This window comes from Fringilla coelebs (assembly GCF_963513975.1).
Source record: "Fringilla coelebs genome assembly, chromosome: 1".
Lineage (NCBI taxonomy): Eukaryota > Metazoa > Chordata > Aves > Passeriformes > Fringillidae > Fringilla > Fringilla coelebs.
The window spans coordinates 97,310,675-97,454,853 of NC_140028.1; the positions used below are offsets into that span (position 1 = coordinate 97,310,675).

Here is a 144,179-nt window from a genome sequence, read left to right on the forward strand (position 1 = left end):
AGTCTTCCCTTCTTCAGCCACAAGGAGGTTGGTCCCCTCACAGCTTTTCTCAGGGCCTGTTTTCACCATGTCCTTGTCTTTCCTTTCCTTGCCTTTGCTCCCTATATTTGCTTCTATTTTCCCACCCTTATCTAAAAATCTGCCATTTGAGTCCCTCTGAAGTTGCTCTTCCCACACACTTTAGAGCAGCTGCCTTTGGGTTTGGATGGCAGCCTGCATCTGTGTTTTGGTATTGAAAAGCAGCGTATTGAAAACCATCAATTATGGGCTGTGTACAGGAGCTGATCTCCAATGAAATTGCCCCTCGAGGCCAACTACCTCGAGGAGAAAGAAAACAAACCAGTTCAGGCACGAGGCTTCAGTCTGGTCTTAATCATTGAGTTGCTTGGCTCTGTCCTCAGTGCACCTTTAGTGAAACAGCACACCTCAGTCCCACATCTGGGCATCAGTAAGGCTGACAGAGAAGCAATCAACCTCCGGGGAGGATGCCAGCCAGCAGTAGTGATAAGCAGATGGAGAAAGGAATGTCCAAGAATCCCCACATCCCAGCAGAACTGTACTTGGAATGCCTTTTTTTTTTTTTTTTTTTTTGCAAAAGCAAAATTGCATTGGCAAAATCAGACTTACACTGCCTGCACTTTCTCTCCATCACATCATGTCCATCATGTCTCCAATTCCAGTCAGTGGGTCTGCAGAAATGGAATGGCAGGGGCACAGGCAGTGTCACCTCTGACAGGTTAGACTTGTGGATCTGGCTTGCTCAGATGCAATTAGTGTGCATTGCTGATCCTCAGCTGAGGATGTGAGAATGGCACTGGTCAGGGAACCTGCCCCAAAGGAACACATCACAAGCCTGTACTTTAAAAACAGCAAACACCAAACAACGCACACCTCTACAGAAAACTTGTTGTGAATGAGCCAGGGATACAAATAAAGCTAAAGAAAAAATACCTCCCCTTTAATGTTCATGTTTTAACAGAAAAAGGGCATTTTGTGTCCTAAAATAGGTAAGGATAACATCTGCAGAAATACTAGCAGGCACCTTGTTTATCATGGACAAGCTACACCCAACTTTTAAAGACTGAAATGCAAGAGGATGGGTTTCACTGTGTCCACTCAGGATACACTCAGGAATGATTGGAATTTATGTCACAAGAAAACAACTCCCAGTATAAAAATCACCAGTTTATGATCTTGTAACTGCTATGTAGCTATGCTAGCATAGGTCTAGTAAGCAGAGAAACCAGTTTTGCTATGCATAAATCAAACTGAATGTGGCCCCTCTGGTCTTTTAGCCTGATTTATCTGTCAGAAGTAGAAAGTGCACTACTTCTAGTTTCCCACAAACCCTCTTTTGTAAAACGTACAAAAATGGGGGTTTGTGTTATTTCTGCTGCCTGGGCATTGTTGTCATCTTGTAAGGCATAAAAGAAGAATTTTGCCTGTGGTAATTTCAGTTCTTCTCACTCAAAGCTGTAACATGGTAGCTAGTTCCCATGTTAGTGTCTTCTTCATGAGCCCCTGCCTTCTTAATAAATTTCACTTTTTCTAAGCTTCCCTTTATATGCAGATAAACTGTTCATCTCTGCCCAGACAGGCAGAGAACTCTTACAGCAATTACAGCAGGAAAAACACCAGTTTTTTGGTTTTTTTTTTTTTTTGAGAGACGATTGTAGACATTTTAACTTACAAACTTTCTTTGAAGATCACAAATCATGGTCTGTGTACCTCTCTTTATCTTTGAGGATGCCATATGCACATTTCGAACAACAGCTAGTACTTTGTTAACTATTAATGAAGTTAGTGCCTTCCCGCCTTTATCTTTTGTGCAATTGTACTTAAAGCATGTTGCTATAGGATCAAAATACATTTTACAGTCTTAATACTGTTCTGCAGTTTGTTCTCCAGACATAACATTTAAATGAAACGTCTCCTAAAATATTCTAAGTATTCCCTGAATTATTAAATATGAAGGGAATTTTTTTGAGAGTAGGGAGGGGCCCTCATCAGTATCCATCACTATTTGAAGGCAGGGTGTCAAGAGGACAGAGCCAGGCTCTCGGGGGTGCCAAGCAATAGGGTGAGAAAGGCAATGGGCAGAAACTGACGCACAGGAAGTTCCACCTAAATATGAGGAAGAACTCCTTTGTTGTGGGTGGCCGAGCACTGAACAGATTGCCTGGAGAGGATATTGTGGAGATCACTGGAGATCGTCAGGAACCACCTGGATGCAATCCTGTGCCATGTGCTCCAGGGTGACCGCGCCTGAGCAGGGAGGCTGGACGGCATGACCCAGCGTGCTCCCTTCCACCCTGACCCTCGTGTTCCCCGAGGATCCCTTCCAACTCGGAATATTCAGTGATTGTGTGGGCTTTGGCTGTTTTTCCGGGAAGGCACCTCGGTTTTCTCTGGAAAAGCAACCATACAACGGGCTGGGAAGGGGCCTTAAAGCTTATCCCCGCAGCCATGGGAAGGGACACCTTGCACCGAACTCGGCTGCTCATGGCAGTGACCGCCCCGGAGGTCTCTGGGGCCCGGCAGGCAGCCGCATTCCCGGCGGGCCCGGGCGCCGCCGCCCCTTCCCGCTCCCGCCCCCGGGCCTGGGGCCGCCGCCGCTTCCGGGGCGCGCTCCCGCCATGCCGCGGGCCCGGGGCGGAGCGCAGGCACCGCTCGCTCCCGTCACGCTGACGTCACCTGGCGTGAGGAAGTGCCTCCTCATTGGCCGGGCTTCCACCTCACCCCTCCGCGCCTGCCTCTGATTGGCCCTGCCGGCGGGGCCCAGCCAATCGGCGGCGCCGATCGCGGACAGGCACCGCCCCGGCAGGCGTTCGGGGGTGGAAGCCGCCGCCATGTTGTCGTGAGCAGCGGCGGCGGCGGCGCTGCGGGACGCGCCGGAGCGGCGGGCGCGAGCCCCCGGGCGGCCGTGACCTCCGGCGGCGGCGGCTCCTCCCCGGCGGGCGCCCGCGGTGCTGCTGCTGCCGCCGCAGCCTCCCCCCTGCGAATGATGCGGCGGGAGGCGCCGCTGGGCTGGGTCGGAGCTCGGGCGGCGGCAGAAGCGGCGGCGCTGGGCTGTGTCCGGTCGGAGGAGGAGGCGGCGGCCGCCCGGTCCCCAGCGCCCCGCGGCGGCCGGGCGGGCGCAGGATGCTGAGAGCGACCCCGCGCCCTGGTCGCGCCGCGAGGAAAGGGCCCCCCCGGGGCTGAGCGCGGAGTCACCCCCGTCCCCCCGCCCCGCACGTGCTTTTTCCCCGCTCTCCCCCCGTCTCCTCCAGCCCCCTCGCCTGCCCGGCACCGCCTCCCCGGCGGCGCCGGTGCCGAGCGGCTCCGCCCCGTCCGGCTCCTCCCGCGGCGGGAGCGCGGCGGGGCCGGCGGAACATGGCGTGGGTGCTGAAGATGGATGAAGTGATCGAGTCCGGGCTGGTGCACGACTTCGACGCCAGCCTGTCGGGCATCGGGCAGGAGCTGGGAGCCGGTGCCTACAGCATGAGGTAACTCGCCCCGCAGCGCATCCCCGCCGCTGGGCGCCGCGTCCCCGCCGGCCTCCTCGGGCCGCGCAGCCCTGTCCGTGCCGCTGGGCAGGCTGAGGCTGCGCGGGAAGGGGCCGGAGTTTCTGATTTCCCCCCCCCCCCCCATTTTTTTTTCTTTTTTTTTTTTCAAATTTTAATTCCGAAGGCTTTTCTCGAGGCGTGGGCACGTGCCAGAGGGGCTCCCGCCCTGCCCTCCCGTGCTGCTGGCAGGTGGCCGCTCGGGAAGGGCGGGCAGCTGCCTGCGCTGGGCTGCCGGTCCCTTTATATGCAAAATTCCTGCCCTAAAACTGATATTTCGCTGTCCCTTCGGGGTGTAACCAGACCCTACTTGCAAACTATGGTCATCTTACACTCAGCAAATGTTGTTCTGTCGTGATAAACAATAGATGTTTCCTGCCAGGTTTAAAAATGTTCTTTCTAGACCAGGTAAACGTTGTCGTTAATAGAGTGGTACTATGGCTGTACTTTTTTCAGTACTTATTCTGTATTTCTGTGTAGTGATGGGGTTTTTTCTATGCAGTGTGTCTTTCATGATGGAGGTTTTTTTGGTTTTCTTACCTTTTGATTGTTTTCCAGGTTTTACAAACCTGGAAAGTTCGTGTTTAAGTAGCCTCTGGATGTGCCTTTTCGAAACTAAATTAAAACTGTACTTGTTTGAGTAAATTTCAGCTTGCTCATGGGCAGAATGTGTGGATTCCTGAGTGACGACTTAGTGTGAAAAAGAGAAACTGTTTTGGAGGCAACGACAGACATTTTAAGTCCAAGGTTTTCGACAGGGTTTGTCGGTGTTAAAGGATTTTGTCTGGAGAAGTAAAACACTTGCGTTTGATAGTTTTGATGTCCTAGCCTTTATGAAAGGCGCGTTCTCTCTCAGGGGAAACTGAAGCTTTCAGGTGACCACAAGCTTCATCTATTTTGTATGCTTTAAGGCAGTACTTCCCAGGTAAAATGTTTGGAAGTGCAGCGTCTTTCTTGAAAGTTACGGAAAAGGGCTTCTGCTGGATAGAAATGAGGACAGTTCTGATAGTATTTGGTATTGTGAGTTCAGTGGATTTATGGTGGGGCGTGTATTTGACAGGGGGCTTGTTCTGTGTGGGGTTTGGATTGTGTTTTGGTTGGTTGGTTTGTTTTTTGTTGTTTTGTTTTTTTTTTTTTTAATTAAAAATAACGTTTAGAACTTGCCAATTCAGAGGACAAAGTGATTCATTTCTCTTGATGAAAATATTCCTGATTTTATATTCAGCTTGTCTGGATTTTATCCCACTTCTGTCCCATTTCTGTCTTTGCAAACCTTCAGATGTTCATCCCATGAAGTGTGTGCCAGTTTTTGTGGGCAGCTGTATGGTTGTTGCCTGGATGGGTTCTAAGTGCAGACACCAATGAAAAATGCATATGCTCATCTTCAAGAACTGATCTTCTCTGTCTTGATTCAGTTCTTTCTAGGATCTCTTATGATTAAAAGTTCTGCATTTTGACTGTTAGGTTTTTTATGTTTTCCTGTGTTTTCATAACTTCATTTCTCATTCCAGTAATGCACCTACTTCAGTTTCTAGGAACTATAAGAATTATGATCCTTATTGTTGTGGGATGGGTGGTTTTTTTCTCGTCATATCATCCTGTTATGGTGGCTGCCTTTTTGTTGCATATACCTGCAGGTAATGCAGGTAATGTCCTGTAAGGACATTTTGAATTACCACAGAAAGAGTTGTAGCTGTTAAAAACATCACTTAAAAAGTAATATTTTATAAGCTAAGCTATGTATTAGTCTTGTTATGCACTTCGTCTACAGAGTATTTTTGGAAAACATACAGAGTAGTAGTAGTATTTGTAGCTTAATTCACAGACCCTGTAGTTCAAGGAGTCACCTAATTGCCATTAGTGTTTGTTGGATTGAGAGTGATTCTCAGCACTTATGTAAGTTATTCTATGTATTGGTTAGATTTCTGTTTCAGAGAAATTATGGCCTGTCAAGTGATGTGAGAGGGGAAGACCAAGAGAAGTGGCAAAGCATGAACAGGAGAGATACTGCTCTGTCACTGTTCATTGTGCCACTAGAAGCTAATTACTTGTCACTCTCTAACAAAACAAAAGAAGAAAATTAATATTGCCTAGAGGAGAGTCCTCAGAGAACTCTTCAAGGTATATGCCACCTTGACTTTAGATCTGCACGTAATTCCTTTAACTGTTGGGGGTGTATATAAAGGAGTTGATACTTCCTGGAGTTGATGATAAATCAGAGCCTAGATACAATTTATGGCATTACTCCTGTGTTTATTCTTCCTGATAAAGTTGCACATGTTCATTGATCATCAGTCCATTTTAAGACTTTTGTTAGAAGGCAGCTAAGTGCCTCCTAAATTTCCCTGCAGATTCACACAGTTTTAGATACTTTTTGAAATTTCTCTATAAAGTCTCAAAACCTGTTTTTTCTGGTAGTACCTTCTCATGCAAAAAGAAGCTACCTATAATCACAATATTAAATTAAATTGATAGTAACAGTTGTCAGATACGTCAAATAACACCTGCACCAAAACCCATGTAAAAACATTGTACCCTTCAGTGATACTGAGTTTTGAGGTAATTTAGAGGAGTTAATGTTAGTTGCCATTGATAATGGCACCCATTATGTTTTCTTATGAATCCCTCATAATGTCCGTTGTAACACAGAAGTAGTTGTGTATGTTTGAGGATCACTCACGGTTGCTATGAACTGCAAAAAAATGTATGCTATGTAAAGACAAGTTTCCAAGAATTGCCTATCATCTTTCTAGCAGAATTCCATTTTTTTATCAGTGAAGTATTTGATAATTAAATCACTATACGTTGAGTTAATTGAGCATTAATAGACAGACAGATACCTTAATGACTAAATTTTTATGTGTAATTTGAAAGCTTAGTATATGGATTTATTTAAATGCTTGCAATTCCAATGGTGTTTGTAGTGGTACAGTACAACCCTGTCATGGGGAACTTGAAAATTATTTCAAGAGTAGCTGTTTTGGTGCATATTTGTAGGTTAAAACCTGAAGTTCATCAAACTAAATAAAAAAGAATAACTTCTGGTTCTGAAATTGAAAAGTCTCTACAAAAGGCTGTATGAAAATACATCCAAGCAATCCTCCATTTTTGGAGAATCAAGTCAGTTTGACTCTGGTGCATCTCCCAAACACTTAAGTGTCTTTGGAGAATGCAGCTGTCTGCTGCCTTGGTTGAAAAGAGGGAAAGCCTAATGCAGTCTTCGGTCTTGTCCCCTTACTGTGGTGTGGAGAGCCTTGGCTGGTGAAGGGACTTTGTGTACCAACCTCTCAAGCACAATTCAGGCTGAAGTAACTCTGAGATGGTCAGTCAGGAGTTGGGGGAATGTTGTATTACAACTTAGAGCGCTCTTTTCAGGAGGAGAAAGAGAGAGTGTTCTCTTCTAACAGCTTTTGGGTCCCTGACAGCCTTTTTGACTTCTGATAAACATGATTGGGTCGTGACAGTTACTGCCTTAACTTCATAATTGCTGTGCAAAACCAAAAAAGAGTTATCTCATTCAGGCCCTGGTTTTGGCTGCTGTTACATTATGACAGACAAATTGCTGTTTATGTTTCCCCTAATGTCTCCCACTCTTTTGAGACTCCACTGCTGGTTATATTGGATTTTTGAAAGAGGAATGTTTGCTGATGGTATCCTGATTTTTTTTCTTTTCTGCTTTTTTAGATGTACAAAGTGTTTTCTGTGGAATTCATTATAAAGCTTCTGTTTTAGTGGTCTGTTCTATTTTTTTATGCATTGCACTGTAGAAAAAATAATTTTCACTCACATATAGACTCTAAAATAAAATGTCAGGTACTGATTAGAATTGGAGCTGGATTCTTCGTACAAGCACACAAATAAGTAAATACCTGTGAGGAAATAGGCATTTGAAGGAAAAGTGTGTCCATAAACCTAAGCTTTCTTGTTCTTTTACCGCAGATAAAACAAGTTGAAAGATAAGCCTCATGTTCTAGATCGTTGACATTGGCTTGGGTTTGAGTTTTTGTTGTTGTTTTCTTCCAAGTTGAGTGTGTGAATACATTACAAAAAGTCAGGGGCCAGTTTAATTTTTAAGGAAAAGACTTCAAAGTGCAGAACTGTCTTCTCTGTTCCCCTGTCACCTCTGATGCTGGATAGACATAGCAGATTGAGAGCAGGGCAGCAGGTCTGCCTTCATGTGCTCTTCAGGCATTCTCCTATGTAGGAGCCATCTGTACTGGAGCCTGCTGCAAGCGAGAGTGGCTGCCTGACCTCCCTGTGTCAGAGGAGTGGATTTGTCATGGGGAACATTCTTACTTATTTTCCTTGGTAGGAAAGACACAGGTTTTGTTGTTGGCATTTTCTTCCTTTTTTGATTTGTGGTTTCTTGTATTTGGGAGTGCCAGACTCCCCTTAAATTGAAGCCTTTCTCCCTCTGAGTTTCTGTGTGATGGTCTGTGGGTTTCCCAGGAACAGCATTACATTTGCACCTGTTTCTCCTGTGTTGGATTTCTTGGACAGCTGCTGCAGAGGCGGTTGTTTCCCAGAAATTAATTTCAGGGGTCCTTCCCCCCATCAAACTTGCTTTTTTGGAAGTACCAGGTCTCCCATTGCCTTACATTTTCCTATGGCTTGCTCATACCTCTGAACAGTTCAGAGCTTGGCCTTGAGATCAAAACTCTTAATTCAAAGACTGCTTGAGGAAAAATTTTCTTAAAGGTATTTGTCCTCGTAAAAAAAATGCTTTAAAGTTTCAAAAGGCTTTGGGATGCTTTAGTACTCACACCCAAAAGTATACAATCCAGAAGATAGATAAGGCAGATGATTGATGGAACATCAGTTTGAATTTTGTTGACATAATAGTTCCTCTTCTTGTGAGGACAGGAAGTTCTTAATTTATTTTTTGACCCTATTATTATTATTAGGGAGGGGCTTTTTGTATGTGTGTGTTAGGCTTTTTTTTAAATGCTTTGGACAATGTGTGGAAAGAAGGCTTTAAATTTTTAAGGAAGGTGATTTTGAAGGCTTACAAACACAAGCATGGGGGAGATAAATTACATTTTTCTTGGTCTTTTTGTACTATGTTCATCTAGGGTATATGACATAGGACAGCTTCTCACATGTGGTGCGTCCCACTGGATGCTTTAGTTCAAGTGGTATCATTCACCTTGCTTCCTCTTCTAAGCCTTCCTGCTTTTGTATGATGATGTTTCATGTATACACCTCTGTAGCATAAGTAGCTAAGACTTGTGTTAGAGGATAGGTTTGCTGCCTGCATTTCGGGTGTAATGAAGACTGTTTCTGTTGGGTTTTTTTCTGGGTAAATTTTCCTCCTCCCTGTAGGAAGAAAAGAATGCCTTTCATTTGAATGCTTTAGATAACACATGCTGAGGAACTGAGATACAGCTTTTCTTACTAGAGCTAATAGTTTCAAAAACTTGGTCTTGGAGTTCCTTCTATCAGGAGAGTAAGCCGTGATAGATGGACTTTCTCAAATGATGTCAGAAAATATAAAAAAAAGATGCTACTTGTCCTTCCAAAGGTTACTATTCATCCATACATCAGCTTGCTTGTAGTTCTGAAGTTCACTTAAATGAGACAAATGAAGTAAATGAGTCTTTACTTCACAAGATCAAAAGTTAAAAATGACAAAAAAGCAGCAGAATTAGTCTCTTCAAGCTCTCTGTTCTCCTGTAGTCTGAAATAATTTCAACAGTAGCTGTTTTGGAACACTTGGCTTTTCCTCCCTCTGGGCTGCTCTGCCAGTGGGCACTTCAGTTTAGGTAAGAACTTTAGGTTCTTTGCTGTGTGAAATAACTTAAGTGAAACTGGCACTACAAGTCCCTGTCTCTAATCTGTACTGGCCTAACAAAACAAAGATTTCACCAGGTGAGTAAGAAAATGACTACATAAGGAAATGTAAGCATGAAGGCTGCCAGGGGTTGACTGTGGGCAGATTATTGGTTCTGCTGGGACATTGGCTCATAAATGCAGAAATTGTAATGGGAGTCTGAGAGGAAAAAGGCTGGAACTGACAAGGTTGATCTTTTCTCTGTAGTGTGTGTTTTTGTTTGTTTGTGGGATTTCTTTATGGTTTTTTTATAATTGTTTTTTTGTTGGGTTTTTTTTTTCTTATTGGGCGTTAAAATAGAATCAGTGTAAGATTAGAGGTGGTAAAAAGACTGATTTAGCATCTCCATAGTTTCTGGTAATGTGATTGATGCAATAGCATATATTATATGCAGTTTATCATCTTTAGCTTAAGTAAAGAGCACTATTAAAAATATTAAGTTTCTATTTCCCATTGTGGGCAGTCTTTGCATCTTTTCTTCACCTGTGCTACAATGAATTTTATTTTGTAGAAAACGCTTGTCGCTGTGAAATTTAGCTAGTCCTTATTTAAACTGATCCTTCGGGTCTTAATTTGAAATACTTTACCATACCTTATTGACAGTTTTAATTGCAGCTTTAATCTGTTTTTAGATGGGGAAAGAGTGTATGTTGAAATGCAAAAACCAACAATATTTCATTCTTTGCAAGTGAATGAATCAAAATATTATTTAAATGGTATTTATTTAAAGATGGTCTAGGAAGGAGTTTACATTGCATTGGCTTGTCTTTTCCTTTGGAATGTATTAGTACTCAGAAGACTTTTCTAAGAAAAAATTGCCATGTGCTGTCTTCTGGAGTATTTTTTAGAATGGTGGCATTTAAGAATGAACATTGTGCTCTCTTTACAGCTAAATTGTAGGGTTGTAGAGCTGGATTTTCCTTCTTCTGCAGTGGCAGTTAGTCATTATGCTTTGTAAGTATTAGCAAAAGCTCGTTTAAAGCTGCCTAAATTGGTGTATTTGTAGGCTTCCAATGCAAAGTCTCTTAGCTAATTCATTAACCCCACGTCACGCTTTCTTAAGCCAGACCAGTTACATTTTAAACTTCAGATAGTGAGTAGAAAATGAAGACTTTAAAGATATTTTTCATGAATACACAAAAGACTTCTCTTTAATCTTGTGTGTTATGGGAAGGCAAGTGCTGCAGGACTTAGTCAAGAATTACAGGTAATTTGATGAGATACTTTTCATGCCTTGGTTGTTGCACTTTGACTCATGTGTGTATTTCAAACATTGCCATTGTTTCCATGTTCTTGCTATTTTAAAGTTCCTCCTCATAATGGCACTTGTGTTTAGGGTGCTGAAGTGTGTGGCAAGCCTGGGTTCCTGGTGTAGCAGTCCTGTCTTGAGAGCACGCTTCCCTCTGCTTGTCACTGTTGCGGCACTCCCTCTTGTGTTGGGCTGCTCGGCTGCCCTCCTGATGACATCAGGGCTTGAAGCAGCTCCTTGTTTCTTCTGAGTCATCCTCAAGGAGCACTCACCCATCTATGGATTTTGCTGTCCTACTTACGGATCCTTGTCTCTGTACGAGAAAACTTTTTAAGGGTGTCCGCTTCTCTTAAGTGGTTATTTCACATCTTCCCTTGTAACTTACTTAATTCTTCTCTGGGCTACAGTTTGAGGAGGTGGTGTCAGAAGTAGCTAGGACACGGTTCAGTAGGCTTGTAATGCTTTTTTGGACAGTGTACTGCCTTGTCCTGCTTACGTCAGTCTTTGTAGCATCTCCTGTGGTTTCTTCCTAGTGAAAGGAAACCTGTATGGGTGTCTTTTTTTGGTCTCTTTTTGGGGAGACATGGTACAGTCTCTCCAAGGCATAGACAAATTTCTAGACTTTTTCACCCTTCATAAATATTTTCTTGTTAATATAATGGTCTTCCAAGTAGCCCGGGGAGTAACATCCCCAACGGAATGTGGCACTTGCTCTGAAAAAAAGTTGGAGTGCCCTATCTACACTCTGCATATCTAAGACTTAAGCAGACCAAGTCTTACATTCTAAGCCTATGTGACAAGAAAATATTGGCTGTCATTTCATTTTTTGAATTAATTATGATATACTTCTTTGATTCTTCAGATATGAGCTGGAATTCAAGAGCAGTTAATAGACTTTTCTTTCAATAAATAAAGTAGATTCTTGCAGAAATGAGGAACAGTAAAAAACAGTTTTACTTCAAAAATTTTAGTGTACAACCTACAAATAGCTGTGCAATACAGGTGTTTATTACTGTTTTACAATATATGTTGCATCCATGTTTATGATCAGTGCAAGAGATACAAACAAGATACATGTTGGTTAAAAACTAAATGAACTTGAGATGGTGTGAGATCTTAATTCACATTAGAAACATTTTTAAAGAAAGTTGGATGGATATGCAGATGATGTCGTCATGAGCACAATTCAGTGCAAGAAAAGCTCCTAAAAATCTAATTTTTGAAGGATTTCTGTTTACAGGGAAGATTATTACTAATACAGATTACTAATTTCTGTAGAAAGCAGAAGATGTGTTTGCTGATTGTGGTGAAGCTGTCTCTCTTACTACAGCTTGTGGACAACATGGATTGCTCTTTATTCTCTAGAAACGTACTATTTCCAAAGTTTTTCTCGTGGTTATGCATCGTAGATAAGTGAAGTGAATCCTGGCATAAACTTTTCATAGCTTATGTTCTGTGAATCTGCTGCTTAATCATTTTTGAGCTAATCAGTCTGCCAAAGCCTAAGAAAAGCTTGAGAATGCCAACAGAATTAATAGCTTAGACATGATAGTACTAAATGAGGAGAGGGATACTTTCGCAGTGTAGGTAACTTACTTTTCTCCAAAGAAGAAAATGAAAGCCTTGTTTTTATTTGCATGTTTATTTGGCAAGCTTGGCTGTGTTGACAGGTGAAAAGTTAAGAGAGAACTGAATTTTTAAAGTGGAGACAGGAAGCAAAGTTTAGATTTTCAAAGCATCAGCAAAATTGTTTGTCTGCTTAAGTCCCATAGTATTGTTTATGTATCCTAGCCTAGAGTCCTGGTGGAAAATCTTTTTGATACTGCTCATACAGATTTTTTAAATAAAATGAGTAACAGAATTCTGTATGTGTTTCACTGTGGGGTTTTTTAAGTCACAAATAACTTTTTAACTTCAGTCAAAACAGAGCCAACAATCTCAAAGTTGTCTGTTTTTTTTTTCTTTTCAGTGATGTTTTGGCGCTGCCTATTTTCAAACAGGAAGATTCCAGCCTTCCACAAGAAAATGAGACCAAACATCCACCTTTCCAGTATGTTATGTGTGCTGCAACATCTCCAGCAGTAAAATTATATGATGAAACTCTCACATACTTGAATCAAGGTTGGTATATGTGTGTGAATGCAGTTTCTGATGCGAGTCTGAAACTGGACTGGTATTTCATGTTTTGATATGTGTGTGTCTATATCCAAAATAAATGCTTGGCAGAAATGAGGCTGTGGACATTGAGGTTGTAAGGATGCCTTGCAAGTAGTCTTTTTTTGTCCAATTTGTAGGCTCACAGCTATAGTATGGTGTTACTTTCCCTTTGGATTCTGGTAGGGGTGGGGTCTTTCTTCCTTTGTTGGTTTAGTTTTGTATTTTTTTCCTGTTGTGTGTTGCTCCTCTTCATCCCCCAATAAAATGAAGCCAACAGACCTCTTAGGAGACAAATTTCAGGCAGTAATAGCTGAAAATTCGTGACTAATTTGGCATTTCTATTTAAATTTGATTGATAAGAACAAGTTAATTGGATATACGCATGAGGTACAGAGAAGCAGCCCTCAAAAATCATAATAAATGTTAAAATGTCAGTCCCTGAGGTGTTGCACAGAAAGAACCACTGTAATTGCTCTTGAATTAGCTAGCCATGTCTGTATTATGTTTAAACACAATCACAAGTGCAGTTACCTTTGGAATTTGTGTACATTTACCAGAAATGAACTAGAAAATACTTCATGTGAATCAAGATGGGTTTTTTTTCCTTTTTCCCTGGGTTTTAATTTGCATGAAAATGGATTTTTTTTTTCCTAGAGAGACCACGGACTGCTGGCTAGAATAATCTGAATGTAGTCATTGCCATATGATAAAACCTTCCTCTGAGAAGGTTTGCATTGAGAATTACATTGGTGTCCTAAGTTTAGTCAGCTAGTATTCTGAAATCAAAGTCATCATTTGTTTAGGATCATATCAATGGCTTCATACCTTCCCACCTCTTCTTCCCCCTCCTCTGGCTCTAAAGCCCTAGGATCTCCAATCCTTTATCTAGTTCAGCTTTCTTTGTCTTGTGGAATTTGACTCTAAATCTCAATAGATTGTGATGGAATATGTAATGGGATTAGATGTTCAGCTGAAGCTGATTCCAGAAGTTCAGATCTTGGAGCGATGATGGTTGGTTGTTCAGGGGGTTGCAGGGTTCTTACTGTGAAATCTGTTAAAGGGGTCCATTTGAAACATATTGGAGTTGTGGGACAGTGTTTTGGGTTGGCTGCTGTTCAGCTAGATGTATATGGAACAGCAGAAGTGGTATGTAAGAGAATTGCTTTTAAAAGGGAAGCATTCTTTGGGTTGGTTTACACAGTGCAGCAAAGCTTGGAGTTCTGTGAATGCAGAGAACTGCTTGGGAGAGATGGGATCCAGCTTTGAAAAGACAGTGCAGGTATCTTAGCCAGCTTGTGGCTGACCTCATAAAGAGGGCTTTGAAGTAGGAACAGTCAGGGAGGGAGTGACTGACAGCAGCACTGTGAGGGAGTGATTGCCATGGTTGATAAGCAAAGAGCGTGAAAGGGAACACAGCATCAACAAAAGGAGGCTTAAACAGGGTCATCTCCAGCATTTGGACATGAGCAAGTAAGTGCCTGTAGAGCATCCTTCCAAGGAAACAGCAAAGCCCTTTGTGGTGAGTTAGCATGCTGAGGCATAGGAAGTAAGCATGAGGATTTAAGACATCTGTGTGATCTTGGGATCATGGTGATGGGGGATGGCTTGCAAAGTGCCATGTTACAGTCTGGGGATATTAGCTCTTAAGGAAAGGCAGAGCAAGAGGATAAGGGAGAGGAGGTTAAACATTATGTGGGAGAACAGCTGAAATGTGTGGGGTTCTGCCTATCTGCCTGGGGATAGGTGATGTTGAGAGGTTATGGGTAAGGATTATAGATGGATTAGTTATGTGGATGACATTGTAGTGGGTGTCTGCTGTAGGCCATCTGACCAGGATGAAAGAGTAGATGAGATGTTTTTTGAAGAGCTGGAAGTAGCCTCGCATTCACAGGCTGTGGTCCTTGTAGAAGGACCTCAAGCAACGTGGTGTCTCCTGCAGGGACAGTGCAGCAGGGTATGACTGGAAAGTGCTGATTCACAGCTTCCTGATCCACGTGGTAGAGGATGGCTCTGCTATACCTCATGAAACAGGAAAAGGCTCATTGGGGTTGTGAGTATCAAGGTCAGTCAGGCTTTGTTTGCCTTCAAGATGGTGGACTTTATGATCCTGAGAGAAAAAAGCAAGGCAGAAGACCAAGATCACATCTTTGAACTTCAGGAGAGTAGAGTCCCATGGGATAAAGCTCCAGAGGGAAGAGGGGCCCAAGATAGCTGGTTAACATTCAAGTGCAGCAGATCCCAAAGAACACTAAGTCAAGCAAAAGTGGCAGGAGGCTTGCATGGGTAAGCAAGGGAACTCAAATACAAAAGGTAGGCATACAGAACATGGAAGCAGGGACATGTAACCTGAGAATAGTACAGAGATACTATCCATGCCTGCAGGGGTGCAATCAGAAAAGCCAAAGCCCAGCTGGAACTGAATCTGGTGAGGATTGTCAAAAGCAAGGTGGTCTTGTGTAAGTACATAAATAGCAAGAGGAAGACAATTGAAATGGGCCCCCTGCTGAATAGGCCATTGGCAATGGTGACATGGGCCACTGAAAAGGCTGATGTACTGAATGCCTTCTTGGGCTCAGTCTTTTCTGGTATCGCTGGTCTTTAAGAATCCCAGGCCTTTGAGATGAAGGGAAAGTCTGAAGCAAGGAATATGGAGTCTTGGTGAAAGAAGAACAGGTCATGGAATACTTAAGCAAACTGAACATACGTAAATCCACCTGTCCTGATGGGAAGCACACACAAGTGCTGAGGGCAGTGGCCTGTGTCACAGTGAGGCCACCATTAATAACTAGTCTTTGAATGACCTTGGTGACTAGGAGACGTGCTAGAGACTACATCATAGCTAATGTTGCTCTGATCTTCAGCAAGGAGGACCCAGTGAACTACAGGCTTCCTGGGAAAGTGATGGAACAGTGTTTCCTGGTAACCATTTCCTGGTATGTAAAGGAGATCATCAGGAGTAGTCAGCACAGATTTCCCAAGGGGGTATCATGCTTGATAAACATCTGTGATGAACTTGGTGGTTTGGTAGACAAGGAGAGGGTAGTAGGTATTGTTTACAAGTGATTTCCTTCAGTAAGGCTTTTGCTGGTTTCTCCCATGAGGTCTTTAGCAAGAAGCTTGTGAGCTTTGGTCTCAATGAGCATCCTCTGAGGCACTCAGAACCAGCCGGGCTTAGTGCTGGGCAGTTGGCTGTAGGTGGCCTTGCCTTGAGCAGGGGAGTTGCCGAAGATGACCTTCCAAACTTGAGCATTCTGGGATTTTTGTGAATGAAGTTGCCACAGGTTCAGTCTGAATTTAGTTCACACTGGATTCGCTTACTGTCCATAGCCTGTGTCACCTTGTTCCTCTGGCTGTTCTCCAGGAAAGAACAGAGAAAGTAGTGTATATAGGTCTTACGTAGTAATAACAAAAATGAGTGCTGTGGTGCTTTTTACACTTTCAGAGCAGCTACGTGTCCAAAACTCCAAAATGGACTGTATCTATTGCTCTGTCTTGAAAATTTCCAGAGCTGTTTTCACATTTTCAAGTCTTGTATTCTTTGATTTTTACCTTTTTCAAATCTACTGTCTTAATACTATTTTGTACCTATGAAAGGCTAGCCATACTTCTCGAAGAAACAATCAGAATTTTTTTTCACCCACCTCCCTACCCCCCCCCCCAAAAATGTTGAGAGAGAACAGAGAAATATTTAAGAAAGTTTATTAATGTTGCCAGAACCAAGAAGTGCTGACTGTAAACATAGTTGAACTTACGTGTTATAGCTGTGTGAGTAGAATAACATTGGTAATTGAATGAATCACACTCACAGGAAAAGCTTCCTCCTGTTAAATATAGGAGGAAGAATTATATATTATCTACTCAGCTGTACCAGGTGAACATCTGTTTCATTAGAGTTTATGTCATCAATGACTTTATCAATGTTCACATGCTGCTTGGGTGAGGAAAGCCTGTACATGTGTAGAGTATATATATAAATATGCTTATTGTGTTTGAGCAAAAAAAAAGCAACCCTGAAATGGTCCATAGTTGGAAGTAACATCAGTCTGTGAAAAGTGAAAGGAGATGAAGAAAGTTATTTGCTCATTCACAGGGCTGTTGCCTTGTAGGGCATGTCAGAATGTCTTAAATGTGTTATACATTGGACCATAAAGGTAGCCTGAAGGGCAGTGTAGGTGATGATTTTGCTGCATTTCATCTTAATGAAGGTGTTGAAATTTTTTTGGTCCCATGTTTTAGTTAGGGAAACATGATTTTGCAAATGACTATGTGCTGCTCACTCTGGAGGAAAAAAATCCTTGTAATTAAATAAATTGCTACAAGCTTTGCTTCTGAAGCACAACAGTTTATCATATTCACTGAAAAGATGGGTGTGCTTTTACTGTTGATATAAACAGTAATTGTCTCTTTTAAAGGTCTATTTCTGAAATCATACAGAGCATAAAATCATACAAAGGCAACAGGTATATGGAGAAAATTGAACATGGGAGAATAGTACTTATGTTTTGGAAAAAGTATGATAACTCTACAAGAGTTTGTTTTGGAAGACAGTTAATGGTTCTCAGTATGTTGCCATTCAGCAGTTTTAAAAAAGAAAGGAATTCAGCCTTGAAATGTGTTGTTTTCAGAAAAAAAAAATAGAGAAACAAGTAGTTACACTTGACGCAAAAGTAAATAATTAAACTTTGAAAATATCTCTGGTTTTAAGGGGACCAAAAAGTGTCACTTTGTTTTGTTAATTTGACGCAAAAGTAAATAATTAAACTTTGAAAATATCTCTGGTTTTAAGGGGACCAAAAAGTGTCACTTTGTTTTGTTAATTTGCACAGTGTGAAGTGCACGTTGCTATCTGGATCTCTCAAACTCAAGTTTCAGGTACTGGTATCCTCGTGTACCGTGAACCAAAAGCTAATCTAAATGCATTAAACACAAAATAACCTTGTGCTTTTGCTATTTTACCCATGCAGTTTTTTTCTCTTTAAAGGTCAGTCCTATGAGATCCGGATGCTAGATAATCGGAAAGCTGGAGACATACCAGAGATCAATGGAAAACTGGTGAAGGTGAATTTAAGTTCACTAGATAGTGTTACTAACAAACCAGAGACTGTATATTCTATGGAATTTTTTTTTCTGCTGTCACTAGGTATTGGTCAGAATATGTGGACCAGTGATGTTTACAAATAAAAACATATGGATATAAGTACCCAATGCACACTTGTGTGCCCTGTAGACCTAGGTGTTTATGCAAAGCTTAAGATAGTTGTCTGTAGATTTTGTATGCAGTGTCTTCTGAGCCATCACATTGTCCACTTCAAGTGTTTAGGAGAGGTGAGAGGAAGGTAGAGGATCATTTAGGTAAAAGTGTGGAGGTATTGTGATCATGTTCCTTAAGTGTTACAGAAAGCACAGGGAGCCAACCTCTGGGTTTTGCAGCAGTGGCATATTGGAGATACATCCATAGGAGAATGGATCTCTGATTTTGCTGCTTGTTGAGCAGTTTGTTCCACAGCTGAGCCCCTTTCCTCAGTTCCAGATTTGTCTCCTTGTGCTTCAATGTTAGTAGAAGGTATTGTTGATCTGAGGTATTTTATAAGGTATGAAAATGAGGCAAACTGAAAAATTAACCAATTTGGAGTACAGATGATTAAAAGAGCTGATGGAGGGGTTTGGATTTTTCTTCTGAGCACCTGATGATTATTGATTTTATTGAATTCTCCAAAAAAAATCTTATTCAGGTATTAGGAAAGAAGGGAAAAACTTCAATTAAAGTCACTTTGAAAGTGGTGCTGATAAATGCACCAAAACAGTGTGCCTGTGGGAGGCTAAATCTTTACCTGCCAGCTTTGGGCTGTGTAATTTGTGAACTTTGGCTTACTTGTATAGTTCTAGGCCTTGTTCTTATTTGTCTGTGGGATGCTTGTTTAGAGATCATTTCAGGAAGAGTTAAGCACGAGCAATAAAGGTGGGATTTGAGAATTCTGTAATTAAACTTTTTACATCCTGGTATGGTGACTTGATGTAATAAGCATGTGGACTGTTTTGCCCCCTTAGGTGCAATTTCCTTGTAGCCTTAGGTGTCTCTCTTCTGTAATTTTCTAGCTTTGTATGTGGGTGATGAGTCATTTGGTAAGTACAATAGGGCAAAGCAGTGTCAAAGTTTAGAAAAGTTAATTTTACCATAGCAAGGTATTGTAATGCTGCATCAATGAATTTTCCATTTTGGACAATTAAATATTGGAATCCTAGTATTTTACCAAAGAAATCATTTCACGGAGGTGAAGGTGGCTACAATGTGCCTGTTTGCCAAAGGTGGCCAAATGTGCCTGTTTGCAGTGCAGAAGGAATGGTGCCTTTGTGTGTGTGTTTGTGTTTGTTCGTGTACATGCACATATGCACACACATTTGCTTTCCATTATCTCTGAAATAAACCCAAAGAAGTGCAATCCATTTTTAAGAGGCATTCCATTTAAAAGTTCTTGGGTTTTGTGGACACTTTCAGCTGCTGTTAATACAAGGACGACTGTAGAATAATGGGAAAAAAATGCAAATCTGTCTACATTCTCTTTGTTGGGTAACTGTCAATGTATACAGTGTTTTTCTAGCCTCTTTGTAACAAATTTGCTTTATATGTGCATTCATTTAGCAGTACCAAAACTGCCCACAAAAACAGGTATTGTTAGAGAATTGCTTCTAGCTGAATAAAATTAATCATGTTGTAGTTGTTCTAGATAAATATTTCATCTAGAGTAGTTGAGAAAGTTTGGAACTTGTTAATTCTATAAAGTAAAATCATAGATTTTTTGTAAATATCTTGCAAGTACTAGGAAGGGAATTTTCTGTTTTATTTCTTAAAATGTCCTATACAAGTTCACAGAATTCCCAGTGAAAAAAATGATCAAGTAATATATACCACTTTTCTTAATAAATGAAATCTTTGGTGTTTGCTTTCTAAAATAATTTGGTATTGCCTACACAGGGTTGATACTGTGCTGCCAGTGTTGCACTGTATGTAATTCATAGTAACCGTTTGAGTATCCAATCAGATGTAACTCTCCCTTGCATTTTTACCACATCTTCAAGTATCTCCTGCTGCTCAGTTCTATTTCTGTGTTCTGGAATATTTTGGGATACTGATGCTTGCCAAATTTTTGCTGTAAATAATGTATTTATTAGCACTGTGGCTATTTTGGGATGGTTTAGTACTTTTATCTGTAGTGACTCTGTGGCTCATCACAGGCTTTTTTTCTTCTTTGTTTAGAGCATTATAAGAGTTGTGTTCCATGACAGAAGGTTGCAGTACACAGAGCACCAGCAGCTAGAGGGTTGGAAGTGGAACCGCCCTGGGGACAGACTGCTCGACTTAGGTATAATTGTTTCTCTTTGTTGCCACTCTAGAAAATTCAGTTTCCAAATTAAAATTGATCACGTTCACATTTATGCTGAGGCTGATAGAAAAGGACAGACCAGATTTCTGGATGCTGCTTTGTCATAGTTTGTGTTTTGAATATAAACGTTCTTACCACTTCTATGTTCTTTTCAAATTTTAAGTGCTGTGAAAGTAAGATAGCAGTTCTGCAGCCATGCACATTTAATATTCTTTCTGATTTTGATTGCTAAGTGTTGCAGTGATTAGGAAAGCAGAGACAGAAGTAACTTTCTCTATTGAATTGTGAAAACAGTGCCAACATGGTTTCTGTACTTTGTGTAACTTGATCATTTTTGGTGCATAACCTCAGGGGTGGCAGCAGGGGAGGAGAATGAAAAAGCACCCAAAACCTTGAGCACTTTGTATGTTGAATCTACTAAGATTCTTTGTATCAGTCCTAAGAAACTGGTCAAGCCACCAAAGCTCACATTTTTCCATCCTACCTTGTGTATGGTGATGGTAGTTATGAATTATACTATGATTTATTTGTAGTGTTTACTTGCTATTTACTTTTCTGAAATATATGCTACTTATTTTAATAGATATTCCAATGTCTGTTGGAGTCATTGATATCAAGACAAATCCAAGCCAGCTCAATGCAGTTGAATTTTTATGGGATCCAACAAAATGTACATCTGCTTTTATTCAGGTTTGAAACTTTATTTGACTGGATGTCTGTGTTTGGTGCCTTTCAGGTCACAAACAGCAGTATACTTGAACTACAAAGCTTCTTGTTTTATTATTTGTGGGATGGCCATTAAATACCAAAAAGCATGGGTTCATAGGTTTATTCGAGTCCCAATATGGTTCTTCTATTTAATTTGGGTTTATAGAAAAAAATTAAATAAAAAACTTTCAAAAAACTCTTTGAAGAAAGCTGTCATAGTTAAAATATTTAGTTGTATGAAGTGTAAGAATTAACTTACATTCCTCTCAGTAACTCTTACTACTACTTTCAGCAGAAGCTTGGCTTAAGGATTCAAAATTAAAAGTATTGTCCTACAAAAAAAAAAGAGTTTTAAATCAGGCACTCAAAAGATATTTCTTACTATGTCAGTAGGCTTCCTGGTAAGAATTCTATTATTAGTGTATTTGATATTCAGGGCAACTGGGCATGCTTTCTTTGGAAATTATTTAGATTAAATGTTCATATTCACATTGCTTACTTTTGTCTCAGGTCTGATTTCATTGTAAAAAAGTATGGCTGTCAAGTTTCAGGTAGCAACTCTGGTTGTCAAAATAGGTTAAATTCTATATTGTCAGTAAATTGAGTTGATCTAGAGATAGATACTTTTTTTAGTAAGAGTTACATAATTGCTAAAATGTAGTTGCCTTGAAGGACTGTGTGATAAATTAGGGACTAGTTTAATTTATACATTTCCTTAGAAGAAATGATAACAGACTGAAAATGGAACTGATATTATGCCACTATAGAAGGGGTCTTTATAGCTTATAAACACAGTGTTCATTCTGATGTAGCAGCTGAAGCAATTACACACTGATTAAAATGTCTCTGGATTTTTAAAGTAGGCATATTTGAAAATATGAGGGTGTATGAGATGAAAAACTCTTTTAGTCAGTGGTCTTCTTTAGCTTTGCTTCTTTAGCTTTTTTACGAGAAACTGTTCATGTGATGTAGGTAACATATAATAAAGTTCATGCCTGAAATGCTTCTGAAGGTCCTTTTTGTTTGGTTATTGTTTCTTTTCAGGTACATTGTATCAGCACTGAATTTACGCCTCGTAAACATGGAGGAGAGAAAGGAGTTCCTTTTAGAATTCAGGTTGACACCTTTAAACAGACTGAGAATGGAGAATATACAGATCATCTGCATTCAGCCAGTTGTCAAATCAAAGTTTTTAAGGTAATATTAGAAAACAGATCCTTAAGTCTCTAAGTTTTCATAAAGATATGGGAAATCATTATATTACTGCTTGTAATGGTTCATGTCTGAGATCAGATTTTGGTTATAAAACCATTTCCCACTTGTGTTCATGTTCACATAACTTTATTTTTAGCCCAAAGGAGCAGACAGAAAACAGAAAACAGACAGAGAAAAGATGGAAAAACGAACTGCACATGAAAAAGAGAAGTATCAGCCTTCATATGACACCACAGTTCTCACAGAGGTAACAAAATAAAATTGCATTTGCTGACTGAGGAGACTATGCATAGATACAGCACATTACTTAGCTGCAGTCTTGGAAGGGTTGGGGAAGAATTATTTCTGCATAGAAATAAACTTTTTGTTTGACAAACTTTTCCAGCAAGCAGCAGCATTCAATTTTAAGATGTTGTTTAGTAAACTTGGATTTAGATACTCAATAGATGCTGTATTAAAACACACTTTAGATTGAACACTGTTTTACTGACTGTACTGAACCCTTGAGCAAGACTTTTGATATGGGTTTCAAAATCTTGCAGCTGAAAAGCAAAAAAAAAAAAAAAAAAAAAAAAGAGGGGGGACTCTTAAGTTTATTTACCAAATTTGAGCTTCAAAGTCTGTTTTTCAGAGATTTTTTAATTCAAGGCCAGAGCCTCATTAGTTTTTTTATTTAAACATCAGTGAGTTCTATGCAGTTTTCTCAGTATTTCAGAAGTTTTTAAAAGGCTTTTAGATCTTTCCTCACTGTATAATGAAAAGAAATTGATCCACATCTTTGGTGTTTGTCCAGATGAGGCTTGAGCCTATAATTGAAGATGCAGTTGAACATGAGCAGAAAAAGTCCAGCAAGCGGACTTTGCCAGCAGACTACGGTGATTCTCTGGCAAAGCGAGGCAGTGTAAGGGACTTCTGCTTACCTTTTGATTATGCAAGATACCTTGTGCAGTGTTAGATATAGGAGAAACTTCCATTATGTAAAGTAAAAATAGTTTGATTGCTGTGTCTTAATTTTATTCACTTCTTTGTATCTCAATTACTCCATGTTTGTTTTCAGCAAAGGAATCCTTCCTAAATCTAACACTTAAACTGTTGCAGAGGGACTGTGTAACTTGAGTCAAGAGCTTTCAGTTTATATGACTTGCAATGAAATAGCGTTTTGCTTTGCTATATGTGTGTAATTGGTGGAAGTAAGAACAGCTATGTTTAGTGGTTTGTTCCTATTTGTACTTATATTCAGTAGAAGTTTTCATGTACATCAGTATTTTTAAAAAGCCATGCTGTGTTGCAGATCGTTGTTAGTGATTTTGCCTTTAGCCATACTGTGCTCCAAGCAGGTTTAATACAGTTCAGAAGAGTCAGCTCATCTTCATGATCTGTGTTATGTTAACCCTATCTGTGCACCTCAGAGGGAATCTGACATATCCTGTGCCCTCCCTGAAATATGTCCTGTGCAGTCATCCTGCCAAGGGTTAGCATTTCTTAAATGTTAATAGATTAAAATAGATGAAATAGATTTCTTAAATGTTGTTCCTTAAGGAGGAGCAATTCCACATCTTTCATTTGGCAAGTTTAAATGTCAATCAATAATGTGGCTGTGGAAGGCCATTATTTGACTGTTCTTTGAACAGTCATATTGTGCTGAAGCTCTTTACCAATAGTGCTTAAGCATGATTGGGTTTGTATTTATGATCTGTGAAAGTGATGTGTAAAGTTTTATATTTAGGTTGTAAGTGTGTATGCTGCTTGTTGTTTATAACCCATGTAACTGGGTGGGAAGGAACAAGCCATATTAGTCAGATGGGTTCTTTGGAGGTTATTTGGATTTTTTGTTTTGTGCACCCAAAACTATTGTATGCATTGAGCTGTCTGAATTTACCTTCTGCTGTTCTTGGCTGTTGTTTTTGTTTTTTGTTTTTGGTGGTTTTGTTTTTATTTTTTCTTTTAAGGTGCACCTTTATGATTCTTTGGCAGTACATTCTTTTACTTGTTCCAGCTGGCCCTGGGGGAGAGGCAGGAGAAAACAGACTTTTACCACTTTTGCTTATAAAGCATCTTCTGAAGCTTGTCCTTGGAGGGATTGCTGTGTTTTTCTCCTGCTGTTAGAAGTATTTCATTGAATGATTGTTGCTTATAGGAAGAATAACGGAGAAGAGTATTTTTAAACAGATAAGACAAATCCATTGTCCAGAGTAGGACAAACTGTAGCTAAATCATAACTGGAAGTTGTCTAACCTTCCCTTAACAATCTCTTGGAATACTAAACTTCTATGAATTACCTTAATTCTACATTAACTTAATTGTAGTGAAGAAGAGCTTATATAGGACAGTACTGGACTTCTTATATCTTTCCAAAGCCCACAAAGGATAATGACCCACAGGCTATTTTGAATAGGAGCTATGTATGTGCAGCTTTGCAGTTCTCTTAATCGTGCAGCTCACTATTCCTGTTTCTCAATTGCCTGTAATAAAATGCCGTCTTGAGATAATTTGGTCAGTTTGTTGACACCATTTTGTCCACACTGGATGAAATCTTTTCAGCATTGCTAACTTGGTATTGTTTGCAGATTTCAACACATGCTATTTCCATCATGACAATGTTTTTTATCATTAGCAAAATTATTAAAAATCACCAAGCCCATAAAAAATACCAAAAACCACTATTTTTTTCTGTATTCACAGTAAAGCCTTGGTTATTTCTATGCACTCAGTACTGGTTTTAGCTATAGAAGGTGAATGTAAAACTTGTTTGCTTCATGTAGAAAAGGAGTATCTGATCTACATCTCGAAGGCAAATTCATTGACCTTTTTCTTTTGTCACCAGATACGCTTATTTTTGTGGGCCCTGTAAATATGGACAGAGATGACAAATGTTTCTACTTAAAGCAGTTCTGTCCTTGCAAATCTGTCTTCCTAAACATGGCCATCAGAAGCTTTGGCTGTTTCCAGACTTCTTCAGACATGCAGATCAAGTGTTCCATATTGTGCAGTACTGTTGTCACAGAGGTGCTGAGGCACAAAAAGTGAAGACCTGTTTCCGTATGTTTAAGTATGAGATGGATGCTGTTTCACATGTTATGTGTTTCTATATGATGGATCTTTTTACTTCACATGTTCTGTAGGAACCGTAGCTCTATAACAGGAAAAAACCAAACCAGAATTGTTTGGAATGTATTTTTACTAGATGCAGTCAAGATTGCCAACTTAGTGCTGCTTATTAGTTGCCCAGAAATACTCAGTTACCTTTTTTGAATTTTGAAAATAATGTTGATCCTGTCTATAATTCTCTTTGATTTTAAAGCTATGACTTCTTATCTTCCTGCTACACCTAACCTAACCTTTCATTACTTGCTTTTTGCATCTCATTTTGTATTTTGGTTTTTTATTTTGCCCCTCCCAGATTTTACTGTTCTATTTGTTAGATATTACAGGTTTTTTGCTTCTTTTTTTTTTTTTTTCCTCCTATGTGATTATTTCCAGCTCAGTCACAATTGGATTTGGACAGATATGCTTCCTTCAGAAAACATTGAATCTAATATGTTTTCTTTCCAATTTAATTCTTATGGCTTTCTAACATAATGTAAGGAATTTTGTGAAACTTCCTTTCTGAGTGCTTGTTCTACTCTTCTGTCCTTTCAAAGAACCAGAGGGGTTTTTTTCCTAACTGCCATCACCCATCTTTCCCTTATCGCTTATTTTCATAAGAATGCCATCTAGATAAGCTTTTCCATTACTTCTCTGAATTCACCAGATGTATCAAAATTCAGTGCTTTCACTGCAGTTCTGCAGTGTTTATCTCAGTGTTGTCCAAACAGACAGGACACAGTTAAACTGCTCATTAGACCCTTCACACTATGGAGCTTTTAACTTAGCTTTTTCTGTAGGTATAAAAGGCTACAAATTTAACCTTGCCTTCTGGACCTCAGAGTGGATGTTTACATACTTGTGACCTTCATTCAGGGGCCACTTTATGAAGGAGGCACTTTGTTTTCCTCTTTCTTTGTACATAAAAGTTAGTTCTTATCTAATGAAAAAGGGGGAAAAAACCCCGCTGTTTTCTTTCCCCTGCTTTGAATTTGTAAAAGCAGGAAAAGTTGTGTTGTAGTAGTTGGGCCTTTGCATTTTTTCTGTCTGCAGTATTTTGGTTGATTTTTATAGTACTGTGTTTTATATGTCACAAGCTTGAATATATAAACTACACATTGATTAAACCTTGTCAAAATTTTTGCAGGTAGAGTTGATTATAGAGCACCTGGAAGTTAAAAGACTTCCAGGTATAGACCTTGAAATAAATTGGAATGTTAAATTGTAGACATGAAAGGTTGCTCCATACCATGTATAAGAAAATTCTCTAAGGGGTGCTGTGTGTCCAAGTCTAAGTCTAAATTGGAGAACAAATTAGACTTACTGTATTTTGGTTTTGTATTATGTTTTTATGTTTATTTGGTCTTTGAATATAGTATAGAGTTCTTTGTCAAGGTTCAGCTTTACTCTCTTGTAAGGCATGAATTTGGGCAGATTCTAGTATTTTGGAAGTAGGAAAGGATATTGCATTAAACCATGGCTTAGAATAATTTGAGATTTTGCAATTCCTCTACAGTTAGGAATGTTCTGAGTTTAAATCCTAAATCTGGTAAGTTATACTTAGAAAGATCTCTTACATTTCTTTTTAACTCAGTAAATCTTCAGTCATGGCCTTTTACAGAAGGCTGTTAAACATCTGAAATCAAAATAGCTTTCTCCTGAATTAATCCCCATTTGGAAATAAGACATAGTTTCTGGAGTATAGTAGTATCAGTGTGCTAGTAATGGAAGGGATTTAGTCTTGAGACCTCAAAAACATGATCTTGGTAAATTCTTCAGTGTATATGAATTGCTTATTACACAATGCCAATCTTCTTTCTCTTCTGTGATGGCGCTTTACAGAGTTGAATGCTTCCTTGTGCCAGGGTGACATTTTCTCCTAGGTTTGTGTCTACTGCTCAGGGACTTCTGTATTAGTGTAATTTACTTCCTGAATGTCCTTTGGTTAACTCAGTTTTGGCTTAGGAATGTAAGAAATATCCTGATGGATCAGTCCACAAGGGTGAAGTCGTGTTCTGTCCCTGACAGTGACAATAGCAGGTGCTTTTTCAGGGAAGCAGTGCTACTTTCTGTGATCTATTCCCCATGTAGCCCTCACCTCCCTCAATCCAGAATCATCATGCTGGATGTTAGAAAAGAAAGCACATCCTTGCTGAGTCTTTGTACTGTTAATGGATTTGGTCTGCCAGGCATTTGCTTAATCCAGTTTGTGAAGTGCAGGACATTGGGGCATGAGAGTGATTCCAAAAGCATAATCAGCTCGGGTTGATTGCTGGAAGACTTTCTTGTTCCTTGAACCTTTCAGAATTAAGTATCTCAGTGCTCAAATGCTCATTTTTCTCTCCCCAGCCTGTAAGACAGAAACAAGGAGAACAGAGGCAATAGATATGTTGCAGTAGTATTACACTTACTATTTATTTTTTTTCTTTTTAACCAGCTTATTGAGTCTCAGTGGATAGTTAGTGGTGTTTTTGCTGGAATAGGAGACAAGGCAGGAAAGCACGTTTATGGGAGAAGAAAGGCTTCTTGCTTTGGATTGGGATTTTATTTTTCTGAATGCTTCAAATGTTCTTCTTCCTGGATTTAAACCCAGAGCTTTGTTGTGAAGAACTTCAACTGGGTTTGAAGGACAGAAACACTGGCTGCAGTACCTACCTTGGGAGTGGCTCAAAAGGTGTTCTCTGGCACCAGTGCATTCTTCTGTGCCCCTGAATTTAAATACATGGTGGCTAGAATCTTGTATGGGAATGGTTGCCAAGGTTGCCAAGACGTTTATGTGTCCACATAAACGTCTTGGATTAAAATTTGGGAGGAGAGAGTCACAAAATTAAATAATTTTAATTGCAATTTCAAAATATTTTAGAAGAACAAAGTTAATGTTACTATGTCGAGCTTTTATTCTAAAGTTACAGCTTTGGATCACATATTTAGGGAATGAAGGCTACTTGTAAATACCTGATGTAACATCTTTGAGGTTAGTATTAAATCAGCTTGAGAAGGGGGACAACAGGTGGGAATGAATATACAGATTTGGAGGAGGAATGTGTCACCCTAGCAGGTTATGCAGGAGCATGCTCTGTGTGGGGGCACTCTTTGCAGCCCAGAGGGTGGCTTTGACCATGTAATCAGACTGTGGACTCTGTGGCGAACAAAAATGCTAAATCTCAGAGAGATAAAGCAAGCTCCTCATTTTTAAGCTATTTGCATGCAAGACAAATTTCTTTTAATTCCATGTGCCATCCTGGGAAACTTGCCATCTTATGCTGACAAGTGAAGACTGGGGTCCAGCACAGCAATGTTGCTAACTCTCTTACACAAGGTGGCAGCTGGTGTTGCCCTTATTTACTCGTAGTTTTCCTCAGATAAAGGAAGGATTTTTCAACAACAAAATTGTTGAAGCAAGTTTCTGTTGTTATTAAGTCATAGTTGTTCCCCTCCACCCTGTTCTACAAGGCTGTCATATAAATCTGGAAAATTCGTACAAGGTATTTAGCTGGTACATGATAAGTATATCAGAAATCTTTGTTGTCTTAAGAGGCTTGGTCTTAGCTTACCTGATCTTGGGCTGCTTGCTTGTTTTAATCATGTCTTTGAACATAGCAAAACTTGTTTGGTTTTTGTTTTTCTTTAAAATACTGGATTTTTAGTACTGTTGGAAGCACTAAAAGGTAGTCTTGTTTCAAAAAGCTTTATCACAATTATTTAAAAAAATACCCAAAAAAAGACTGACAAAATTGGACAACCGGCTTATCATATACTTGTGGTGACTTAAACCTGTTTTAAAAATTCCAGTTTACCAAGCACTTCAGAAAAATCAGTCCATGTAAGTAAGCATAATTTTAGTCCTGCAGTAAATTATTAAAAATTCTGAATTCACAAGATTTCCACTGAAAATTCTGTTTGTATTTGACTGTTTTCAGGGCAGAGACATTAATTTTATCCACAAGGTGCAATCTAGCTTCATAGCTTTCCTTAATGTTACGGAACACTTTTTGTCGTGGGGCAGTTTAAACAGCCCTTTCATCCTATTCAGGATAAAATAATTTTTTTCCAGCAGGTGGCTGTGGGTGTTGGTTGGTTTTGGTTTAAACTGAATAATGTGTACATTTCCGTAAAGAGAAGACAGTATAAATAGAAGTCTTCATAAAAGAACAAGATAAAACAGAGCTGCTTTTTATCTGGAATATCTGCATGTAATGTGTGGGATAGAGGGAATCTTTATTTGGAAGTGGAAATCAGAATAGTCTGTGGATAAACCTCTGGCTTTAAATGAGAGAAGTGTACATCAGAGTAAAGAGGGTTTTGTAAAGAGAAACTTAAGTTTTAATTCTTTATCTTCAGTGCTCACCATGGCCAGATACTCCTACAACATTTGTAAACAACAGTCCTACTCCTGCTCCAACTTTCACCTCTGCTCAGCATAACACCTACAGTGTCCCAGACAGGTAGGTTTCTATTCTGTATCCCCATTTAAGGCAACATTTTAATCAGGCTTTTTCAGAACATTTTCTGACTAAATTCAACTGTGTTCTGTTTCTGCTGGGGAATTGGGAGATTGTTTTGACCTATATATTCATTTTAGAGTATGACATTTGTATCACATGGTTCAGTTATAAGGTAATTACTTCTGCCTCACCATCTTTCTTTCTCACTATACATTTTTAAAAACAATTTCTTGTCCTTTGCCATATAGCAAATACTTTACCTTTTCACTATTGTAATTTAGTCCTTTTCTATTGAAACTATTTTTACCTTTTTCCAGTAAGAACAGTCTTAATTTCCATCATACACAGTTAGTATAATTTGCAAGAAAAAGGCCCAACAGATATCTTTAAAAACTTTTCAACAAAAATTGCATTGGTGAAGGCATTTTGTTTTGAGGTGTTAATTAAACTGCTGTAACCAAACCTGCACTTCATTCAAAAATTATTGGCAGTGGTGTGGTCTGATCCATATACTGTGGAATGGTCTTTCTCTTAAGTTTAACAAGTTGTAGTCTTTTAATTCTTTCAACTGTGATACTTATTGTTTTGGAAATTTCAAGTTAATTTTCAACAATGGTTAAATATTTTGGTTTGTAGAATTCTAGTAATACTTGGTTTTATTTTTTAATCTGTAGCAATTCTTCCTCCCCAAATCATCAAGGAGATGGAACCTCTCAAGGGTCAGGAGATGTGAGTGTTTGCTTTCTGGTCTTGATCATAAGTGTATTTATGTAGCTGTGATTTGCACTTGATGTTATAAGAAGGTGTTGAACTGAGGGAGATCTTTTTTAATTGCTTGGGTTTTGTTTGGGTTTTTTAGTATCCAAATTATCGTATCCAATCTCGTTTCTTACAGCAGCTTCATCCTTCAGCCACGATCCAGGAAACTCAGCAATGGTTGCTCAAGAATAGGTTCTCTGCCTATACAAGGCTTTTTTCAAATTTCTCAGGTATCTATAGTTTACTTTTTTTCTTTCATTGTGTTACTGAGCAGGTTCTGTGTGGGAAAAGAGTTCTCTAAGAACATTATGGTATCCATATTTATGCATCTTTATTTACTAATTTGCTGGTTAAAGAGCAGTGCAGTTCCCACTGTACGTCTGGACACAGGACATGGCAATAGATGGACTGTGTGGGGCTGTGTTTTGCTGTTTGCTTCTTCAGTTTACCTTGGAATTGTGCAAAGGGTGGTATGACACAGCACTCACCATAAGTAAATTCCTTTTTCTTTGGTGACACTTGATGGGGACAGTGTTGTGAATTATGCCAGCTCTCTGCCTCCTGGCTTAGCTCATGCTTCTGTCAGAATTCCTTTGTACCAGGCTTTTTCTCTGGGAAGGTTTATTCTTCTGCTGCTGGTTAGTTTTTGACCTGTGCTTCTTATATGAGTGTTGCTGAGCTTTCTCCATAAACTCCAAATTTCTGACAAAGACTCTTGGAAAACTCTTCTTCTTTTTCATTATTATCTTTATAAAAGTCAAGTAGCTGGCTTTTTTTTTTTTCTTTTAAGCAAGAGGTGTAGTATATGTGAATTTTATTATGCTACCTCAGGTCTGGGTTTTTTTTTACTACAGTATTTAAGGGCTTTGATCAGTTATTTTTGCTGGCTTTTATTTGTGCATTCCTGAAAAGTCTGTGGAGTATTTTCATGCATAAAGACTATTTTTTTCCCGTTTTCCCACTCATCTATTACAGTGACTGATACTTCAGAGTGTTGTTTTCTTCTCTGACACTCATGCTGCTTCTCAAAAAATCTGTCCTTCCATTTTTTGCTTCAGCAACACCTTCTATACTCAAGTGCATTGTTGTAACTTAAGTGCACAGAGGAAGTGATGGATGGGTAGTTGAATGTCTGGGGTAATTCACTGCGTGACAAACCATGGAGTATTTTTGAATGTGTTTAAAATACACTACCCTGGGGTGCCAGCAAAAATCACTGTTTCTCTAGAACAGTCATCTCTCTCCACAGAAATTGTGTGCCTTGCAGACTCGTACTGTTCCAAAGCTGCTAACAGCATAAACTGTAACTCAGCACCTTTGGAAAACAGGTTGATTTATTTAGCACTCGCTAGAGCCTGGTTTTAAGATTACTTATTCCTGTGTCCCAATTTCTGTTTTTGTCATGGTGAAGTTTGGTACTCTTGGTTTAAATGAACATACCATTTATTTTAGAAAGAATTTATGTGCTACAGTAATCTTCATTAAATCCTCATGTGTTTGTCCAGGTGCTGATTTATTAAAGCTGACAAGAGAAGATCTGGTACAAATCTGTGGTCCAGCCGATGGAATTCGGCTGTATAATGCACTGAAATCCAGGTGATGCGCTGACTGAGGCTGAGTGGGTTTAGATGGGGGATTCTAGAACTGGGAGATTTGGGAAGTTAGCGTCAGGATGGGCCTTGGTGCCTGTGTGATCAGCCTCAGGAGTTGGCAGCAGTGTTTAAAACTCTTCTCCCTGTGCACACCTCCAGGGCATGCCCAAGTGAGGTGCAGGTAGGCTGTAAGGCTGCACCAATGCATTTGGGCCCTGCCATTTTCTCGGACATGGATGAATTTATTGCCAAGGCTCAAAACTGGTCATTTGGGTAGCTAAGAACAACCCCTGAGGCCTTTTGAGGTTACAGGTATTGAGTGCTAACACAGGCAGCATCCCAGGGGATGTCTGATTCTGTCTGAAATGGGTGTTTGGTACTATAGACCCTCCTGGAAGAATTGCTGTTGTTACTCAGTAGTCCTGTTACTGGAGCCCAACAAGCAGCATCCATAAGATGCTGAATCTGAATAGATTGAAATCTTGTTTAAATTGAGCAGCATCTGAGACCACTTACTTAGAGATTAATTTTTTTGGGCTCAGTGATAAAAGCCATATCAAGTGTAGCATTACCATAACAAACCTACAGTTGTGGCATATCAGCCCCTGTATTTGCAGGGCGCTTCCCTTTTGTGTGACTTCCTTGTGATTTCCTTGGCCTGCAGGTCCGTGAGGCCCCGTTTAACAATCTACGTGTGCCAGGAGCCCCTACGGAGCATTCAACTGGAACGGCAGGACGCGGGCAGCGCAGACAGCAACGGTGCAATATACGGTACGGCTGGGGCTGGGGCAGGACAGCTGCATGGGTGGGGAAGGGGCTGAACTGCTGCTCCCGGTGCACAAAGCAACCGTGGGAAGTTGTATCACAGCGGAATTGTTGCTTCAACAGCACAGAGCAAACAGAACCTGAAACCTCTCAAGGTTAAACCATTGAGTGTTTCAGGCCGTTGATAAAACTGACTGTAGTTACGTGGTCGAGAATGAAGGAGCTCTGGAATCAGCTGTGCATGTTGTTACAGACAAGGCATCAGCCATATAAATGTAGGTGCGTGTAAAAGTTTCATGCAAATAAAACAATTCTTTCCCATTTTCTGTTAGATTTTGCTGTCACTTTCTGTGCAACTGAACTAAAACTGTAGAGCCTGGACAAGGAAAAACAGCCACGTAGTGAATGCGCTCTTGATTTTAGTATTATTTCCCTGACAACTGTTGATTCAACACAGATGGAAATGTAACTGTTTATTTGTAAATCCATGTCACTCTTACAATGAAGAGAATGAAGCTATTTAAAATTATTCTTTACTTGCTCTTGGTTTTGAGAGACCTCTCTCCCCAGCTAAAATCTGCACAGGCTACTGCAGTAGTGCTTGTGGATTTTCCATGCAAGAATTGAGGTGGAGGAGGATTTGTAAATAAAATACTGCTACTTGTCAAATAGATATTTTTGCTCAGGATATCTTCAGCCAGAAGAACGTGCAAACTTGGAGCTGCCAAGGGTTTGTTGCACTGTTAAATAAAGATATTGAACTGTAAATACAGCTTCAGACTGAACAGCTGCTTTGTCTTACTGTTCTCTTTGCTGTGTTCCATTCAGCTCTGAGATCATCTGTAGAAAGTTAAGTCTTTTGCAACTCTCTGAATTTATTTACCAAAAAAAAAATCTACATCTGTATTTAAAGCAGCAGCATAGGCACATAAGTGCAATGTAGGTATTACCTGATTCTTTTGAGACTGCCCAAAATTGCTTTCAAAACCATCTTTAGGTGACTCTCTAAAAATCCATTTTCAAATCCGTTTGATGTGATTGTGCCTTTTTGTGCAGGATACAGGAAAAAATGTGGAAGTTGCCTTCAGTCTCAGAACAAATAGAAGCCTTCCCCGTTAGAGTTGTGTTTATGATTTTTCCCTTGAAAGAAAAGTTAGGGCAGTTCATGCTCTTAATGAGAACGGGAAGAGAGTAATCTTAAAGTTTTAGGGTTTAAAATTTTTGAAAGTATAAAGTAAACAAAAAAACAAATTCAGGTATTTTTCATATAGCTATTGTTATCCATTAGTACCATGTTTATGTAGATGATTTTTTTCTTGCAGTTTATCATGCAATCTACTTAGAGGAGATGGCAGCCTCAGAAGTCACACGCAAGCTTGCTTTGGCATTTAATATTCCTTTGCATCAGATCAACCAAGTTTACAGACAGGGTCCCACAGGCATCCACATTCTTGTTAGTGATCAGGTAATTGAAATTTTATTTTTTTGGCATTTTATTTATGACTGGGAGTGGAGGGTTTTCTTATGCTTGCTCATTTATTACTGGTTTTTCTGTTTGATAATGCAGCCCTAGTGTTTGCTGACATTTAGAGTATTTTTTCCTTTACAGGAACAGACAAATTCTTTAAATGTGACTTTTCCTCTGCCTGACTAAACTGAAACTATAAGTAGACAGAGGCAGCTGGTTTATATAGTCTGAGAAGCTGCAGCAGTTATTTAGTACATATTTATTTTGAGCACACCCAAAGGCAGAGAGTATTTTAAACACTGTTGAACTCTGCTTGTTCAAGTGTCTGCTCCACAGAGTTCCAAAAACACAGCCAGCAGTAATAGGCTCCCAGCTGGTTGTCACAAGAGTAAAAAGCAGTATTTTAATAGTAATGGATTTTAATTTGGTATATGCCTGTCACTTGCTGAACAAAACCAAAAATACATGATTGCTCTCAAAAGGCCGTGTTTAATATCAGGGTTGTTGAGGGTTGTTTTTGTTTTGGTCATACTCAGAAGGTTTTGAAACTTTTTTTTTTTTAGATGGTTCAAAACTTTCAAGATGAAAGTTGTTTCTTATTCACCACAATAAAAGGTATGTTGTCTTTTCTGACAGTCTAAAACTTAATCATTTATTCCAGCAAAGAGCCTTCTTTAAAAACTATAAAAGTTTTCCATACACAGTGACAGAAGATATTCAGAGTTCTTCCTCTCCTACCCAGATTTCAGCCTCTGTGTAGCGTCTCAGGCTCTTCTCTGAGCTTTCAGTTCAGAACCAGTGCAGGATTCAATAACAAACCTTATGTAACATTCAGTCAGCCATCACTGGACAGGGATGCTGCTAATAATTGTTGAGAATGGTGAAGTTTCAAAATAGGTAAAAAAAAAATCAAAAATCCTGGCAGTAGTACCTCTGAAGTACAGAAACTGAATCTTAACTGAGTCCTGAGAGTCGGCAGAACTGAGCATTACGTTCTGTTTTTGCTCTGCTAGTCAATAGTCATCTTCATTCAATAGGCTGCTCTTGAATCCCACTCTTCCATAGAGCTCCAATTCATTTCTGGTGCAGGTTGCCAGCAAATGGCTGTAATCAGTGGACAAGTTTGACTCTGTGCAAACTTTACCTACAGAAACTGTCCCTCTTTGAAGATTCAGTTACAAATCATTAATCATAACATTTTTGTTTAGCACAAGTAGGAAACCTCTAAGTTTTTGTTGTAAATGAGTTTATTTTCAAAACCAAGTCCATACTGGGGTGTTTTGGTGCATCGGCTTGTATTTCTGTGATTCTGTTGAGATAAGACAAACAGACATTTCCTTTGGTTTTTTTCAGCTGAAAATGGAGAAGGCTTCCATATAATTCTGAAGTGACATCACACACTTGCTAGACTGATACTCCAACGCAGAATGAAGTCCTGCCTAAAGACTATGAAGATCATCCAAAACCTTAGGATCTAACTTCACTGTATAAGATGTTTCATATTGAAAACACAAAATGACCTTTCTAATGAGCTGTTTGATAGGTGAACTTTCTTATCACTGCCATAGCTAAGTGTCCTCATGAGAGGTATAATGCCATGACAGCTTCTGTACAGGCATGGAAGACAATGTAAGCAAAGGTGCTTGCCCTTCACTGAAATAAGGCAAACTATGGCCAGTAGATGCAGTTTATAGAAGCGAAGCAGTGCTGCTTTTCTATTACTGTATCCAGTTGGAGATGAATGTAAACTTATTTTGGGGCATTTACCTTTCTGTGCCAGTTTGTCTATTACGTGCTTGTACCTTAGGCTGGTTTTATTTTTTGATGTTAGCAGAGCACATGCTAATCTGTGTGGAGATGAGTAGTTAAGGTGATAGTGATCAGGTTGTCAGGTCTTTGAGAGTAAAGCTGTCAAAACAGCTTCCCGTGTAAATTGTGTATAAGAGTGTATGTAAGAAGTGTAAATGCCAGAACAGGGCTTTTAAGAAGCCCTAGACAGATGCAATATATGCATGCAGCAAACTGCATTATCAATAGTACCTTATTGGAGGGATTAATATAAATCCTATGGGGTACCAAGTAATTGTGTTTTGCTTTAATGAATTTAATGGAAAAGAATTGCCTATGCATCCTTTATGTTTAGTTTCCTAGGTTCTCTGCAGAGCACTGCTGCAGTTTAACTCTTTGCTTGTAAAATTGTGGGTTTAAAAATACTGGCAGTGAGAAGTGGGGTTTTCAGTGGAATTATGCAGATGAGGGAAGATGACCCACTGGCACCACAGGACTGTCATAGCTTTCAGCGGCATCAAATAAATTGCTTGAGAAACACTAAATACACACCCTGTAAGTTTCCTTCCCAGCAGGTGAATGCCCTGCTGGAGCTCCTATTCTGGACAAATCTCTTCTTACCTTTTCAGTTGACCTTCCTGCTCCCTCCATCCATCCATACTGTACACCTGTTACAGTGCCTCTTCCATATGACCAAATACTTACTTTTCTCTGAAACAGGCAACGTGCTTTCTTGGTATTTTGGATGTGTCTTGTAAAGTCATGGCACAGCACTTCCTAGGCTAACATTAAGTTTCAATTGGTCAGGTACTTAGAGGGGAGTATTTCCAGAGGTATTAAGCGACAGTTTCAGAGCTGTTATTCTGTGCCTTTGGAAAGTTCCAACTTGATCTCTGGCTTAAAAGCTTGGGAATAGTTTGCTTTTTATGCTGCGGTGTTCTGTGTAAACCAATACTACAGCATGTAAAAAAGCAACTCTTGACTTTTTCATTTCCCCTTCCATAACTGGCTCAAGTGCTTAGCAGAAAAGCTTCTGAAAGCTGTAGCATTTTGAAAATTTAAATTCATCAAACCTAGTTTTTTTCCTATTTTTGGTTGGGTTTTTTTTTCTGCACTGAAAGTAAAATTTTATGTACTTAAACATTTCTGCCTATAAGTTGTTCATCTTTGGGTATTGTTTGGTCCTAGTATTTTCCTGAACTGACACTTGTGTCTTTTTAGCTCACACCATATTCAAATCCAAATGTTTTATAAAAGTGGAAAAATCCTTGATTGGAAAGTATCCAAATATCTAATTTTAAAGAATATTGAAAGTTGTACAGTAGTTTGTCCAGCTCACTTGAAATTGGAATTAAATTATGGCACCAGCAAATGGCTTTTGTTTTTTAATAAGATGTACACATTTCAATTTAAGTATAATAAATGTTTTTCAATAATTTTGTAAACGTGCTTTTCTTTTTGTTTACTTCTTTTTTTTCCCACACCCACATTAGAGACAGTCCTTTGTTAAGATGTAGATTAATTGCAAGACCTGCCCTAGCAAAAATCGTAGGTCAAGGTAAGGAAGGGAAGTAAACCAGCCCTGCAGTATATGCTGCACACAGTGCATTCACATGGATCTTCTGCTTCTAGTAGAAATCTTGCTTAATTTGAAATAATTCCAACAAATTCAAGTTTGACATCAGCTGATTGTTTATTTAAGTGTCCTATATCAGAGTAGGTTCCATTTGTTTTTGTACATCTTCAATGCAATAGACTTACAAGGTTCATTATGGTCTTACAAAAAAAAAAAAAGAGCCAACAAAAGGCAACACATATTGACATATTGGTACCAATGACTGCCCTGGTACAGCTGAGAATAAAATCTAGTTAAAACTCTCATTAGACCAGCAGTGTCTGAATGGAACTCTTAAGTATGATTGTAACAGCACTCCACTACTGTGCAAAAGAAGCCCAGATTGCCTTACTTTGTACTAGTAAAGAAATCCATGTGCTGTAGTCTAAGGTGTAATTTAACTCCAAAGCTGAGCTCTTAATTTATTGTCCCCATCCTCTGTGAGTCCACACAGCCCAGCCATTGCTGGCCACAGAAGTTCATGCTCACACTCACTCCTTTTTAGAAGTCATTTAAAATTTGTAGGGGGGAAATGGCAGTACTGTCCAGTAGTAGCTTCTCCAACTGCTTTTTTATTTTCAGTAAACACAGGCCCTGAACTCTTAAAACACACACACACACACAGAGTCAAACTTACACGAAAAAAGCTTTCTGAATTGTCAAGTAGTTTCTCTCAGATAATTAAATTGCTTAATATAAAAATTTATCTAATTGTCTAGCACTGAAAAACTAAAGATGAAAGCATGGCCTTAAGAGTTAATACACAGATTTTTATCATCATTATTATTATTATCATTCAGAAGCTGACAGCTTCTTAGCCAAATGTGAAGAGTTTGGCTTTCTACATTAGAAAACCACAGGTTTGGTATGGTTCAACTGCCTACAGATGAGCCCAGGGGCTTGTCCCTAAAGTGGGTGGGCCAAACTGAATTCCTTGTTCCATCCTGTCTTCTGTAGCTGAACCTGTTTTCCATTCATCTGTAGAAAAGCATGTGTGCTGCGCCTCTCCTCCTGGAAGTGCTGCATCCTTTCCTTTCAGCCTGCGGCTGTGCTGGCGGCCGTGGGGATGGCGGCGGCGGCTGCACCGTGGCTGGCTGTGGCAGCAGGTACAGTAGAGTGCACAGGCACTACCACAGTGGATTTCTTACCCCCAGTCAAGGCTGAAGGCATCGGGCACAACCTGCGTCAGCGACGGGCAAGCTTTGTACCAGCAGAGTTCAACTGAACCAAGTCCAAAAACTTGGGAAGTATTTCTAGTTCTATGGTATCTGGAGGTACTACCTTACCTTTTGACATTACCTATTATGTCCTGTTACATAATTAAATAAGAAGCTGAATCATGAAGAAGAACAAGCTGCTGTTTTACTGTAAGAGCTTATGATTACTTTGCATTTTTTGGTCAACATCTGCTAAAGCTGATTTGTCTTTAAAACCTGATACTTGATCTGTGGTGTATATTACAGAACAGCAGGCTGAGTTCCTTGGCGTGGCAGCTTGAGCCCCACGTTACAGCAGAACCTCACACACAGGAGTAGTGCTGACAAATGCAAATTAACTTCCAAGTTTCGTGAACTTCCACCAAGTAGCTGCTACGCTGCAATGCCCACACGTTTGACACGGTACCGCAGTTCTCATGCCAACAGAAGGAAGGAGTTACTAATACAAACCAAAGCATCACCAACTTAATCCACAGCTGCACATTACGTTAAGATTTTTACCTGGAGAAAAAAAAAATGCTTTTCTTGTCACAAAACTGGATGACCAAACACCACCATTGGGACTTGTCAGGAAACCGACTCCTTCCGCTGACTTGCCGTCCCATTCTTCAACAGCAACATTTTCTGTGTGGCTGCACTCACTGTCAGAGGATAATACAGCATCTGCAGAGGCGCTGTCCGCTCCCTCCGACAGACGGAGGGGGAGTTACTGGAGCAAAGTAAGCATGAACTTTCACGTGAGGTAGATGAGCCTGTGGGTGAAAAGGCTGCATTATAATGGGAGAGAAAGAACAGAACTGAAAAGAGAAGCTGCATACCTCAACTGTTGTGCCAGCAAGTGCTATCTCATTAAGGTTAGTTAGCTATGAAGGAAGCATCTATACAATGGATACCAGCCAAGCTGTCTTCTCCTCATATGTAATTCCTCATGACACATCCAGTAAGGCACAACAGTGTCTGGGCACTCAACCTGCACAGGGCTCCCTCTGGTTCCCCAACAAAGCACTGATGAGCCCAGACAGCTCTGCATCAGGAGAGGCACAGGTTTTGCTGCAGGAGTGAGAGGGGTGGACCCTGGCTACTGAGGGACAACTTCTCTGAACCTTCTCTCCCATATTTCTGCTGCTGTTCTCATCCTGGAAAGCAGGATGAAATAAAATTGTGCATCTGCCTTCAATTTGAGTCACTATCAGGGATGATCTTTCCAGTTGCAAAAGTGTTTGGATACAAATTTGGGATATGAAGCTGCAGACAAGTTTAACTTCAAGGCTAAAAGGCTGCCTCCACAATGCAGGTGGTCCCTGACCTAATGGGTGAGATACTCAGGGAAAAGGTTTGGGGCTGGATTCCAGGGCCTGAGGGCCCTACAGCCCATCAACTGAAATATCTATGCAGATGTTTTACTATTGGCTCAGTGTATTAACATTTATTTAGGATTTAGCATGCCACTACACCATCCTAAAAACAGAGGACTCAACTTGAAAAAAATACAGAAGGCAGAAGATAAGCGCGCATCATTCCAACAGCAAAATGTCATGAGTTAGAACTGACAATTATTGCTGTTCACAGAGGGAAATTACACACATGGGGACCTAACAGAAGGATGGTTTATCCAGCCTTCCATGCCTGGGACACCTGTAGGACTCCTACAATCTCAAGCAGCACCAAGAGCTCTGGCTTTTCCATGGGAACAAGGCAGGAAACACCTACTCTGATCCGTTTGATGCCAGCTCGTGTGACTTGCTGACAGTCGTACAGCTCAATTCTCTCCAGGTTGTGGCAGTTCTCCAGGTGTTCCAGAGTCACGTCCGTGATGAGGAGACAGTTATCGAGCTCCAGCACCTGCAGCCTCTCGTGCCCACATGTGCTGTTGCTCAGATGAAGAATCCCATCATCAGTGATCAGTTCACAGTGAGATAAGCTCTAAAACAGAGAGGCAAACAATTAACAACATCCCTCAGTCTTAAGTTACTCGAGCCTCTGGACATCAGACGTCCTCTTCAACCTCCTTCACTGCAGTGGTTAAATAGCTACAAATAATACACAGCTGAAAACCATAAGAGTAAAAAAAGAAACTGCTTTACTTAACAAAATGGCTGTACTTGATTTTAACTTTGCTTCAAAACAAGCTGAGTCCCAAAACACATCACTGGCAAAGCTCCTCAGGCCCCTTAGCTCTCTATGAATGTGGGAATTCTTTTCCAACTATCCCACACAGTGCAGATAGCACTGTGCCAGAAACAACTTTAAGGATGATCGAGAACATAGGGGAATAGATGAGTATCTACTCAGGGGTTACAGTTTCACAGCTGCCATGGTCTCATACAATACACCAAGCCTGTGCAAGTCCACACAGATGGAGAACAATCACAATAGACTGATTTGCCAAATAATGATTTCAAAGGAAAACAAGCCATGAACATTTGGCACCTCAGGCTGTACAGACAAGGAGCAATAAACATCTTGTACAGCTGCAGGAGCAGCCTTTTCTGCAACAGTCAGCATAATAAACCAAAAAAATCTGCTCCTCTTCAGCATATTTTTTTATTCCCTTGAATTTGAAGAACACGGAAAATGATGTTGCATCTCGGGCAGTGGCACCACATAAAGCACTCTCCTCATTTCTTTAGGGAATTCATGACTTTTGGAGAAGCACGGATGATGACAACAACAGGAAACAGACATTCCTCAGAGGCGGCTTAAAAAACCACTCTTTGTCACCACTGAAACGAGTGCTCTCAAGTCTTCCCCAGTGAAATGTGCAGGATCTGTGAACTCTTCTCTTGCCCTGGGCTCTGAGCTAGCGCCTTGCTTTATGCTCAGCCCTGTGATCTGCCTGTACTTGTACCTAAGTCTAACAGTGCCTGGTTCTGAAGTAGCAGTTCCTTGCCCCAAGTAGTTTTTTTTTCAGACAGCAACTGATGAAGAAACACTTGTAGCAATCCAAAAGCACTTTTTAACTCAGAGCAAGCAAATAGCAGTGCTCAAAAGGACTTCCTGCCAAACCCCCAACTCTAACATGTAACTTTTCCCCTCTCTGGGTAAAATACATCTTTTCATTCCAGCCTGACAGGGCAACCTGGGGACATCCAACCTTACTTCACCTCAGCTACAGTCAGAGCATTTCCCTCCTGCTACCAGTCACAAGGCATCTGTCCTGCTCTTTGAAACAATTCGGCCTCAACATTTTTTGCCTTTGTTCTACAGAATGAACAGGGAACCCAAGAAAGGCTGGCAGACAGGTCTGCATCTCCCTGGAGTCCAACAGGAGCCACCTCAGCAGCTTCCCTTCAGCTCCAGCTGGTCCAATTTTAGACACCAAGTGTGAGCACCCAGCAGGAACTCCAAGCAACACAACAAGGGCAGGCTGTCTCCAAAAGACAGCAGAAATGAAGTGCTTGCCCCTACCAACAGTGTTTTAACTCCTGACACCCATTCAGGCATCTCTCAAGTCTTCAAACACATCAGCTCTCTCCTGTATCTCCTTTCTCTGTGTACGTGCTCTGAGCGCTTGGTTTGGCTCAGAGCCTGGGGACAACCAGCAGCTGCAGGGTTAACCAACGTTCATAGCAGAGCTGCTGTTCCAAGGAAGGACAGGAGGCTGTGTGAAGCTGTTGGCTAATTAGGAGTGTTCCATCCCTGGAAGTAAGCAGCTTATAAAATCAGCTTTCCTGGGACATGGTATTGGTACTGCAAAGACAATACAGGATGTACAGCTGAGTTCATAGAACTTTGTAGAACAAATATGCCAAATTATACACACTTCATAGTAAACCACAGGATTTTTCTGACTTCCCAAGCTTGCTAAAAAGCATTAATGTGGAATTTTACAAATACAATTGCTTGAAATCTTAAGAACAAAGAGATATGGTCAAATTATTTTGTTGTTGTTGCTGTTAATACATACTAAAAGCTGTGCATAAATCTAGTATGGCATGACATACTATGAGAATTTCACAGGCTGTGAAGAATTCAATTGTCTTCTCACCTTCAGGACTATCATGAGTATTTCACAGTTTCTCTACTAATTTAAATGTACCATTAAATACTTTACCCAGAAATTACTTCTTAAGTGCATTAGGCAATAAAGCACTCTAATACTGAAGATTTACCCATTTCCACCATCTACTGAGTCTCCAAACAAGACAAAAGCAAATCCAAAGTCAATCTCTGCAACTCCAAAATGTTTGTTCTAACTGCAAATACACTAAAGCACAGCTGCAAAGGAGTTTACAGGACATTGGAAGCACCAAGATTAGCTCATGCACTGTATTTGGCACCTGCCTGCCTTGTCTTGTCTTTTCCTGTAATTCTCAGCCACTGCTGTTCGCACACAATCTCTGAGTATGTATCCTTCCTATCCACAGTTTATATATAAAGATGTAAATATATACCAAAGAAATCAAGTTTTCTGGTTCCCTTGGAAAAGCTGTGATGTTCACCAATGCCACACTTCCCTGCCAGATGGCAAACACACAAAGGCCAGCAAAGAGGAGCAGGCTCAGAAAAAAATGCTTGGGATTTATGAGGTTTTATGGTATCTCTGTTGAAGCACTGACAGAACTGATACAAAAAAATGTCTTGCAAGAACTGGCTGCAACTGGGATTACAATATAAAAATGTGTCCCACATAAATGGCTCTACAGTTCCTGACAACTCATTTGGTTTAACATCAAGAATGATGGTTCAGAAATGAAACTAGACAGTTGGTAAGGAAAAATAAAAAAAAACCAACAACATTAAATAGTGAACAAGCTTCTTTTAAAAGCCATCTTTCCTCATGTTGCTACCTTAGTAACACTAATCATAACACAATTTAATTAGGGAAGCAGAACACCTTCCTTTAATCCTATCTAAGAACAGATTATAAAGATACTTGTTCTCTCACGTAGATTTAAGTAGTTATAACAAATCTACACTAAAAGGACAACTGGCCTGAAATACAGGAGCTCCTACTGTAAGAACAATCCAGCAATTTTCAAGTACCTTGACTGAAGAACAAACAAATTTATGTTACCTCAAATTGGGTTTGATGATCTGAAAGATCTAAGCTACCACTCCCTAGAAAACAGTTCTTTGAAATCCAGTAAGCAGGGTACCCCACTCTCATTCCTCTCCAATTATGTTCAAAAGTCAAATCCCAAGAAACCTTTCATAATTTATTATGTAAATGTAAAAAAGTGCTTGGAAAAAAGTGCTTGCATGCAAAACTGTTTACAGAGTGATTACATTTATCTTCTCTGGGTGGTTTTGTTTATTCAATATTTGATGTGAAGTGTCATACTCCCTAAAAAAACCATTACTGAACACTTGAGAATATCCATAAAGAATCTTAAGTGCTTTAAGTTAAATCAAATATGAAGGATGTTAACCATAAAATAAAAGCTTTCTGGTTTTTACTCACTGATTTGGTAATATTTTTTTAATCATACAATGCATATAAATATTTTGGGAGTAATGTGCTGCTTTTGGAATACTTATGAAACTTGCACATATTTTGCACAGTGTCACTGTACATCAGGAATTATTTCTAGACACAGAGTGAACTGCCTGTGCTTGTACTGCAGGAGTTGTCCCTGTGGGTCCTTCCAGGGGCAGCATCACGGGCCACAGACCAGGAGTTACACTTACCAATGCCTGAAGCTTAGGACAGTGTATGGAAAGTTGTATCAATGTGCTGTCAGTTATCTGGGAACAAAAGAAACCAAACATCAGCCATAAGCAACAGACAGTAGGAGAGGCAACCCTCCAATACGGTATCTCTTTCTCTACCAGATGAGGGTTCTGTTATTTCTGGAAAACAACTCATCACCTGTTACTCTCCAAGTATTTCCCTGTATAGAATTTCCCAATAATTATTTCTATTTCCTACCATAAACACAACACTATTTATAAAAACCAAAGAACATCTAGACGAAGGTGTTAATGTATTGCATTCTTACACTGGACATTCAATATTCCTTTCCATATTAAATCTCACCAAAACACACTCTTCCAAGTCCATCTTCTCCAGCTCATGGCAATTCTACAATAAACAAAAAATGAACAGATAAACAAAAAAATAAAATAAAACAACATATAGACATAAAATGATGCACAGGGCTTATAATATGGGACAGCACAGCTTGCAAAAGGAAATTGTGATCTAAATCCCTTCAAATATTTGATCACCATCAAATGACCAAAAAAAACTGTTAAAAGAAATAAACAGATCAATTAACAAGCAATACCCCACCTCCCTCTGAAACGTCTACATTTCGGCCTTTCTCCTATGAAGTGAAATGTCTCCTCCTAGTCCTGTAAGGTTTGAACAGGACATACCAGTGCTCAGCAGCCCTGCTTCCCTTCCCCCCCTCACTCCAAGCCCATGGTATTTACAGCCCATGCACTAAAGCCAGCTCCTCTGCACACACATGAACCCAGCTTCTGCCTTTATCAGCTACACCTGACTCACCTGGAATACACTTAAGCCTATGGCACATTTTCCTTCGTTGTCATACATTAGAAAGAAGCCTTAAAACCAAAATACTTTGGCAATAAATGCTGAAAATATTAAAATGGGGTCTACTTTAAGGGCAGAAGGAAGCTGCATGTCACACCTACCAATCTTCTCAGAGCAACATTCTGAGAGACTCCCAGCAAGCTTTCAGAAGTGCTTTAAATATCTGATCGTGATTAATTTTAAGAAAAGGATGTAACCTTGTGACCTTGCAACAGACCACACAGTGCCAAAGCTTGGCTCAATTCCCAATCTGTTTTTTCCAGGAACAGGAAAAAAAAGGTTTAAGAGCAGGCTTGAGGTGCCTACCAAGAGCCTGAGGATGCAGTGCTGGACAATCAGAAAACCACTCTGTTTAACCACTGTGGGTACCAAAAAAACCCTCCTTTTCACTCACATTACATATCAGCAGCATAAATTCCATTTACAGAGTATAATTTTCATGTTCAGATTTCCTAACCAGCAAACAACCAAGTCTGACATGAATCATTTGACACCAATATGCTTAGTGTACAGATTTACAGCATGAACCAGGGCACAAGTGCTTATAGTTTATAATGAACAATATAAGTGATCTGTCATTTAAAGTTATCTTCAGAACAATCAATTATACGCTGATTTTTTGGATATAAATATCACAAAGGTGTGTGCCATCAATATAAGGGAAATTCGGCTAGAATACGTAACACGAGTTTAGAATTATGTTAAGTGTAATAAACACAATTGAAACAAATGGAAAAAGAGAAGAAAAAAGTGAAAAATGCAATGATAGATGGCAAATTAGATCAAGTTGCACATCTAAGTATAACCCAGAAATGAAATAGCTTTTTAGTCCCCTCCTCCACTGGCTTCTTTCTACTTTAATTTTCCTCTTCTCATATTGCTTCCCAGCAGGACTACATCAATTCACAGCTGCTCAGCAGCAATGAAACAGGGCAAGCTGTAGCCTTCTGAAATGACCCTTACCCGTGCAAGAAGGGTAAACCCAGCATCTGTGAGATGTGAACATCTTGCAGCTTCCAAAATCCTGGAAAAGTTTTAAATGTTAAAGAAAACATTAACATAGAGAGAAGCAAATGCATCTGAGATACAAATCTGTCTTCTGCAACTTAAAAGTTCTCAATAGTAAAAGTATGTGTATATATATAGAAATACACACACACATCCCCTTCCCTATTTTTCACCGCAATTTCAAATTAAAAAGCAGACTTTTAATCCAGTTTATCAGAAGATTCTGACAGTCAGAGAACATTTAGTGGAAAAAAATTATACACAATGAGGGTCATTTTAACCTCTTGTTTCACTAAAAGCATAGTGACCGAGTTTTCTCCTGTGTTATCTGAGGAAAGATATGGGAAAATAAACCATGAGTTAAGGAAAATGCAGATGAAGCCTACATCTGTTATCTAAGCACAGGCTGCTGGGAAACAACAAAACTGAGAAAGTGCTTACTAGAAATCCCCTCAGAGCCCCTGCATGAAGCACAGTGAAGCAAGTTACCAGAAAGCATGGAGCTAAAAACCTCCAAGCCTGGAGTAAGAACAACAAACTATATCAACACAACCTTAAAGAAAATGACAGTGTTTTGGAAAGATATTCCTAACACTCTTCCAACAGGTCCTAACACTCTTCCAGAAGGTCCAACTGCCCCAAACATCACAACTAGTATGCACAACAGGCCTCCATACCATTTGTTGTCTTTGTCCTTTTTTTAAGGAACACTTTCCTTTCCAGGTGGAGTGAGTATCAAGACGAGTAAGGGGAAACCACAGTGCCATGGGATGAGCAGCACAAACTAAGTGCAGGTTACCATAGCAACCACTGCAGGGGCTGGCAGGGGCTGGCAGGGAGGAGGCAGGGAGGAGGGACAAAAGAACTTTTTGTGGCAGTACTGAGAAGCTTCCAGATCCTTCCACTGCTTTGGGAGGCCATTAGAACACTCTCTCTAGAGGGAAAGGGCAAAGGGAAAAGCCACACTGGGTGTATGAACAAATTCCAACCCCATCGAAGTACAGGATGTGGGGCTCTGACTATGACTTTGCTGGATCAGCCTCTTCCAAGCCAAAAGCAAGAGGGCAGCCAAGTTTAGAGCTGAGCAGCCCCACAGGCTTGAAAAGCCACTTTCAGAGTTCCAGTCTTCCAACAAGGTTCAGAAGTATGAGGGAAACTCAAGCTAAATACAAGACAGGCATGTCTTCCCAAATGGATGGTTCTAATACCTCTGGGACTTTCTTTACAGACTTACATTCAGGAATTCTGTGCCCTTCCATCCAGGGCAGTTAGCAGCCTATCATAAAATACTCTCAGCTACTCTGAAAATTGCCTGTTATACCAAATAGGAAGGGAAAAAACAACACCACCACAAAAAACTCCCACAATTCAGGTCACATTTGTCACCCTTCTAACTCCTTTAATCAAAATGCTAGAAACCCCATCTCATTACATGGATGATTTTAAAGGGGGGCGCAGAGGCAATGACATCTGCAATGACATCCAAAATAGTGAGGACACTACTTCCTGCATACCCAGTTGAAAAGACAACTATAGAAACAGGATAAGCAGCTCTAGCTGTCCTGAAATTGGGTGTGCAGACAGGGCAGGAGAATGGGGAGTGAGCTGTAATCACACATGCTGCATTAAACAGGCCCCAGAATGAAAAAAAAGGGTGAGATGGCATTGGGTAGCATGGAAATAATGAGCAAAGTTCTAATTTTTGCTTTTGTTTTAGTAATTGTGCTTAAATACAGAGGGCTCATCTTTTTTCCTTTTACAGCTGACATGAATTTCCCACCCAGTGACTTGTGAAAAAGTACCTAACATAGGAGTTGATGAGGCAAAATGATATTCAAAGGGGATTCTCCACTCTTATGAAGAAATGTTCTCTGAGTCAGACTCAGTTGCATTCATTGCCTAGAGCTGCTTTTTGGGCACACCTGGAATATCTCTGCACTCGGCACCTCCCTACTCCTGTGGAATTAGCACCTGGTGGGACTGAAAGGAATATGATCCTGACTTTCCCACACAGAGGAAGAATACGATCCACAGTCTCACCCAGACAAAGGCATTCACGGTTCACAGATGTTTTTCTTGACAAGCCTTGCCAAAATACCTACAAGTATTATAGCATTAAAAAGTGCTAATAAAGAAAAAAAGGAAAAAAAAGAGATGGTACCAAGCACCTGAAAGAGCAAATGTAAAGAGGGATGATAAGATATCTGTATGTTGATGTGAGATAAGAAATATAGCTGAAGGGTCTGCTGAAAGCTTGACCTAAGTTTCTGTCCAAGGAGATATTTGTGACTGGTAACAACTGAATCAGGGAAATGCAACAGTATCATAGAAAGCAGCATAGTAGGACATTCAAGATCCTGAAGTGAAGTGAGAGTAGCACAGCACAGAAAATACACAAAAATTTCCTGATAGGGTCAACAAGTCCAACAGAGGCAGCAGCAGCAGAGTTTTCTTTCACACTCAACACTGAAATATTCAGAAAGTACAGAACAAGTGTGGAATTACATTTCCCTTTAATTTCCAACAAAATTCTTATCAAGTGCTTTCCATCCATGGTCCCAAAAGTCTAGCTGTAACCAGCTGCATCCTCTATCCTTCCAACATGCAGTAATCCTCAGCAGCAATCACTGCAAAGGGTCATGTTCTTTCCCTGTGCTGTTCCTCATTACAGGAGCAGAGCAGCAGACGCCTTCCCCCTCGTGGCTGACAGTTTTCCTACCAAAGCTGAAACAATTCCTGTTGCACTTGTACAGCCCTTGGAAAGAACTGCGCAACTAGCAGCAGTTTAGACCTCCTTTTATTTCCCATCTGAGATGCTAATTGAGAAAACAAGAGAAATGGTGGAAAAAGACCAGCAGTAACAGCACAGCTGTCTAGGGAACTCCACTAAGTTTGCCAAAAGGCTCCTAAGCTCCTAATAAATATGAGCAGGGACACAAAGGGCACTGTCAGCCTGGAATTGTCTTAAGGACAGGTTTTCTACAGTAACAAAAGCTCTTTTTCACCCATTCAGCTAAAGGAACACCGTGTATCAGCACATGGTACACTGGAATTTGAATGCAGCATCCCCTATTTTTTACACACTACTCATTCCTCCACTGTCTGTGATTTAAGGATAACAAGTCCTGACTCCTGTGTGTTCCTGTCATAAATGGCCATTTGTCATCCAAAAATCTTTTAATTTGATTTATTTTAAAATTGAAAGTATTATCTGTCTCTACAATATGTCTCCTTAACCAGGGAGCTGCTGCATAACTGAACTATGGTTTTAAAGCCCACCATAGCATATATGTTTGCACAAATTACACCAATGTGGAAGCTTTTATTATTTTTAACTGATAAGCCCCTATTGTTCAAAACATCTCTCATAAATATCAGTCCATGCTTGCAAAGACATGAGCACACTTTATTTCAGAGTTTAAGAACACCAGGCTGTATTGCAGAGCATATTAAAAGCACTTTCATAATAAAATCTTTAAATATAATAATCAGATATAATTTAGCTATTTTTCAAGACAAATGACTGCATAAAACCACACCACAGTACAAACATCAAAAGAAACAACACAACTACATAACTTAGCTTTTAGAAAAGTAATGGGCTTTATATCTTCTTTTTTTCTCACTTGTAGTTAGTACCTAAAATATTTAGCTAGAAGCACAGAATTTAACTGCTGGGTTCAGCACATCTTATTTCTTATATATTAACTTATTATTTCTTATATATTAACTTTTGTTTTTCTGATATACGGTGAACTACATTAATATGAAGCTACAGAGGACCAGCCCTCAAGTTTATGTACTGAGTGTTTTGGTTGCAAATACAGCTCATCTTCAGAAGTGAATTTCTTAGATCAGGCCAGTAAGAACATGATGTACAACACACTCACGACATACTCACTTCAGCCTTGGACAGTTCAGACCAAGTGCTGTGAGAGAAGCATCTGTCAGGTTGCTACAGCCTGAAACACAGAGTGACTGCAGTCTGTGGCATCCTCTACAGATTTTCACAATGCCTTCATCTGAAATTTGCTGCAATACAGAAGAAGGTTGAAGTTACTTCCTTATCAAGTAATCGGCCAAGAACAAAACTCAAGACATTGCCACTGAACTGCTACTGTCACACTGTATATAACCAAGGCAACCTGGGTTTTCAACCAAAAAATACAGTCAGGAAACCACATACAAAGATAACACTGAAGATAACCAACATTTATAATTCCTACTTAACTATGTGTTTTTCCACAGACCTTAAGTTCTACTCTAAGGCAGTCTGAATCACCAAGTGAGAGTTGTTTGTTGTCTTCCTCTTTCACATTGCTTTTTGTTTTATAATTTTTTAATTTTTTAAAAATTGTGCTCACTTCTTATATATTGGTGCATCCAGGTCTTCTGTTCCAGCGACTGTAAGTTTGGGAACAGTGCAAAAGAGATTTCAAAGCCTCACAGCAGGAGAGTTAACGACCTAATTTGCCCTAGAGCAAGGGCAAAATCCTTCAGCTTCTGATAATTTTTGAAGCAAGAGTTACAGGGAAACAATTACACATAATCCATTTTTTACAGAAGGTAAGTGTAAAAGCCAGATTTGCCCTACCCTGTACATACCCCTTTAGATGAAAAGTTTAACTCAAAAGAGGGCTTCTAATTTCTCAAAAGCATTTTGTAGTAGATATTCTGTAAGGAGTAACTCCAAATTTAAAATATGAATAAATACATTTTCTCTCTGAAACAGGAACTATAAGAAATAGCCCCATTGCAGCTGCACACAAAATAGCAACAGGAACTGGATGACTGTGCGTGTGCAAATAAAATTTTGTTTACAAGTCTTCTGAAAAAAGCTCTCTGTCCTCCTCCTCCTAACACTTATCAATTTAATTTTTCTGCTGTGTGGAACAGGTTGTTTTATTTCCTGCCTTAATCTTGCAATAGTAGCAAAGACCTTCACAGTATTTTTAATAGAAAGCCTTGTATAAGCCCCTCATTTGAGTATGCTCATACAACTGTAGAGTATTTCTGATACTATTACCACAAAAATAACCATTCCTAGATGAAAACAGGATGAGAAATAGCTCGGCACAAAGGGAGATTACCTTATGCTTCTCCCTCCCCAGCCCAGCACTTTTTAATATCAGAAGTTTAGATTTTGCAAATAACTCAGTCAAATTATTATCAGCAGAAAATTAGAATTCTCGTTTGGGGGATCCAGAAAGATTTGTATAATCTACAGGTAAGAAGATAAGTTTTGGAGTTCTGTCCAAATCAGTCAGGTGCTTCTGGATTTGACTCTCCAAAACCATGTTATTTTCTGGAACTGTTCTGTTTGCTTTGAGAAATACACATGATGCTGTTACTGGAAAAAGGGATGGCTTTGAAGGCAAGCACTATGTAAATTTTATGCTGCTGTAACAAGCCCTCAAGTCATATATGAAAATTTTCCACTCTGAAATTGCTTGTGATTTCAATGCCCATATCACTGTCAGGAAAGAAAAGTGTTCGAAAAATGCCTGCAAGTCCCTGCAAGTTTCTAAAATCTTTCTCTAAAGATGGTACCTTTCAAATGTGCAGTTTCCAAAGCTAATACAAGTTCATTCCACAGCTGCTGGAGCTGGCCTGGCATTTTACAGGGTCCATAAAACAGTCACTAGAATGACAGTGGGGGTCATATAAAGCACAAGGACACCTGCTGTGTAAAAATCCCTTTGATCATATGGAGCCTGGATGCTTCTGGAAGCATTCTTCCAAGCCATAGCAAGCAGGACACACTTCCAGAGAAATACAGCTTTAAAGCACATGCAATTAAGTAGGACACACAGACGAGCAACTCAGAAAACTGAAAGGAAAAAGTACTTTCCCTCAGGAGGATTTTTTGTTTGTACTAAATAACAACAGATATCCTGACCAAAGGAAAGCTCTGGTGCAATTCTGCGCCAATGCCACTGTGAAGTGGGAGAGATAAGAACTGATTATCATCTGACTGCTTGAGATCCTTCCACAAGAACAGTCAGAAAAGGCTGGCCTTGATATATCTCAGTCTCAGGCAAAACACAACAGAAAAAGAACTTGTGAGAAGGGCAGCAAAAGGAAGAGTAAAAGGGGAGGAAATTACGTACTGACTTTATTTAAGTGTGGTTCTGACCAAAAGAAGGTACTTCACTGCCATTCTCTTTCAGTGCCCAGCTTCAGTGGGCACCTACATTCAGACTGAAAAATTCTCTTTCACTAAACATTAGTGTCATGGAAGCTCAAGCTTTGTATTCTTATTGTTCTTATTTTCTGCAATTTTAATGTAACTTTAAATAATCCCTAACACTCAAAAATACTCAACACTTTAAAGAAATCTATTAGGTTCAATCTTAACAAAAAATGTTTCCATGCCCCATTCATTCTAGAACAATCTGTAAAACAGATTTGAAAGGTTGGCAGGTTTTTATGATACCTTCTAGCAATAAAACTAGAAAACTTTTCAAAAACAAACAAACAAAAATATAATTTCATTATTCAGCTCTGCATGATTGAAACACTGAAATCCTAATTGATTTCAATATCTTTTGAGGCTTATTTGCAGGGAAAGAATGACTTAGATATATTTAAAATCCAAAAGAAGGCCTTTCCCATTCCTGAAAAGTCACATCAGAAACAATGAAAAAGCCAATATTAACCAGAGCAAAGAAAATTTGTGTTCTCTAAGTAGAATTAAAAGTACATGAATGATTCCTAGTCATTTCATGACTAATGAATGTGTTCTCCATTAATATTGGAAAGGCATGCCCTTCTGCCACTTAGATGGTTCTGAATCATCTTCAGTTATGATGCCATTACTTTTTAATCTCTATTATGTAGCCCAGAACATGAGTTCTGCTCAATTAGAAACCTTAGAATTATGAATAGACCAAAATGCTATACAGTTCATGAAATTTGAATGAATGCAGTTAATTCTTACTCTAGAGTTTACCACACTTAAAAGATGTAATGAAGGGGAAAAAATAACCCAACACTTCAAGTCAAAACTCAGCTGTAGAAACAGCCAGGTCATTTAAAGATACTATTTCACACAAAATCCTATAAACTCCATAAATGCACTATCTTACTTAAGTGTATAGCAGATCAATTGATTAGCATTCAAAATGATTTCTGATTTTTAGAGAATGTACCTTTGGAAGCTTCAAATACTTACTGTACACGATTGCAAATTCAGGATTACAAGCTCATGACAGTGATTTTGAATGTGTTTCAATGCCTCATCTTCTAACTGCATTTAGTAATTAAATTGGACATAGGAAAAGAAACAAGAAATTAAAAGCACAGCAAAGCAGCCAAAAAAATGTACACATCTTGCAATACTGAACAAAATACTATAACAAAAATGACATTTTTTAATTCATGGAGATTTCAAAAACCCAAAATAAAATTTTATTCCTAAAGGATCACCCAAGCAATTATGTACCTGTGTGCAACCTCTAAGAAATAGAGCTTTTAGTCCACTACACCCTTTCACCAGTGCTTCAATACCATCCTTCGTAATCTGATCACACCAGGAAAGATTCAAATGTTCCAGATTTCTGCAACCCTCACTGGGAGAATTAAAAAAATACATAAAGTTAAATCCAGCCTTCAAATAGTCATAACAGTGGGAAACCCAAATTAAACACACTGTTAGAAATTAATGATAGCCAGTGGACTGCGCCAGGCCTCCACAGAAAAGTCATGAGAAAAGACCACACACAAGCACCACAGTCTACAACCCAGAAGTCTTAGATATAGAATACAGCCCGTGCTGATTCACAGTACAAAGGTTCAGCACCAATATTTTAACTTTATTAAATGCTGAACAGCTCTTTAAACACTTTTCTTTAACACAGAACACTGAATCTTCTTACCTTAAGCCTTTCAAAGAACTGTTTGTGATGGCTACGCAGGATGTCAGATCCAGATGTTTCAGCTTGGAACAGAATCTGCTAAGACTGTAACACGTGCTGCAAAACAGCAGACACACTAAAAATACCTTCAGCTACTTCTTTTTCCAAATTTTCCCATCAATCAAAAAACCTCTTTGACTTACCTGTCAGTGATTTTTGTGCACCCATTCAGATTTAAGTGTTCTATATTTCTGCAGTTCTGTGCAAAGGTCCTAAAACACAACAAAAAGCTGAATTAATAAGATGTCCCGAGTGCAAGGCAGTCACTAGAGCGCGCTCTGTCCCACCTGTACCTCCTCCCACCTTGGTCAAAAAAGCCTGATCTTCCAGCCACAGAGTAGCTGCAAAGCATGTGTCAAACACATTTCTCAGTGGTAGCTTTTTCCTTTTTCTACTGCAAGCTCCTGGTCTTAGGAAAGTGCTGTTTCTCTCACAAACACCACTTGGGCAAGGTGGTTATTTCTGTCATATATCAGCCAGGACTTGCTTCAAACACCGTAACAAAAACTCAAAGGGCATAAACAGAAAGCTTCAAGTGTTACATCAGTTAAACATTAGGCTTCTGGGAAGAGTTTTTGCACATCTCATTACTGAAACCTTTGCAAGTCTTAATAAGGAACTTGCTCCCACAGTAAATGGAAAGGGACACACCTGGTACAATAGCAAGGGTGACCTAAGTCTACACAACTACCAGTGGAATTCCCTGTAGGCTGCAAATTGCTTCTTTATTATTTTAAAAATTAAAAAGCATCAGTGTGCACTACTGGATATGAACTTTAAGGATGATTGGAGCTATTATACTGCTGAGAGCCTGTATATATCATTATAATAATTAGCCGGAAGAAATATATATGTTTTCTTTTCATCTGTGCAAAGTAATATTTACAGATACATTGCATTTCAGAACACTGTTTTTTTGCCCATGTTTCCTTCAGCTGCATGGATTTTATTGGCAGGAGGGAAGGAAACACACAAAAACAGTTTTGTCTGGAGGCTTGCCCTGGTTAACAGATCTGACTACACGCTCAGCTGGTAACAACTTCTGGCTCTATAGCATGGGTTGCAAACAATGGAAAAAAAACCCAGCAAGCAATTATACTGGTGAGACTTTCCACTTGAATATTCAAAACAGCTATTCCAAAATTCATATACTAGAGGGAGATTTAGAATCAAGACACTCTTCAAATCACTTGGAAAGATGTTACACTTTGGAGGAACAGCAAACTGCCTCTGAGATTCAAGCACGGGGCATGTCCTGACAGACCTGCCACAAGCATTCAGTGCTTACATGGCCAATATCTACATCAGTAATTGGCTATTTTACTCAAAAGTTGATGTAGGAGAGGGATAGATAGAGAAATGAGAATTGCCCACAAAACTAATAGATCCGGAAACAACGCAAATAGCCTTACAGGAAAAATCCCTTTCAGAACAAGTATCTGAAAATTAATGCTGCATGAATTTACTCTAGAGACAAAAGTTAAAGAATTGACTTACTTATAAATTTTAGAAATAGGGAAAGGCCACAGGACACTAGCCTAGTGTCCAGTGATAACAAAATCTTTGTGCTTATATTTTCCACCTGAGAATGGCCACAGTACTTGAGACTGAACACCATCCAGCCCAGGCTCCAGGGAGAGAGGAGGAAAGCATAACTGCAAAAAGCCAGACCCCAAGATTTCCTCCAAACGTTCTTTGAGCCCTAAAGCATTTGTGCTGCTCCACCTTCAGCTGGAGGTAGGATGTTAGGGTTTAGATACTCACAGAAATATCCAGAAGAACCTGGCTAAACAGTTTGCATTGGAAAAAGCTTATATGGATTCTGGGAACAAAGCACACAGTTGTGTTCATACCCTGTGTAAAAGAAGGGTCACTCTGTCCTCTCTAGACCATTCCAAGATGTTCTTGTCGCCTGCCTCTTCTTATTTTGACCAAGAAAAGAATTCCAGGTCTTTCCTGATTTTGAAGGCACTCAATGCAGGTACCAGTCTTTATCCTTCCTCCTATTTCTAGGGTCACCTCTTGTCCAGACAAGATGATAAACAATAAAATGACCACTAATCTTGATACTCGGACTATTGAAGGAAGCCAGAGTATAGTCTGAAAACATTTTAACCACTTGAAAATGGACCAATATCAACATAATCCTAATGAAAAAAAAAAGCCATGCTTCTGAAAAGCACATTTCTTAGTTCATTTCTTAAAAGTACATTTCTTAGTTCAAGCTTTCATTTCTTAGTTCATTGCTAGAAAATAACAGAAGCTATATTTTGATCTCAAGCTGATGTCTCATTTAGTCAATCAATACTAAGGTATTTAGTACTTACCTAAGTATCCCACTTTGCTCATCAGTCAGGACTCAGAAATACAAACAGACATAACAGTAATCTAATTGAAGTTGGTGCACACATTAGGAAGCAAGCGATGTCTCCATCAAGGATTTTACTTACTTTAAAGAGGAGTCTCCAACACCAAGACATCCTCTCAGACTAAGCTGTCTCAGGAACCCACCACACCTTTTTGATATATTTTCCACAACACGACCCTTAAACCAAATAAAAGGAAGATTTAGCTGAGTTTTATTCTGACACAATATTCTAACCAAATTAAAAATCCCAGTAGTTAAGACTAGCCCCAGCTACATCCCACTATACTGAGAACTGTAACTCTTTGAATTCCTTTTTCTGCTTTAAGAAAGAACAGTTACTTGTTGGCAATCTCCATGCACACTCAGGTACTGTTCAATTCAATCTTTAATTCTCTCTTCCTTTTTTTCATTCGATCACACACAGCTTATTTTTTTGTCAAAGCACACCCTACCCATTAAGACTACTAAAATGATCTTTAACTTTTGTCAGATGGGTAGGGAACTGCCCCAGAGGTGGAATGGGAGGCTTGGCCACTCCTCAAGGGTCCCAGCCACTCTTACAGCACCTAAGTTGAAATTGCCCACAGAGAACTGCTTAGGCCAGTACATCACAACAGCCTCTAGTAAGTCTCTGTTTTACAGCTCCTGCCCAGGGATGCTTGCAACTGAATGGTGCCAAACACCTTGGTGGGAGCAGCAACAGGACTAATACCTAACAGCACTGTGCATTTTTAACTCACCCTTTATTTTTTGAAAGAAGAAATATGTGCAGAATTACAGGCCAGGGGATTTTTTGTTGTCATGTTGTTACATTTTATTGTCCTTCTCTAATACTAATGTCCTGGCCATCACTATGGGAAAATATTTTCTTATCAGAGCTTGTTTCTTGGTCCATAAGCAACATTGCTTATCTTATCACTCCAAAGAATTTTCACCAAAACAAACTGAAAATCTAATTTAATTTTTTAAGCTTTTCAATTAATCAGTATTATTTCTCAGCAAAGGCCAAATACCTTTACTGTAAGGATAAATTCTTCAATGAATAATATATAATGCAAGTTCAATTTACATTGCAGAAAAAAGCCAAATCCTAAATAATTATTCAAAGAAAATACAAACAAATAATAAGTTTTCTGAAACTCATTTATTTCTTTAATCACATAAAACCTCCCCAAAACCAGCCCAGCACACTAAAGAAGACAACTTTTCTGCATTCAAATGCATGTCACTCAAAAAAATTAGTTTTTCAACCTACCCCAGCTTACAATTGGTTCCACATACCAAGAAATCCTAAGGTACATTTAAATTCAAGATCACACATTTTTGATATAAAACAAACACTTTTTATAGGGTTCCCCCCCCCGCCCCACCTTATTCTCTACCTTGTGAAGTATTAAATAAAGAAAATTTCACAAAACCTAATTTTTCATAATTTGATATTCTTAGATCAAGTACTGACTGAAAAATCACCAAACAGCACAACATCCAACTGAGCACAAAGTTGCCAAATATAGTTGGGAGCTTTTACCTGTCCTAAATTCACAGACAAAAAATATATGATTCTAAAACAGCTAAAAAGAGCTCTTAGACACCAAATGCGAAACTATTTTGTTGAAGAACTGATTTGTGAAATAATTTCTTGCTGAACACACCTTTATGAGTAAATTAAAGAGGTATGTATTACAAATGTACTTAAATATAATATACTGAAGTAACTGAATTGATCCAAACCACAATAGCTTTTTATAGCAATAGAAGATCATAACTTAGTTTCACTCCTTCTCCTGAATCCCATGTTACAAATACCTCAGCATCTCAGAGGGCAACACCACTAGGTAAACATATCACAAAAATATTGAAAACTTGAAAATACAATCCTGTGTTTCTAAATACCAAAATTACTGCAAACACAGAAAAGGCCTATCAACAGGAAGGACTGCAGACCTGCGGGGTTTTACTTTACTTCTTAGCAAATGAGGAACACAAGATTAAGGGTAACTGAAAGCATGACATGAAAACTCCAAGTCTTCTTTGACACATTTAGATTGAGTCAGATGCCAAAAATCTTTCTCCTACCTCTGCAAGATCCTCTTGTTTAAGGTAAGTAGAGCACAGGAGTTGGCAATAAAGTTTTAGAAGAATGGTGAAAAAAATTTACCTTCTATGTTACTGCAAAGCTTTAGGAACAGTTTGTACTATGGTTAGCAAAATGCAGCAAATGAAACACATCTGGATTTTATTCATGCAACTAAGAAGCTAAAACATAAAATACAGAAGCAAGTCTATTATTGTAGTCTACATTTAATCTGTATCAACAAATAATAAACCAGTTCAGACTGAATCAAGGAATTGTTGTTCCCCACTACTTTTTTTCTTCATTTTCAGATGTCATATTTTATTTTGTTATGCACATCTATGATAGCATTAATGTAGACACGTTTTTCTTAGAGAAGACAAGTCTGCCCTTAAACCTTTCATTATACACTGGAAAAGACTTTACTTCACATGTACCTGCACCTCACACAAGGTTTAAACCTTATGAAACAAATGGTCATAAAATGGTGATCAGATACACACAAATCAAATCTAGGCAACCCTGCAGCAGGAAAAGTTGTCCAGCATTTTAAGGCTTCAATCTCCAAATGCTGTAGCCAAGTGTCCAGTGAGATTCCAGCACTAGATGGCCCCCTCATAGAAGGATTTGGGACTAGCAAAACTATCCTCTAGATTGTAAAAGCAATTCCAAGAATCTCACTCCATCCAGAGGCACCGTTTACACCTTGCCTTTCTGGAAATGAGCAGGCTTCAATTTCTAGAGCCATATATATATGATATATAAAAATCATCTGATACACAGCTGGCAACCAAAACTGAAACACAGATCCAGAAAAAAAAAAAGGCAAATACAGAGCTCTTTTTCATTTGCTGCTTCACAGTACTATTTCTGTGAACTTAGTCTTTAAAATGTGTGAAAACAAGCATGGTATGTGGGGCACTCAAAATGGGCTATGCTCTTAAACATCTCCATAGGAATAAAAAATACCCTAAAATGAAAAAGACACTAACCTCTATATCCGTTTGGAAGTTAAAGAGGTCTATTCTTTGCCAATTGCTTCCATCCAGAGCTAAAACATTCCATGCCTACAGAAAACAAATACAGTTTATTTATTACTTCCACTGCCAGCTCCCTTCATTTTCCTCTCAGAAATGCAATTACAAACTTGACAATTTCAGGCAGCATTAAAAAAAAAAATTGTAGATATTCGTACTCATACATAGCTAAAAACATAGAATTTGCAGAAATTAATCTCAAATGTCCTAAATGGACTACACTTCAAAGGTTAACTTGTGGCTACAAAACTTATGGCAAAGCAAAATATTAAATGTAAAGCACATACACAGAAAGATTTAACCCTCCATTCTTAAAAAGCTTTTGTAAAGTTTCCTAATGAGTTACTTTTGCTACATCTAACTGGAAAAAAAGTAGCTGCAGATGAGATTCCTCTCAATAAAACCACAGTTCCTCAACCTCACTAGTTACTATTCTGAGAAAACAGAAACCTTTCAGAAAACTGCTGACTTTCCACTATTGGGACCAGGCCTTTCCTTTCCATCTGCTAAGTTACATGTACATGTTTGAGAGCTTGTCCTTCACTGTCAAAGCAATAGTTGTTCAAAGAAAAGCAAAAGTAAGAAGCCAGAGAAACACAGATATATGCAGAAAATGAGAGAAAAAAGAATACCACATCCAACTCACAAGTTTTCAGAGAAATAACAATTTATTCAACCACTTTGGTTTTCTTATGCAGTTTTGTAGGTTTTAGATGAAACCTGATGTTACCTGACTCACAAGATTTACTGAAGTTGCAGGATAGGGTGATATGCATAAAGAATGAAATAATTACACAATTATACATTAAAACAACCAATTAAATCCCAAACCAAACCCAACAGTAAGAGAAGGAAGAAAAATATGAAATTAAGTTCATTTATGTTGTATAATAATATAGTTCATTGTATGCAGCTGATGTAGAAATGGAGTATTATTCATTTTATTTCAAGAAGAAAAAATGAAGACAAGTTAAACATAAAAACTTAGCATGCCCTCACTAATATCTTGTGTGTACCTTTTTCCTCCACTAGCAGTCCATCTACTTAGCATCCATCTACTTTTGTACTTGGCAAGAAAATGATGGATCTACTTCTTAGACACATGGTGCACATTAACCAAACTACATGGAATTTTAAGCAGCAATTACACCTGAAAAATAGTATTATACAGCCACATGCTTTATAAAAAGCAAGTGCCATCATGCCAAACTGGGCTTAATCCCTTCTCCAGATACAGAGCAAACAGGACTGGATATCTTTTCCACAACCTTTAGACAGAACTCCTGTCTAATACAGCAACTAAGCCCACATCTACATACAAAATTGGGACCCCTGCTCATTTACTTTAATAAATTAAGAGACTGAGAAAACTTTTTTGTTTTTAAACAGGAAGCAAATTGCAATTAATCCCATTATCTGGATGTAATTAAGAGAATAGCATAGGGAACAACAAAAAACCACAAGCGAAATACATACCTTGGAAACTTGTGCACAGCGACACAAAGTAACTATGTCCAAGAAAGAAAATATTCTAGAAAGAAAGGAAAACAAGTATAATTAAAATGTTTAATTATAAATTCCAACTACTGCATGTATTCACGTTTCTGTAGGTCTACAGAAAGACACCAGTTACAAAAGAAACGGGTTAAATGCTATATGAGTGTTTTATCAAATTATTTTTGGTTATTGAGATTTACAGAATAATATCATAGCTATCATCTAAAGACAGTCAACACCAACATATGAGAACCCAGCAGGTGCTGCTTCTAAAAATCTATTTTCTGTTCCCTCTCCTTACTATAACAGATAAACTAAACAGAGAAACTAGTTCATATTCCTTTAATTGTGCTACAATTAAAGAAATAACTTACACCAATACAGAGGTTGGTGAAGAGTAAGAAATAGATAACACATAGATAAATCCAAGTTAAAGAATCTAAGTATTAATACAAGGGACAATGATCTAAATTTCTGAAAGGGTTTCACAGTGACTACCAAGTCTAACATAGTATCTTTTTTTAAAATTTACTCTACAAGAAACAACTACAGCTGAAAATTCAGATTTACTATTCTGATCATGGAACCAGTTTTTCAGGGTTGTCAACTCTTAATAGTTTACAGAAAGAAATTTTTCACTATCAAAATGAATTTTGCTAAATACCAATTCTAAACGCCAATGAAATTGATTCATAGAATGTTCTCAGTGAAAAAGAAATCATTAGCTTAATCATAAAATATAGTTCCTATTAAAAATAATTTTCTATTACAGAGAATGAAAGCTATGAAATATATGAAAGATGTTCCTGTAATTCACTGATAAACTGCTATCTGATGGCCAAGGAACTTTTTCAGTCATCAAAATCATGAACAGTAATGAGAACAATTTCATATTATAGTTAGATGTTAACATTGAGGAGCAATCAACCAGTAAGAGATGTTGAATTTAATCACGTTACATTCTGGTTACTGTTTTTCAAATGAAAACCTGAAGCTAGAGCTCAAAATGGATGCCTACATCTTAAGCACTGTTTTAGCTGTGGTAAGAATAAAAAAATGTAATGAAAGTACTTCTTAAACATAACAAACTTCTGGACATTTATTATGATCACTTCAGATAGTAGTCTTCCAATATTTCATTTGACACCTACAAACTTTTTTCTTCTCTTTTTTACCATAGAGTAATATACTTTCTCAAAAAAACGAACAGCCAAGCAAACAAAAGGAAAGATGTTTTCAGAAGCTATGAAACAGTTTATAAAATCCCGTCAATAACATTTTTTTGATAGCGTCTATTTTGACATTTGAACATCCTTTCTGAGGCCTGTCCACTTCAGGAAACTTAGCCGCATTGAATGCACAAAGTACACAATGTGCTCAGAAAATCGCTGGACTGTTCAGATAAACACTGAAAAGTGTTCTCTCTCTTTTAAGAGCAGCATAAATACCAGCAACTCACCAGGAACCCTCTTCTGACATCACCTTTCTCCCCACCATGAGGGAAATGTCAGCAGATGAGGTTGTGGATATTACACAAGAGAGAGCTGCAAAAGCTTCCCGGCTTGCAGAAGCTTCCTCATAGAACCACTGTGAGAGTGGAACCTGAGGGTTATCTCAGATTTACAGAAGCACAAAAGACAGATTTCCATGTTATTTGCACAATGAAAGAACTTGTGACACAATACTCTTGCCTAAAACAGAACGTGACGTGCTTTAGAAGTGAGGTATCCAGTTCTACCAAAATAAGAAACAACAGAGGAAACTGTAAGATGTTGAGGAAAGGGTATTTTATACACCCCCACCACTCTTGAGTTGTCTGGCAGCCTATCTTCATGTTTCATTGTTTATTGCTGTTAAGAGATTAACGCTGATGCAGGATTTCTGCTAAAAAAAACTAAGTTAAACTAAAACCAAATGGAGAACAGATGTATTTATTTTTGCTTCATTCTGTATGAAGTGACTTTTCAAAAAGTTAAAAACTGGAAGTGGTTATTCTATATTAAGAGAAGAAATATTTTAGCAAGTGTAAACATTTGTGATGCATTTAGGGGTTTTTTTGTTATAGAGAAGAATCTTTCCTGCAAGGCAGCCCAAGCTGTCCCCATCAAAACAGTTAACATAAGGATGCGTTACCAGCAATCAAAAGCACAATTATTACCCTTCACTTATACAGTACAATAGGCAAGAGAAGCCAATAAGTACCTTTATAATTCCAAAGAGGCATCTTGCACATGTGCTTGAAAACACTTTTTTCCATGCTTTTCTATTTATTTCCCCTCTATAATACAGTCTTTCATATGTACCACTAACACACACTGTCTTGTCTTCTTGCAGTCCCACAGAATTACTAGCAAATCCTTACCAGTCAGGAAAACTGGTCAAGAAGGCACAAGACTCCAAGGTTTAAAGTCATTTCAAGTTTTTAAAAGACTTCAGAGTCTTTACAGACTTTAAATGCAACCAACAAAATGAGATGGGAACAGACAGTGACATTGTCTGGCATTTGGGTGAAGGACCATCAGCAGGCACTTACAATTTTAAAAATTGGAAAAAACTACCAAGCAGGGCAGCTGCTGGTTGTATAGCACTTCTGTCCTCTATGACCACAGCTACATAGGTGAACACAGCCAGCAGCAGGATTCATTTCCACTTCAGTCTTTGGCATGTATTAACACAAGGAAATGGAAATTAAGTTAATAAATTCACAGTAATGTTTAGGATCATCTGTTCTGAGTTCTAGTGTCCCAAGCTATTCCATTCTCCATAGTTAGCCTGTATCGAGCTCAAGAAGGAAAATACACTTACCAACACTTGGAGCCCTTCAAGCCTTTTCATCCCTAGGCACACACCACTCTGGACATGTGCCTCATGAGTTTGGCCTTGGAGACCTTTCAATGTTAACAGTCCCTGCAGCACATGTCAGCTTCATGCCAAAGGCACAAAGAGTTGTACAAGCTCAGAGTTCCTCAACTCCCTCATGGCAAACTAGCATTTGGCTAAAGCCTAACTTAGAGAAAAGGATCCATTCTTTATTTGAAAGCCTTCAAGACATGGAAAATCATCACCTTCTCTGGTAGTTTGTTCCACTGGTTAATCACTCTGTCAAAATGTTTCCCTTATTTCCAAGGTGAATGTCTGACTTTCAGCTCTATGCTGTTTTCTACTTTTCTTCACCAAATTAAAGAGTGCTTTAGCAGTTCATACTTTATCCTCACCAAGTTTAAAAGCCACTTATCATGTCATCTTTAATTCCTATTTTAACAGTTGTTTTACTTCAGTTCTTTAAATCACTTTTTCTCTGCCCATTACTTGTCCAGTATGTTTCTTCAAATGTAGACATCAGAAGCATATGGAGCATTAAAAAATTAATTAGAATCAACAAGGCTGTACACAGACATGAAGTATGATTTCATCGCCACCATTTTCAAAGCCATTGCAAGCCATTGTAACAGCCTTTTTGACACAGCATCAGACAAGAATCTTACAGAATCTCACACATTTCTTGCCTCCTTAAAAGTGCTGCAGTTGGGATTCATATTCTTCTACTCTGGAATTTGCTTGATACCCAAGACTCACCATAACTCAGCATAAGGTCATCTTTTTGAGACACTTCCACTGCAATTCATATGGTTCTGCTGACAGGAAGTGGTTATCTACAGTCTCCAGCATCTTCCCATGTATTTCCACATGTGCTTTTTTATTCTCTTGTGCTATAAATAGATTGCCCAATGTCTTTCCAAACACAGAGACAGCTGACTCCTAACATTGTTTCCTTCCCTAAGGGGCAACAGAAAGAAACAAGCTATTTCGAAAAACCCCAACACTGTACAGTGCACCTCCTACAGAGGAAGAAATCAATTTGTGCAAGAGTCAAACTGCTTCTCTCTTGCTTTTGTAAGGCCCTTCCACATTTGATCATATGGAGAATAAGCTTTTGAAGTAATACCCCAGCAATTACTCATTGTAGGTATTCTGATACAAGGCCATAAGGTTAGATAAAAAATGGATAATGAGATGCATGCACTGAGTACCACACATAGACACTTCCTAGAAATTCTGGCCTTACCCCCAGAATTTGGTATGACAAACACCTGGTAATTTCTAAAAAGCTTCACTGAAAACCTAAGATATGGGTTTGTTTACAACTGAATTATGAATGGAATTCCACAACCAGCACTTTTGGTTTTTATGCTGTTTAAATTTATAGTGGCTTTGCACACAAGGATGATAACAAACTTTATCTAAGTTGAAAACCAAAGTAAATGAAAACCAAAGTAATACAGATGAGAAATGCCTCAGTGAAGACAGCACATCAACTAGATAACTTGCTTAGAAGATCCTTTCAACTTTGCCACACTGTCCAGTTGTTACAAAACATGCACACAACAAATCTGTTATGTCTTTCCCACTTTAGACTATGGATTTCTTACTGACTTGTAGAATTCCTTGCATGGCAAATCTCTTTGCATTAAAGTCCTTCACATGCAATATGGAAGAGTAAAGTCTACATGCATGGGAAAATAGGAGACAAAGTACAGCTTTCACAGCTTTGATTTTCTTTTTTCTAGTAGTTTTTTCTCCAGGCATGCCCAAGTGTCCTGGTTTGAGAGGAAGTGAATTTTTTGGGATGCTGTGGTCAAACCAATAGGTGCTCAGATTTGAATACTGGCACCTGGTGTGGCCACTGAGGACATGGATACGCCTCTGAGAACGCAGTGGGGTTAAAAGCTGAGAACACCCAGGGGGAAGCTCTCTTGGGCTCCATCCCTGGAAGAGCTCAGACCTGCCCTGCCCGGCTGGGAGGGGAAGCCATGCAGTGAGGTAGGCCAGGCCTTGGATAGAGAAGGGAAGTGAAGGCCCTGCAGGATGGAAGGGAGGAGGAACCCTGAGAGACATTGGTCAGCTCCCCAAAGAGACAGAGAGCTTGCGCAACCTTGGAATTCGATATCATGTGCCGGCAGCAGGGCCAACCAGGAAGGAGAAGGGAGGCAGTGAGAAGGTGCCCAGCAGGGCAGCGTGGGAGTTCTGGTCAGGCAGAGCCTGAGATTTTAACCCGTTTCTTGGATGATGGAAACCTTACAAATGCTGATCCTCCTGGAGCTGAATGAGGAGAGAGATAGAGATGGAATAGCAGGAAATGGGCAAGTGTGATGCAAGCTTGTGCAAGTGAAAGACGTCCAAGAGAAGCTGACAAGAATCCTAGGTGGGAGGAGCTGATGGAGCAGCCTTTGGCTGGACTTTTCTTGTCCAGCCATGGACAGAACCATTTTTCCTGTGACACAGAGACTGCATTTAGGGGGAGGAAATGTCTCGGAGCCAAGAGAGTGCAGTGATGTCATGTGAAGGAGTGCGTGAACAGAGACGACAGGTGAGGAGGGTGGTTAGTGCCCTTGATCTTCAGTGGAAAAGAAGATCTCTGTTCTTGAGACCCCTCAGCCCCAGGGGGTGAAATTTGGGGGGGACATGTGTCCTGAAAGTGAGAGACTGTGCTCTTTTTGGAATTGGGCAAAGCACCCTCAAAAGGAAAACCCTAGAAGCAGCTCTGGTCCATGTGCAGTGGTGAGAGCACTGGGCATGGAAGGAAGATGTCACGATGGCTAATGTTCTCCAGGCAGTGTCACTTGTGACTGGGAAACACAAGAGGTTTCAACTGTGTTTCCAGGGGAAGCCCATGGTGCAAGAGGGACTCCTCTCTTCCTAATGAACTAAGAATTGATTATCTGAAGGATGGTGAAGGACTGAGAGTTAGTGATCTGAGGGGTGGTAACTGAATTGAGAATCCAAGGTTTTGTCTTACTGTGATGTGTTGGAAATTTAGTGGGGGGAGGAGGGGGAATGTTTGGAAGGTTTTCATTCTGAGTTCTGCATGTTTCTTTTTACATATAGTTGTAAGTTAATAAAGTTTTTTTTCCTTTTATTCCTAAGCTGAAGCCTGCTTTGCTCTATTTCTGATCACATCTTGCAGCAGACACCAAGAAGAATGTTTTTTCATGGGGGCACTAGCATTATGCCAGCGTCAAACCATGACACCAAGCAACTGTGGAAATGGGCATCAGACACTCTCAGTTCACTATTTGTGAACGCTAATTGAGTCTGAACACACACAGAGGTGAAGTCTGATAACCACCACAGAAACTGTCTTGTATTTCTCCTAAAATGTCATACTTAGTAGATAGAAACTATATTTACAATTCTTTATACACGGGAGATTTCTCTTCACCTTCTGTCCTCCATATTACTTAACACCCTACTGGGGTATGAGGCATCTCATGGTTAAGTGTAGTTCAGCACTGGGTACAAACACTAGAATAAAAATATGCAGGCTAGAAAACATACAGGTAAGAGAAATAACTCATAGCCATAATTCAGAAAAGCGGAATCTTTAATGACTATTAAATTAAATAAACAAGCTTATATCTATATGATTAAATTAGCAATGTTAATGCTGGTACACTTCTGAACTTCACCAACTTTGCAGCTAAATCCCGTAATACCTTGTTCAATAAAACCACAACATAACACTTGTCCTGGAAAGATAAACAGTGAGGCATATTTAAATCTTAAGGAATTTGACTATTTTCTATTAAAAAAATAAGTATCTTATCTGTCAGGACTGTTTCAATAGCAAAAGGCTGAGGAACAGTAATTGCTACACAAAGCACACAGCCACTGACTCATCTAATGCAGGTCAATATTGAAACAAACCCATTTTCACTGCAGATGAGTTATTTTGAAAAGTAAAGCACTTAAACGAGGAACTCTGTTACATGCTCCAAAACTTTCCAGTAATTTAACTCTGCAGTTTCCACTTGTAAACAACTCAGATCTTTCTCAGGTGATCTCCATAGAAAGTCTTTCAGTAACAAATGCAAAAAACACTTCTTTACAAGCCAAACCTCCTTTTCTTTCACCAAAGTACTTATTACTACAGAACATTGACATAAGTATTGGCAATTGCAAAATACTAGGCTAACTACAGGATGTCTGACATCTATTTTCCATTGCAAAAGAAATCAGCTTTGCTGGATTCATTTTAGAAAGGACAGCATCTAACCTTTTATGGTCTACATGTTACTTGCAAGACAAGTGGATCCTATTACTCATTCTTTGAAAATAAGTGTTATTTATTTGTAAAGTATGACTATGCATAACAACACAACAGCAAACTTTTCAGATACTCTCAGTATCTGAAACAAAATGCCCAATGACAAATTCAAAAAGGGCCAGTTCTGTTTAATTTTCCAGCCTCAGCTAGTCTATAATTTTTTAATATAGATTTTATTTTTATGACGTACAAATTTGGCAACTATAACACATCTTACTAAATAAAAGCAGTCAGCCTAATGATTAGTTCACAGTGGTTTAAATTGCAGACCACAGTCCTAATACAACCCACTGGGCATTCCAACTATCTTACAGTCTCTTTTTTCTCACGAGTGAAGGGATTATAATCTGGGCACCAAACAGCGAAAAATCCACCATACCTGCCCTGCACATTAGTGCCTAGCTAGAGAAGTCGATAACTAACATCATGCACTGGTGACATGCAGTTTAGGGACACTCCATAAACCACAGATATTATGTGCTTTAGTTAGTTGCTGGACTAGGATTCAGTAGACCTGATCCAACCTGTAGCTCTGCTACTGGCCTGGAGGATGACCTTTAACAAAAGACTTCTCTTCCTAATGTCTGAGTTTGCATCATGAAAACACAGATAACGTTCACCTCTTCTGTAAATACTTCATGAATTACAGACTAAAAAGTCTGAGTATTTTTATGTATGGTTTTCTATTTAAACTATCTAGCATGAATATTTAAGATTTTTTTTTTCTTTTTAGAAAGTAAGAGTATATTTTGACTGCCTTTTTGTTCTTTGATGGCACTTCTCACATGGAAATGAGGAAGAACATTCCCCCCTCTGCCTCAATATAAAAAGCAGACTTCATTATATCACTAATACTTCTGAACATTTGGTTCTGATAATGAATGAATGAAGAGACTGAATATAAATAAAATCCAGTTTCAAGGTAAATAAAGACCTACATAGAATTAAGTATTCACTAAATATGAGATTCCAAAGAGAGTTAGAATAGCACATAAAAGAAAAACAAAATGAAACAAAATAAATGGTAAAGTACAATTCCAAAAGTAGTGTAAATCATTGCTATATTCCTTTCAGCTGTTACTCTTCCTTCAAATACTTATTTACTTTTGTTTTGTTTGTTCCAGTGTGACTAATCCTTTATCACAAGCAAGTTCTTACTGAGAGATAATACTTGTAACTTGAACCATGGAAAGCTAAAGCACTCCATTAATAAGGAAGCCCCAAGCAGAAACATTAAAGAAAATACTTGCTTTTCAAAATTCACAAATTTTACTTAGCACCCTGAAACAATAAAACCCCACTTCCATTTCCATACCTCCTCTTCCTCATTAACACAGTATACAAGAGCACTAGTGTGCAATTTTCTGCATCTGTTCTTCAAGCCTCTCACTCACATTTTTAAAGGAATTCCATCTGAAATATCACTGCCCAAAACATTCCATTTTGAGCTTACACTGGCACTTGTTTGTGAACAAAACCAAATCACTTAAAAATACTAAATAGAGGATGGCAGCTACCTACTCCAATTTCAAGCTGAATTGTTCATATAATCATTTGCAAATGTTTAGCATTTCATACAAGGAAGGGAAAAAATGGATACAAAGTGCCGACTGGTGAGGCAAAGAACTGAAAAATATAAACTTGCATCTGGAACTGATCTTGGTAAGAATTTCATAAGCAGACAAACAATGCATGTAGCAGTGTAAAAAAAAAGGTCAACATGAGACCTTCTCCACATTCTGAAGGGGGTACACTGACCACCAAGCATTGATTCAGCCTTCAGTTTCTTCAGGCAGAGCCCAGGTTCTGTCCTGAACATAAGTCACTGGGAAGTTTTAAAACACTATCTCTCCCCAGAATAAAAGTAAATTTTTCTTTAAAAAGCTGATTAATGAGAAAATTGCAACTTACTGCATTGTCTGTGTGTATTTGAAGTTAGATACACTACCTTCAGGTCTGAAGGCACAGAGAAACTAAATGACTATAAATGACTAAATTGTAATATTACATAAATCATGTTACAACAAAAATAGCATTGATAATGTGATATTATTTTTTTAAATTGCTGCCAATTTAAAAGCTGGGGAATCCTTATGTGCCAAAGCACATAAGGATTCTGAAAGAACCCTGTATATCTTATATAGTCCTAATTATAACTCTGTTGTTTTTCTAGCTAAAGATCAAAATATTTAACTAATTTCCAAAGGTTTTATCTTGTCCATGACCTGTGCCTGTGGCTCATTCAGATCACTTACTCAGTTTAATTTCTGATCACTTTTTCAGAGGCAAGGACCACTGGAAATGAATATATGACTCCACAGAAGTGAGTCAGGACTTGCTGTCATCTGTTGCATTGTTTCTGCTTGCTTCTTGTCAGTATTAGTCTCCACATTTCTAGTTAGCAAATATTTAAAGGATACTCACACCATACTGAATAGTGTGAATTAGACCTGCTCTGCACTAATTTTTTGGACAGTTGTACTTCAGGCATGTTAAATTAAAAGACTTAATGAAAATTACTTGTTATGAGGCAATATTAGAATCTGCTTTACAAAAACCATAGATTTGTGAAAATATACAGAAAAGAAGTCTTACTTTCATAAGAAATATAATCCCTTCAGTTTACAATCTGTGAATAGTTTACATACTTGTATCAATTTGGCTCTTTCTAATTCTAAACAGTTTAACTGTAATTGTTTGGCAGACTACTATAGAGGACTTTGAAGACTTGCAAAACACTCTAAAATCAAAATAAAAGACTGCATGTGCATTATAAAACTGGAATGTTTCCCCGAGACTGTCAAACACTAAACAGCAGTCTCAGCTATTCAGGGTGAAATATTTCCCTATTTAATTATACAGATCCTTGTAGTGGGGAAAATGAACCATGTCTGGGATGACAGATTGTTTTTTCCTTTCCCCTTCAAAACACATATATTGTTTTTCTGCTTACAAAATTCTTACCAACCAAGAACTGCTGCAGAGAAAAGTTTTGTATTTTTCACTTCTTTGACTCACTAGTCAGTACTCTGTATGCTAAGATACAGCAGCCAAACTTCACAGCAATTGTGGGCCATCCAAAGACCTAGCTAAGAAATACCCATGGCATTATGACAATTTCTTTTTGTCGCCTTTGCTGTATTTCTTTTCTATTTCCCCCACAGTTCAGCACACAGATGGTAAAGCATCACTTCAAATACATCAATTACTATGTTTCACTTCACCAGTTTTAAGCTTACTTTTTCTCTACAACAATGAACACACTAAAGGCTCAGCAAAAAGCAGCACGCAGTAATAAAAGCAAAGAATAGAAACACGAAAACTTTATCAGCATGAAAAACTTTATCAAAACTTCATCAGATGAAAACTTCAACTCTCAAGCTGCATATTTATTATTGCCTACAAAAAGAGCTGCTGCTGAAATGCCACTCCTGGGTTCCTCTCCTAATTTCAATCCCAAAACTTTACATATCCTCTTCTAAATCTGACTGACCACTCAAATTTTCAGACTGATAGGTAAGATCTACTCTAGAAAGTATGGTTTACAACAGAATTCACGACAGTTTCTATATTTGTGGTACAATTTATGAAGTTGGTACTTTGTAGGCAGAAAGGAACTGAAAATGGTTTAAGCAACTGAAAGAGACAAACATCTCTGTTCCTTAAGCTTACTACTTTTGTAAAAAAATTTACAGTTTTCACAGAGCATTAGCAGGTAAAATACAAATTAACAAATGTTACTCATCTTTCTACATGCCAAAAGAACTGGCTGTATCTCCCCTTCCAGAAGTGCTTTGTTACTTTTTATCAAGAAAAAAAAAAAATCAGGACATTCTAACATTAATTACATAGACTTCATTTTTTTGGTTTCAATTTATTTTCAAATGTGCACTGTAACTGTAATAATCCATTGCTTTACAGTTTTTTCCCAGCAATTAAAAATTGTATTAGCCTGACTTGATTTCTCATTCTTCTGATGACAGATAAGTGTTTATGAATTTCAGACACCAATTCAATTCTACCAATGAATGTCCTGTATATTCAATTGATGCTTTCTCATAAACACATAGGCTTACAAAAAATAGAAAAAAGCTACAATCATCCAAAAACTGCTTAAATTGCACAATTTATAATACCACCACACAATTCTTAAACATCATACAAATGAGCATTTATCCAACTTTTACGTCTTGCAATATGTAATAGTAGAAGGGAACAAGCATTCCTTGCCAATTGGCAAACTAATAGCACTGCAACAGCTAACAAGGGTGATAATTTTTCCTTTAGCCTGAATACTACAAAAAATTTTTTTAGAAGCAGACTATTTCTTTCACAGGTAAAAATACACTCCGATATGACAAATAAAAAGGAATTTCCATAAACTTGAAGAAGTTACAAATTAAATACCTCCCTTTCTCCACTCCAGCTATACCACCAACCTCAAAGTATAATTGGCCCCTCCAAACAAGGGTCTTCTTCAAAAGCACCACTGTCCATATTAATCAGATATCTTCTTCCTCCTCTGCCCAGTTATCTGAGTCTGCTTGAGAAAGAACAAATAATCTCCTATTTCTTATCCTTTCAAAAGAGTATTGTGCCTGAGAAGTTCGGGATCTCAACCATTTACTTAGAAGCACAGTAGATACTCCACAGAAAATGGGCAACAGACATGACACTGGCTTGAAAACATTCCAATATAATTCTGGTTGTTACATTAGTAATAGCAATAATTGCAATCATAATATTAAAAGTGATGATAAACTGCAGTAAAAGACCAAGGGATAACTTTGTTCAACTTTAGAGTATGCAAGTATTGCAACATTATTCTATGAATAAATTTCCAATTGGTTTTATTTTGTAAGTCTACCATCAGGAAAAAAGTTTTTCAATTTTAGAGGAAAAAATTGGACTGACTCCTTGTTATAGCCAGATTACATAAATTTAAATACTTTATGCAAATGAGAACAAGACTAATTCTGGAAACAGAAGAAACTGTGTTTACATTTAATTTCCAGGAATTTGTAACAAGATATTAATCACATTTTTTCCACAAGCCCAATAGGAGTTTTTTAAAAGTGGGCTGTAATGCTAACAGTTTTCATACATATCTGATACAAACAAGAAGCAAACTAAGTACATTTGATGACACTTTCAGTGGTATTTACTGTTCAGTTCCAGCTCTCTGAGTAAAATGTTTCCACTGCAACTGGTTTACTCTCCTTTTAATTAAAAGGCAGACTGCATAGCTAATAAAGGAAAAATAATTAGAATATTAATTACACCCAGTGCAGCAATATTTAAGGTCTCCTGTCATTGTCTTGCCATAGGGCAAGACAATTTTAAAACATGTTGCAGCATGAACATATACTGTTTCAGGAGTCGAAAGGCATTCAGACTCAGGCTTACAACAGCCTTTAGGGGCAGGCTCATAAAACAAATTCCCCACTGATAAAGCTTTAGACAGGCAGGTCTGTGCCCTGAAACTTCCTTAGATATCTACATCCTGCAGGGATGAGAACCCAGGTGCATAGCCCTCTCTCTGACATGCCCTGCCATTGGCCTTGTGAGTTTGTTCCTGTACCAGTACAATTTCAAAAGGAGATTTACAGAGCACCTCTCTCACACTTTTCCTTCCATTCCATTTCAAAACCCTGGTGACCAGGACAGTCTTGTGGGTATAATGAAATATGCACTTTATTTCTCTCTGGCAGAGCAGACTCATGAGATCATCATGTTCTTTATGGACAAAGCTGACAGTCCCAGTTCAGTTTCTCAGATCATCAACTCTTCTAGCTACATCTGCAACACTACTTTAGTAAATCACCATGCAATTGCAAAAAGGACATTCATGCACAAAAAATAGATGGTTGGCTGAATCAGTTCCGTGTAAGCTTGGCCTGGGATATTTTATGTTCTTGTTCCAGCCCCACTAAGCCTTTCAACTGTGCAAAAGGCTTCTTTAGACACTGCTGTAACAGTGTAGTGGCAGGGATTAGCTGCACTACTTCCTCAAATCCAAGATAAGCCTCAAGTTGCTTTGTACAAAGCTATCTTGAATATAAGAACAAACAGCTAAGCCACTGGTAGAGTCTAATTACTTGGACTTGTTTGTTTGGATTTTATTCCTACTGAATTCTTTATAATCAGAGAATCACAGAATGGGTCAGGTTAAAAGGAAACACAGAGGGTCATGCAGTCAACCTCCCTGTTCAAGCAGGGTCATCCTGGAGCACATGGTACAGGATTGCATCCAGATGGTTCCTGAATATCTCCATTGAGGGAGACTCCACCACCTCTGTGGGCAATCTGTTACAGTGCATGGCCACCCACACAGTAAAGTCCTTCCTCACATTCAAGCAGAACTTCCTGAGTCCCAGTTTATGCCCACTGCCTCTTGTTCTATTGCTAGGCACCACTGAGAAGCACCTGGCTCCATCTTCTTGGCATCCTTCTTTCAGGTACAGATAAACATTGATGAGGACTCCTCTCAGTCATCTCTTCTTGATGCTGAACAGGCCCAACACCCTCAGCCTCTCTCTTAGGAAAGATGCTCCAAAAGAGATCCTTACTATCTCAGCACATGATACTTTTCACTACCTAAACCATACAAACAAGTTATAGTCAATTACATAAATGAGATACTCAGTATCCATAACAGTGAAAAGGACAGTAATTTCCACAAATACTGGGGAGTCCTAATGCTTGAAGAGAAGTGCTTGCAGATTTTTAGCTAAGGAGGCAGCATCCTACATTGACTTTTATCTTGTGGTTCATGTGTGGCATGGAGTTCAACAAAGGAAAAGGTATGAGAATTCCTGTTCAGGGCATCCTTCAGTGACTGTCTCTTTTAATTACATTTTCTAAACAGTTCCAAGAGTCTAATTATAGTCTGTCACCACATGGAATATATCTCAACAAAAATGAAAAGCCTTTTAAAATTCAATTCCTTTAACAACAGACTGCATTTTAATATCATTGAGAGAGCACTGTGATAGTCACAATGATTTTAGGAGCATTTTCTTTGTGCACAAGATGTAAAATACCATTGAGACACTCTTCCACTTCAAATCAGACTGAAACAGTGACATACACACAAGCTGACCCAAACACCTCTTCAGCATATTAAGAAAATAATCATCAGCTCAATTTCAATAACACCAGTACTAAAAATTGTAATTGCACCATCATAACCAAACATTTTTTCTTTCTTTCACCTTAAGGATTAGTCTGTAACAAATCCTCTCTGTAGGTACAGAAGATGTTGCTGACCTGGTTCAGTTCCAGCTCTGCAGTGGCCACATCCAACCAAGCAATAGCTCCACATTTGGCAGTTGGTTTATTCTATGCTTGAAATCAACTTTCAACCATATGAGAGCATGAAGACATCCAGCAGACATAGGCTGAACTTACTGATCTTGGTCTTCTAGGTAACTTTTGCAAAGATGATCTACTCACACACCAGCAAGCTGATAAAATTTATGAGTAACCCAATGACTACAATAAGAAAGATCCCTCTGTTGGTTCTACCTTATACAACACAGACTGGCAGTAATGGTGATAGAGCTTTTCACTTTATTATTTAGATAGAGCACTGACTTTTTTGGAAGCTCTGATATTGAATTTGTATTTTATTGTGTTATAATAAAGTTCATGGCACAAAGAGTGTGCACTACATTAGAGAATCAGGCTCTTCAGACAGATATAAAACATTGAGAGAGTGGAAGAGCCGACTACTTGGTACACCAAAGTTTTATGGACATTTTATTTCTCTTTTTGACATACAAGTCAAAAATCACAACTAAATTACATCTTCCATGGTACAGTATAACTTGAACAAATTAAAACAAATCAAGGCAACAAGGTCAAGAATTCCAAGGACTAAATCAGGTGTGTTACTTATTTCAAGAGGATTTAAGAAAGAATGAATAGCACCTGATAGCCTGTGAGACACATAAGCAATGTACAATCCTCAGGTTTTTACTCCTTAAAATGTTATGTACAATTACCTTAACAGAAGTTCTTTGGGTAGTTTTTTGTTAATAAGGGCTTCATCATTATTTGAGAAAACCTAGAAACAGAAAGAAAAAACAGTATTTTAAAAACCAACAAGAAAAACATCTTTTGAAGAGGCTATTCACCTTCTACTTAGGTGCTTAATTCTCTTCAATTACTGTTAATATCAAGTTTTCAACATATTAGTTGTCAAGACTATAAAATAATTTCAGTGTACAAAACAAAGCCCATATACACCTGCTCTTCCCTAGTGCTAATTTAACCACACAGAAATTGTGGAGCCACTTAATAATTATGAAGCAAGCACACTTACACTGCACAAAGAAGTATTTAAAGCAGTAGGGAAACTTCAAGCAAGACATGTGGCTGCACAGTCCTAAAACTGTCCCATTACAAAAAAAAACCAAAAAAACTGGACACTTCCCAGTTATTCAGGTCCCTCCTTTCACTGTCTACAGTGCAAATACTTTGGCTCAGGCATGTGAATATGGATAAAATATAACTATCTGTACATTTAAGGAATTTAGTGTCACATATAGGGCAGCAACTGCTATATAAGCAAAGTAAGCAGGTCAAGAAATGCTACAAGAAAAATTGAAAATACCTCTCACCCAAACTTTATATAATTAATACATATCCTAAGAGGGAAAACAAAAAAAAGAGAGACTAAAAGAAAACACCCAAGGAAAAAAGCAGGCAATACTAAAGTTATATAGTCAACAGCTAAATAGAAAGACTAAAACAAAGATGTTGACCAGATTTACAACTTAGTCTAAATATTTAAGTTTGAGAAATTTTACCACAGGAACACACGACTAAACAAAACAGAAGGTGAAATGGAATTTAAGGAACCATGGCAAAGACTGGAAGATGTCAAAGTCACAAGCAAACATTTCCTGTGCAAAGAGAAGAGCTTTAGGGAGTTCATTTGCTGTCCACAATACCAGAAACAAAAAATAGGAAGAAGGATCCAAAACAGATGAGTTTTCTGAACACTAAAAGGTAAACATGAAAATCACACAAAACATTAAAACAACTGGAAGAAACCTTCTCCCTTTATTAAGGATATGCTGTTCTTGACATCAGGGTATTGTTGTTCATCCTACTGTCCACACACACTGAATACTTGGAAACTACTGAAAAAAAATGAAAAAAGAAAAAAAGTCCATAAAAGCAAGGAAAGAAAAAAAAAAAGCCAAATATAAGCTTGGCTCTGTCTTCATAAAGGAAGGGAGACAGCAAAAATTACACACCTGGGAATTTTGAAAATCTCTCTCCCAAAAATACTGTAAGATTTGAAAATTTGAGCCTCCTTCTGGCTGTTGCCAAGAACCTTTTTTCTCATCCAGTACATCCTAGACTGATTTCAATTTTAACTGCATACTACTGGTTTCAATTTTGACACAGATTTCTTCACCCACTACCTCTGTGCACAGCTATCCTCACCTCTAAAGACAATAAAGCTGTCAACTTTCAATAGGACTGACAAGTTTAATCAAGCTTCCTTTTCCAGCAACTGGAGCAGCACATTTATTCACAGACTGGGGACTACAGATATTCAAAGCATAAAACAACCATGAACACATATTTCAACAGGACAATTCTAGCTCCTTCAGAGGAGAGGCGTTGGCTTTAAGCAGTTCCACATGGCTGACCATAGGCTCAGCTTTGCTCTGGTTGTTTTATATCCAATACCCATTGCTGCTGATACTTTCAGCCTTTAGGCTGAAATATACCATGTACATCAATGACATTTTTAGAACTGGTTGACTGCTTCTGACTTTTGACAACTCATAGGTTTATGAATTATCCACATGTGTGCCATTTTTATATTATATGCTACTCAAAATTTGCAGCTTGGGGTCTGAAAACAATAGCATATATTGGGATTTTTTTTTTTAAGAAGAGACTGTATGCCTAATTGTGTTTACAGCAGAACTCGTCCAGAAAAAAGGGGCATATATGCCATTGTCATAGAAGTTAGTATCACTAAAGAGTCAAGTAAGGAAATATTCTTGTGCATTGCAGGTTAGGAACATAAATCACAAAAAAAGGATGTCGCCTCCATGAGAGCATGCAAAGTCTGTGACAAAACAGACAAGTATAACTTAAGTCTCATTAATTGTGGTTGAGAATCTGAACATTCAGTATCACAGACCTAAAAATCCTCTTTTAACCTAAATTATTCCATAGCTGCAGATAATGCCTCAAAAGTTACATCATCTAGCAGACACATATATGCATAAGCATATATTTTTAAATAAACCTACTTTGCAGAGTGCTACTACTTTACATGTGTGCTGTCACTTTGCCTGTATAAAAAAAAAAAATCTATCCTCTTTTTTTTTTCACCACAGATTCTCAAGTACACAGTAACATGGAGATATACATATAGAAAGACATATACACGCACGCACACACACACACACATATATATGCTCATTGTGTGAGGATAACACAGGATTTGAGTTAGGAAGGTATGAGGCAAGTTGCTCTGAAGACCTGAGCATATATTACAGCCCTCTGCGTTAAATAGTATTTTCAACTGTTCATCAACAGAAGTGATTTGGCTACAAATCACAGCACAGTAGTAAGTATTGTTCCACTGAGGCCAAGCTGAAAAGCTAAACTTACAACCAAACCAGCAACTCTTAGGAAAAAAGCTTATAATCTTTATGTAAGAATATTCTAAAGTTAAAGTTGGACAGACAAACTATTTTGAATACATGACAGCCTATCTGATCAATACGGTTCATTCAGGAATCCCAGTTAAAAATGGGAAAAGCACAGCTTTTACTACATACTACAAGAAGCATGTGACCTGCCCAGCCACACAAAGTACCACACCTGCTACACCACCCACAGATGAGGCCACAAACACATTCAAAGCTGTTTTTCCTCAAACAGCAACTTTTTTGTGTTCTTGTACGTATTAGCAGCAGTTCTCATATAATAACGTATTATTGTTATGGAAAAAGCACATCTAGAAAAATGAAAGTGTCTCTTTATAGTACTCTTTTACTCTGTGAAAGATTATTAGCCTCTAGAGCCATATGGCATTTGCATCTCAGAAGAAGAGAGGGGCTGCTTTAGAGGGGCTGCTTTAAAGGCCCCTCAATAAGTTTTCCCCCTAGCAGAGAAGAGACACAGGACAACTGGAGTAGTAATTTTCTAGATAAACATTTGTAACATGATTTCAAATGCATGCAAGCAGAGAAAGAAGACAGAAGGTGCAAATGACAATATATTCATTGTTTGAACAGTTTCTGATGATTTAAAACTTTCATTAATGAAGCAAGAACCCTAGTACATTCATGTATTGTTCTTTTTTTTAACTTAATTTTTATTACATAACCTCTAGTTTTGTTTCTATTTATTAAAAAAAAAAAAATCCACCAAAAACATTCAGTTAAGGAAATGTCTGATCACTGTAACAATATTATAGTATTCTTGCCAAATATTTTTTTTCTTCACTTACAGATCAACATGCCCTCAGAATATCTGTACACAGTAACCCAGAATAACAATTAAGAATACCCTGAATGTAGAAAGAATATTTCTTCTCTCGTTGCTTTTGTCTTTGGTAGCAAGTTTGACTGCATTAAAGATAGGGTATCTCAAACTCTACAAAAGTATGGTTTTAACTGTATAAAATCCCCAAATATCACAGACAAATCTGTGCACAAGGAAAAAGGATGCGATTGACCATATGTAATAAATGTTACACTAAAACCAGTTTCAAATTTCCTGTAAACAGAAGTTACAGAAGATCTCCACATTCTAAAAGAATTGCAAAAACAAATAACACAAAACAAAATCCACAAGAGAAAACTGCAATTCCTTATTTCTTGAATCTTGAGCCATTTCTTACATTCCTTACCTGATCTCTCTTGGTAATATCTTCACTGTACTTTTGGAAGATTGGTTATGAGCTAAAAAAGGAGTACTTTCTTTAAAAATTACCTGATATCTTCTTACATTTAACTTCTTTAGCAACTGCATTTTTAAAAATTTCTTTATAAAAGCACCCGTTGTGTAAATCTGTGAAACCCAGAAAGGATAATTTCACCATTTGAACTCCCTTTCCATATTATTAAACATACTAATTGCCACTAGTCCTAGAACATTACTTCTTGGTACACCACACTTAGCATGCCACCATTGAAAGCACCACATTAATCTCTTCTGGTCTAACAGCTAGTGATAAGGGTCTCCTGTTTTCCCCAGAATTAATGAGATGAAGAAATCTTTTCTGATGGAGTTATTTCAAGACCAAAATAAGGTTATACTACTAATTCTGGTGACAGTCCTTATATATATATATTTTTAAGCATGCAATTTCAGTTCTCATTCAGTCTTCTATTGAAGAGGACTATTTTCTTAACAGATGAAACAGTTTTGGTAGCAGCTCATCCATTATGGCTCAGTTCCACTGAGATATTTATGTATCTAATTTCCACTGAAATCAGAGTAGATAAGGGCTTTCAACCTGTCAACTTCTCAAACCAAAAGTTATTAAAAACCCAGACTCTCAAAAATAGCCTTGCTTAGTAACATGCTAAAGGAATTAGGCAAAAGTAGGTTTGAGGAAGATGAAGTGTGAAAGACTCTAAACAGCACCAGCAAAAGACATATATAGTGAAAACAAGGCTGAAGTATTTATCAATTCAGGAAAAAAACCAACATTGGGTCATTTCCACCAAAGGAGACAATAGGCTGGAATTAAACCCATATATTTCCTTCCCTTCTATGGTTGACAGAACACACATCCTATTTAAATTGTAAATACCACCATATGTATAAAGCATCAAGTCTTTCAGGTTTTCACAGGAAAGAACAACTTTTATTAAGTATTATCCATGCACTAATAGACATGGTAAAACCAAATTTTAAAGGAAAATCCTGACAAAATAAAATTAAAATTTTATTCAGTACCTTGATGTGCAGATTTTTGTTGCCATACAAAACCCAGCAGCTTGCTGCACCTCTTTCCTCCTCTACTGAGACACCTAATTGTTGCCTGTGCAATTTTCTTTTTGCCATGGAATTGAAAGCACCTGGTGCTGTAGTGGTAGGAAAGCCACCAAATTGGCTTTGCTACCTGGAGCAGCTCAGAAGCAAACTAATGAACAGCCTCCTAAAAAGCTCTCTATTTAAATACACCACAAAAATGGAGGAGGAAGAAGAGGCAAAACAAACTGCCATGAAACTTATGGTAAACCATAAATTTCAGATTATCCCATGTTGCACTCTAGCATAAATGTATAAAATTCTCTAATGCTCAGGGAATTGCTGCTAGCTAGGGCTTCCTCCAGAAATGTGCAATCAATGCATCAGACAGGCAGAACCATTTAATACCATGCAAGTGGCAAAACGTATCCAGGCAACAAAAGGAGCGTTAGACAGGATATACATTGCCAACAGAACTGAAGTAAGTGATACCGAAGACACAACAGCTGACACAGGACTGCTGACACAGGACTGCTGCTAAACTAGAACCCATGGTAAAGTTTTCTGTATAATCAATAAAAATTGTAATACACCAAAATGAACCTTGAAATGCAATCCCATCCTGAAACAAGTTTGTCTACAGCAGAGACAGACTGGCAAAATCTTTTACTTCAACAAACAGATACTGTCTGCCCTCAAGGCTCTTGTTCCTATGCTCCAGCTGTTCACCCTGCTCTGGCTCAGGTTATGGCTTTGTACATTTTAAAATTCAGCCTTCCTGCCTGCTGTGGTTGCTAACATTTCCTTCTCTTTGGACACACACTGCTAGAGCCTAGGGCATGGTCTTCAGTAGCCTTACAGCTTCCTCCCGGCTGCCAGATACCCCCTGGATCTTTTGCACTGGTCTTTCCTTGGGGTATTTTCACTTCTAATGCTGTGATGACAAATTGACTGAACAAAAGCAACACCTCACATCAAATGCTTCTGTTCTTATTGTGCTGGTCATCTTAAAGAGTTAAGGCTCACCTTCAGAGAAGATTAAATGCACCTGAGCACATCTCTCTATTTTTTTCTTAATGTTTCCCAATAACCTAAGGCTGCTTATAAGGGCCATAATGCTTTTAAAATTTCCCCAGAATAAGTGCTGTTTAACATAATAAAACCTTCCAGGCAGAAGCAGCTGGCCACACTGCCCACTTTGCTGCTTGATTCTCTTCCAGAAAAGCCATCATTCTTGTTTTGCCAGCACTGGTATTCATACCACATCATTCACATTTTACTGGAGGGCATCAGCCTGGCTCTCAAGGCCCTGTTCTTACTGGGTGACAGAACAAGGTCACTTTTGAACTTCAGAGCTGAAGTCCACAGCTGGCCAACTCTACCTCGAGGCCTCTGGCTGTTCCAACTCGAGTGCCTCTCAGTGCAGAGCAGGAGGTGCTTGGAGGTTGCCTTTCCTGCTGCCTCAAGCACACCAGCCCATTGTTTGTTGCTCAAACAGCTCTCATCACCCTTTCCTGTGTGTTTTTCTGAAGGGCAGTCACCTATTGCCAACAACATATTTGGAAATCACCGCTCAAGCCTTTTAAAGAGTACAGCTTCATTCCTACAAGCAGCCAGGGTATTAAGGTCTAACAGGTTAACCTGACCTGTTAGCGGAGATGCCCATACCCTAATGCAAGACTCACCCTCTCCTACTAAGTCACCAAAGAGACAGCAATCCTCTGACTCCAGTGGGATAGCTCCTATTTTGCTGGTTAGAAAGGGGAAGCCCAATGGTTTGCAGATTAGTGATTGACCTAATTACTTGCAGGCCTAAAATTCAGTTGAAAGATAACATTTTATCAATACTTGCTATCATGTAACTGGTGTTTGGTAGCTAGCACGGCAGAAAACATTATGTTCAATCCCATGTATCACTAAAAGAAAGAGGCTTTACACTTTATTGGCAAAAAAAGGTTTGCAAGCTCTGCTTTCCCTATACTACTCTGAGATGGGAGCTACATGGAAGACTTAACCCTTCATTCAGGTGCACCCAGCTCACATTTGCCTTTCAAGGCACTTAGTTCCAACCACTACCAGAGATGGCAGAACAAACCTAAACCACATAGAAAAATAAACTACTCCTTACCTAATCTTCCATGACTAGAGACTGGTTCAGATCAGGGAAGAAAAATAAATAAAATAAAAAATCCAACAACTACCACATAAACACTAAGAAATTTGCAAAAAGCTGTTGATTGTATCCCCGTATATTCTTTAAACATATGCAGAGAGACAGCTGAAAAAACAGGTTTGACAAAGTTTTATCCTCGTCATCTGTTAGTCATATACTGATTGGCAAATCTTTCTTTCAATTTGCTTTCTCTTAAAAAAAATAATGACTGAACATCTCCTTTTTCAGATAATTATCCATTACTTGTCTTTTAAGATTATAACCTTCCAAACAGTACATGATGATGCATTTAGACATTATTCCTAAAAAATTAAATTAAAATAAAGCATTTAATTAGCAGTCCAATGTATAAAGTACTTTGAAGTGGAATATGGGGAAACCCATATCATCATCTTTAAGGGCTTGGAAAGCAACAGACACATTAATTAATGGGAGAATGGCAGAAAATTAAAATCAGGTAGACAAAGCAGTTGTTGCCTGTAACCCATCACAAGGGTACAAAGTAGCCCCTCACAATGGTTGAATATACATCATACAGATTCTGTATTTCTTGACCAGGTAAATGACAAATCCCTCTTTAAGTATCAAACAGAGTCTCAACTGGAATTTGCAAAAGCCTAAGAAACACCTGAGAAAGATTCTTTTCTTTGACCACTCAAGTAACTTTGAGACTCTAAGCAAAAAAACTGGAGAAGAGTCTAAGGTAGTTTCCATCACAACATCCACAAGGACTGTCTGCTCAAATTAATAATTGTGTAATCACAAAAATAATCCGGCTGGTGTCATGCTATTTTGTAGACTCATACTATAAATACACGTTCTCAAGGGCATTCAGAACATGATATGTTCCTGAGCAAAATCAGTCCAAGAGAAAAGTTAGTGTCCGTTCATTTCAATGTTGTGACATTTGCCTAGGGACAGCCATGCAGTTTCAGCCATCCAAATTTAATCTATACCACAGATTCAGAGCCCTTAGGAGAATACCTATCAAAACTTCTCTGAATCCCCACTTCTACATATAGCTGTTTCTATTGACATACATATGGCTAAGTTTTATTCCCAGTCTTCAATATCAGCACACAAACTAACAGGCTGATGGCACGACAACAGAGACCTGAAATCCTCCTGGAGTGTTCACACGGAGATTCTTCTGCAAGTCCAGTTCCCCAGGAGTTTGCACCATTCTAATTTGAACTGACAGAGTCCTCCCTCCAGTCACGCAATCCCATATCCAGAAAGGCAATTCTTCTTATTGCAAGCTTAGCACAAACTGTAGATGAAATCACAGCTTAAGTACTAACTGCATGGTTGAAGCAGTCAGAACCCTTGTTCTAAGCACCTGTGGAACAGAAATTTTGAGTGCAAATCCTCCCCCTCCACAACTGCTTTTCAAAAACACATTTGAGACATAAAAGGTATGGCTTATTACAGAAATGGCTCCACAGTTTCTACAAAGCCATTTCAAAGCAGTGCTTGATCTGCCTCCTAAACACTGCCAGAGCTGAGGTTTTTCCTAGTACTGAGCCTGAAATCTTTACTATGAAGGGCAAATCTTCTCTGCAAGGCAAATCTCTGTAGAAAATTAACAAGAAAGAAACAAGAAAAAAATCTGCTTTGTGGCTACATATGCCATATATGTAGTGCATAATTAATAAACGCTGCCATACATGAAATGCATTATTAATAAAAGCTTTCAATTATAAAAGACAAAACTAGGTACCTCTTCATGGTTACAAGCAGTAATTACACTTGACTTCCAAGGAAATAGCATCACAGTAGCATTTCCAAAACATCTTTTTCAAACTGTTTCAAGAAAGGTAATAGGTTGAGATTTAGAAGAGAAACTGGATATTCAATATTTGCCAAAATGTACGTTTCTGCAGAAAGAAAATTATCTTGATACTTTTGTTTCAGAAGTAGTTCTGAAAATAGCCTATAATCTGCAAGCACACTTAGACATTTGCCCCTTAATATTTATATAACTACCATGTAACATCAAGCTATGATATGGAAATGCCTTTTCTCTGTGAAGCTCTGACCTCAATTTCAACCTCTGAAGACAGACAAACTTGACATACTGGTAGAGTTTCACATTTATGCAGATTTGATTATGTCCTTGTCTCCTTGATTTAAATTTACAGAACATACTGGGTAACCAGATGAACAGCAATCAAATCCAATGAAAACCAAATTTACTGTTTCCTTCTCTCTACTAAGGAGAACGCAGGAAAACAATGCAATAGAAAAAGAAGAGGGTAACAAGAATTAAGGTAAATATGTCGAAGCTGCAGCTTCATACCAAATATTGAGTACTTTCTTGTGGGCTACACAGAAGGAGTTCATAGCTCCAAACAGCCAAAAATGTGCAAGTCCAGAAAAGGGCAAATTTCCAGTCCTCCTCTTGCAGTGGTTCCTCCAATGCAAAGATACTCCCTCAAGAAATTGGCTGTAGTCGATTTTGTCAGCTGATGTGCCCTTGCGTCAACTATTGCTGCATTTCTATTACTTCCCTGTACCCAACAGAAATTATTTACTCCATTCAAACATTTAAATTCATGCTATAGTTTTGTTTGGATGGATTTTGTTCTGTTTTGGTTCGAGTGGATGGGGGCAGATACCTAAGAGAGAGGTCATTTGAGACAGCAAAAATTAAGCATTTACAGATCCTGTGCTTACTTTTCCTTGATCAGGTACCATAAAAAATCCCTCCTTAAGTATCAAACACTCAAAGGTAAGTTGCAAAAGCCTAAGTTCAAAACCCCTGAGAAAGATACTTTCCTTTGACCACTCAGGTAACTTTGAGAGTCTACAGAGGCATACTGAAATAGAATCTAAGGCAGCTTCCACCACAAAATGATTCACAGGGACTACAGTTGCATTAGAATTAATTTTGTCACAAAAATAATCCATTTGGTTTCTCACAGTGCTGTAGAATCACACTATATACACAGATTTTCAGAAATTCAGAGTACAGCACATTTTTTTGAAAAATTAGGCTGAGAAAAATCTTTACAAACCATTTGTTCTTCAGTCTCAAGAACAATTAGTTTAAGCTTTGAGAGACATGCAAGTAAATTATTGATCCTGAAAAAAAATGGAATTGACAGAGAAGATACCAGTATGTACTCAATTTTAAGTTCATCATTATACACTTTTAATGCCTCATGCATATGTTTTTCTGCATTTTTAAGAATGCAAATCTGATTTTCACCATATAGAAGTTACTCTGTGTTTACAATCTTCCTTCTGAGAAGCTTTACAAAGAATGAGAATGTCTCACTCTGCATTAAAAGTTCAAGTGGGAAAGTTGTTTGTAGAGGCTCAGGGGAACAGCTGGACTCAAGCTTCATCACATTCACATCAAATATGATGAAAAATTTTAACAGTTCTTGCATTGTCCTAAAACACATGGAGGGGTTAAACCAAACCAACCCAAAAAACCCAAACAAACAAACAAAAAAGGGAAAAGCAGAACTCTATGGAGAATATGGATCATCTTCCTAAAAAGATTATCAGAAAGAATGAAAGTGGATGTTGTGGCTATTGTCTAAACTAGCTTGAGGGAGAACTCCTTGGTGTCACAATTTCATCTGGTTTTGTCCTACTTAGCATATCCCACTTATGTGCATTTCTAATTCAGTAGAATGAATTGCCAGAATTGCCAGTTGATAACAATTTACATTAAATTAATGCAGTTATTCTGACTTCCAAATGATGAAACAGCTGAAGTACTGTCAATGCGTAGCCTTCTGCTGGGATTCAGATCAATATTGTCCCAATGCCAAGACTAGTACTACTTTTCTACACCTACCTAAAAATAGTTGCCATACTTCACAGAAAACCTGACTTTTATCAGCAACTTTCCACATCTGCTAGCCCCATGCTATCCCTCATTTTAACTAGGATGATCAAATATTCCATTCTGTGGTAAAATAAGCAAGCAGTAAGCTAATAGTCCTTCTGATTTTTAGGAACATTGATATTCCCTGCACTAAAAGGTCTGGTGTTAATTGCTCAAAATTAATTCTATGAAGCTATGAAGAATTAAGAAGGAAAGAACAATTTGAATAGGACTAATCCTGTAAGACAGAAAAATTTGAATTACAAGCATGCATTGAATAAAATACTTGAAAATTTTTAAAACAATACAAAAAATGGTGGTTAACAGCTTAACAGCTGTCAAGTGCAACTAAGAAGCTGCCCAATATAAGAATCTGCAGAGCAGATGGCATAATTTCTGAGATTTCCCCTGTGCAATTACAGCACCAATGCTGCTTTGCAGATTCTATGTCTGCTGAGTTTAGACTGCTAAAGGTATCTCATTGGGAATGTCAAAATGGACCACAAAGAAAATCTCCATGCCTGGAATTTGGTGAATGGAGAATATTCATTTATAGAATAATAGACTCATTAAGAATGAAAAACATGAAAAACATCTTCAAGATTGAGTCCAGCCTCTGTCCGAATACCTCCATATGGTCAATTAAACCATGGCTCTAAGTGCCACAGTTTTTCCTGAACATCCCCAGGGATGGTGACTCTGCCATCTCCCTGGGAAGCCCATTCCAATGCTTAACAACCCTTTCAGTGAAGAAATTTTGGAAGGTATGTCCAACCTGAGCTCCCATGAAGAACATGTTACTAAGTCACATCACAATCACTCCACCATGCTACAACATCCACAGCCTCATTCACAGACGTTTACTCCTCCTTGTAGCAACAGATAGATCCTAAGACCTTTGGAAAGCAAATCCAAACTGATTCTACACCAAAGCATACTGCAATCATGCACAGTCTATCCATATTTTTATTCTGTCTCACATTTTAGTTTTCAAGGTTGCTTTGTTTGGGTTCAGAACACGCAGGCTATTATTGGGAAGGAACAGAAAACAACGTGCAGGGGAAAAAAGAGAGAGTGAATGAACAAGCCTTCATGTAAAGGACAAAAAGTTGCAATTCCACGGGAATATAGTTCTTCCCTTTGTCAGGCTGAGCGCTCCCTCCGCCTCCCCAGAACCTGATCCAGAAAACCTACTATCATTACACACACGTAAATATACACATGAAGTAACTGCCTTAAAACACTGTGTACTTCCTCATGTGGGAAAGACCAGCAACTGTGCCTTTTTCCTGCATCTATCATTGTAACTATCACTGTGAAGCAGTAAGGCATCAGACAATTAAGTTATAATTGAAAACAGGGCTCAAACCAATCATCTTTCCAAACATGCTGTGCCTGTCCCTACACACTCCCCCTTACGTGCCTTGTCATCTTCCTTTCACAAACATCTGATGCATCTCTGCCCTGCCGCTCGTGGCATACACATACTGTGTCACATCCCCACAGAGCAAACCGCAGCCGCTCTTCCTCCTCCGCTGCAACCCTCCTCACACATGTGCTCCGTGTCATGCTGTCCCCACATACAGGTGAAACAAACCTTGTGCCTGCCACACTCACCCCACAAATCTATTATAAATGCATCTGTGCATGCACATCACAACATCACAGACATCACACCACGCACGCTCACACACCCATGCCACTGCTGCTCTGTACACACAAAATGCCATACCCTGTATCTGCTACGTACGTACAGGACTACGGATAATCCTTGCCACACCCATAGCACACATGCCTTTAAAAATATCCACAGATTATGCCACACCCAATATTCACTATATATACACACACAGGAACAAGCCCGTACCAGACATCAGCAGGCAGACACAGCTACGATGCCATGTCATGGCCCTGCACACAATGTCACATCTCTGCTACAACACAAACACACCATACCCGAAGCCCAAATCACAGCAGATACGCACAGAGCCACAGCATTACGCTCATTGTGTATCTGCTATCTGCACACATCCCAGGCCACACCCTGACTCGCGGCACATGCATAAGGATACAGCACAGCGCCCAAACCCAGCATCCCGTGCATCCACACGGCGACACCCCATCCCTGCCCTGCGCACCGACACACGCCCTGGCTTTTCCTCTCGACTTTATAAGGGGGACGACACTCCTTCATTCCCCGGCCGCCTTACACACCCATATAAACACACCATCCCTCCTGTGTTATCCAGGCGGACAACACACCTGACTCGCGTCACACGCCAGGCAGAGCCCTGCCATGGCTGCTCCGGCGCTACACGGGAGGAGGAGGAGGCGGCAAGGCGCCGTCACACCTCACCACAGACACGCAGGCATGTGCTACAGCGAGGAACAGCGCGGCCCCACCTGCTCGGGGCAGGCACGCAGACAGAGGGGCAGACAGACAGAGGGGCAGACAGACACTCGCCTTTCCCTTCGTCTACAGCGCGGCTGGGCGCAGCCCCGCTCCGGGCCGCACGCCCAGCCCCGCATCCGCGCCCCGCGATCCCCCGCCCGCCACGCTCGCCTCGGGCTGAGCCGCCCGGCCCGGGGGGCCGCTCCGCACGGCCCGGCCGGCACTCGCTGCCCGCCCCGGGCGGCCGGGCCAGCCCGCTGCGGAGGGGCGGCGGGGCTGTGCCGCGGGCTCCTCACCATGGCAGAGGCGCGGCGGCGGCGATCCCGGTTGTCCCGGCGACGAGGAGCCCCGAGGAGGGCGCCAGGTGCCCCCGCCGCCGCCGCTGCCGCCGGAGCCGGGGCGGGGCCGCCGCGCGCCCGCGTGACCGGCACCGCCCCTGCGCCGTGGGGCCGGCCCGCCCCGCCCCGCCTCCCGGGGGAAGGCGCTGGCGTCCAGCGGGAGCGGCCCTGAGGGCGGCGGAGGGGCCGGGGGTGCTGCCCGCCCGCCCGGGGGTCTGCGGGGTACTGCCCGCGCAGGTGTGGCTGCGCCCTGCGCCGGCTGTCTGCGGCCTGTGTTGGATTTGTATTGAGCGCAGTGACCTCCCGGAGACGCACTGGAGACACAGAATCGTGGAATCGTCAAGGCTGGAAGGGACCTTCTAGATTATCAGGTCCAACCATCAACCCAGCGCTACCACTGGAACCCCTAAATCGCTAAACCACATCACCCAGCGCCAGATCCAAACACCTCTTAGACACCTCCAGCGATGGGGACTCCACCACCTCCCTGTGCAGCCTATTCCATTGCCTGACCACACTAACAGTGAATTTTTTATTTTCTAATGTCTAGTCTAAATCTCCCTGATCTCAGCTTCAGGACATGACATCTGGTCGTCTCACTGCAGGGAGGTAGAAGAGGCCAGCTCCCACCTGGGTACAGCCTCCCCTCAGGCTCAGGTAGTTGTGGAGAGCGATGAAAAGTCCAGCCCGAGATGCCGCCGTGGCCACCGATGGGGGCTGCAGCTTGCAACCACGGCTGTAGATGACCGGGGGACGATAACATCCTAAATCGCTACGGAAAAATCCACAAAAGCCGGTCTGTCAGCCAGCCAAGAGTTTTCAGGCAATGCGTGCTGTCAGTAAGAGCACGGCTTGCTTCTGCAAACACTCTCTGCGTAAAATCTCTGTCAAAGCGAAATTCAACATTGTTAGTAGCGCACTTAAGAGTCACATCTGTTCAGCAGTCACAATACCCCATGCAAAAGTGAGGAGATGGGAAAATTCGTGAGGAAAAAATTGCCCCAGCAGGTATTGTTTTCTGTTGATTCAGTCCTTCAGGTTTCTAAGAATCATAAGTGGTCGTTGCAGAGGAACAGGAGTTCGCACTTTGGAACGGGCTGCATTCATTCCTTTAAGGAATGAAACATTCTGGTTTGATTAACAGTAAAAAATAGTTTCTTATGAAAGTGTTCTTTCTCAGAACCCACATGGAAATAGTTGGTACATGCACATATCATTTGTTGGCACGTATTTGAATCTGCTGTCTTTTACTCTCCAGATTTTGGAGAATGACTTGGTTGATACAGCTGATCTGGTTTGTATAGTAGGGAAGAAAGCCTCAGAAATGTGAAATATGTATAAACAATTTAGACATGTTCAGCTGAATTGCAGAAGGCCCAGACTAGCAGTTTCTAAATTCTATTGCTTCACATTTAGAAAAAGGAAAAGATTACTACCCCACGATACTTTTTTTTTTTTTTAAATTTATTTCATGTGGCAAATGTCTGGACTTTTGTAAGGATATTGTAAGGATAGTGACAAATTTCCCTATCATTACAGTAAAAATAAAGAAATCTTGGGAATTCGAATCAATTATAGTTGCAGCAACCTGAAGAAAAAAAGATCTTATTTTGCAAAAGGAAGGGGCATTACAAAATATCCACCATCTTTGATGATGAAGACTCCAGTATAATTAGCTAAATTTGGATGTGTTTTTGCAAGAGATGCAAGACAGGAGGCAAATGTGTGAGCAGACTCTCCATTGCCTAACATCAGTTCTCATTTGATTGAAAACTGTCAGAAGGAGTGAATTGTCACAAAATAGATTTGAATCAATATGTTATGTATAAAAAAAAGACTAAAGGTGTCTTGTTTCATCCCACAAGAAGGAAAAGACAGCCATACATTTGCCACCTATGGGTATATTTAGGATGTGAGAGACAGAAATCCAGCCTTTTGGGTCTGGACCAACTAGTGGTGTTATTGCACCTCACTACTGACTTTTTTGACTCCTTTTTGTCTATATTGTGGTATCACCTGAAAATGCAAAAAAATTTTAATCAAAAAACCCCTGCAAGCTGAAAAAGCCTGTCAGCTGGGACAACCACAATCTCATACCTAGAAAGTAATTTATATTACAGTTTTGAATTTAAGAGTAAATGTCTTTCCATTACCTCACTATCTAGGGGATCCCCAATGCAGCAGCTGGGCAGAGGTACCTAAGCGGAGACACAGACACTGTTAAACTCGATCCATGCTAGAGGATCACTCGGCTGCTGTTCACTCAGGCTCATCAAGAGTTATTCCCAGCTGCAACATCAATTTACAGTCCTCCTTGCCAGTTTTCTGCATTTAACCCATTCTTCCCAACACTGCCAAAGTGGCACAGTGCTTCCTCAGCCACCTCCGCCCTAGATCGTGAGAAGCGTGTCACTTGCTTCCAGGCAGGGCAACCATTCTGAGGGGCTTTTGCAAGCTGCATAAACAGTAACCTCAAATGTTGATGGGAATCTCAGGACACTAAGCAAAGGCAAATGCCAAATCCTGCATCTGTGATAATGTATCCTTCTGCAAGAGCACAGGCTGAGGCAGCTCTGTCCATCTCTGGTGGACAGTGAGCTGAACAGGAGTCAGAAGTGAGTACTGTGTTAAAACACTGCATTAGCAAGGGAGTAGCTTGGAGGCTGAGAAGTGATTGTATCCATCTATTCAACACCTATGAGACTGCATCTGAAGTGCTGTGAGCAGGTCTGGGTCCTCATCATCAGAGAGATGTTGACAAAAAGGGCAGAATCAGGTGTAAGAGTACTACAGTGTTTGAAGGCTGCAGACTATGCCAAACAAGGGGAGACCTGATGTTCATTTAATCTAGACAAGGCATCCATGTGGGATCTAATTGCAAGCTTCTACTACCTAAAATGGGGGTTATAGAGAAGATGAAGCCAGACTGTCCTTGAAGATGTCCTGAGAAAGACTAAGAGATAATGGTCACATGTTGCAAAAAGAGAAATTCCAACTGGATATAAGAAGGTTTGTGGCAATAAGAGTGGCTGTGCTCTAGAACAGGGATCACACAGACACTGGTGTCTCTGATGTTGGAGATTTTCAGCATGTGGCTGGACAAGGTCATGAGTAACCTGCACTTACTTACTTACAGCATTTACAGGAAACCTTCTGAATGTCAACCAGACAGTATTTTCAGGCACAGATAGATGATGTGTGAAAGCTTTGTGTTTAAGACATTTCCATAACAGCCATTTTTCCTAGATTTGATAGGCCAAGGTTGGTCCTTCTTTTGTGTTCTCATTGTTCTAGAAAAATTTAAAGTGGTGTTTTTTCCAACCCAGTTTTGTGTCAGTGAATCTTTGCAGCAGAAAATTACTTTATGCAAAAAAAGAACAAAAATTCAACCAAAGTCTTTGAACTTTACCACAGTCACTCAAATAATAATAATGAGTTGGCAAAGTTTGACAACTATCATCTGTGTGAGAGACTTTGATAAGCCATGGCATCAGTCCTGGAAGTGTCTGTGTGATTGGTTACCCTCACCTACTGATGTAGTTCAGTAATCACAAAACCAGAGGGCTGCTATAGAGGTTCCCCCATATCCAGCTCCAGACTTTTCTCACCATGTACTTCTTCTAATATGGTATATTTAAATTGCATTTCAGAGCACACTTTCATTTGCCATGCAGAAGGAGCTCTGCTCGGGTGTTTTTAATTTAATTTCCAGTTTAAGTAAGAGGTGTTGAAATTTCTATCACATTTGCCCTTAAGAGAATATTTGTTTGGAAGAACTGGTCTGATAAAAGTTTGGAAAGGTAACTTGGGTTCCAGAGAAGGACATAGTACATATGTTTAGCTGCTGCTTCATATGTCTGTCAACAGCACAGAGGGTACAGACATTTGGTTGCAGTTTGACCATGTATGGTTCCCCCAGTAGCCTAGCATAGTTGGCTTGGAGCTATGTTTAAAAAAATGAAGCAAAATCAGAGGTATAAAAAGTCACTGTTGTAAGATTTGTGTGGTTGCAAATAAAAATAAAGCTTAGGTTCACAAGCAGAGTGGTATTTTATTGCATGTCCCAATGTTCTGTCTGTGTCATAATAAATGCCAATAAAACTTACTGTTTAATACTCCTTTGAATTAGTTCCCATTTGTTGCAGTCATGTGAATATATTAGGATGGCAGAAGCAGTGATGGAATAGGATACCCTTTGCAAAGTACAATAAAACCCTTTGTTTATACACTGTGCTGCAGTGCTTTTTGGTTTTTAAAATCTTTTTAATTTAAAGACATTTATAAGCCACTCACTAAAGAATACAAATGTGAACTCCTAAAGATGCTTTACAAAGGCTTTCTTTCTTGAGCTTTTGGGGGAATATATGTATATTTATTTGCATAAAAGCACCAGAAAAAAAAATCTCAGCTTGTTACACTCAAATTATTCATAAAATTTAGCAGACCTAACATTTGAATTTAGGTTATGTGTCATAGCTTCCAACAATTCAGCTGTTTGAAAATTATGTTTGGTAAACCCATTTTATGCTGTAAATCATATCTTGGAATTTTCCAATAATGTTAGTTTGTAACTGTTAAATAAAAGCCTTTTAATGTAGTTAGTTGTTGGTCACCTAAACTAAAAATCCTTGCATCTCTTTTGTCTTGAGAGGTAGAAACCTGAATGGAGTTTTATTGAATACAAGCAAAGGAGAAGAAAAATACTAGAATTTTAAATGAAGAATGAAAATTATTGTGGTCAAATGCTTAGGCAGGGTATCTATTTCCTCTAAACTTTGAAAACATTGTTTCTTTAACAGAAGAGATATTTCATGCCTCTGGCATTTCCATTATCGTGTATTTCTTATTTGAGATTTCTTAAATTTTAAGAATGTGCTTGGTTCTTTAAAAAGCAAACGTGAAACCCTGGACTCTTTGGATTAGACTTAAATGCAGAGAGGTCCTTCTCATCTGGCTCACAGCAAAAGGTTGGAGCACAATAAAGAATACAGATGAAGAGACAGCAAAGATACCTAATTTATATAGTCATTGCTCCTTTTGGTAATGATTCCCAAATTACCAGTTTGAACTTCATGCCTGAGGTTTTCTTCTGTTGGCATTCACTTGCTTCAATGCATAGTTTTGGACACAGCTGAGTTTTAAGGATCTAAATTAGCTGCTTAGGCTAGAAGAACATATTGTCTTTATAATGACCTGTGAAAAGTAAAAAATTCACGTGCTCTTTATTGACTGTATAGGGAGCCTGGAATTACATGCCTCAAGATGCAAACACCAATATAGGTGAGAAATGAAGCATAAATATTAATGCTGTCAGGATGTTTAGTGTTTAGGGTAATGGATCCCTGGGTGGGACCGCTGTATACAGAAACAGTGGGAGTCACAAATGGGATGCCCATTTAGGTGTCCATATAGAAATGATGGATAAGATAAGATTTTTTAAATTATTTCTCTTTTCATGGATTTTCAGAAGGGTACATTTTCACTGAAAATTTCAGTGTACTTCTGTCGTTGGCACTGTTAGTTCTCGAATTATCCAATGGAGCATTTTGTTCCCAAATGCCCAGGAATAGTTTTTGTTTCTGTTCTAAATCAAGATAAACTGCAGTGTGGCCTGATGTGACCCCTGTTCAATGTCATCCAGCTGGGCAGAGGCAGGGTTAGAACTAGAATGAAGGCATTACTGAACATGGTGTGTACACTTCTAGTGTGAAACATGGCCAGCCTGAATGTCTTCCCAAAATTAAATGAACATTTGCAACCTCATCTCCAGTCCTCCAGATTCCCATTACTAGGTAAAGTACTTGTACTTTGATTTTGCAGGGACTATCAATGGCAGCAAGAACTGCTTTGGATAGCAAGTGTTTGCAGATGGATCCCTAAATTGTCTTTGTGAAATAAAAATGAGAACAAGGTTTTTGAGGGAGGTTGAAACAACTGCTAAACCTATTACTAATGGTTGGTTGGAAATTTTGTAACATATCCAAAAAAGAGTGCAATAACGTAGAAGAACATGCAAAATCAAGGCCAAGACTGTATTTCTAAAGAATTTCCATAATTTCTACATTTTTTTATGTAGGAAATATCTCTTAAATATTGGATACATAAGAGATAAAAATAGCTTTCAGTTTGATTTGCATGAAATGGTGACAAAATCCTAACGGCAACGCTGCAACTATCTGTTGTAATAAGCACATTCTTGAAGAGAATAATAAATTATGAAGGGTGAATCACACTTACTTCATATTGAATATGTTATTTAGACAATATAGGGATCCATACAGAATATCTTTTTGTGTCCCTTCATTACCAAATAAATAAAGGCACACCAAAAAAGACAAAATTTATCAGTTTCTTTCCTCAACAGTCACAGAATTAAATTATTCTGCATTCTAATTCTACTGGCATTCATGAAAATAGTTCAGGAGTTCATACTCTGCAATTCACTTTTTCTTTTCTTTTGATTTTAGAAAAGTATGATGCTGTTTTAATTTTCTGGAGGACAAATGCTTTCAAGGAATAGAGATTTTCTAGAATTACATCAAATAACAGCCCCAGTGTGCCTCATAGAGAAAACATTTCAGGGATACCAAATGGAACAAATAATTACTCTGGGGGAAAGATCCCAGTTTCAATAAGTCCATTGAAAAACTGACAATAAGATCCCAGTTTCAATAAGTCCATTGGAAAACATCAGTGGGTCAAGGTTTGGCATGGTTTAGGATTTCCTTGGAAGTCCATGAACATTTTACATCCAGTGCCAAGTGGTAGAAAAGCATTTACCTCATGCGTGGAGGGACCCTGATCCCTTCAGTAATTGCTGTTGGTCCCATCTGACATAGGTGTGATGTCCCATGACTCCATGGGAGGAGGCAAACAGATGTTCCCTGAGTTGTTCCTTGTAGAGCCTGAACATCACCTGCCTCTACAGAAAATGTAAGTGACATCTGCAGACAACACAGATGTTGGGTGCCAGGTCTCACATTCAACTGAAATATCTCCTTTCTTATGCCAGTTATTGTGTTATTTGAGGTCACCTGCTGGAGCGTGCCTTACCTCCTGTGTTGTTCATCTATAGGATTATTACAAAGCCTGTGCATTTGTTGCATCTGTTGCATGTGTTTTCTGCAGCAGACTGATTGACCTTACATGCTTCCACTTCTTGCCAGTCACAGTCTGGCTAACAAGGAAGGCAGGAAGCAGCCAGAAAATGAGCAGGCTTGGGAACTCTGAAACTGTGGGGAGAAGAGTCAGAATTTGGAGGAGAGTGAGGATGGATGAAAACCAGATGTTTTACAGAGTGGTGGTGGCAGCGGGGTGAAGCAATAGCAGATTTCAGGCAGAAAGAATTATCATTGTTAAAAGTGTGAGTTTGATGCTAAGCTATTAATACCAATAATGTATAGTGTGACTGTGTAGTGCAATCTTCTGTTCGGAGAAAAAGTATCAATCCTAAAGTGGCAAAAAACAAGGTCATTTTATGCAAGGAATGAAGGAAAAAAGCTTTTTTACATACCAATTAAATTACTTGGCTTGGAAATACTTATTTTATAACATTTTGCAGCGTTATTATTTCTTCCTGATGTTTTCCCTCTGATTTTATGTGGTTGCACTGGAATCATCCGTGGTCATCCTTCTGCTATATTCCTGGCATTTACAGACTACAGCAGCAGAACGGGGTTAAGTTATGGATTTGGGAGATAGGGTGTTGGAAGAAAAAAAATAAAATGGAAACACTAGAAATCTCTACATTTCCCAAGAGTCACCTCTACAGAGGTTATTAATCTCTAGATTAATAGAAGAAAGGCATGGGTTTGGGCTATCCTTGAAATTTTTCAGAGTGCAACCCAGCATTCTTCTGAGTGCAGAATGTCAGACAGGGTAAAATCAACACATAGGAGGTAACTAAAGTGTCCTTTCCAGCAGCTGTTTTTCTGAACAGCACACATAATGATTTAGTATTACAGAATCACAGAGTAATTCAGCTTGGAGGGGATCTCAGGCAGTCATCCTGTCTGACTTGCTGCTCAGAGTAGGATTGGCTCTAAGATCAGAGCAGGTGGCTTGGGACTTTAGCCAGTTTGGTCTTTAAAACCTCCAATGACGGAGATGACCCAGTCTTTCTAGGTAACATGTTCCACTCCCTGATTACCCTAATAGAGAAAAAGGATTTCCTAATATCTGGTAAAAGCTGCTTTTTATCTTGTAACTGTTGTCTCTTGTGCTTCTATCCTGTACCACTGTGTGAAGAGTCTGTATGTTCTCAACAGCCTCCCAAGAGGTATTTGCAGTCTTCTATTAGGTCCAAATGCTTCTATCCTCCAGGCTTAACAAGCTGTGGTCCTTCAGCCTTTTCCCACAGGACAAGCATTCCAACTCTCTCTAACCATTTTGGTGGTTTTCACTGAGCTTACTCCAATTTATCTTGTACTGGGGATCGAAAACTTTATGCAGTGCTCCAGATCTGGTCTAACAAGTGCAGAGCAGAGGGAGATAATAACTTCTCTGAAGTTACTGAATGTGTTCCTGTTAATATAGCCTGTGATGCAGTTGGCCTTTGTTGCTGGCCAATGCTTTGCTGACCCCCAGGACAAGAGAGCTGTGACCCAGATGAGGGGATGCTACTTTGTTCTGGCTTTACCTCTTACACCTACCTCTTTTGTTGGCATGGTCCTGGAGCCTCAAGGTTCCAGCTGTCCTGCAGATGGATGAATCAAAAGGTGTTTCTTCTCAGAAAAGATAGGGATAGTCTAGGGCTGCAGATATTCCCAAATGAGCTCCAGCCTTTGTGTAGTGGACATCGAAGAAGTATATGTGTTGCATGTGCTGGCTCTCCAAACACAGTGTCTGTGTTCCCTTTGAAATGAATGGAGACAGACAGGTTCCTTGTTCAGTGGGGTAGGAGTGAGGCACTGACTGTCTTAATTTTTCTTAGCAACCCCTTTGCTCCTATCATTTGATTTTCCTCAGCTGATTAGAAGCCTGAGAATCTTAATTTCATACACTTGTTGCAAATCTGAGATCACTAACAAACAAACATCAGTTCCACTTACCTTATCAGTTTTTTAATTTTGCAGACATATTTTTCTTTGCTTGTCTTTTTACCCTGTCCAGATGAAAATGACACTAGGCAGCAAGAATGGCCAAGCTGCAGAAATGAACTAGGAAATGAGACTGAGAGGCAAGGCATTTGCGTAAGCACATTTGTAGAGAACTAGGCTTTGGGTGGGAGGAATGTGCCTATTGCAAAGATTCTGTGGTAAAATTTACTGGAGCATAACACAGAGGATTTGAAAGACACGGATAAGCCAAACCAACGTATGTGTTTGTGTTTGCGCTGTTTAGAGTGACATTTACAACACAGGCTGGTAAACCAACCTCATTTCAAAAGGAACCAATTCTCCAGGCACTATGTGGATCAGCGGGAAGTGAAGCCTGTGCTCAGAAAAAGGCCAGAAGAGAAACTAGTACATTTTGATGGACTACCCAGCACTGCACTGGGGTCATGACAGGAGTGAACAATGAAGGAAAAGCTGGAAGTCAATGTACTTCCAGATCAGAGAAAGAAGAGCAGTGCAATTGCCTTTAGATCCCATGATAAAAATTTTCACCTAGCAAAAATGTATTTCTCAATAATATAACATTGAAAACAATAAGGTATTGTGGTGCCAATATCGTTTATTAAAAGTTATTTCCTGTCAAAACCAAGGTGTTTTCTGACAATTTTAAAGTAACCAAAGGATAAGTCAGCTCTCGTGTAGCACTTAGCCTAGTCAGTTACCAGTATATATCCTACTTCAGCTCACACGAGGTGTGGTCACAGGTAGATGTAGCTGTAATATATTTTCCTTGAAGTTCACCAATTTAAGAGCACATGATTTGGCATTCACAGTAGCTGTTTAATTAAAATGTTACTAAAACTACTCTCATTCAGTATGCCACAACTTTACACCATGCATTCATATTCTCAGAGATGCTATTAAATTTAATAGTTATTATTTTCCCTGTAGTTAGAAGTAATACAGACAGTCCAAACATCCGCTACAAATTATACATCAAATTACCTAAACCTGTCATTCAAATAACTCTTTCAACTTCTTCAAACCGAACAGTTGTATCCTGTCTGTGTCCAGTTTGGGGTCAGGTGTACTTGCCCATAAGATTGCCTGTACAGTAGCTGTGTGTGGACATTTTGGCTGAAAGTTTTAAAACAGGAAAAATTACAAAAGATATTGAGACTTCTGAAGTTTGGAAATCAGTAGTAGGTAACTGAGTAGGTGCTGACTTATGAGTCAACCTTCTGACTCCTCCTGCTCATTGTTAGGAAATGGTTTGTTGCTGGTGTTTCCATAGTCATGATTTGTAGTCAGTTCCAAAGTGCAGCAGAACCTACATGTACACAAAGAGAGTTTATTTTGCAATGCTAAACAAAGTGAACAGCTACTTCAGACTGGTGATTATATTGCACTGCAAATCTAGGAAGATAAAATGTTGACTTTCTAGTACCTCTATTTTCTTTCAGAACCACCAATTTCTTCCTCGCTTTCACCCTTTCTAATCTCCAAATTGTTTTTTTAAATGACACAGCTTATGTGCATGTAATGCTTTTCACCCAGGATAATGCCAAAGTGCCATACAGACCCAGCATTGTATTAGGAAAGCTTCACAACAAATTCATGTATTAGCATTCTCTAGAAAAAGGACCCTGCGTACATGGCAGAAAATATGTCAAGGAGACCATGTATATTCATGTATGATATAAATTGTTATATCAAGAGTGAAGATTAATTAATGTACAACCTTCAATGCTGTCTGTATTCATTTTCCTTTTAATAGTTCAAGCATGTTAAAGACGTGTTAGTTACGGTTTCATGATTTGTAGGATAATCAGTAGATATTCTCTAAGTTAAGGGAGAAAATGAAGTAAAAAATATAAAATGTACTACTAAGAACAAAAAAGAAAAAATTATCATTCTGAATTTAATCTCACCATATAAATCAGGTTTTCATTTGCCCTTCACTTCTTTTGGTTTTTTGACAATAGATGTCTACAACTCTTCTTTTTCTGTAAAGGGCAAAAAAGCACAGATTTTATGGTGGTTGTTTTGTAAGTGAAATTAGAATTGAATACTCTTTGTTTTACATTTAGTGTCCAAAACATTGTCGTAAGGTGTACAGCAATTTTAAAAGCATATTATATTACAAACCATATATTACATATAGCTAAGGCTTGCATTTTTTGAGTGTTACCTATATTTCCCCATAATTAGTTATAAATCTTGCCCTTGGTAAGTCCTCTGGGATATAAACAAGCTGAACTTTGCAGCTATTTATTGTCTCTACAGGGGATTTAATAAAAATCTTGCATAAAAGCCTCTCAATTTCAGGGAATTTTAGTTCTAACTTTGACCCTAGTGTTTCAGCAAGGTCTAAACCAGGCTGAATATCTCTCTCCATAATTACAGTATTACAAATGCAGCTCTATGCCCTTGTAATCACGTGAGACTCTTTCTCCTTTGCTTGTATGTCAGATCACCAAACTTTTAATAGAAAATCTCCTTTGGAAGGAACCGCTGAACAGACTAACCTTGCCAAAACTGTGGGGACCTAAACATGTAGCACCTCTGCAACTTCCATCTCGCCACACAACAAGAAATGGCCCACACTGAATCTTGGTATACTCTCTGAAAGTATTTCAGTTCTGGGTCTGTTTGTACACCCCATCTAATAGTTTGTACACCCCAACTCTTGTATCTCCCCTGTGCCATTGTGCGCCCATGAGAGCTGGTCATGAATAACACATTTCCATGCACTCCCTTACTGAGACACATCAAAAATTTAAAATAGGATCTCAACAACAGGCCTATCATGCTGGAATGAATTTTCCCAGCAATGCCAATTGCTGGGCAAAACTCTGAACTCCTTATCTGTAGAGATAGCCCTGTTGACACAAGTACAAGGCCAGGCATTCAGCATTGTTTCCTCATCCTCATAAGCAGAAATGCTCAGTGGTATAAAATTAAATTCCCTGTCACAAGTGTGACAAAACTGGACCTACTCTACCATTCTCTGCCTCGTGGTTTTAATTATTTGCTCAAAACTCTGGTGACCTTTGCAAGGGTAGGAAGTTGCTGTGCCATGACACAATGGCAGCGATCACCACCATCCTGCTTAGTGGTTTGCCTGGAAATTGCTTGCAGTTTAGGAAAGCTTGCCTTTTAATTTAGTGCATATGTGAAATAAATTATACTATGGAATGGTGCTGTCAAATATTTATTTAGTATCTCAGTACTTTAACTCACTTGCCAATCAGATAAAATTAGTTTTGAATTCTTTTGTACTGACATCATTTTCCTAACTTACAAATTCCCTCTCAGACAGAGAAGTAACAAATGTTTGCATTGGCCTGTTGTGAATAGCAGCGATGTTTAGGAATTTTAATGTACAGTTCAGTGTTTTCATAATGTCACTGTGAATCAGTGCTTAATTTTAGCTGGAGACAACTTTGTCCTTAAACAACTTTCTCCGTGTATTTTTCTATTTTCTAATTCAGCCTGAGTGTTAATGTTGGCTCCTTTGAGACAATTTGCACGGTGTTTCAAAGGCATAGGATTTCCTAAGACATTACTAAGCAGAAACAGTGGCTGCAAAGCCAAGTGTATATTGCTGGATCAACATGATTGGCTTCTAACAATCAAATAAAAAACATAATTGAAAATAATGACTAGTATTTTGAGAATTGTTTTACTGTGTGTGTTACAGTGCCAGCATCTTTCCATGTAATCCTGCTGATTATCTCTCATATAAATAGCATATTAACTTGTGAAGTTTATGAAAATAAGGTCTGATCTAGAGTGTGTTGAAGTCTGTGCAACCAGTTTAGCTTTTCTTCTCTGATATTTTCTTCATACAGGATGATAAATTGTTGTCTTACACTTTAGGCCTTTATTTGAAAAATTTGTGCAGAATTAAGTTAATTACATACTATACAGAAGTTGCATCTTATTTGGATTCACTTTGTATTGCTAAAGGTTGTTCAAAACCCAAAAACTAAACAGACAAAAATTAATCCACATGGTTTTGCTGTATTTGCTTGCTAAAATGTAGTAAATCTTGAACACATAAGTGCTCTAATAACACTGCATTCCTACTATGTATTTACCTTTTTTCTTAAAGTTTTGCATGACTGAGAATTTTATCACTGTCAACTTTCAGTCAGAGGATAGAACACATTTGAATAAGTTTTGCATGGCCTACATTAAAAAAAGAAAGGATCCGTGCATGAAATGATGGGAAATGATTCATTATGAAACTCCAGCTTTTCAGGTTTCTGGTTGGACTTTGTACCCTTAAGTTTTGCCTCTGTGGCTGTCTTACTTATGCCTACGTCACTAGTGAGGGATCACCAGAGCAGATGGGCTCTTGAGACTGCTGGTGGGAAGGTTCCTGAAGTCATTAGTGGTGAACAGTAGAAACACAGGAAGGTAAAAGCATCTCTGCCCCTTGTCTGCCTGGAGAGAAAGTGAATCTCTCAGTATATATGCTGACTGACAAAGGTAAAACTTGAAAGATTAGGTTAATTGGGTAGCTTGTAAAAAAAGTTACTTTCTTAAGTGAGTCATTTTTTAAAAGAGTCATCACATCAAGTCTGTAATTCTAGCATTTATTTTACTCTTTATGGATCAAAAGTCCTAACTGTGCTTTTATAAGGGCTGCTTCTGTTTAACTGAGCCATATCAGCTGTGTAGTAGAAGTTGTAATGGAAACAGAAATTAGATATAACTTGGCTATACAGCCTAACCTGGTAATAGAGTCCAGCTTCTGTGGGGCCATTTACATCTGCGGTTGTATGGAACAGTCTGTTATGGGATTATCCAAGAACAGAGTGAGCTCAGGCTGAAGAAACCCCAAATAGTACTTTTGTACTCAGAATTTTTCAGTCATAACCAAGCATGTACCTTTTTATTTTTTTTTCACAATATGTTCTGCACAACCAGACCATAGAAAATATTGCTTCTACCATTTACAGTGAAGAAGGCCAAGAAAAAAAGGGACTGAGGAACTGAGGAGCTGAAACCATGGTGTGTGGATGGACTGCCGAGCGTTTTTTTTGTGGTTCATTGAAAAAAACATTTAAGAACTGCAACACTGTAGGTTAAGCTACCAGCACTGGAAGGGAACTGGGCCTGCAAGTAGATATTTTCCTTACAAAGTGGTCTGCTGACTGAAAATCTGGAGCACCATCAGAGTTCAACTAATTGAGCCAGACAGCTTGTTAGACTGTCTTATAAAAGCTGGATGTCTGGCTAGATAACTTTTGGCACTTTGAAGAATAGGGAGGCAGATTTATGAACTGGACAAATGAGTGTTACAGTCAGGAATTTTTCTAACAGCTTGGCTCTATCTCTGAGAGACCCTTTGACTCTAGAAAAGGTGCTGCTTCAAAGGCCACTTTCTGCCAGCTTTTAAATGCGCCATTCAGCCTTGGATATTACTGAAGATTTTAAGCACCTTATCTTCCTGTGCAGCTCAGGAAAGGAACAGGGTAAGTTTAGAACCAGTTTTATTCCCATTTACTCAGTAACATGAAAACATAGAAATGGCAAGAATGTTTAGGAAGGAGACAGGTGTGCCTGCACACAGAAGAGGAACAGGGTGACCTTATCATGCAGGAACAGCTTGATGCACTTCAGGAAAGGTGAGCCTGAATCTGTGATCCCCTAGCCTTGCTGAGGCTTTAGGGACATCCATCTTCCTCACTCCATGCAGGCAGTCATGGCAGGCACGCACCTCTGCAGGGCACCCACAAACCCCTCCTGCTCTTCTGCTTGGCCAGGAATTGCTGAACTCCTTCCGTGGCTCACTCTCAGCAGCCGAGCCCGGGCTTGCCCATTAACCTCCATATGCTCGACCCCAGCAGGCGGCCAGCAGCAGCAGCGCTGCCAAGCTTGCTGCGTTTGTTTCTGCCCTGATGGTGTAGCACGTCATTCCAATTCAGATCCATCAAACTGACCACCACAGAAACTGAAACACCGTGGGCAGAGGAATACACAAAATAAGAATTTCTTGGAAAAACCCCAGTCGCTATCATTGTAAATAGCTGGTTTTCTTCTTTGTGTGCTATTTCCTTTATGGATGCCACAGTTTCTGATTTCTGAGCTTTAGATCAGCTCAGAGTGGAAGAGATAAATTCATGCCTGGAAGGGACTGAAAAATAAGATAGCAGCTGCACAGAGAGGCGCATGTCATGGGGTATTTTCAATATGACCAGGATGCCAGACACCTTGTCTACACAAACAGAAGGAAAACAACTGAGAACTGGTAACATCATCACAGGCTTGTAATTTTTCTGCTCCCTCTCATAATAAAACAAAATAAAAATAACAAAGGCTGATGAGAGTCAAACACCCATCACAAAGATCTGGTCAAGTTTGGAGAAGTTTTTTATGTAAGCTAAGCTGTTACTGAGACATCTTTGAGGCTGTTAAAAACAAAGCTAAGCAATACCCCTCCCAGAAGAAGAAGATGAAGATAGATGATGCTGTGGCTTAGCATGTTCCCTTTTTGTTCCTTAGCGCAAATCACGCTCACCACTTGCCACTGTTGTCACACTGCCTTTCTTTTTTGCCACTATTTGGTCTTTGTGATCACAAGACAACCGGTGGCCTGGGGGACCAGCCACAGAAATGAGGCAGAAGAGTATATTGTTTTCAGAGCCAGACTCAGAGCCCATCCACACTTAGGAATTGCGAAAGGAGGAAGCACAACAGTCACAAAATTCCTCTATTCCTTTTTTCAATCACCACTTCTTGTTTTCTCAGATTTTCAGGGTACACGCTGCTGTTTTGCAGGCAACAAATTTTAACAGTCTGTCCTAAAAAATCCTGCACAAAGATTTAAGGTAAGAGTAGAAGAGGAAACAAATGTATGGAGAAAGCTCAGACTGATTTTTGGCAAATCTGCTGCTTGATCTGTGCTGCACTGTTGCCAGATCTAAGTGTTCCAAAATCATACGTGATGAGGGTGGCTTAAAAATAATCAATTTGGAGTTACTTTTTATTTGCTTTCTGGCTTAAAAATAATCAATTTGAGGTTCATTTTATTTGCCTTTGGTTTCTTAGCCTTCAGGGTACGCTCAGATAATGTTTTCTCAGAAACCACGTGTGCTAGAAAGCTGCTTTCTCTTTTCCAAATAAAAATTGCTATTTCTCAAGTCCAGCCCTAGTCCTATGCTAAGGTTTCATGTACCAAATAGCATAAGATGTGCAATAAACTTACTACAGGTAAAACCATTCATCTTGTTCACCTCGTGTTTTGTTTTGTTTGCTGTAGTCTGAGGCAGGACAGAAGAAGAAGAAACTGGACAAGTTAGTAGGAATAAAATCATGAGAACAGAGAGCTAGGGAAGGAGAGACAGAAACTTAAGGAAACAAAAAAGAGAAAGGAGGGCAAGGATGGAAACCAAGATGAAGCAGGAGGACGGAAATATTTGCCATGGGAAAGATTTAGGAGGAGAAACCAAAGCTAACAAAAGAGCAAAGATAATTCTGCCTGTACTGTCCTTTAGTATGACAGCAGCTTTGGAGCTCTGGAATCTATTAGGGCCATAAATAGCTATGTATCTATAATTAATTATTTCAAGTTGTGCCAATATTTAACCAGGAATTAGTGCTGCCAAAGCAAATGGGCAACAGCAGCTGGACCTTTGGAGAACAGGTATTTTCAAACTTCTAAGTGCTGCACACTTGTGTAGTTCCACATTTATGTGTCTTCTGCAGGGCCAAGTTAACTTGAAATTCAGAGATCTTTAGAGAGTTGGGTTGGAGGCACAGTCTTGAAATTCTTAGGTTTGAAATTAAATCTGCACAACTCGCTTTCTTTAGCAGGTAGCTCTGGTGAGGGCTATCACAGTCTGATTTTTGATAGCCTGAGTATATGTGATACATGACTTGCAGAAGATTTGAAGGAACAATTCAGCAAAACACTGAAGTCTGGATATTTCTTCAAAGGAAAAGCTTCTTCTCTATTTTAGAAGCAGCTCCCCTTTTTACTCTTCTGTATGTTTTTGCTACTGTGTCTCCTGTAGCATTCTTACCCCTTTCATGTGATGTCGAATTGTCTTTCCGTTGCACTAACTCTTTTATGTTTCTCTCCCTGGCCCCAAAATCTGAGCTGTCCTACTTAATGTACATTGAATTGCCTCCCATCTTCTTTTAAATATGTCAGTGAGCTTGCAAGATTTCCGTAACATGAGCCATAACATGTTCTCTTTGCAACCATCTACTCTTAGAGCTTGTGAAATAGGTGTGTCATGTTTAGTACCTGCTTAGCCACTCCATGTATCCTGTATCCCTATGGAATGAAGAGTGGTATCTAGTTAGGGAGGTTGGATTTAGCTTTGCTGTAGTTGGTGAGCCATATTTAATCTTGGTAAATGTCAGGACTTCCCCCCCTCCCCCCCCCAGATTTCAAATGCAAAGGCAAAATTAGAATAAGACTTCTTGTATACAATCTACCAAGAAAGAAGTTTTCTCACTGAGTGACGAATACATAACTAGAGAAGCACTGATTCTGTGACTTGGAAAAGAAGCTAAGATGGCTATTGTGGTATAACTCTGACCAGATGGGTATTGTGATATAATTCTGACCTTTTAATGAAACACAGAAAAAACTTGAATTTTTCATTAACTTCTCTCTATTGCACACAAAGGCACAGAATATTTGCATTTGACATTCACATGCAAAGCTCTCTCTCATCTCTCCTCCCTTAAGACTGCTTGGCTTAGTAGTAAGTACTGGTTGTGCTCTGCAAAGGCAACAAATAGTCTGAAAGAGACAAAAAAAGATGAGGCAAATAAAAAGAAAAGATGGATTGATAAATATGCTATGACTAAACACCAAACAACATCGAGACAGGTCTTCTTTCAGGCATTATGTGTTGGTCAATAATTTGTTGCTGATTTAAAATTGACTTTTAGTAAAGTAACTTGGTCAGCAATGGCTCACCTACTGAAATTAGATCATATTTATAGTATAATTAAATAATAATTTATTTATCAAAATGGGTTTTTAAAAAAAATGGTTTATTTATTAAAGAGCTTGCTATTTAACCTTCCTATCCCATTGACTTTTTTTCTTTTTGCGAATATTGAACTTTAAATCTAACTTAATTTGATCCTTTAGAGCATCTTTTTCATACATTTAACGAAACATATCACATGCTCATGAGGCACACAGGAAAAATACAGAAGTTCTCCTAGTGGGTAGGCTTAGCCACATATGTAATTTAGGCATTATCAGCACATGATGAAGTCTGCACCATTAGATCCACGCCTGGAAATCACCTATTGCCAGGTCCTGAGCTGCAAAAATAAAGAACCGAGGAAAATATTTCTCCTTTTTTCTCTCTCTCCCTCCCTCCCTCCCTCCCTCCCTCCCTCCCTCCCTCCTTCTCCTACACCCACAGGAGCACACCCACCCGCACGTGTGGGTGTGCATGCGTGCATGCACGTACACACAAAAAGCTTCTGTTTTGATTCCCTTCTCCCAGCCTCTTTGTACAATTACAAATTGCAGATGTTCCAAACTTCAGGGCAGAGCTCAGTTTTGTTTGCCAATGAAATATATGATTAATATGTTAAAAAAAAATTGCTCATCTTCTCAATAGGAATATTCAAGCCTTGAATAGGCCCAGGAATACAGAGTTATTACAAATTTCCTTCTATGTATGGAGTTTAAATGATCAGTTCTTTGAGGACACACAGTGTTGATTTTTTTTCTTGTTTTGTTTTTTTTTTAACCAGATGAAGGATAATAGGTCTTATTTTTCCTAAATAAATATTTTAATACCAAAAATGTCTTGGCTACTTCCACTGCTAAAAGAGCATGTTTTGGTGTCCATTTAAATTTAATGTTACAACATATTTATATTTTCATGGGATTTTTTTAGCTAATAATAATCCACTACTATTTTTGTAGTGGGTAATAAAAATCAATGGTTGCAATGTTAGTAGCCAGGCATTTGTGGGCACACCAATTACAGTTCCTTACATTATTCAACTCAAACCCATTTGCAAGAGCTGACCAGTTCCAGGGGTGGACAGTAACTCATAGACTTTTAAGACCATATTTTGGTACACAATTTCGGTTATTGCCCAACCCCCACCACCATTAGGAGGTTGTAGGGTTTGCCTTAACAGTTGTTCAATTGTTAGTCAGCTCCTGATGACTGGACTTACTGCAAGGATGGAAGTGTAGTCAGCTTCAGGTGTTTTGGGTGGTATTTGGCAGGTAGCGTGAACGTGGTTTGAATGTTGCGTGTCCATTTTCCTGGCACAAACTGAAGGGTGCTTTGAAAGGGAGAAGAGGCAAGGTGATGCTCCCAAAGTGAACCTTAACTATTGTAAAACTGATGGCAGGTAGTCTGCTGATATAAGTTGCTTGGGTATTTGACAAACCCCCATGCCCACACATCCCACCAGAAGAGCTGAGTGTCACCATGAGACTCACAAGCTGAAAAGTTGTAGGAAAGATGCAAAAAAGATGCAGAAGAAGAGATTGAGAGGAACCTGATAAACAAATTTTCTGAAAAGATGGAGGTGGGGGAATTGAGAAAACAGAAATTAGGCTTCCCTAGCCTATGAGCAAAAGAGCTTGATACTTTTCCTTCTATCCTCTTCTCCATGCTTCAATTCTCCAAACTCCCACTGTAGCTTGGAAACTTCTTCATCTGCATGAGCTTTTCTAATCTACTCTCTGTTATACCAGTTTTTCCAATGATCTTTACATATCACTCATAAGCCTTTTGCTCCCAAATGCTCAGTTCCGTGCTTCTCAAGTACCTGTATATATTGGAAAGATCATGGGGAGGTGTGAAAAAAGTCTGACCTGAAAGCATGCTGTGTGGAAAAAGGGAAGATGGGGACTGTGGAAGGTTATTTTCTTCCCAAGTACAAATGAGCAGCTATGACAAGAAAGACTCAAAGCTTCTTCAGCATTTCCCATTTTCCTATTCTTTATTGTCTTACCAAAAATTATATTGACCTTAGTAATGACATGCTTGGCTTGTGCAAGGAGGGAAGGCATTTCAAATATTGATATCAACAGCCTTGCTTTCAACTCCCTGTACTCAGTTCTGCAGAGTTAGGAAACATGACAACTTTATCCTAACTGCTACAGCACGTTTGAGCAATGTCGTTTTCCCCAAGTGGAATTAGGAAAACACAGCACTTCAGAGTCTGCATAAAACTCTACTTAAAAATACTGCTGGCTTAGTGCAAAGCGCTGTCACAAGTTCTTGCATAAGGTTTGCAAACTGCAAAGCATCCAGACCAAAACTCACTTATATTTCCTGATTGTACCATGGCTGGTTACTGTGACAGTCTGCCATAAAAACCTTCTGCTTCAGCAGAGCCCTGTACTCCCTTTGGCTCAGCTGTTCCTTTCAGTGGGACCTTTAATTCCAGGCACTGAGGTGAAGAACTTTCTCAGTTGCCTTTGCTCAACGCAACACTTGGTCACACGCCCAGCAGCCAAGAACCTGTGGGGTGGATCAGAGCCACAGGTTGAGCCACTTAAACGTGCAATAAATAGATTTTAGTTGAACCAGTTGGTGCTGTAAAATGCTGGGGTTTAGGCAGGCTGTGTTTAAGAGGTTTGCTGTTTAAATGATTAGAAATAGACTGGTGACCCACTCCCAGGAGGCGCAAACATGTCTAGTCAGTTTAGTCAGCTTGTAAGTTTTTGGCAGTTTAGCGTTTGACCAGTCAGCGTTTGAACAGCAGCCATGGCTCTGTGACACACCACCCTGTGGCAGGCACAGCACTAGAGGGCAGAGCTAACACCTGAGGAGAAATTAGGGTGCCTTAAGGTTCAGGGAACATTCCTCAGAATGCAGTTAAAGGAACTCGTAGGAAATAGCTGGAGAAGGAAGCTGAGACACAAAAGTCAAAAGATGACTGGTAAAACAATGACAAATTTTACCAGGTGACTGGTAAAATAAATGACAAATTAATTGCTATGCTGGAAGCATGACAAACACTATAACCATGGCCTTGTGTATTCCCCACAGCTGGTTGGGAGCATTTGCAGCTCTGAGGGACTCCTCCTTCTTCCATATTTGCAGGGATCTGTTTGCAAGCGGAAGGACTGGAGGTGTCCCTTTGAAAACCAAAGCAGAGGTGCTGGAGCACAATTCTGCAATGGGAAGGAAATTCCATGCTATGAGCCGTGTGCCAGGGAGGTGACAGCTTTGCTGGGGCCAAAGTCCTCCTGCCACTGGCCCTGTAGTATTCCTGGGTCTCCATGCAGTGCAGCTCACAGGTGGTTGGAGGCACTTAAAGTGGGAGTGGACGGAGATGGTGTGAGGTTTTGTGATAAATACTGAAGGTCAGCTCTCGTGTGTGGGTCCCTGCTGGCCCTGTGTGTGCAGGGGATGCAGCACAGCACCTGCTGATGCAGGTACAGGTGCTGGTGTAGGCAGCCTGCTTTGGAGGAGACCCACAGCATCAGTGAGAGCTCAGGAAGGGACTGTCTTTTATCAGGTTGCTGCTCTGGGGCTGTGAGAAGATGAGGCACATTCCATACTTGCTCATGCCATGCCATATATCCACAGTGTGGGGCATTCAGCAGCTACAGGCTGGGTAGATGAAGGCAGCCTTGAACTTAATTGCTCTCTCTCATCTAGCTGCAGGTCATGGCTGGTGAAGGTTGGAGAGTGTGGGAAACTGGATGAAATAGTGAAATGGGAGTGTTTTATCTGCAGGCTCAACATAGAAATCTAGGCAAGGTGTTAGATTCTTATCCACCTAGAGTTTTACAGATGCCCACAGAGAACAAAGATAAACCATTTGGGTAAAACTACATCATTTTCTACACTGCTACATAACTTTCACCCTTTAAACTGAGGCAAGGCCTTAAAAAAAGAAGAAAGTAAAAGTTACCACACTCTCCCAGCCAAATAACATCGGCCAAGAGCAGCCAAAAGTTTGGTTTGCCTCTGCTTGTCTGAAAAAAGAATTGAAATAATTTTGTATATCACATATATTGCAGCTGCTATTTTATGACCAGATATCTTCCTTCTTTTATTGAGACTGCTCAGTCTCCAAGAAATGAAGTGTGATTTTAACAGTTTACATGGCAATGATTTATATGAGGGTCATGGCCTGTCACATAACAACACCTGACCCCACACAGCATGATGTAAGTTTAAGAATCACACTCTTTCTTAGGGTCAGCAGCTCCATGACACAGATCCCTGTGTTCAACCCACCACCCACAAAGTGGGGGAAATATGTCTTTTCCTTTTTTAAAAAATTTTCTCCTTTTTTGTCAGCTCCCTGAATTACTTTCAGGTAGTTCTGCGCATTTCTACTTTTTCATTTAATTAGGTGCAAACACTCTGTATAAATAAAATAAAAAGTTCTCTGCAGCTAGTAGACTGTTGCAGACGGCCAGACACTGAAAAATGTTTGTCTGTGTTGCCATTGCCTAATAATTCACATTTTATAAACAAAGAAATCTTTCTCTCCCACTTTTTTCTCTCACATTTCCAGTTAGCTTTTGGGGGTTAGAAGCTTGGATCCAGCTGCAGAATAAGTTTGGATCCCAGTATACAGTAGGTGTACTATCCATGGAAACAATAGGTGTACAGTACTACCAAGGTTCCCTGCCTGCCTTTCAGTCACACAGACTCCATATCCTTTAGGAGATATCATTGCAGTGCTTGTATGTAAATGCTATAGAATCTGGTAGGTATTTCAGGTCCCTTTACATGCTCCTTGGGAAGCCAAGTCATATTTCTTTATGTCCTTTTTCTAGCAGGGGCACAAGGCATAGACTTCCCCCATTTCAATGATTTGACACTATGGAAGTATCTCCAAAGAACTTATGTTGGTTCACTAAGAGCATATCAGAACGGTGTGTGAAGTTGGTTATCTCTGTTTATATGTGAAGAGAGTCTGGAGAGGCTTTGCAGGCATATGAGTTGATGTGCTACTAAACTGCAGAACCCAAATCCTCAGAGAGCCGCTGTCACCATGTCTGGCCCGTAGGAAACCAGTTATTTGATTGCATTTATATATGGATCAACTGGTATCTGAAAGCTGGAAAATGGGAACTCATACCTGGGCATGGTATCACTGCAAATAGTTATAGAGATATCCTATAGTGCCATAATTCTGTGTAGATGCTGCAGCTGAGTGTAGGGCACTGAGAAAACTGTATGCCTCAGTTATTTGGGCATTTAGCTCCTTTCAACTTCAGCTCAAGACAGGACTTCAGAACTTCCAGACTGTATTATAAATTCTAGTAATCATGCTGGTTAGAGTAATTTCGTTGCCACCTTGCTCTTTCTGGATCTCCTTCTTAAAAAGAAAGTAGCGAAAATTTAGGATGATAAGTCAACCTGAAGCCTATATCCCATTTAAATTCAGTTCTTCCAGCTAAATTGTCCAGACTGCCAACATCTATTGAAGCTATTGCCTTATACAGAGTATCAAGTTAAAGAGAATCTCATGCTTTAGTGATGGAAGAGAGAGGTACCTTTTTCTGAACAGAAACTTTATTTCTATTGTGCTTTATTATGATATGAAAAGTGATGTTCCTATGACTTTCCAGCATTCTTTCTTCAAAGACAAGTTTCTTGGCCAGCTGCAGAACTTTAACAAATCTGCCAACATCTGCCCAGTTTGGCTTGAGACAGCAAATGTTTTGGGGTGTCTACTTGTTCAAGGCTTTAGGAGCCTAGTCCTTAACTTGAACAGGCTCAAGATCATGTGTTAGAATCTGCAGAGTTGGAGCAATGTTTACAGTATATAAATTTTCAGTGGTAAAAAGTATATATTCCTAGTAGTAGATATGAAGAGACCAAATACAATAATATATAATGTAAATAATTGTGTTGCTGTTTGCAAATGTGTCTTTATTCCCTTTCATTTCTTTTAGGTGTTTTATTTAGCCTTAACAATCCACTCTAACTTGAATGACATATTCCAGATGTAAATATGCACAGATGCTGTGCAGGTTGGAGGTGTCCAATCCTTTATTGTGTGCTTCACAGCACACAAGTGTCTTGTGTGAGTGCATTCATACATGTATGCCCATGCTTTATAACCCAGCGCCTTCCCCTGTCTTACTCACTGCATAAAAGTTTGCACACAATGAAACTCTGTTTTATAAAATATCCCCATTGACACCTTCACTGCTCCCAAGGCAGGCACGATCTATCAGTAGTGTAAAGCTGCAGGCACAATTAATCTTTTGTAATCTGTCATAATACATTGTATTTGATACACTGAATAGTCCGACTGATGTGTTATTATAGTGCCATGAATGCCAGAGATTCTGAGCAAAAGGTTTTATCTGTTTCTAAGCATCTTAACTTCCAGATCTCATTTTGAGATTTTGGTTCCAAGAAGGATTTGATTCTAAAAGCAGGAATTTCTTTGCTCTATTAATGTTGATTTCAATGCAAAACCATGCATATCTTCTAAGTATAAAACCTACTCTGCTGAGCTCTATAAAAATCTTCCAAAATACACTAAGACCAGGAATTTTTGCTGGAATCTAAGACTGGAAGGACAACTCTTTGGCAGTGAAGTACTTACCTTCCAGGAATTCATAACTGGTAAATATCCTTACCTTTCCACACTTACAGACTTCCTTTACAGTTGAGATGGGATTGCAGGAAGAAGCTAGGTCATTCTACAAACTGCTCATGCCTTCAAAAAGGAACAGATCTTGTGGTATTGTGGTAAATCTTTAAAATCAGTAAGATGTTCTACTCAAGAATACGAGCTGAGATTTTCCAAGACAGAAGCCAGAGTGGCAACATGCCTTTACTTATATCAACACAAGGAAATGAGCCAATTATAGCAAAACTAACCCAACAGACCTTAGGAATTTTAGATGGCAATCCAGAAGATACTGCCATTTCCTTCACCTGCTTTGGCCAAACTCATGAGGACAGCAAAGGGCCAACAAAGTCATAATCCCAATAACAAGTGTCAGGGAAACCCGGAGCTATTGCTGTGGTCATGGTAGGTCTCCATTCATGTCTGTGAGTCTTGCTGTAATTACTTAGTTTCATGGAATCTCTTTGCTGTCTCTCTTGAAGTGTCGACCACCTTTTAAAATAGGGACAGAACAATTGGTGCATCAGAGGGTTAAAACTGCCTTTTATGCCATTAGCTACGTTGCTAGTAAAAGAAACATGAATTCAATGCACGTTACAATTTTCTGTTTCCCTTTCTGTTATGTTGTATGTTCATTCTTGTTATACAGAGCATGGAGTTCTGTTGACATGAAATGCACTTTTGTAGTTGTGTTATGCCAACCATCCTAGGTTAAAGATGAAGTGAGAAAGAAATTTCCCATCCTCCTAATTTTGGGGGCAATCCTTATGAGTTAGGCTGCAAGACAACGCAAAAAAAAAAAAAAAACCCACCAAAAAAACAAACCCTGCTGCCCTTCGTATTCTCTGGATAAACAGAAAATTCAAAGCTACCTAAAAACCTATCTGCAAATTTTCATCCTGTAGATTCATATGCCAGTTATGGGTATACAGGAGAGGAAGAAAGCTACAATTCTTTTAAAGTCAACAGGATCGGAGCATCACCTTCCCAAGTTCATCAAATGTAGGCGTTTTAAAAACTTCTACTGCTATGGTGCCACTTGCTTCCTTGAGTTTCTCATACAGGAGTACCCGAGCTTAAATCATTTTTGTGAGACCGAAACCAACACTGCACAAGTTCTTCATTCTCAGATCATGCCTGTAGCTGCCTACACCTTGCCTTGGAGGACACCAGGACTTCTGGCAGTGAGAAGGGTCAGCTCCTTATTTCTGCTTCTGGTAGCTCATAGTTTTTTGCCAGACTGAACATTTCTGCCCCGCTTCAAATTTCTAAGGGAAAAAATTTTAAGAAGCTGAAATAAAAGCAAAATAGGATGGGAATATGAAAACAACATTTCTGAGCCCTGCTGAGTTCCAACAGCAACACAAAACTATTCCGTTTATATATTTAGCTAAATAAATCCTGGCATCACCGCTAGTATGTTTCCTCTCATTGTGGGGGTTTCTTTTGACTTGCGTTGGGACAAATATCAGACGAATGAGAATGAAGGACAGATGTCAGTTCTGTAAGTGCTAGTGGGAACTGGAAACTCCCTTCAACAGCTGCTTTCAGAGTGTTCAGACCTGACCAAGACCATTTATCTGGAGCAGGAGTGCTGACAGAGACCAACTGATGGACCCCAGCTTCAACCTGCAGTTCCTCATGGGCGTCCCAAATCTGGAAACTGAAATAGCAGGATTAATCCATCCCAGTGCTGCTCTTCAGGGAGGCTGGGTCACCGGGGTCCCATGCCTTTGTCACTTCTCCTCAGCCCTCACCTGAGCACCCTCACTCTCACTGCAGCAGCCACTGACCTCAGCAAGGCACTGCTGGCTGATTTTGTGTCGAGGAGAGGAAATGCTCCCCACGCCTGCACCCATCCCTCTGGAGATGCACAGCTGAGCCCACAAACTCACCGGGAACCAGCACCAGCTATGGAGCTGCCCTTCTCCTCTCAGACAGGCATTGCTGCTGCTCGTCGCTTGTCCTTTCCCCCCTTCTCTCTCCCTCCTGGCTTTTGCATTTCCTCCACCGTGATCCATTAGGTATTTACCGGCAGGATAATGTGACTTTTCACACCGGTTGTCTGCGTGCGCTGCCCTGCAGACCGGGCTGGATAAAGCCTCTCCCCAACCCCAGCTGGCTGGACATCTCCCCCCCACCTTCCCCTCCCCTTCACACTAGCCAAGCCAAGGATTCCTCTCTCCCTCCCTCTTTCTTTTTCCGCCCCTCCCGCCTTCAGTGCAAACCCAAGACGCAGGAGCCTGCCGAGGGAAAGTGCTCCTTGAAATCATCACTGCAGACCCCGCTACGAAAGTGCAGAGCAGGAGAGAGAAAAAGCCTCGGCAGCCAGCCTCCTGCAGCTGAGGGCTTTGGAAGCAGGGCAATGGCTCCAGGCTCTCAGAGATTCTCTCTCACCTTTCTCCAGGGCGTGGGATCTGTCTTCTTCTTATTATTACTTCAGATCATCTCTGTTCAGGCTGATGGTGAGTCTCCCATTCAGTTTGGGCTGGGTTGCTATGGCTGGAATGAGGGCTGTATGTTGAAATGTGTTATTGCAAAAAGAAAAAAAAAAACCCAAACCAACTTACTTTTTTTTTTTTTTTTTTTTTTTTTTTAAATAAGAGGCTTAAATACATGCCCCAGTTTGTATTAGGAAACTTCTGATTCAGAGCTTTTTGAGACTTTACAAATATCCTGGGGTTAAGCAGAGAAAGGAAATAAGATCCCAGAAGGCTAAGATTATTTTATTACAACAGAATGACAGGATAGTGAACTTTTCCAGAGGAAATAAGAATAATGAAACAAAGCCAGAACACAACTAAGAAGACTCAGCTATATTTTAGGAGACCTCTCCTTATAATTCAAAGTACCTTTTCTCCAAAGAGCTTTCCCATCTCCCTGCTTCAGATGTGTCACTTAATACAGCCAGATACTTGAGGAAGGGAATCCAAGAACTGAAAGGCTCAGATAACCTCTTGTGTTCAGTGCCACACGTGCTGAAAATGATTGCCCACCTTTCTGCACATGAGCTTCATCTGCACTTCCCTGCTGAGGGATGTGATCAGGACATGGATTTGGCTGAAGCACCAGCCACAAGTTACTCTGAAATAGGACTTTTTACTCACCAATGGGGACCCTGAAAAGTTGCATCCCCTGAAAGTTTCCAGTAGCCTAACACCCTTTTCATGATTCAGCTTGTGATAATGATGACCAATTTGTCTAAACCAAAACACTCACTTTTGAAACAACTGTATTCCTGGGACAGCATGCTGAATGGTCACATTTTTCCACTTTCACAGCTGCAATAGATTTATGGCCAATCTCAGGATTTTTTAATTCCAATACCCTAATCCTTTACCATTGATGTTTGCTGTATTATTCCAGAGAACAGACCTTAAACATTATAGGGCAATAAAAATCTCTTCTTGTTTGTTCTCACAGTATTTTTCCTATTTAACTTAAATTTCTTTCAGTTGATGACCAAGTGTGGCAAAGGAAAGGGAGAAAATTAATCTTGCCTGTATGTTTCTACAGCTTTGAGTAGACTGTATAAATGTATACTATTTATACAACAGAACCCTTTCTTGTAAAGTTTAAGGAGAGTTACATTTCATTTAGCATAAAGGAAAAGAAATGCATCAGACAACTGCACTATGTTGCAGTAGGAAAACTGTGATTCTGTTTTTAGGATGTACTCCTTCCTCAGCAAAATGCCTTTGAAATGAGAAGAGAGGGGAAAAGCATATCCATGAAAAAGGACTCTTCACAGAAGTTAAGGACACAGGGCAGGAATAATAATTTCCCTTGCTGAGAATGCTTCACCTGAAGATCCCCTTGTTCTTTCAGGGGCACATTCCAATTTTTATTATTTCCATAAAATTAACAAAACTAGCTTTTTGATTCCTAAACAGGCATCTTCTAAAAGAGAAAGGGAAAAAAAGGTGGAGATCACTTTAAGGCAGAGGTCATGACAGATTTTAATTGTCATTCAACAGTTTGTCAAATTTACTTCACATGTGGTAAAACATTTATAATATGAAAGGGCAGAATATCTGAAGTACTTAACAGCTGTCAAGCATTATTACAATAATGTGCTTTGCAATTTTATTGAAATTCTAGGTAGTATTGTGATAGATATGTAAGTCTGCTATTAACTTGATCTTCAGTGGGTTCTCTTAATATTAATATTTGAGCACACAATTGTAACACTGTCCTATAAGCCATCTGGGTTAAACAGAGGAAAACACTGTATGTCAGCTTTAAAATTCACCACTTTGCATTTAGGAAGATCTAAGAGTATGAAAGAGGATTAATCCTTTCTTTTATAGCAGATTCTGGTCTGACCCAGCCAGAAACCACCTTCTCAATTTTAAGGTGTAGGTGAAAATATAATGGTGCTAGTTTCTAATACGTGTAAATGTCACTTCAGTGCCAATGGACCATTCTGAGTGACACATACGTGTTTGTGTATTTGTCATTTTTAACTGAAGGTATCTGACTGTGTTGCAGACTGCTAAAGGGATTTAGAATATGTCTTGTAAAAAAACTATGAAATTCAGACTGGCCCCTGTTACAGTCAAACCTCTGAAACTGGTTGCAATGTGTTTCCCTAAGGAAGACTTTCACTCTATTATCCCACACAAAAATGATGACAGAGAGTAGGCAATAAAACTGACAGCCATCGAGGTCTGGTGAAGGTGTAAAACTTTGGAGCTTAATTGATCTCTTTTGACCACTGTTTCCCGTGGCACATATTGCTGTAGCACAAACAGGCTGCAGAAATACCCAGGCAAATGCAGAAATAAAATATAGCTCCGTTTCGCTTTGCTGCTTTTTTCCCCAATTGAAATGAGCTTGCTCAAAGCTGTTCAGGTCCAGGTCAGATGGACAGCAGACTCCCCAAGGGCTTGTTCGTGCTCTGAGGTACCATGGTGTGCCACTGCCTGTGCAGTTACTGGAGATTAATATGTGTTATTGTGGCAGTTCTCTATTGTATCACTGCAAATTTTAAACTGTTTTCCATTTACACTGGAATAGGAGAACAAGGATATGACTTCCTGAATCCTGCACAGGAGTTGCCTCCACTTTTTTGCCTTCCTTTTTTGTTTTTACAAGGCTCCTAAAATATCCACATGCATGAACCATAGTTTTCTGCAGAGAACTTGCTCTGAGACAGAGCACGTCAGGAGAGGGTGATGGCGATTCATCCACCGTACTGAGAAACTCCTGAAATGAAAAATGTGCTAACTTCAAAGCATGACCAATTGTGCCAAATTGGAGCTGGTCTGTTGGCTAAATTTGGATCACATGAGGCCCTTTTGGTCAAGCCAGTCACAGCAGTGTCCATGCATAGTGCCTGCAGAGGTTGCAGGTGAAAGGATCCAGAGTCCATGAAGCTGGGCACAAATAGGATCTGAGAGACATGCCTCTAACTAGAAACTGATGATGTTCAAAGTAGGAAAGCCCCCCTACCAAAGTATTTAATTTGGCTTGTTTTGCATTCTTTTTTTTTTTATTTGTAGAGGAAAAGAAGTATGTTTTTTCTTTTCTGCTCTCTCTTGACACTCACATTTCTGTAGCAGGTGTCTACACATTTCATTCTCCTGCTTGCAAAATAACACGCATTCATGCATGAACAATTCCAACTATTTGATCCTGAATTGTCCAGTAAAATCAAAATTTAGGCTCAAGCTGGGTTTTGCTGATGGGGAACTCAAAGATGACATCTTGATATTGCTATTTTTCTGATGATGCAATATTTTTTTAATTGAATGAGACATCATTCGCTGTTGTTTCTCACAGAAATAAACTCCACATTTGTGAACATTAAATAGAACTGGTAATTAGCCAAATCTCTGTCTGCAGTTGTAGAGTTACTGGATCTTTCACCTTTACACTTAAAATCAAGATATATTGCTACACATATCCATAGAAATAAAAATTAAATTTCTCTCAAAGTACGGAAGTAACCTTTCCTTCCTCTGCTCCCCTTTACCTCAATTTGAAATTTTTAACATTCAAGTAAAATTGTATTGGACTCCACATTTGTACATCTTTCACTAAATTTGTTTTGTTGAAACTGATTAAGTTTTATTATTTGTAATAGGAAATGTCATGTCATGAGGTCAGCACACTGGGCATGCCTTTTAAAGTGCTTTCATTTTATATTATTTTTGAGGGATGTTCTTACCTTAAGGTATATTTGACTGTACAGTTTTATGTTCCTTCTCCAAGCATGATGCAAATCCTGCTGAAGACATGGAGAAATTTGAACTCATTTCGGTGGGCTTTGAACTGTGCCTATGCACCTCAGAAGAACTTCTGTATCCATTGTATCTGTTCCTGTAAAAGAATAAATCAGCCAAACTCTTTTCATGATAACCAATAGAATTCTGTTAAACCCACTGATTTGCTGTAAAATATGAAGAAACAGCTTTTGGACTGGTTTTATTTTTGAGGAACTTCTGGTTTTGCACTTCCATATATCTGATTGTAAATGTCTCTTAAGTCTTGAAAGCATTATGAGGATCAGTTCTTAGAAGCTGAGTTTAGCAAAATTTGGAGCTGGAAATGAGGTGGAGTAAGAGTAGTGAACCACTGGAACAGTTTACTATAAGGTGTGCTGTAAATTCTCCATTACTTGGAGGCACTGAATCGTGATTGGATGCATGTTGAAAAGACATGTTCTGGTTCAACCCTGAATTTTTGGACTTGATGGTGGAATTACAAGGGGAAATCTACAGTCTAGTTAGACAGGAATTGAACAAGGCAATAAAAATGATTCTTAGAAGCCCTGAGATCTACATCTCTGTGGGTATGCTTTCAATCAGAATACAGTGGGGTACTCTTAAGTAAAAACTATATCAATCTATTGCAAAAAATAACTAAAATATTCTCAATAAATCAAATATAATCAATATTCTGTAATAATAGTGATCAGATAATGGTAGAGGCTAGCAATCTAATATAGGCTGGTTATTAAAGAGGAAATCTCTTTCATTTCAAGCATGAATTTTTCATGTGAACTGTGAATCCCACTGAAAAATAGAGGTTGAAAGAATGATGTCTTATTATTTATGCCTCATTATTGAAGTTAAAAGCTTTATCACTTGTTTCAAATGGGAATCTAAAAGAATCTTACTGTGACAAGGATCTTTTTCATTCTGAACCTGCTAAACTCAACATGTTCAGAAAGCGTCCTGAGAAATACTACTCTGCATGGATTTTTAGCTTTATCTTTAAATCAAAGGGACTTGCATTGTTTAGAAAAGCTTCAGAAAAATGTGTCATTTTGCTAACAAATTTCTACCCTCCTGTGGAGGTGGAAGTGGGATGGGAAATGAATGTTACAGGGCACAAATGGAGTGACAGAGTTGAGAGGGAACTGAGACATGGTGGCTGCTCAAAGGTACCACAACCAAAGGCATACTACATTCTTCATGTAGACATGATCCTTCATCCTGTGTCTTATGGAAATACAGAACAGTCTCAAATTTAAAACAGAATGACAACACATCTCTTGATATTGTCTCAGAGATAAGACTGATTTCAACCACCCCAATATAAAAAAATGACTGCTTTGCCATCCAATATGAGAGACAATCCTTTTTTAAGAAACATTTCAAGTACGACCAATAAAAATGTTACAAATAATTATCCAGGACCCTTAGATTCCTTTAGACTGAAAATGATACCACTTTTGAGATTAAAAGTGAGAGAAATCTAATTCATCCATATCTTGAATATGTTAGCCATGACACTGTAAGGTGCAGAATTCAATATTGCAGTATTTTTTGTTTTAGGGGATTTCCTGTTTTCATGTGGTTTTGTGTTTTTCCTGTTACTATGTTAGACTGTCTCCTGTATTTTTTCCTTGTCAATGCCCCTCAGTAATGGGACACATCTCAGGATATTGAGGACCCAGCCATTCCATTGGTCAACCATCTGATAAGTGAACTTTGCTTGTTATTATATTTTCTAAGTAAGAAATTAGACAAAACAGAGGGCACATCTTGAAAACTGGACAGATAGCCAGAGAGCTTCTAAAACTTGGAAAAAAAATCACAGGTTGGTCTGGTAAACAGACTGGCCTTCTTTACCCACTTTTAACCAAATTCTGGCTAACCAGAATTTCATATAAAGTAGTTCACTGTAACTTCCCAGCCAGTAAGTCTTTCGTAGCCCACCTTATAATTCAATTGTTAATATAATTTGATCATCCCAGGTACCTTTTCAAAGGGCAAGACTCTGCATTGACAGCATCTTCATAGTTTCTACTAAAAAGTTAGTGTATCTTAAGTACTAGTAAACAACAGTAGTCAAGGGAAGCTGTCTCAGCCCCTGTCTTGGATAGGCTAAACTTCTTTAAAAATGTAACTCTTGCTTCCTGGTAAAATGAATAAATCACTAACTAATTGTATCTAGACGGAACTCAAAGCTTGACCATTTTCCTTTCTTTAAGGCTTCTAACTGAAATACTAATAGCTAGAAAATAAGGGTTATGCCATGACAAAATAACATTCACAATTTAGGTTAGATGTTATGCAAACTCGCCCTATATGTCTTTGATGATGCACCTCAATCCTAACAATCTAATGGTGAAATGTAGAATGTGGACAAGCTTTTAGTTGGGACAGAGCCTTGTAAATCATTACACTTAATCCCTGTTTTCCTTTAGCAGCAAAAGTTGTTTTGCCACTTAAGAATGGTTGTTCAAAACCATCATTCTCTGTTTATACTGTTTCTCTCCCTAGGCCATGCACACTTCACTGTGTCTGTCAAGGCTTTGGAAAAAGGAGCTACATTAGGGCCATGTGCATTATTTGGGACGTGTTGTAAAGAATCCTGATGCTTGTGTACTCAGAGATGTAAAAGCTTGCTGCTTTCACTACTTCGTGTAAAACCCCCCATTCTAATTACAGTTAATGGTATTGATTACAGCGGAGAATCCAAAGATAATGTAACCTAGTGTTTATCACACTGCCCAGTGTTTCTGGTTGTATTCCTTGGTCAGATACTGGTAACTGCCTTAGGAAAATCACTCTGGGTACTCTGAATTTCTGTTCCTTCTCATAGCTGCATGTCCTGCTTATTTAAATTGCAGTTTTCCCAAGTCAGGATGGCTTCCTGCAGTGCACATGTAGAATTCCCACCAAGGCAGGAGTCTTCATTAGGACCTGTCTGCCCTTGTTACCTAATGTAAACACAAATTACATGTTATCTTGAGGGAAAATACATTTTTTGATGTAAGGACTGTGATTCTTCTAGTGGGTGTAGTTGTGCACAGGTGAGAACAGAAAGCTGTTGGGGGCAGACCTACCCTGTATAAATTGCCTGGATGTAGGATTAGAATCAGATTTGCCAATTTGTTGAAAGAGTATGTGCTGAGAGTGGCACTTGGTACAGACCCAGGCGGAATCAGTCTGAAGGATTCCCAGTACTGGTCAATATCTCCTGAGACTGTGAAGCTGGCTACATAGCAAACACTTGGTATGTGCTGGAAGTTATGCATTCATATAACCACTACCATGAATCCCCTTTGGAAATAAGACATAAATAAGAGTTTCCAGGCATTTACTGAATGTAAATTCAGTGCTTAAAATTTTTCTTCCTGCAACGGCAAGCAATCTCAGTCTGTACCTTCGAAATCTAAGAGGTATTCTGAGGGATGTTATCATCAGAAAACAAGATAGTTATGTCAACTTAAATGTCAGCTGCAAAGTGTCTCATTGTTTATTTCTTTTACTGAAGCACCCAGCTAATATGTTTATTCCATAACCCAGTAACTTCTCAAACCTCATTGCCAAAACCCCAGCTGACCTGTTCCCAGTTGCCAAAACCTCTAACTTTCACCCTTTCAGCTTTCCTGGTATTAGATAAATTAAAGTAAAATAAACGGAACTGAAAATAAAAATAACACAAAAAAAAATGTTATGCTAAATATGTTCTCATGCTCATTCAAAAAAAAAAAAAAGCTTTCCATTAATAAAAAACTCTATCTCTCTTTCCAAAAAGACATGATAATGAAGCAGTCTGCATTTAGACACCAGATGTCATGGAATGACATAATTTTGATTTTAGAGAGTAAGTAGAAATCTATTTCTGATGTGGAAGGCAGGGCTGCAATACTGGCTTTCAGGCAAGTGCTTACTTTATGGATGTAGCTGCTATAGAGCAACTGTAAAATGTTTAGTAATGGATTCCAGCATTAGTAGCCTGCAGGAGCTGTTCTTTGTGATTTTAACTTTATATGTGCATATGAGAGAGTATCATGCTTTATCTCTCCAGATCTGAAGCACAGACCTACAGAGGCAAGACAAGCTTCCCCTCTGAGTTAGGAATGACTAGTGCCATTCTTGCTTTTCCTGTGCTGGACAAAATTAAAAGAAAAGCTAACACAAGGATACTTACAGTGCTGATTAAATTAGGCTTTAAAAAAAAAAAAAAAGGCGGGCCATTAAAATAACCTTAGTAAAAGCATGAAGGCTTTATTTGGTGATAATTTGCAATATTTCTGTTGAATATGCATTGAGTAAAAATCCATGATGGATGACATGTCCTTTCTTGGTGTTCCAGGGAAAGTGTTTGCACTTGAGTCCAAGAACAACTCTCAGGGTCTGGATTTAGCTGAAGCTGAGAAAGCTTGTGTTGACCTGAGTGCTCGCTTAGCAACTGCAGAAGAGCTGAAAAGGGCTGTTCTGGACTGTTCTTTTGCCGGCTGCACAACGGGATGGCTCGCCAGCGGCTCTGCTGGGTAAGGACAGCAGTATCTCACTTTCTGGGAAGTATGAATGATGATTGTCAAGCTAGTTTTCCACCTTGACTAAGATTTGCTCTGTAATTCTCCAGTCCTTCAGAAGCTCAGCAAACAAAACTTCTCATGGGAACCGCGTGTCTGTCTAAGATATTGATGCCCGGCTGAGCAGACAGTAGGCGTGTTCAAAAGGGCACAGACGCACTCAGATATGATAACCCACATGTGCTGGAGAGTTTGTTGGGAGAGCCCACCAGGGAACTTAGTTGTCCCTCAATGTGTTTGAGGTAGCTCAGGTGACTCACGTGGCACTAGGCTGAGCTCTTTTCCTTGCACGAAGCACTGTCGCCTCTGTAGAGACTGATTTGAGGCAGGAATGTGAATGGAGGTGTTGAGGGAATGTCTGATGTCACTGAAGCTGAGACCATACAGGGATTGCCCAGAAGGAGTATATCAAATCTATTTTCAACATTTGGTGGGGATGAAGTTTTGTTTATGAAAAAAATGTTTCCAAACTTGAGCGTATTATTAGATTTTGTGACAGTTGCCAGGTTTTTAAGTAAGCATTGGTGTTTCTGTATTTTTAGTGATAAAATTTCCAAAGGACAGAAAATTCCTACTATTAATGAAATATTAGATTTAAACTATTTCAAGGAAAAGCAACCATTTTCTCTGATTATATTATTTTCCAGGTGAAAAAAATAGTTTGAAAATTTATTTTTATGTACCAAAAAAAAAAAAAAGACAGCGATCTAAACCCCAAAAATCTTTTTCCCAAGACAGTTGCTGAGGTGTCTTGCAGGCTGACAAGCCAGGAAAACTATATAACTGTAAGAAATCCATGGCAAAATTGTTGTATAGGGTCCTTTATACAACCTCTGTATTCTGGAAATAAGGAATCATGATGGGTAAGAGAAGAAATCATGTTTTTTAATCTAAGCAATACCACTAGTTAGTCCAGTGAGATCCTCAATTAATTGCTACAGGCACTGAAGCTGTGACTATTAATAGATCAGCTGTGGACTGAATATCTTCAATATCAAAATTGTGATAAAAACACAGTGATAAAAACACATTGTAAGCATGGGAAGGAAATTAAGACTTTACATCCATTCTATCTTGCTGTACTCCATTCCCCCAGTAAACCTGACCTTAGCAGGGAAGTCTCCAAACTATTTATTAGAAAGAACCTTGTGGGGGCACATCAGCACACCATTGTTGTGCAGTCACCAGAACTGACCTTCACTGGAAAGCTTCACCAGAGAGAAAAGTTCTTCAGAGCTGGAATTTTATACTCTGGGGCTATTTTACCCCTGGCTGGGCAAGCACCAGAAAGCATGTTACTTGGTTTGTTGAACTGGGTATTTTTGGCTCTGGGGAAAAATAGGAATTGTGAATTGCCTAAAAAGGCTAATCTGTTTTAACTGTAAGTTAATGCAGCTCTGGAGAAGGAACTGAGCTCTTGAGTGCAAAGAGTGCAAATGGGACAAAGTTGTTTAAGTTGAACAAGTTCAGCTCCAGCGTAGTGATTTACAGAGAAATTTAGATGGAAGGGTAAAATGATGCCAGGAGTTCACTGATAATACATGCAGGAGGAACATGCAATTGACTTGAAAATATCTTTACAGGGTCTGATTTACCTCTGTCAGGCCAGGAAAGATATGAGAACATTGCTATGGACAGCACAAAGAAAACCTCTGTCAGACTGCAGCTGTAGTAAAAACAGACAAACAAACATTCAAGCAAACAAAGAAGTTTCTAGAGTGTTCATGGAATGGGATGAAGAATATGAAAAAAATATATATGCGTAGGTCAGTGTAATAGCCTCCTTTGGAATACTACATGTATTGTTACAGTGTCTTGGGAAAAGTACTAAAAGTGTCTCAAAAAAGGGCTCAAGAATGACTAAAGTAATAGAAAATCTATTAACAAGGGACTTCAATTATTTTACTAAATTAGTTATTTATTTTTTAAAATTTACCAATTCCATACTTCGGGCATTTACTTGGTAACTGGAAACATGACAGCAGGGATAAAAGACAGCTGGTACACAGAAAAACCTCTCCACATCAGTTGATATAAAGCTGATATAACCCAGAGAAGGGAAAGCAGGCTTCACAGCACACCCAGAAGTTAGAGAAGCATGGAAAATTATTTCCAAAATAAAGGACTCTTTGCTGGGCACACCTTGTGTATTTATCTTGATGAAGCTCCACATCTTTGAATGACAGGTGACCTCCCCACATATGGCAGGTCCAGAACTGTTCAGGACTTTATAAGTTGGATCTAAAACCTTGGAATCCTCCCAGCAGCTGGCTGGCGTCCAACGCAGATCCCAGAGCTTCAGTCCAATGCTCTCCCATATCCTCTTGGACTATGTACCTCAGAAAGGAGATAAATAGGAGGGAGCATGATAAAAGTTCCTAATTTCAGGAAGAATGAGGTTTGGTTTATTTATTTGGTGCCTGGAAAGTATCCCAATCTTTCCCCTGAGGAAAAATGAATTAGACACTGGCAGTAGAAGTAAACACAAACAAATGATGTGATTGAAGTCATTACAGTGTTGCAGATTTTCTGACATGCTTCAGCCTTCCTTTCACCACTTAGATTTAAAATTGAACAGGAGCTCTAGCAGACATGTAAGGACTTTTTTACTGCTAGATCCATTCTCCAGGTTTTGCACAAGTCTGTGATTTGTTCACTTCTGATGGCTATTTATGGTTTTCGTGAGTAATTACAATCCCACTCCTGGTAAATATATCCATCACTGTTGATTATTTTGTCCTTATTATTATTTTTACAGCCAAATCATAGCCTGGAAACCAGTGGGAGTTTCTCCTGTTATGGCAGAGGCACATCACTGAGTCAGTGTGAGCATGTTTATACTGCCTGCTCTCTGGGCTGTACCTCTTCTATGGGCAAAGAGGAACATTTGGACTAAAGAGCCAGTTCAGCCTGGGTGACTGTCAAATTTCTGATGACTCTCATGTAAATGCAGATCATCCATATTTAAATATGCCCACTTCAGTCCCTGCAAACTGGGTTAGCCCAAGCAGCAGCTCTTGATGAATATGAATAATTTCAACTGATGCAGAATGGAAATTGCTTAAACAAATAGATCCCTGCCAGTAAATCCAAAGACACAATAAACTGGGTGGTTTTGTGGCTTGAGCAGCCTGAAACAGAACTTCTTTCACAGGAATAAGGGCATGTTCTTGTCTTTCCCTTGCAGTTGTTCAGGCCAACCCAATTCAGGGCACAGAGCTCTTCACACAGACGTGTCCCTGGCAGTCCAGGGTCTTGGGAACTTTTTGAGAAGAGCCACTGACAAGTAGGTAGGGATAACTTCTTCCAGCAAGCCAGAAGTAAGCCCTTTACAAGTCAGTCCTGACATGTGTAACTTATAAAGCATTACACATTGTTGCATTTCAGGAAATGAAGCATGGTTAGGCAAGTCTCATTTGTCAGATGAGCCCTAATAGCTATTTATACTAAAAATGACACTCTTATGACTTACTTGCATGTCAGACAAGTGAGTCAGTAAAACCATCGAGTGATCTGCCAGAATATAAATGAAAAAAAGGTGGCAGAGTTCTCTGAAAGGCTCTCACTGCTATCTTTTGAATTCAGATGTCATGCTGGAAAACTTTGTGTTGAGTCTTCCAACACTGGGCAGCATGTCCTGTAGGGTCTTGACTTCTTTTCTGGGGTTTTTGAAATTTAGGAAGTGAACATGACACAGTTTGTATTAATATCAACCCTATACAAACAGCTATTTATTTTAGAAATTGTTAAACATCCTCAACACCTTGTATTAATATCCCCATAGCAAATTTACTCATTTCCAATGCTTTAGTAGGATGGAAAAGCTGAAGCTGTCCTATTCCCTATCCTGTTCCTTATTTGCCTGCAAAGGGATGGAGCCATGTACCTCTTCTGTAACAGCTTTGAAGCTCTGCATAGAATTTTTCTTCTATGACAGACTTCCTGCAGGGCTGTCAACTTGCTCCTTTGCATGAAATCCCTGGGCTGGTTCCTACCCAGTCCCTGGAGCATTTATTCCAGAGGGGATAAGTCTGGAGTGAGCAAGCAGAGTCAGCTAGAATAAGCTCTGCTGTGAGAGTCACAAAACAGGGTTTCTTTTCTTGGCTGACTACAGACCAGGTGTTTGTTACCAGGAAAATTGCTTGGTCTCTATTTTTCCTTCCTTTTGTTAGCTCTTTGGGTTTTGCACTTTTGAATGTTTCTACAGTGTCAAACACAACAGGGCCCTCACTGCAGATGGCACCAGTGGGAAATGTAATGGTGAGACTCAAATATGGCATTTCACAAGACTACCTACTTCTTTTTCTGCCTACTGTGTGGGACTTGCCCAGTACCTGACAGCATGGTAATAAAATCACGTTTCCTGGGAAAGAAAAAAAGCAAAATCCAAGGAATGGAATAAAGGGTCAGTTGCTAACTCTTGCCAGTCCTCTCATCTGTATTTGTAAAGCCTTGGGCTTTTGGGTCCCCTGAAATTCATCCAGGTGTGCATGCTAAAGCAGGCCCACTAGCTCTTTGCAGAGAAGCAGTTCTGGTGATATGTCACTTTGGCAAGCTCTTGGTTTTATTTCAAGGCTGTGCTCTGCTGACTGGTGATAACGCACATGAATTTGCTCCCAGACATGTATTTGGGGCAGGTCAAGTAATTCCCTTCGAGAGAAAAATCCAGGCATAACTGACAGGACACAGTCCAATTGAAAATGCTGAAGTTGCTTATGAAATTGTCTGAGGAGTTCTTGGACTACAGAATTCCTTCATGTCACAAACTCCAGTCCCACAGCTCACACATCGTGTCATGACTTTGTCTTCTTGTTGCTTCTTATCAATCTTCTCAGTAAGTCTCATGCAAGGTAAAAACAAAGTAATTGTGTTTCAGGAATAGGGATTTCTGCATAAAGCTCAGTCAGGAAACTTGAATTTAGGAAAAGGGCATGGCCAGCTTAGTCCAAGGGATGATATCACTGAGCAGTGTAGCCATGAGCCACTTTCCATCAGCTTTGGGAGGAGAGAAGCAAACCTTTTCTTAGCACAAATTAGGACAGCAGCATGAACAAAGTATGACAGCTATGTTTCTTGTGAAAGAGACAGCCCAATAATTGAATAACTTTTTAGAAAATGTACTTTTTTGAGGAAAAGCACTGCACAAAAGGAAATACATATTTTTAATGTATTTTCTAGGACAAGAACCCAAACCACCATCTGCTGAACTGTCACATCACAGTCCTCAGAGTTGCCATTTCCTAAGTGAGATATGACTCGCACTTTTAAATTGTGTTTTTACTGGAAGGTGTTTTGTAAGGAACTCTAAGGGATTTAGCCAAACTTTAGCAAGCTTTGGCACAAAAGGCATGGGTTTGCTAGTGAAATTAATTAATGCCAGAAGGTTAGAAATCTTTCATAAGACCAAGGAAAAGCAGAATATTGAACAGGAAGGCAAGCCTGACTTTAGAGATGGAGTAACAGAAATGGGGTGCAATGCAACAGTATTTGATGAAGGCTAATAGGAATTTCTTCCTTAAACCAGCTAGAAAGGCACAGCAGGAGAAAGAGCTGGGTGCAGCCACAGAACACAGGACAGCAGTGGGCTTGTTGTAAAGCGAAATAACTCATGTAAATTTGTGAGAAAAAGAAATGTGATCATCCTAAAAGACATCCAGCAGCAGTTCCAGAGGAGAGAGGGCAGTACCGAAGAGCTTGCATGAGGCAACAGTGAGACACCACCTGCAACAGTGGGATGCAATTCTTTGCATCCAAGATCAGGAGGTCTGGGCTCAGACTAGGGTGAGACAAAAAAAGCACCTCTCTTATCAAAAGGGGACTAAAGGTGATCCTTTGTTTATCTGAACAAATTAAGACAGAAATGGGATATACTTATTTGCAAATCCACAAGAGGTGCTAATACCAGGATTTTAGCTTGCCAGACAGTTCTAATGAGGTTGATTTTCTACTTTTCAAAAGAAGTTCATGTATTTTGCCTTTTTTTTTTAGAATCACTGTAATGCTTTGTTGTATCTGAAAGCCTTTCCTCTGAGAATGAAATGGCTTTGTAAATTAATAGATTCAAAAAATATTTTGGTATTTTTTTAAACCTTTTGGTAACTAATCAGTAACCTCTGCTATGAAAGCCCTGGATTAAAATGGAGCCTGTGAAGTGAGATTGGGTAAAACCACCTTTCTAGTGATGCTTGACATGTCACTGAGCACCCAACTAGTCCAGGCCAGGAAGCAACATGCACTCTTTTGCATGCACTCAGAATGCTCAAATTATATGTGCCTAGTGATATTAGAGTAAAATGGCCATATAAAATCTTTCATACTAGGCTACAGTATGCAAGCCTGCATGAATGGGCCATATTTATTTAATGAACAGAGGCCTTACTATTTCAGTAGTCATATGTACAATTTTAAGCACAAAAGGCTGCATTTTGGTGTATATTTTTAAGAATCTAAAGGATATTGGTTCTGCCTTGGTAAGAACTCCTTTTGACATTTCCAGTGGCAGTATTGCTGTTGGAATGTCTTCATGTCACACTTAGCAGCTGCTTTCTTTGGGACACATCCAGCCAAAATTAGCCTCTATAGTTCCCAGGCAATGGACTTTCCAAAGCCCACCTGCACTCCCCTTCATGACTTTTCAGGGAAATTTTCTTCCCTTTGGTAATCATGAACATGTCATTTATATTTTATTCCTCATCAGAGCCAGCTTTGTAATTTGCAGTTTCCCAAAATACAGAGGGGAAAGACTAAGAATAAAAACCCCCTAGTTTGGCTCCCAGACTACTGTTGGTTTTTTTCTCTTGCCTAGTTACTGAAACACAAACAGTAAAGCTGACCCATTAAAAAAAAAAGCATAACATGTTAAAGATTGATCTTTACCAAGAAAAGTGATGAAGTTTTAAACTTTCTAATTAGGGGAAGGTTTCTTATAGCGTGGTACCAACCAGACTTTCATAGTGCCTCAACAAACACATTGTTCCTGATGTTCTTCTGAGCTGAATATATTACAAGCTCATACTACTATGAATCAATGTCATAAGACCATTCTGACTCAGTTCAGTGAATTTATTGACTAAGACTACAAAACCTAAAATCAACTGGTGGATAAAGTAGCAACTACAAAAAATGTCCCACCTACTGTTTTCTGTGCTGATGGATCACACTTTATCCTACAAACTCAGTTGTCAAATCATATGTTTTAACTTGGGCTTAATGAAACATTTTCAAGTATTACAAAATTGCCTTGTAATTTTCTTAGAAAGCAAAATTATCACTGGATACTACTATAAAAAAAGTTATAATTTATATAAAAATACTATGCTTTTTTTAAAACTCCTTTATTATACATACATACATACATACATACATACATTCATAAAATGTATGACATTAACTATAATTACAACAGTTCAAGCCTATAGTTATCATATATTTATTAATATGTATTATATTAGGGCATATTATGGCATATTGAAAAATAAGTACTATTCATGCCAGCCTTTCTGCTATTTCCATCTTTGACAGTGGAGCAAAATATACCAGTTACTCACTCATTACATAATACATTAGAAAAAAATTTAAGCAGCACAAGAGTAAGCAGAAGGCTGCTGGGAAGTCTGGTTCATACCTTACTGCGCCACATATTAGAATTTCTCTGTGTGTGTGCACATGATATCTGCAATATCTGAGTCATGGCCCAGGAAAACAATGATCAGATTGGCCAAGCTCTGACCTTTTTCCAAGGTGGGTACAGAAGAAGGACTGCCAATTGTTGTTAGTTGGATGAATCGTATTGTGCAGCAGGAGTTGAGCTGAGGTTCAACACAGTGCAGAATCCCTGGTCTCCTGCTGTCTCTTTTTGGGGAGAAGAGGCATTGTGCAGCAGCTTGTCCTTCCAAGCTGGGTCGCAGTAAGCTAAGAAGATTCTCAGTAGTTTGTCAAGGAAACAAAGGAGACACCTTTAGGCACCTTCCAATTTTTCATTAGAGAGCAGGGGCAGCTGTCAACACCACCCACCACATCTTTATCTCACTGGATAATATGTGGTACTTTCATGGTCTATGGCGATGATGTTTCTGATTGGTTTTTATGCTGAGCTTGTGAGTTCATGGCCATGTAAGAGTAATTTTCAGGGATGCACAGATGTTTCAGGCAGATGTGGATCACAGACAATTGTTATGGGTGATATGCTGTCTGAACTCAGTATGTTTCTTCTGAGCATGTCTGCCTTCATCAGAAATCTCCACAGAAGGGAAATGAAATCAAATCTGTTTTTTAACTAAAAGGCACAAAATCAAGCATTACACTGCTCTGAGCATCAGATGACATTATATGCTGAGAAATGAGCTTAAGTTCAATTAATGCGTGAAATTATCCATAAATAGAATTAAACATACATGACTACCTTCTTCTGAATGGCTGTGTAGGTGGATGTACCCCTTGAAAAGTACAAAGTTTGTGACATCCTCTCAGCCATGATGCACGCCCCAGGGCAATAATTCAAAACAGTCAAGAAACAAACCAGGCAGCAACACCTCTCAGCAGGGTCCTGGAAAGAGTAGAACTGCTGTACAATTTTTTTGTCTCTTATTTCAGCACAGCTGTGCTGCTGCTGAAGAAGTTTCAAGATATGATGAATTCTGAATTGGTAGCCATTTTTCAGTCATGAAAATTGTAACAAACTTAAAAGCATCACACTCTACCTTTTAGAACTGTGACAAAAGTATACCTGCATATTTAAGCTCTAATTATAGGTTAAAAGCTAGCATTTTAGGATTTAGGGCAACCCTCAAGAACTCAGAAAATAGACTCTTAATGTGTATTTTTAGTCATTACTGACTGCAAAGAGACTATTTCTATGCCAGGGGCATTGCAGGTCTGATTGACTCGCTGCTGAGAAATGCTGAGCTCTACTGAAGCTCTAGTCATCATCAGCAGCAATGGCTTACTGAAGGTGTTTAAAGCTTGCAGGACTGAGCTTGAGGTGGGAAACCACTGTCAGAGAAGAAGGAATGAAAGAGATTAAATAGATTTTTTTCTTCCTTCAGTTTTTTAGAACGACAGAATCATTAAGGTCTGAAAAGACATCTGAGATAATCAAGTCCAATTATTGACCCAGCACTGTGTCTTGTGTACGAGGCAAGATTTCTTTCATTTCAGATGAATTGCATTAGGATGCTTGCAGTTTTAATCACATAAATTTTAATATGACGAAAATTCAAATTAAAGTCCTAAGTAGCAGATACACGTAAATATGTGTGAAAGATCTTAATTTAAAGCCTTTCTTTATGTGTAATGTTGAAACTATATACAAGGTGCACCTTTGTAAGTTTGGTCACACTGGATAGCACCTGAGAAAGGTTCTTAAAATGAATTAGCTAATTGCTCAAATCTATCAACTACAAACTTGTAATTTATTGTACAATATTTGAAAACAAAGGTGAGAAAAACTAGCACTTTAAATGTGCAATATTACCCATGAGCCAGGTATCCTGGTTTGGTGATGACCTCATTGTACCAAAGATATGTCACCCACAGATAACTTTGTAGCTTGATAAAGAATTGATAAAGAAATTACAGAGTTTTGGGCAGAAGCAAAATAGGTAAACATAGAAATTGGAATTAGAAATCAGAAAATTCAAGACAAGAATTTCAAAAGTGGCTTCCAAGTCTCAGGAATTTTAGTCTCTGATAGAACGTAGGAATGAGTGTGGACTGAATTTCAGAGACCAGAATTTTGCGATGGTAACAGTCTTCAAAACTAATTTGTTGGGGTTTTTTTGTTGGTTTCTTTTCTTTTCTTTCTTTCTTTTTTTTTTTTTTTTTTTGAGAGAGAAAGAGAGAGCCTGAAGCCTAAAGTACAAAATTACACAAGAAAAGCACTTTGTTTTTGCAGTCATATAATTATCTGTCTACTTAGTGTTGCAAGACATAACTGATCCAGATATCTAAGCAACTGAGTAATTATTGGAAAGATTAAGGTTGATGAGTTAATTTTTGAAGGGAGGCATAAATGTCTCATTCTCTTAGACCTTTTAAGACCCAGTAGAACAATATGAGAATATTATATACATACAGAAAATTCCTAATTGATATCCTGTTCCTCTCAGTCATCTGTACTTATTTTAACAGATCAAGTTGCTTTTGTCTAAGTGCTCAATTATTGACTTAGAGGTTTCAGACTTTAAATCCATTAAATTATGAGAGAACTGGATTTAAAACTTGTGGGGACAATATTGTCCTTAAAAACGGACTTTTTTTGAAGGGATTTTTTTTTCCCCTCAAAAAATCAAGGGGAGCTTTCTTTACAAAGGGAACAAATTTGGTTTTAAATCGTAAAGGGGCTTTCAGCAGGGAATGACATCATGTTGTTTTCCAGAGGAAAAGTGTGGCAGGAAGCATTCTGGTGCATATGTGTGACCACCACCATACAGCTCGTTTCATGTTGCTTTTGTTTGTCTGTATTAAAAGAACATTAAAGTCACATATTTAACTACTCAAAAGCTAACACATGCCCAAGTGAAAATAGTCTGTGCAACCATAATTCAGCCTACTCCTGTAAATCATTATATAACATTTAAGTGCACGATCAAATACTGGGCTTCCACTGGATCTTTTTCACCCTCAATGAATGGGTATTTTATTGACTTTATTTTGGAGGTTTTTGTATTATTGGATTTTATTTTGTCTTATTTCATTCCTCAAATTTAGTGGAGGACTGATGGCGCATCAGTTCAACCATTGCACAACACAAAATGATAAATTTCCTCCAGTGGAAGGATTTGTTCTACGGAAAGTGTTTTTATCTTCCTTTCACTAGAATAGCTGACTGTGCAATACTTCTACAAGCTTCCTGTCCACAAAAATATAAACCCACACCATTAATATCTAGCTGCAAAAATTTGCTCTGAAATTACTTTCCCAGCCTTTGTAACCTTCAATCCAACAGTAGGACCAATGTTTTCTACAGCAAGCTCTCTTCCATTTGCTAGTTTTAATCAGCCAGTACAGCTGAGAGAAGAGATAATTAGTAAACTCTTACTTCATCATTAGCATCCACAGGGTTGTACAACCCAATACAGATCTAATATCTTTCATCAAGCCTATCAGAGGCAACAGGATGGATTAGGTACTGCTGAGTACCAAACCAGAAGAAATGGAGTTTACTCAGAAGTGTGAAATTGCTATTTTAAAAAAAAAAAGAAAAGCTGTTTTTCTTCCAAGAACCCAAGCAGAATTTTCTAAGTCGGCCTGTGTTAGTTTTTAGCAGTTAAATATACAACCTTAATGGTTCTTTAATGTAAATGCTAATGATTTATAAAAATTCAGATCAAATCTTGAGTTTCCTATTCATTTCTATCCAGGTGCCATCGCTGGGAATATATACTGCTGAACTGTGAGAGCAAAATATTGACTTAATTACTCTGGATATAGGTCTGATATTTAGAAGTATTACAGAACATAATAAGAAAAACATCCTTTATTGCTCCCTATGTCTTGAACTGATCTACAGCAAACATTTTTCTAATTACTTCTATTTCTCCCTTGGTTTTTTTCATAGATCTTCCACACTACTACTTTACTGAAACAATGCTGAAACAGCTAAGGCGAAAGCCTGACTACTCTGATAAAAAAATCTCCACATTTCACCTGCATGTACAGCTCCCGAAGATTTCTGATTATTGTTTTCTTCTTCTTCTTTATTTTAGGACAATTATATGCAGAAAGACGGGCAGCAAACAGCAGAGCGTGAAAGCCATTGATGTTAAAATTGAAACCGATCCCTTTGTGAATGACCAATATGATGCTTTTTGTGTAAAGGATGAAGGTCAGCACTGATATACTTCTAAAATAACACAGAGTCATCACTGTCTTGCAACATTTAAAGTTTTGCCTTCAATTTTTCTGCTACTGAGAGAGAAAGGGGGAATGTTAAGGGATAAATCTTTGTAGTAATCGCCCACTACAAGAGCCAACTTCGGTTGCAGCAAATAAATTGTTTTTTGTCTTTGCTGCAGTTTAGTGAGTTCAAACAGCACTACTGATCTGGCAGAACCCATTTTGGTGCTCACAGAACATACTTTATGGAAAGGTATATATCTGGCACCAATCCAATGGAGATGGCTGAAGCATGTCCCTTACTCAGCACTGTAGCTGACTGTAACTCAGCAAGCTGGTTTCCAGCTGCAACACACCCCCCTGTTGCATATCAGTACACAACATTTGTATGCAAATAACTTCATTGCCTCCATTTTAGTTTAAATTTGGTTTGGTTTTGGTGTTTTTTTAACAAGTGTAGACAAGGCTGCTAGGGACGCTGATATATCCCAGATGGTCCTGAAAAACAAATTATTTCCAATGTACGTTGGTGCTTAAAATTTTCAAAATTTAAGTTCCAGAATCCACAAACCAAGATGAATTCTGGAGGCAAAAAGTAAATTGTTACTGATAGGCAGGATTGAGTAAAGAAATTCGGGAGCCTCTGAAACAGATAGTTGATGCCCGCAGTGAGTTTTTGCATCTGATTTCCAAGAAAAGCAAGAGTAAGCTGATGGCATTTACTGAAAAACAGTAAGTTCACAGCACAGGGAGGTCATTCTGATAAACTGTCCGTGGCAGGAGTGGGGATGAAAATACGGTTGAAGTGAAATGTGGCAGAGGTGATGCGTATTTGATGTATACCAAATTGTTCTTTTTAGAAAGAATGATTATAGCAGAGTTTGACCATCCTCTCAAGTAACCCTTGTGATATCAACTCCAGGCTCCGTGCTGCTGTGAGCAATGCCAACTCTGTCACCCAGTTGCTAATGCGGTCACACAAGCACCTTTGTGCTTTCTCCATGCTGCCCCTCACACATAGGACCAGCTCTCTGTAAACATCTGCAAAACTCTCCCATTGTCTTCCTTCAAATCTCTTTTGTCATCATCCTCCCCCTTGAGAAAAACCTTGCAGTGGGTAGGGACAGCTGTGAGATGCTGAAATCATTGCTCTGGCCACTATTGTTCCATTGTGCCCTTGTGCTCCCCTGTGTGTCCCCACCTGCTCCACCCGAGATGCTGGACCTTGGAAAAGGAGCAGTTTGGTGCTGCTCACGGTAAAGGGGCAGACAAGAACGTACTCAGACAAGGCTATGCTGGGAAAGAGTACTGCATGGGACTCAGAAACTGTTGGGGGAAATTCAGATCATTTGCAAAGAATGTACAAGTTATGAAGAATTTGTTTTGTAGAAGACAGGGAATTTTCTGATGACAGAAAGGGATGATCATCCCAATGCACTCAAGTAGCCCTTACACACAGAAACATTTCTGGATGACTCTAAGGTTCCCTCTTCCTTAAATATATGAAAAAATTGGGATGCAGAGCCAATGTTTGAACAGAAAGACCTAAGTGAAGTTGTGTGGCAGAGCCTGGTTTGTAGCTGGTATGAGAAGAGCAAAGTCCGGAAAGGAAACAGCCTTAACATTACAGCAGTAACACACAAGGCAGCACAGAGCTGTTCACTGATGAAAGGACATCCTCAGGGATGCCACTTCCAGTTTTAGCAAATATCCAGTAAGAAGCAGCAAGAGTAAACTTTGCACCACAACCTCACACATAGCGTATCTGTTCTGATCTTATGCACATGTGGCTAAGAACTACACATCTAAGTTTGGATTAATAAGTTGTTTCTTACTTGAAACCTCATGAATATTTTTTTTTAGTCTTAGAAAAGTGGACATCCCTTTTTATCTATACATTTGCAATTATAATATAGTAATACATTATAGTTAAGTGCAAAAGGCAAGTTATTTTGCCCTGCTGAAAGTTATAAATCCCAGGTTTCTTACACTGAGAGCTATATTAATTTCTTCAAGCCCTTTCATTTCTTTTACATCCACCCAACTAATAATGAGCAGACAGCAGCTTTCCTTCTTTGTCAGACTTGGCTGAGAAGAGCCAAAGGCTCAGAGAGACTGGTAGGTTGAAAACAGACAGGGGGAACAGTCACATCAACCTCTACTTCAGAAAGTAAGCTGACATCAAAAACTCCTTGCAACTCTACCTTCAGTTCTTAGGACTGTGCAGAATGCATCTTGAAACACTATGAAAGTTCTAGTGCAAACCAAATTGACTTCTTATCCCTTGATTCATAACTAATCTTCCCTCAATTAACCTTTCCCATGCAAATGAGTGGAGCCAGATTCCTTGAGCACACATCTCAGCGTGCCACCACACCAGGGCAGCAGTCAGATGCTAGCAAGAGCTCTGGGTGTGCTTGCAGCATCAGGCTTTTGCAAATACAAGTCCTGAGGAGAGAGATAGTTTTTTTTGTTTGTTTCTGAAATGGATTTTGATCTGTACACACAGAAGAATCACAGCAATTGTTGAGACTAAGAGTTATCTTTTACGGGGAATTGATTCTAAGGGCTCTGTTTGACAAGGAGAGATGTAGCTGTAATGTTTTATGAATGCTCTGAGTATAGCTGCAGTTTTCACAGCACAGAGAAATGTGCCTTCTCAGCTTCTCATAAACACATGTTTTATGCAGCCATTAGAGTCAGCAAGACAACTCTGTCCCAGCTCAGGATCTGCTGAGAACATTTCCCTTTTAGGCTCTGAGTACCAAAAAAAATCTAAAAATATATTAGATTCAGCCAATTCTGAAAATGCAGTATCACAGATAAGTTAAATCTGGCACACAGAGTGTGTATCTCTATCAGAGTTCATAAGAAAATACCTTAAAGTATAAAGTAGGTAAAGCAAGAAAACCAGAAAACTGGAATTTTTCCTGCTTTATTTTTTTTTGTAATAACACATACCATTCAATTCCATGTGAATATATATAACCCTCTTGGTTTTCTTTCTTATTTTTTTATTGCAGCAAAGGAAAGATCTCTTTGTTAATAACCCCCAGGTTTTACAGGTTCTTTCTTTCAGTGACCCACTGTTATTTACAGGCAGCAAATAAGATCTGTTCCATAAGGCTTTGATTTGCTGCCACCACAGGAAAACTAAACAGGCAGCAACTTGTAGTAGAGTACAGCATAAATGCAAATCAAACTTTTTAAAATATGACTGCTGGCTCCAGATATCCATCAAAGCTTGATGGGTTGTGTACATATTTTAGTTAGCCTTTTTCAGCAGTAAGAAAAAAAGAAATCAGTGTATTCTTTACAGCAATTTTATTGTGTACTTTACAAGAGCAATCAAACTGCAGTTTGCTTTGTGTAATATTTGAACTATTTCTTTGTATTTGTCATGCTTTGTTGTAGATATATATATTTTTTTTTTTTAGTGCTACATCTTTATTTTTCATACAGCTGACAGTTAATTCCTACTTCTCTGGTGATGTCACTTAAAGTCCCACAAGTCCTGTCTGATGTAAGAGGCATTGGCATCCTAGCACTGGTAGCTTACAAGCATCATTTACATTGGCTATAATTGAGTTTTGATTCTTCATACTCAGTACTTCTATCCTACTGAAAAATTCCGTATACTTTAGGGTCTCTGCAATCGAGAAGCAAAATAAACACCCTCACTCATCTCATTCACAAGTCTGACCAATAAGAGTTGCATTTTCTAATTTCTTAATGACAAGATGACATCCCAAAAATTCCAGTGGCCTCTCTGGAAAAACTCCACTGAATTGGATGGTTGTAATGGGAGATGTTTTGTGTCAAAGCGGATGTCTCATGTCAGCTTTCAGAGTGTGGTGCGCAGTTAAAGCAGCAATTCTAGATAATCAGATTTCAGTAAATTTCTGGTTCTGCCATGTGGTGTGGAAGCTGAGGTCTGCATCTTCTTCATGTTAGTTTTTTTGCACTGATCTTAGGCTATCCTTTCTGTAGACAGTATTTTATCAAGACATCTCAAAAAAATCTTTACAGACTAGTGGGATGCTTATAGTTCAAATAAAGGAGATGCTTCTGGTGTAATCTGGACTGGGGAGGAGAATTGCTGTGCTCTTAAAATCACACGTGCCAACTCTTTGCCAGAAATCACCTGTTACAAAATCTTTTCCACGTGTGTTCTGGGTTTAAAGTTACTATCCTGAGGAGATACTTTTCCTAAAAGCCAATCATTACTGAATGTGCTAACTCAATTAACAGATCTCTTTAGTCTCATGTAAAAAATAGTTGCTGACTCTCTAAGAGGTCTGTAACCACAGCTGTCACTAGTCCTAACATATCTGTGCTCAACACCCATATAGATCTTTGCTGTGCCACTTATTCCCATGCATTTACCAGATGTTGGCACTGCTCTGATTTCTGCACATGTATATTGAGATCTTTCTTGACTGTAGTGGTGATTTTCACTCCAGGACACAATCTGTGCCAAATCACTGCTGATGTGAAGATGTCCCATGAACTTTAACTGATTTCCTCATATCTGAGCTGTGCTGTCTTGCTCTGAAGCTCAATCCACCCTCTCTTACTGGAGGTCAGCTATCAACATATGGAGGCCTGTTATCTGTTTGACCTCAGTGTCAACATGTAGAAAATTCTGGAAGGTCATGATGTCCAGAAACCAATTCCAAGTGTTCAGGTTTAAGATGTGATCTCGGACATAAGCAAGCCAAGCACGGGACCTGCTTGATATCCTGCTGGATGGCCATTAAGTATCAAGCAGATCCAGCTTTTTTACTGGGAACCATGAGCTGGGCTAATTTTTCAGCCAGTAGCAAGAAAATATGCAGGTTTATGGATGAGGATAGATGAGGGAAAAATCAGTGCTCCAGATGGATGGAGGAGCCCAGCCCTCATCTACCCAACAGCACCACTGCAGGCAACCCCTGTGGTCACCCTGACAAAGAGCACCACTGTTCCTCTGCATGACAAGCTGCTGCCAACACACCCTCTGTCACGCTCCGTGGCCCAGATCTGCCTCCTCTCTTCCAGCAGGAAAATGGCCTCAAGGCCAGCACTGAGCACTGACTGTTGTTCCATCCAAACAAGCCCATGCTCTTCCAGCTCCTGGTACAAAGGCTGCACACAAAAACATGAAGCCTGTCCCCAGAAGTGGCTCAGTTTGATGAGTTGCTGTGCCAGTGTCACTCCTGTACGTGTGCCAGAAAGAACAGGTTTGGCAAAAGGCTGAGCAGGAATTGTCATAGCAACTGAGACTGCAGCAGGACGAGGAGCCATGAGATGCTGTAACCTGGAAAATTCCTGTACATTTTATGCAGGAGAGGACGGCAGAAAAATGGATGTAGGAACTTGAGTTTGTCTTTGCAGTGCATCAGTTTTCACTTATGCTTGTCCATGTTGTCAGTATGTTCTGCAGCAAATGCACGACCTTACAAAGTCTCATGTGAGAGAGCCAAGAGTTCCCCATACAGTGTCAGTCCATGAGCATCTTTAAAATCTCTGCTTTTCTTTTTGTTCATGCATCAGCCAGATCTCTCTTTCAGGGGTTCATAATTCTGTTACCGAGTCTGTTGTCAAATTTTACTGTAGAGATCCCTTCAGCTTTCTTCTTTCCTGGAAGGTTATAATGTGCTTTTTGAATGTGTTTGCCATAGTTAACTAATGTGTTGCTTTTCTGCTTCCTCTGGCAACAGGATTAAGAAGCAAGGCCTTATAGATAAGAATACTCTCTGATGTATAATTGTTCCATACAGCCTTGGGATCAATACTTCCCTCAGAACAGATACACAGCTCCCATTTGTATGGATAGAAGTCGCTACATAAATAAAGTACATGAAATGCAAGGCTCTGTAGCCTTCCTATGAGGCAATAAAATAATTTTTTTATACATTTCATCCACATCAATCTCTACTCATCCGGCCAGTTCACAGGAAAACCATTAGCTGCTAACTGCCCCTCACTTCCTCGGATGTCAAACCTCCATAAGATTCTGTATAAACTGAGCTTTGTGTAGCCTCAAAAGCTTGTTTTTTCTGTCAGTGTGTGTGTGCATAACTCCCACTAACTTCTGAAGGTGTTAGACAGTATATATATACAAATATACATATATATATGCTTCCCTGTGTGTACAGTACAGAGAACAAGCTTCAAAGTTTGACTTCAGTAGCATGTCCCTTATATTAGTGGCAGATATTTTTCAGCATACCTGGTTGAGAAGTGGTTAGTCAGGTCTCTCAGACAATTTCCAAAAGCCTGATCCAAAGGAACTTTCGCAGAGTGTGGATGTTTATCATAGGATTTTCATTTCACTACAAGGTAAATGACTGGCAAAATAAATACATCATATTTCTAAATAAGCATGTATTTACCTATGCCTGAGTCAGAAGTGGGTAGATGATGGGAAAAGCTGCAACCTGAGACTCACAAGTGTTTTGCAGAATGTCCCTGGGCAAAAGCAGGAGGGGAGATTGAAAAAGCTTTTCTGTCAAGCCTATTGCCCATTGAAAACCCTGGACATGAACTGGTGTCAATGAAAGACTTGTCTTGCTTGCAACACCTTGTGGTGATGATGCCCTAAAAGTAGACTCTAGCAAAATAGCCAGGGTGCTCTTTGAAGATGTTTCTTCTCCTGCATGTTTAGGAACATAGTCTTGGAGTCTTTTCAGCTTCCAAACAAAAGTCTTTTCAAGGAACATCATCTTTGCTTTACCTGCTGAGCAATCAAGTTTTTGTACCAAAGCAAACTATTTCAACAGGAGAGATCAATACTAAAACACAGACGTAGGTCCATGTTTCCTTTATCCAATGTAATTACCAGAACTCAGGAGCCTTTTAATTTTGGTTGTTCTGTATCTGGACAAAAGAAGGTTTTGGATCTTTAGTTACTTTAGCAAGAG

General features: G+C 39.3%; 3 protein-coding genes across 6 annotated transcripts in view; 2 read left to right on the forward strand and 1 right to left on the reverse strand.

Moving 5' to 3' along the window:
- The first annotated feature begins 2,853 nt into the window (after positions 1 to 2,853).
- Positions 2,854 to 37,420, forward strand: UBP1 (upstream binding protein 1). 3 transcript variants are annotated; one of them, XM_084219730.1, is made up of 16 exons: positions 2,854 to 3,485; positions 12,591 to 12,742; positions 17,760 to 17,836; positions 20,034 to 20,139; positions 20,744 to 20,850; positions 21,913 to 22,065; positions 22,220 to 22,330; positions 22,877 to 22,984; positions 29,509 to 29,612; positions 30,287 to 30,341; positions 30,508 to 30,601; positions 31,877 to 31,967; positions 32,628 to 32,734; positions 34,051 to 34,193; positions 34,760 to 34,811; positions 35,550 to 37,420. In XM_084219730.1, the coding sequence occupies exons 1-16, from the start codon at positions 3,373 to 3,375 to the stop codon at positions 35,585 to 35,587; spliced, it is 1,611 nt and encodes a 536-aa protein (XP_084075856.1). In that variant the 5' UTR covers positions 2,854 to 3,372; the 3' UTR covers positions 35,588 to 37,420. The 3 variants fall into 3 exon arrangements, with proteins under 3 accessions (XP_084075856.1, XP_084075857.1, XP_084075858.1); XM_084219731.1 differs by having other exon boundaries at positions 30,511 to 30,601; XM_084219732.1 differs by lacking the exon at positions 22,877 to 22,984.
- Positions 37,421 to 37,652: 232 nt separating this feature from the next.
- Positions 37,653 to 90,087, reverse strand: FBXL2 (F-box and leucine rich repeat protein 2). 2 transcript variants are annotated; one of them, XM_084202731.1, is made up of 15 exons: positions 89,989 to 90,087; positions 76,330 to 76,391; positions 61,198 to 61,252; positions 59,677 to 59,751; positions 56,693 to 56,787; positions 54,386 to 54,454; positions 54,204 to 54,299; positions 53,771 to 53,897; positions 53,501 to 53,575; positions 50,228 to 50,358; positions 46,282 to 46,342; positions 44,797 to 44,841; positions 44,448 to 44,504; positions 40,527 to 40,739; positions 37,653 to 39,568 (listed from the first exon to the last, which is right to left on the reverse strand). In XM_084202731.1, the coding sequence occupies exons 1-15, from the start codon at positions 89,989 to 89,991 to the stop codon at positions 39,461 to 39,463; spliced, it is 1,272 nt and encodes a 423-aa protein (XP_084058857.1). In that variant the 5' UTR covers positions 89,992 to 90,087; the 3' UTR covers positions 37,653 to 39,460. The 2 variants fall into 2 exon arrangements, with proteins under 2 accessions (XP_084058857.1, XP_084058858.1); XM_084202732.1 differs by lacking the exons at positions 59,677 to 59,751; positions 61,198 to 61,252; positions 76,330 to 76,391; positions 89,989 to 90,087 and having other exon boundaries at positions 54,204 to 54,318; positions 56,693 to 56,780.
- A 26,937-nt stretch (positions 90,088 to 117,024) lies between these two features.
- The window catches only part of SUSD5 (sushi domain containing 5), a gene marked incomplete at both ends in the record, with an annotated part of 38,206 nt that continues 11,051 nt past the window's right edge, over positions 117,025 to 144,179 (forward strand). Inside the window, 3 exons of the mRNA XM_084221966.1 lie at positions 117,025 to 117,124; positions 125,217 to 125,394; positions 137,145 to 137,263. Of these exons, the coding sequence (XP_084078092.1) occupies positions 117,025 to 117,124; positions 125,217 to 125,394; positions 137,145 to 137,263 (397 nt within the window). The remainder of the gene's footprint in view (positions 117,125 to 125,216; positions 125,395 to 137,144; positions 137,264 to 144,179) is intronic.

Bases quoted from the DNA above. Each gene is read 5' to 3' on its own strand.
- UBP1 (XM_084219730.1), top strand. From the start codon at position 3,373: ATGGCGTGGGTGCTGAAGATGGATGAAGTGATCGAGTCCGGGCTGGTG. The intron at 32,735-34,050 runs GTACGGCTGGGG...TTTTTCTTGCAG, and splicing joins CAGCAACGGTGCAATATACG to TTTATCATGCAATCTACTTA. The intron at 34,194-34,759 runs GTAATTGAAATT...TTTTTTTTTTAG, and splicing joins ACATTCTTGTTAGTGATCAG to ATGGTTCAAAACTTTCAAGA.
- FBXL2 (XM_084202731.1), bottom strand. The intron at 50,359-53,500 runs GTAAGTATTTGA...TCTGTATTGCAG, and splicing joins TGAATTTGCAATCGTGTACA to CAAATTTCAGATGAAGGCAT. The intron at 40,740-44,447 runs GTAAGTGTAACT...TCTCTGTTTTAG, and splicing joins GTCCTAAGCTTCAGGCATTG to AGCTTATCTCACTGTGAACT.